Here is a 104685-nt window from a genome sequence, read left to right as displayed (position 1 = left end):
TACATTTCCATATTTATTTTCGCTTTTGGCCCTGTTAAGTCAGACGGGACTGTCAAGCCAAAGACCACTGTTCAGGATGGTGTTTTACAATCTGTATGGGTGAAACCACTGGATATTTTCAACGAGACGCCATGATATGTTCCAGCCGTGTTTGTGTGGATAAAACCAGGTATTCTGAGCCAAAGCATGGTGTTTTCCTAAACACAGTGTTGTCAAAATTTAAAACTATGAATTTCACCATAAGAAATGTAAAACTGCAACATATCAGTGGTTTGCAGAAATGTATTTGGCCAATATTTATACTGGCGATGAGGTTGGAAAGAAGTTGTGTCTCTTGTGTCCGGTGGTTGTAGCACACATTTCCTGTCTGCAGCTGTCAAAGGGTTGGCATTAAAACGTGTTATTTCAAGAGTGTGATGGGTCTGCAAAGATTTTCTGGCTCATTTTCAGACTCTGGAGATTAACAATTCTTGGATGTCAGCACTAATGATCTTCTCTGCAGAGAGTATGTGTACAAAATCCTCTGAAAGCGCAGCCGAAAGTTGTCGAGATGTTTCACTTTGAATCACAAATGTCAACCTCATGGTGGCGCAAGAGGGTAAATCAGGGGATCATCAGAGAGAATGGGATCAATGTCCCAAATATAAACCCAATCCTAAAGTTGAAGGACTGTTTAAATAAAAGGCATTAAGAAATAAAAGGTTATAAAAATAGTAACAAAAAAAAAAAAAAATTCTCTCCTAAATCAATACGGATACTAGGGATGTCCTGATCTGATTCAAAAAATCTAGGGGAAACACTTTTGGACGTGTGGGGTGAACTATTTCTAAATGTAAAGCGAGACATAGCGTATATTTTCCTGTTTTTTTTGTCCTTTGCCAATCACACCTATAATAAGTGTTAAATGATAAAATAAGTTGAATAAAATCCTGGATCTGTTTGTTCGCTTTTCTTCAATTTTTTACTGTATTATAGAAGTATCGGATCAGGACTCAGTATCGGCAGATACTCAAAATCAAATGACTCGGCCTTGGACTCGGGGGCAAAAAAACCAGATTGGGACCTCCCTACTCTAGACTCAGTGTTGTCATCAGGCGGCCTCTGGACTCCTGGAAAAATAAAACCACAGTCACATTTCAGCTCCAAACTGACCGTTTGTGTTAATGATGTTGGTCAGAAATCTCCTCACCTGGAGCTCTGATGAGGCGAGCGGTGATCACAGTAATCAGGATGAGTTCAGCCACTCGCAGAACCACCATGACGCAGTTCACCACATGACAACCTGCACGAGCTGTGGAGCATCAGAGGACAGAACTCGTGTGTTCAGCCATGTTAGCACGAGGGATGGTGGATCACTTTGCTCCAGCTTGAATTATCTTTTTTAAATTTTTAATTTCTAAAGTCAGCCATGATCCTCTGAGGATGAAGCCGGCCGACTTCAGTGACCCGCTGTTGTTTTCTTGGAGGTCCTAATGTATAAATTTAAAAAAAAAAAAAAAAATGTTAAAAAAAGTTCCAAAAATGTTTATGTGTGTCACAGTCAGAGTTGACATGGCTGTAATATATTACATTCATGATTAGGGGGTTTGTTTTATGCAAACTCAAGATTCAAGATTTAAGTAGGCTGCCTATTGCCAACGAGCAAGGCATCTCCCTGAGCTGCATGGTGCACAAGATAAAATTAGTCCTAAGATTTAATAGAATAGTTAGGAACATTAAAAAAAAACATTAAAAGCCTTGTCAACATGTATTTATTATCCAAAAACAAAGATTCCGTCTAAAAGAACACTAAATGATAATATAAACCAGAAACTGACTTCCCTTTAATAACCTAGGAAGCCGGTTGCACCACACGACAAGTTTCTCCTGACTCGGTCAACAGGAAAAGCCCTTTCGATGACAGGGAATACAGCACTCAGATGTTTTTGTTGCCGGGTTTGGCTCTTGGTAACCCAGGGCCTGATATTAGTCAGCTAACAGAACCACTACCATTAGCTGCATGAGCAAATGAGCAGGGGGTAACTGTAAACTACCTTGGTACTGGATTACCTGTCGTCAAACTGGACTGAGCTGGTCTGGTCTTGGGTTTGTCTGGTCCAACAGAGGCTGTGTTCATCAGGAACAAAATCAGTGACGGTTCAGGCAGAGCAGCCGGAGAACATTAGAGGGAAACCCAGAAAACACTCTCACCGTAGTATATGGTCCAGGTTCACAAATCAGTGAATAGAATTATAAATGTTTTTGCGATAGTGATCAGTTTCTCTGTGCCACTCACTCACACCTTAAAGATGAAGACAGGTCGATGGTGGATATGTTATTGGTGGAAATCGGTAAGCGCACGTGACATTTTGTTTTAAAGGAAGAAATCATGACTGGTTTTGACATAAGAATACAGAGAATACGATTTTTGGGGGGTTGTTTCTTGGCATATATCGTCAAATGGCTGCACAGTGTGAATGTGGATGAGATCTGAAATGGTATAAAAGGCTTTTTTTTTCCATGTCAGGTCGACTTTAAAATGTAATTTGGGCAGTGTTTTTGTACACACTAGAAACACACACTTCCCATAAGGTAACCCAATTGCACACACATCGTACACACATTCAAACACAGACATTTACAGGATGTGAAGACAAGACAGACATTTACAGTACATCAGAAGCTGAGGGGGGGGGTGGTGCCTTGTGTTCACTTCCACAGAGCCGTCCTGTACGTGTTGCGTCCTGCTGGCGGTTCAGGTGTTGGAGAAAACAGTCGTGCGGAAATATGTTTTATGTCTTTTTCAAAGCTTAAAAGCTCTTTAGCATATGCGGAATAATTTCCCTTCAGCTGCTTGAGTGGCTCTGTTTCGTAATCAGGCGTGTGAAGTGCATTGTTATACACCAGTGCTTTAAATAAACTTGTCTGATTATAAAGAGACGTGATGGATAACGGCGCTGACTGATGAGCACAACTGGAGGAAATCTGACCCTGTTGGTTCTGGCAGGACTGTGAAGGTTTAATGAGGTGAGTCAGCTCTTTTCCTTTTGATGCTTCATTCTTTCCAGCCTCGGGGAACTTTTTCAAGTTGAAACCCATCAGTGACGTCTTCCAGCTGTAAGAGAGCTGAAGTCACGCCTCCTTCCTGTTTGGTTTGGTCCCATAGACCCTGATTGGGATGAAATATATCTGGTAGTGAATGGAGAGAGAGAGAAATAAGTTTGTCCATTTAAAAGATAATTTCCAAGTCAATAAAGTCTTGAAACTAATGAAATACAAGACTGACAATACGTCGTGATGAAGGCGACCCAGCAGCAGTCACATTAGTGACGTCTTGTTGAACGCCCACTAAAACCCATAAGTTAAACATTGTTGAGCTGCTCCTGTATGTCAGCAGCTCGCAGAACTGACCAGCTCTACTTACACATGACTGCAGTTGGCAGTATGAGCAGGTGGCATGCATTACTGAGCGGTTTAACACAAAACAGCATAGTGGTTTACTTCATCTGCGGCAAATGTGTTTGTTTTTTTATTCACAAACACCGTATGTGTGAGTCATGACACATTTGAAATGGGATCAAAAATGTTGTTGTGTCTCCTTGTTGACGACTGTACAAGCTTTTTTTCTGAATGGTCCCATCCCAGAAGGGCCTTGACATTGGGCCATGCTGCTGCTAACAGGCTAATTCCCACTCCTGCTTTCCTCGCTATTTCAACGGGGTAAAGGAGAATCCCGTCATCTTACTTTTTCATGATTATTAAAGTCAAACTCCAGTTAAACAGAAGGATCAGGCCGGAGTCAGGCTACAGTAGCAACGCAGCCGGTGTGAACAAAAACGTGACAGTGAGCAGCAGCTCAGCTGTCACACACCACACAGACGCCCAGTGTGTCCGGCCTGTATGTCATATGCTCCAACTGCAGCCCGAGGCTATATATTACATATGGACACAATCTTGGAGGTGGAGCCCTGCTCAGTCTTATATAAGCGGCTCGGTGGCGTTTTGAAGCCAAAACAGCTCGACTCTCCACCGACCGAGCCGATTGTAACTTCCAGATTAGCGCCCGGCTAACGTGAATAGAGATAAAATATTTGAATTGTGCGGCTCCTGTGGACTTTCCAAATGTATCGAATTCCAAATGGCTCAAATTTTGATGGTAAAACATGTCTCGGGCTTCAAAACAATGATCCACCATTTAACAGATGCTTCTTTCACAATGTAAGCTTATGAAGGAAAGTCATGTTGGGCCCCAGTGCATCACCCGATGATGTAATGACACGGTTTGTCCCTACGAAAGTGTTTTTAAAGCCTGGCGCTCTTCCAGGGGCCTTGGGAGCTGGTCCTCTTTCACAGAGTCCGCCATGTTTCTACAGTAGCCCAGAAGGGACAAACCTAACACTGGGTCTGGATAAGGACTTTCATGTTTTACATTTTGAGCAGCCAGGATAGTGCGGGGAGAGATGAGGGGTGTTTAGTTGGTTGCAACCTGCACCCTCACCACTAGATGCCAAAAACTATTGGGTCTCTTTCTCCAGGTGGTGTTGATGTAGTTGGCTCCACGCTGCAGACCTCACTGGAGGTGATCTGGTTTATTGAACAGTTATAAAGACATGAAACCTGTGCAGGTTGGTGCACCGTGAGGATGTTTGCTCAGTGTGAATCCTCATTTTTCTATGGCTCTGTGTTTCTGTTTCACCACGTCTGAACCTCTTTTTATTGCTTTTGTCAGACACTTTGAATTGCTTCCACTGAAAGAGCTTTAACTTGCCCTGTGAGGTGGATGCTTCAGCGCAAAACAGACCAAAGGCTGGGGGAGACACCAGAGAAGAAAAGGGCGGATCGCAGTTAATTCTCCTCCTCCTTTTCCGCGAATGCTCTCCCTCAGCCTGTAATTTGTCTCATTTCACTCAGACTTCACAGTGAGGCAGCCAGGAGGAGGTGGGAGACGTGTCTCCTGCGGGTCATGTAAGAGGACAGCCCGTCCCGTCCCCGGTTTCCTCCTTCCTCCACTGATGTTTACGCGCCGCGGAGAGATGGGAGCGCTGCGCCCGAAGAGGAGCGCTCTGCCGCGGCTCTGCCTCCTCCTCCGCCTCCTCCTCCTCCTGCTGGGCTTCTCCGTGTCCACCTCGGCGGCCTGGGACCTGGTCCTCCTGCACACCAACGACGTGCACGCCCGGGTGGAGGAGACCGGCAAGCACTCCGGGAAATGCAGCGGCAGCCGGAGGAGCGGCGGGTGTTACGCCGGAGTGGCCCGGAGAGCCACGGTGATCAAGCGGATCCGCTCCTCCGAGAGCAACGTGCTGCTGCTGGACGCCGGAGACCAGTTCCAGGGCAGCGTGTGGTTCAACTACTACAAGGGAGCCGAGGCTGCTCACTTCATGAACAAGCTGCAGTACGATGCCATGGTGAGAGACACACAGACATCATGTTCAGAACTGAGACCTGAGCACATGTATCCTGTCAGGTTAACTAGAGGGCAGCTCTGTCTGGCGGGAGGAGAGCGTGATGAGTGACTGGGAGTTTACAGTGATGTTGTGCACTAATAGAAATATGATGAGAGACTTTATTAATGCGTTATTGATTCATTCTGGTCCCTGCAGCACGTCAAATTGACATATTAGGCAAAAACTCCAAAGTTTATTTGTCTAAATTCTAATCAAAATAAGACAAAATCATCTAAAAAGTATCATTTCAGACAGATATGGAGACTTGTTTTTGCACATTTCATTCAGATTATTGCATATTACAAGCAAAAACCATCTCTTATTGATTATTTGTTACTTACTACTAATTACAAACCCTTGAAGTGGGATTATCCCACTGTGAGTCAACAGTCTGCAGCTTTAAGTTGTTTTTATCAGGCCTTTTGGGGCGTTGACTGGTTTTTATTCTCTAGATGAGAAACTCTACTCAGTCCCGTTACGATGATGGAAAGTCAGGAGAAGTTTCATGAAACATTTCTGGAGCTTCACAGCCAAACTGCAATGCTGCACTCTCCTAAACGACTGAAGCACCTGGAGACTTGTTTTAAAATGGAAAAGACAACCAAAAAAAAGAACATGGAATAAAATAAAAGTCTGCAGAAGCCCTGAGATCCCAAACTGGTTGGAAAAAAACAATATTTTTCACCCTGGCTGCGGTCTCTTCAGACTGGATACACACCCTGAAAACTGTTTCATAAAATGAGTATTGAAAAATGCATTATTCACGACCCGGCACTGACATTTTTTTTAATGAAACTCCCCCCACCCACTGAAACTGATTAATTGATTTTTAAAAAACGCTGGCGGTAGTTGAACAGTTGATAGCTGGTCGTTAATCAGTGCAGCTCTTTTCAGTCAAGTCTGTGACATTAAGTATACTTTAAATGTACTTATTAGTCAGGTTTAATAACAGTATAACATTATTAGAGCTGCAACAATTAATGGATTTGTGGACAACCATTAAATTAATCGCCAATTATTTTGATAATAGATTACAGTGATTTTTTTTAGGAGAGGAAAAAGTCCAAACCGTTTTATTGACCAGTAAACAAGAAAAAAAAATCAACAGATTAATCAACAGAGATAACACTCATCAGTCGCAGACCTGCCTTTTGATGGATTTTCTTGAATATATGAATAAGAGTCTGTTGGTGATGGTTGTGACTTCTTCTGTGGTGGATCGAAGATAATCTCAATCAAAGGATTCCTGTGGTTTGCTGCCATTGAGGTTCACGAATATACAGAATAATGTTATTTTTCATGTGATTGTGGAGATAAAATAAGTTTGTCTATTGTTGCACGTGTTTGATTAAAGAAGAAGAAATGACTTCACAATCCAACAGCGAGTCTTTTAGTCCCAGACAGTACAGTGATGACGGGAGAGCTCTAAAACCTTATAGATTACTGAAGCCGGTCAGTTATTGTACGTCCACAGGATCACCATCACGATTTTAAATGATGGGAGCTTCAGTGAAACGCTAAAGCCATGACTGAGAGAATGAATAGGAATGTGTGAGTCTGATGCAGACGAACAAGACTCTCCTCAAATTATCGATCCGGGTCTGAAGGGATTTAATTAGCGTAATGGCGGCAGCTGAGAGAGAAACGTCCTCATGGATCGGCTGTCTGCTCGCTCAGCCTTTTAATCTATACACCAGAGTTAGAGGAATTAGCCCGGACTCGTTATAAACCTGGATGGGGAATTAGTCCTGCAGTGAGGGGTTTGACCCCGAATAGTAGACATTTTACACGCTGTGTGCGTACGGTGGCCAAGAGGGGGCAAAAAAAAACTGCAACATGACTTAAGAAAGCCAAATGAGGACACATTTGCAAGTTTGAAAACACATTGATGACAAAGATCTGGATTGTTTTGGTGTGAGATGCAGAGTTTTGTAGATATTGGCGGTAGATATTTCAGCCTTTTCTACAATATGATGGAACTAGATTGCGCTCGGCTTGTGGCGCTCAAAGCAAGAAACATCGCTTCCCAGAAATCATGGGTTACGCAACAACCGAGCTTGTTCTGAGCAGTTTCATATAGGAACTATGGTGTGATGACGGTGTGAGAACACATTTCCCCTCCAGCTCCTGTCAGGATTCATCATTACAGAGGAACTAAGCTCTCCTCCTGTCAGTAAGCGGCTCTGGATCAGAGCAGAATCGGACGTTTCTCCGGGTTGTTAATTCCTCCAGAAGGTCCAGATCTGCAGGAGATTCTCCAGGCGGCTCTGGACAGCTGGAGGACTCGCGTCGATCAGGGAGTGTCTTAGCCCAGCGAGGTCAAAGGTCAGCGGCAGGCCATCAGAATGCATTCCAGGGTCTTCCAGTGAAAAGAGTTCCAAAAAAACATGCAGAATCTATCCTTAAGAAAAATGAGAGGTTTTGATTTCATAACTCTCTGTCTGTCTTTATGTTTGTCAGGTTTTCCCTGTTTCAGTTTGAACATATGGAACACATAAAGTTCAGAGAATTTGGCGGTCGCTTAGATGAATAGAGCTCAACAAGTTTTCACTTGCATGTCAGTGTTTACTTTCGAACTCGCTCTGGTTAATTATCAGAGCAAAATAGAGCAGTTCTGTAGTCACGGAAAGATGGCATCAATCTGCCGTTGGGTCCAGGCCTCAGAGCGTGAGCCGAGACTGATGATTTGGACTGACGACTAAACGTTTCTTCACTTCTCTCAAGAGTTAAAGGCTCCAGCGGGATAAGAAGAGTTCACGGTCTTTCTTCTGTGGAAAATTGTGAAAGACTAGAGTTGGACCCCTCAACACTTTGTATCCATTCATATGCAGTCGCCTTCTTCCGAGATGCATGGAGGTCTAAAGAGGTCAGCTTTGTTATCGGGCCTTCATCAAGAGTTTTGACCTCTTGAGTCTTGGACAATGTTTTTGGTTGAAGTGGTCATGGGTCAAAGACGTTAAAACAGCGGTACAAACAGTCCATTAATAGTCAAATACTTGTGTTTGCTATGAAAAGTCCTTTCACTATCTGGGAAATCTAGAGGAAACAGGGGTTATTTCACTCTACAAAGACCCTGAAACGGTAACATATGTCTGCATTTGCGTGTAATCTGATGTTTGGCGAGATCAGCCGTCTAAATCTCTCCGCTTCCCTTTTTGTTTGTCAGGCTTTGGGAAATCATGAGTTCGACAACGGAGTGGAAGGGCTCATGAAGCCGTTCATGGAGGAGATCAGGTGTCCTGTCCTGAGCGCCAACATCAAAACGGACGAGGCTCTGGCACCGACGTTCGGCAGCTCGTACCTACCTTACAAGATACTGGCTGTGGGCGGCGAGAGGGTCGGCGTGGTGGGGTACACGTCACAGGAAACGCAGGCTCTGTCCAGACCGGGTGAGAGGACGGGATGGGTTTCTGTTTATTACAGAGAGTCTCACATCGTCTCCATGCTCATCTGGAGGCCTCCACACTGTAAACATGATGATAAACACCCTCCCTCCATCAGTGTGCTCGCTCTGTTTTCCCTCCAACTGTCAAGACCGAGTGGGAAAAAGAAAAAAAGTTTTCTGGACAAAAACTTTTTTTTTCCATGTGTCAAACCGAACAAGTTCGTTAATTTCTTGTAGTTTAATTTGTGAGAATATGTGAATTTCTTTTCCCAGGGAAAACTTTTTAATTTAAACAGAGTACATTTTTAAGAGAATTGAACATTAATGTTTTTTTTGTGTGTGTGAAACTAATTGGAATAAGTTTTTTCCCGGAGAAAAAAAATATTTTTGCAGCACATATATAGATCGGACTAATATGACTGAAAGCATGTGTGAAAAAGACATTCTTGTAGAATGTGTCTTTCCACTCTGTTTCACACATAAGGGGAAAAAAGGCAAATGTTTCACAAATGCAATATTTTTTCCCCTGAATTTTAGTTCAGAGGCAGAAAAAAATGTTCATTTTCATTTTACCACGTGTTTGACACATTAAGAAAAGTTTTTTTGTAAACTATATATACCAACATTGAAATTAAAAGCTATTTTTTGCTGTAACAAACACCTTTACATGTTGATGTTTGTGCAGCTTTGGTTGTGTTAGTTTTTAAACATTTCTGCAGCTTTAACAGAGATTTTGAAATGTTTGTCCGGTTGGGCCCTCAGGACCTCACCTGGAGTTCGAGGACGAGGTGACCTCGCTGCAGCTGCAGGTGAACAAGCTGCAGACGCTGGGGGTGAATAAGATCATCGCTCTGGGTCACTCCGGCTTCACGGTGGATCGCGAGATCGCCAAAAAGGTCCGGGGGGTCGACGTGGTCATCGGTGGACACACCAACACTTTCCTGTTCACAGGTACGGAACCCAACACAGACGTTAACACCACGTCTGTCTTATGTCTCATACTGCGGTCACCTTTTCTAATTTACATAATTCTATTTCGAATGTGCACAGCACTTTCAGTTGATGAATCATCAGCCAGACTGAAACTCGACCGAGCTGTGAATGTGTGCACGTTGGTTACTGATTGAGCGAACTCTGCAGTCCTGACACGAGGAAACTTTGAGTTCTTCATACTCGTGGTCAGCTCTAGAGCAGTTACAGTGTCAAGGCCCAGTGTGATCTCCATAAATAGCCCTGCAGTGTTTTAGTTAAACAGCAGTGAACCGTCAGCGAGCAGACACAGGAAGCGCGTGGTTGGTTTGGACCTCAAGCCACAGAAACGAGCACTGAGACAGCGTGTGGACTTCGGTAAGGAAGAGTGTTGTTGGAGTTGAGATGAGTGCGGTCACAAGGTGTCATCGACCCGAAGCCGAAAAACTAATGATGTGTTCAAGTCTTCCTCGTGCTTTCGGCTTTATAATCCAGTTCAACGAGTCATCATGCAACTGTTGATTCCATTTGCTTAAACCTTTTACCCCAAGAACAAAACAAAAAAAAAAAAAACGTTGTCCAAGTGGTCAAAGAAAGAAAACTGAATATAGCTGAGCTTCAGGATTAGAGAGTTTCATTTACAGTTGAGCTCCATGAAAGAAGAAAAGCTGCTCTGGTGAAAAAGTGAGCCTTGTTTTTTCTTTCTTTTTTTTTTTTACATTTTGTAAAGTAAGCCGAATTAGCCATTAGCTGTTCTCATTTGCAGTGTAAACATAAACGTACAGACAACTCTCACTGGGTGACTTGATGCTGAAGGTGACGTTAAAAATGTTACAATTCCAAAGCAAGTTCTGTAGTTACAGGAAACAGCATTCGTGTTAATATCAACGAAACTGAAAATGTGTGTTTATATTGGAACCGACCGGAGTTTAACTTTCTAAGCGAATTGGAAAAAATCCTACGACAATAACTTCTAGATGTTTTCAGAGGAAGTGCATGCGTCACTCACAGTAACTTTGAGACACACCTCTTCCACCTCGCAGCCCTCTCAACAGTGTCTGAAGACACTGTGGATTGTTGCATTTGTTCCAGTCATCTGTTTGTCCCCTGACTCAGTTGTTTTCTGTGCACGTCTCTTTGTTCCGTCTGAACTGCAAACCTGCATTTTCCTACGACACAGCCCAAAACAAAAAGGCTTCATTCAGAGACACTGACTTCATATCAGAGAGTCAGATTCTGCATAGCATAGAGTGTTGGAAAGACATCCATTTTCTCAGCTCACTATAACCATTCAGCTGCCAACAATTCTTTATTCAGAAAGGCCTTCCAACGATCAGACCACAGCGGTCCGCAAAATAAAAGCTGCATCTTGTCCACATCTGTACCTCGGTGCATGAAGCGTACAAAAACAAAACATCGCGATGCATCGATGCAGAATCTTCCTCGTCCGCGTCGCGATGCATCCTATAATCGAGTAACTTCCACACCTCTTTTCTTTTTACCTTACAAAGTGTCACTCCCTGGTGTATCTGTGAGTAATTCTGCTAATTTACAAGAAGTGAGGAGGAGTAGAACACTCCCCAGGCACTGAGATACTTCCCTTTTGTAAACTGTTCCTGAAATAGCTTGACCCTGTGATTCTTTATTTTGTGTAGTAAATAATACAAAAGATTCTTTTATTGGTTCACCACAGTCTGCTCAGAGAGCCCAAACTGATCTGAAAAGACGTTATTTACGAGGTGAGCTCTTCACTGGAGCTGCTTATATAAAAGCGCGAGCTTGATCGCAAGTAGTGGACGTGAATAAAAAGTCTTTTCAAATCAATCTGGGATCTGTATGTTTTCATGACTTCCCATCAGCATGGGGGGGGGACTTAAAAAGTCAAACGGAGCAGAGAAAAGTAAAGAGAGCAGCAAGTTGTTAATCAGGTGAGTCTAAATGATGCTTTTGCCAGACTGGACCTCGTCGTAAAGTAAACACCAGACTCCCTTATAAATTGTGTCATTTTAAGAGTTGTTGCATCACGAGGAGAAACTTCACAAACTTTGTGAAACGGTTACAGCGAGCTTTGCTGTGGCATCGCTGTAGAAGCCTGTCTGTTCTTAGTGTTCGAAGTTCACCCTGTACCAACTGTCTCTCATCTTGATTTCACCATTTACACTCAGTTTATTAAATCGTGTAACCTGTCGAAAACTCGTGAAAAACAGTTACTAATAAAGGCTGCTTCTTCAGAGGGAGAAGACAGTGGAGAAAGACACCAAAACGCTCAGTTTAAAGACTTTTTTGCGTCGGAGGGGGCGGCTGTAGTTCAGGCGGTGGAGCTAGAAATCGGAAAGGTCGCTGGGTTGAATCCCAGCTCCACCTAGCTGCATGTTGAAGTGTCCTTGAGCAAGATACCGAACCCCAAGTTGCTCCTGATGAACGGCTGGCACCTTGTGTGTGAACGGGTGAATCTGTTGGTTAGTGTTGTTAAGCACTTTGAGCGGTCAGTGGACTGGAAATGCAAGTCCATCTACCATTTTAGAGTTTGTAGAGTTTTTACATGAAGATATTTATCCTTACGTATTGGAGTAAACTCTGGCGTTGGATGTTAAACATTTGACAGAACAATACTTTTGGGGTCACATTATAGATTAGGAATCAACAGTTTACACAGATTCTAACCCCCCTGATCTTTATCTTTCAGGGTCACCTCCCTCCTCTGAGGCCACGGCGGGTCCTTATCCGTTCATGGTGAAATCGGTGGACGGGCGGCAGGTTCCCGTCGTGCAGGCCTACGCCTTTGGAAAATATCTGGGTTATCTGAAAGTGACCTTTGACGAAGCTGGAAACGTGGTGAAATCGACTGGAAACCCAATCCTGCTAGACAGCAGCATCCCACAAGGTTATCACATTGCTCATTCATTTTTTTCCCATTTCATCATGTTACAGGAGCAGGTGCTTTTTTTGAAGAAAAGAGAAGAATGACCTGGTATCACTCGCAAAAGGAAAAACAACCAATCAGAGAATGGTTTTAAAAGCCAGTAGGAGGAAGTATATCCATGTTTCTGTTAAACGCCTTTCTCACCAGATCCCGATGTTCTCGCCGACGTGGAGGAATGGAAGAAGAATCTGGCCAACTACTCGGCTGAGGAGGTGGGAAAGACTCTGGTCTTCCTGAATGGGACCTCTGAGGAGTGCCGATTTCGAGAGTGCAACCTTGGAAACCTGATCTGTGACGCCATGGTACGTCTGCGTCATTACAGGAGAGTTCGTGGATAACCTAAGGCCGGGTGGGATCTCAGATTCTGCTAAATGCTCACTTCTCTCAGTTACTGAAGTTCCCATGAAGTGAAAAACAACGTTAAAGTGTCACAACAGTTTTAGACTCAACAAAAAAAAGGTCGTTGGACGGTATTTTTGAGTTTGTATTTTCCTGAAAAATGAATCATCTTACACTCAGCGGTGAGCGGTGCGGGGCGGGCCTCACAGATTGATGAACAACAACCCAGTTACATAACTTTACTCGCTGATGTGTGTGAATCATGTTTCCTGGCTGCTCTGCTTGGACTTGGGATTGTTAGATGAAAAGTGGTTGGCAGCGCTGATGGGAGCTCTTGGCTAGCTCTGCGGACAATGACCCTTGCAGAGAGAACATCTTATATTTGGTGTTGGGTCCCAACCGAGAACCATTTGTGCACCTCTCGGAGTACAGATGCTGTGTTAGAATCCAAGAGTGACCACAAACGTGTGTGATTTTCACATGAATTCACAAGCCAAACTAACTGAATCCATCTGCTGATCGCTGGCGCTGTAAAGAATCCCATCTTACACGCAATTAACTTCGAGCTAACTCTCAGCAAATCCTGATATTTATGTATACTGAGGGAATCTGCCATGTGCTTTCATCTGTCAGGTCAACAACAACATCAGGTTCTTGGAGGACGAGCAGTGGAACCACGTCAGCGCCTCCATCTTCAACGGCGGAGGCATCCGAACGTCCATCGACGAGCAAAGCAGGAACGGTGCGCCGCGGGTTTTGACATCCGAGTAAAAATCAACCAGAGCTGCGTCTCAGGGAAACGGTCGGGTGTTTTTCTGTGTAACTGAACAAAAACTGTGTCGCCTGCAGGTTCCATCACCATGGAGGACCTGATCTCCGTCTTGCCCTTCGGGGGAACCTTCGACCTGGTGCAGCTGAGGGGCTCCACGCTGAGGAAAATGTTCGAGCACTCAGTGAAGCGATACGGCCTCAGCACCGGAGAATTCCTCCAAGTGTCCGGTACCTTTGATTTCACATTGTTTCCATCTGTGTTCGATCGTCTATTTTCAGACGCCTGACAAGATCTTATGCAGTTGTTTCCAGCTGCACTTTTGGCCACGCTGAGCAGAGCGGCGCTGATTTGCTTTTCTGTTACCAGTTTTACTGCACCCGTTTACTGCTTCATGGTAAAAGCTTTATAAGACTAAATAAAGGGGGCTTTTATTGTATTATGAAACATGTTCGTAACTGCATTAGAGGAGCCATTTTCTTAAGTGGTGATTCTTCGATAGTACTGCAGGGGATCGAGACAAGCGCATCACTGGTTTGAGACACACATTCAAGCAGGTAGTCCAGTTGTGGTGGGGCTAACACGCCGAGTCAAACCGAGGAGAGCCAGGCCATCATGTCTCCATTTACTCAGTCCGGTGATATTTCCAACAGGTTTCCACGTGGAGTTCGACCTCTCCAAGCCATCGGGGAGTCGCGTGAGGAGCCTGGACATCCTCTGCACTCAGTGTCGAGTCCCCCGGTACGAACCAGTGGAGGACGAGACGGTTTACACGGTGGTGCTGCCGTCCTACATGGTGACGGGCGGAGACGGGTTCTCCATGATCAAGAACGAGACGCTCAAACACAACAGCGGTGAGGGGTTCGGATATTTTTCAGGATTCCAGTTTTTTTGGGGGGATTCTGAGCTGAAACTTTTTCGTTTGACCCTTTTATTTTCCTTCCAGGTGACCTGGACATTTCAGTCGTGTCCAGCTACATCATGCAGAGAAGGAGAGTTTATCCGTCTGTTGAAGGACGCATCAAGTTCTACAACTCAGCGTCCGGACTGCGGGGACAGATGCCGCCACTGGTTTTACTGGTTTCACTGGTGCTACTCTGGACTCTGTGAGGAAGCATGTAGGAGAGACTTCACCCAAGAAGGAAGTTTTTTGTTGTTTTTTTTAAAGCTAAACCACATGGGAACTTGAATCAGCAACACGGATGGATGTAATTTGACTTTCCTTTGATTCTATTTTACATTTCAGAACAAAAGCCGAGCTCGAGGAGACAGTTCCCCCCCCAAAAAAAAAAAACTGGTCAGGAGTCTCTTGAAACTCAGTGTGGACCAAGTTTGGACTCACAAAACCACAGCTGAGGTGACTTAGAGCTTCAGGAGAAAACTGACGAGTCCTCAGATTTCTCTCTCTCTGTCCTCACAAAAGAAGTTAAGTGTTTTTCAAAACAGGCAGCTGGGGAGGGATTTGCTACGCGGTCTTGAGAACTGAAAATACAGCTCTGAGGTGGTTTTCTTGCTGGATTTGGCTCCTGGCACACAGGGGCTGAGTTGGCAAACAGGACAAATAGCTGCACAGCTAACTGAGCTAACAGCAGCAACAAAAGTTGTGTTTTTGTTCAGTAATCTGTGACTGTAGAAACAATCAGTGTCCTTCTTTTACAGAAGCCCTGAGAGGCCAGAGAGGACTTTCTTTTTTATTTATTTATTTTTCTGGTGATCTGTTTTAGATCTGAACTGTTACCTCTCCTGTGTTTATGACTTGAGAACTGGTGGAAGAAAAGTTTTGCCAAGATAATCTCAGTTTCATAAGAAAATTTGAGGAGAAAAAAAAAAGTTCTTTTTCCCCAGACCTTATTCACAAGAAAATTATCAGGTGTAGGATTTTTTTCCTTTCACCATGATTTTTTTTTCCCCAGAAAAAAAAGAAAATATTGTTTTGCTTTGTTTGGAATGAAACGAATTTCCCAGGATAAATGTATCCTGTGAGGGAACACAGAATTCCTTGAAGAAAAAAAAACAGTAATAATTTTGCGTGGCTTCACACATGAAAAAAGAAATTCTCCTTGAAACACAGAAAAACAATTGAAACTTTATGTCAGTTCTCAAGCCATAAACACAGTAGTGTTTACATCAGACTTAGAAGATGGATCACCAGGAATGAAAAATGTTCCTCACTTGCCCCTCAGGGCTTCCATATTCTCATTAGGGGATTGTTTACTGGACGCCCCGACTGATAGATGACATGAAAACAGGATATTTAATTCATGTTAGCTCACACACACAAGCTGTTCCCCGCAGCAGCCTCTCTCCAGTCTGGAACATGCAGTGTTTTTGAAGCAGACTTCCTCGGGTGAACAAGGCCTCCACTGTGTGAGGGATCTCCTGAACAACGCTCGCTGCCTCTTAATGCTCGGGAACTCCTCATTACTCAGTTCACTGAGTGTAACACAGCTGGCACCGGCCTGCACTGACACCAGCTGCCAAATTCTAGAAGCCCCGCCGCATTAAGAGTCAGGAAAGTGTTCTGAGAAGAGACAGATCTCACTGTCAGAGCGCCCAATCAGCCTGAGTTACATCAGGACAGTCTCACTTTTCTACTTTTCACCGTTTTATATTTAGACGTTCGGCAGAAAGAGTTTTTCTCTGAGCAGCTTCGTGTCTCAATGAGAGGAATGTGGATTTCGCAATTCACTTGAAAGGGCTCGTATTTGAACACGTTCTCTCTCTCAGCTCCTGTTGTGTCTGTCCAGTTCTGTCGTTTTGGTTTTATTTGTCCAGATTTTGAGATCGAGTCTGTGCTGCCCAACGTAATCATAAACACATTTTACACTGAAACTGTCGACTGTGTCCTGAGCATTTATCCTGACTGTGTTTTCTTCTGTCATAATTCACATTTTACATTCAACTCAGCTGTTTCTGCTGTCTGCACTATACATGTGAGGTAGCGTACACGGTATCATCCTCCAACGAAAGAAATACTTTACGTGACCTAGTTCATTCTGCTTTTTTGATTCTTTGTGAACTTTCACTTAAAGTTCAAAGTCCACTTAAGAGTTGCTTGACATTTTCCGGAAAAACGGCTTCTGTTACACATCAACTTCATCGAGATAGTGTGTGCCAACAGTCGTTAGTGAAAGAAGAGACGACAGACATGGTTATCTGTAGTGGCATCAATAAATATATCTCTTTATTAGTGCATCAATATACATTGGAATGTAGAGCTGGTCCCAGAGTGTTTGGATAAAGTAGAGTATTGCACTTCTATAATCCAGACGTGGTGGTTGTGGATACAGTGTTTGGTGCGTCAGCTGGTTCACAAGATGATTGTTTCCTTCATTCCCTGAGGAGGGGGAAGCATGAAAACATCAGTTTAACTTGGTGAACACAAAACTCTAAACAACATATTTAATCAGCTACTGTTTCAATGATCCACTGACACTTTAGTCACTTTTTAAGAGAAAAATGCTGATGATCCACTGGTTCCAGCTTTTGAATGTGGTCATCTTCAGTTTTTCAGCTGGCTGAAGGCTGTTATGTTTACTTTAAGGCAGAGAGCTTGTTACTGTTGAGGTTTTAGTTGACTAAAGTCAAATAAGACATTTTGAGTTCAGCTTCAGGAGATTCTGCAGTGTTAAAGTTGTGATGGTTCACTCTAACTACAGCACTGTCGCCTTCTAGTCAACCAAACAGCACCGGAGAGAGACTCCATCTGTACCAGTCATGTCACGGCATATGTCAGCTCTTTGGCTACACTACATGATGTCTCTGTATTCGGCTGAAGTCGGCTCATTAGCCTAGCTTAGCATAAAGACTGGCGGCTAGTGGAAACAAAATAAATAGATGTAGCAACATCTTTAAAAGTTGTGAAGATGCAGGATGGTGCTTTGAGCTACACACTCACCACCATGATTACCGATGTATGCAAACATAAAAACCCTATTAATAATTTACAGCTGCAGCAAAATGTTTTTACATTTCTGTTCCACATAAATAAGACACAGAACTACTATATATACACTACACAGAACCAGCATTTGGTTGCAAGAAAATGAAAACTAGTGGAGTAATGAATTTTTGAGAAATAAGAGATGGTGGGGATTAGAATACACAAGGAACGACTTGTATGATCAAATTTAGGTTTGAGAGCCAAACTTGAGAAATTCCTAACTTAAAGATTATTTGGAGTACAGCTGAAGGGAAAGTCTCATGAATTTAATAAAAGCTTGCTATGCTAGGCTAACCACGAGTCTTTCTTTGTACTGACACAAGATTAACATCCATCTTGTTCTTGCACAGAAAGCGAGTAAGTTAAATTTTTCCTTTAGAAAGAAGAAAACAATGTTTTTCTAAACTTCACAGTCCTCTCTTCATATTGAAACTTACAGTAAATACACTGATCTCACACCGTTTCACAACCTTTACTGGTTTATTAAAGGAGTGACTTCTGTGCAGAGAAATTCATCGACACCTGCACCACATTTAAATATGAATGTGTAAAGTTAAACCACACTAACTTTACATTGAAACATCGCTTTGCTTGTCTGAGGCTGATTGTGAGGAAAATCTGAGACATCAAACACACAGGTCACACATCTTGTTCACTACAGAAGATGATTTAAGGTCTGTACCTGAAGCTTATTATCATAAAATGACCTTTAGACTAAACTTACAGGGAATTCTCAGCGCAGAAAAACTTAGACCATATATGATCAGGTTTAGTAGATGTTGAAAGGCTTCCTGAGGGCCTTCCCCTGCTGGGCTGAAGTGTCTGACCCCCTCACTGTGTAAGCCTTCACCGTACACATTAACAAACGTAAGAGTTGAGACTTCTGCTTTATCTCTTTACATTCTCCACTGTCACTTGTTTACCTTGGTGAGTTCAGGGAAAAGCTCCTGCACGGCGATGTCCAGCAGCACATACGTCATCTGAGGAGACACAAAATAAATATCCCTTCAGTAAAGGAGGAAACTGGAGGCTAAGTCAGAGCTTCTCCAGTGTTTGACTGATATCCATCATAACACAGAGAATAAAAACTGCACAAGTGGATTTTAAATGTTATTAGACTTTTTTAGTTTTAAACATTCTTACAACAATAGATTGATTACAGATGTTTTGGTGTTGTCAAAACTGTCATAGCAAAAGTATCATAAAACATTGACTTCAACAGGTGGCCTACTTCACATTTGTAAAAGTAATTATTCAGTCATTAAATAAAAGAAAGGTGATGAACAGATAACTCTGGTGTGTGCGCACTGTAAATTGTGAGGGTGTTGTGCAGAGCTCGTTGAGTTCTGCCTTTTTCATTCCGTCAACATCACGCTATTAACATTCAGAAAATCGATTTTGGACATTTGTGAATAGATTCTGAATTATTTCGAAGTCTGCGACTGGAATTAGATCCCCGCAATGTAGCTGAAACATAAAAATGCTGAGCTATCTAAAGGTTGTAATAACAGAAATACCCGCTGAAGAATAAATTTTACACTAACAGATTTAGGTCAGCTACTACATATCTGCAGACTTCAAGTGAGGCAGAGTGTTGAAATATAAAAAATTTGCTAAAATAGAGATTAGCTCTTAGTGCAATGAGAAAATGCCAGGGATTTCCAGTCTGTGAGATCAGAGGGTAAGAAACTCCGACCATACTGTAAAACAAGGCAGTGATAAACAAACTGACCTGTTCATTGACTTTCTGTCTCCTAAAATGTTTTCAGAAACACAGTGGCCTGTTTAGCTGTGATACCATGTTATGTGACACCAGCTGGGGAGAAACACAGCCCCCCTTTTCTGCTTTTTCCAGTTATGTGGCGTAACAATTTAAAAAATTCTTTAATGTGCCTGAACAAACTAAATAAACACACTCTTAAACAAATATATCCATCCATCCATCCATTTATTTTGATAATTTCATAAAATGTATATTTATAGTATAAAGGGAATTCTTGTATATGTTTTATGAAGGAAGTGTCATCTCATGGTGACACCCTGCAATTAAATGAATGAGCATGTTTACAGTGGAATGCAGGCGCACCCCGGGGGGGGGGGGGTCTCCCAGTGGCTGGCAGTTGACTAGGAACCCGCTGGCAGTCAGTCAACTTAAATAAACAGTTCTGACAGCACTGACATAAAAACAAGCTTCATCAAACTAATCAGGTTTATCTATATGACCTGCTGTTTCTGCCATTTTGTCCCTGTGTACATAAACGTGTGAGCTGAAGTTTTTCTGTTTACCTGTTTGTTGAGGAGGGGCTGCTGCAAAATGTCGAACAGGAGCCGGATGCCTTCGAATTTTGCCTCTTCGCCGATGCACTTTACCACAAAGTCTGAAATCGAACACACACACACATTTTATTTCCTGGACCTTTACCACATTTTACAATTATATGTCTGGTGTGATGTGTCAAAAGTCATGAAAGAGCATGTTTGGGAGTACAGTTATCATATTCCTGACTATAATAATAATAATAATAATAAGTAATCAGTGATCACAACTGATGTGTGTTTGGACAAACAATGACAGCTTAGCCTTATCCACGGTCTAATATTATGATGCAGCTTGAGAACATTTAAAGAAATTACAAATGATCGTCGGGTTCCTTTCATGTTTCAGAAAACAAGCCCCTATGTTAACAGAACTGAGAAATGTATTTCTTGAGCAGATCTGATTTCTGATGAACTCAAAGTTATTTGTTGGAGTCCACAGACCAGCTGAGATGAAGTTTGGGGAAGTTAAAGTAGATAAAACTGTTTTATCTTTCATTAAAAAAAAGAGTCAATTAGTGCCTGGAACTTCAATCTCAAGAAAATACTCTTGGTAAATGAGCCAACTAAACTAAAACAGCAGCCTAATGGCACAAAAAAACTTGGATAAAGCTACCGAAAGTTTTTGTTTTGCAGATTTCCTGTCTGGTTTACATCAGTGTTTCTGTTTCTGAACAATGTTAGAGACTGTTGACATGAATGACTCTGCAGTCAACCAACATTCATTTCTTCAAAGTGTTGTGAAACCTGACCTGGTAAATACTTCATCATCTCCTCAAACGTCTTCTTGGCTCTGATCTGTTTGTCCTCGGTGGTTCGCTCCTCGCTGCTCTCACAGAACACGGCGTCTGCAGGAATAAATCACAAAATTGAACTTTCATACATCAGACAGTTCAAGCGTTATATTTCTCCTTCCAGTGACTCCAACATCCTTTTCCCTTCTTGTGTCTGTCGCTCAAAGTCTGAAGAGGAAAAAACAGCCACACTTATTAAATATACCAAACTTTGTGTAATACCTCAAACTCCACTCTGTATTTGAATATATTTCCCAGAAAACCTTTATTAGAATAGTTCATATTGTTAATGAATATGTGTTTTGAACAACTTTGTCATCCTCAGTGTTTAAACAATATCAGTGATACCACTCTGAATACTGTTAATACTGTTGATTCCTTTGTAAATCAACACAGAAACACACACATAGTCTTTGGTACCTCTGAGCTGTGTGATGAGGGAGACCATGTGGTGTTCCTGGAGAATCTGGTCCAGTTTGGACTGCATGTACTGGTCCATGTAGGCCTCAAACGTGTTCTTCAACAGGATCCTGCCTGCAGACAGGACGTGGTGAAGCCAGTCCGACATGTGGAACACCGTCCTACCTGCCGGTCACGACAGCACAGGCCAAAAAGTCAAAACACAGACCGATCTTAAGAACAGCTTTAATGCTTCATGTGCAACTCATACTGTCTACAATGCATTTTCGTCGGGCAGAAAAGTGTGGGGTCAAAAAGTAGCTGCAGGTCTTTCTAAGCACTGTATTGTAGGCAGCTGGACTTGTTTCAGTTTCTCTAAAACATATCACTGCTCATCCAAGAAGCTTCTACAGTTCTGACTAACTAACTGGAGGGAAGTAGTAAGCTTTAAACCCTGGGCTGGTGTGTCCTTTCAGAGCCTTCAAAGTCATGTTTGACTAACACGCTTACAACAAGTAGATAAAAGCAACTCTCAACATTCAGTGTACATACGCTCTGCTACCACCTATGAAAGTTTTCGACTGATAAAGCTCATGACAGACAGACACAGCTGGATAAAGTTTCTCCTACAGTTCCTGAAATACCAGGGTGACAAGTCAAGTCAAATATATGATTGATTGAATGAAAAAAATCAGCGGTGACGCCACCAGCACCTTTCTGAAACACTGAGATTGGAGTGGCAACACCACAAAAGCGGGGGACTCGAAGCAGCTTTGTGCAGTTTGAGCATTTCTAAAATAAAAGTTCTTCCAAAACGTTATGTGACTTTAAGTAACAACTGTTCACTTACCGACGTACATCATGTAGTCATACATGCCGCCCACTGTGATCATTTCCATGAAGCAGTTGTAGTTGTGTTTCCTCTCCAAACTGTCGGACAGGTTTGCGTTGTTCTTGAACAGGTCGCTGAAGAGCTGCAGGTCAAAGTCGATCATCAGTGAGTCTCAGGAACATTAACATAATACAACAGTGGAAGCTAACATGGTCGCCAATCAAGACCAATCAAGACCTTCATATAATGTATAATATCTATCCCCGATTTAACTCCCGTTAAAAGGTGCAATATGTAAGGAATAGTGCTGGAGGGTAGTGTTAGATTTGACCAAATGTGCCATGTTTGTGCCAATATGACACCTGACATTCTGTACAGATGACAAAATTATATTGTCTAGAACCTTGCTTTGAGAAATAAACATTTTTCTACAATACCTGTATTTACTTTAGAAGGTGTGACATGTTAATTTTAGGTAATTTTTGAATGTTTCTAACTATCAACTAAATGAAAAGAAGCGACAGTGTTGAAGTTCTGTCAAAGACAGACAGACAACCACCTGGACCCGTCTTTAAAGTGCACATAATGTTACCTGCCAGACACACCCCTCATTAATCCAAACTGTCTCCATGGAGAAAAACATTGAGGTCAATCATAATAACAGACAAACTTCTTCCTCCCTGGGAACACAGGAAATGCATTTCCTCCAAGACCTGCTTTAACCTTCTATTCACTCACAGGAAGGCTCTTGATACAGTTTTGAAGATAACTCCTGATCGGTTTTGGCATTTACCAGCGATAGTGACACGAGACAAAACACCCAGCTTTTCTGTGAGCAGGAGGAGGGGACTGTCTTACCTTCTTGTTGTTCTCGGCGGAGGGGCTGAGGATGGTCAGCTCTGGTCGGCTGGGCTTTGGTTTGGGCGACTCACAGGAGTTGAAGAAGGACTGGATGAATGGCTCCAGGTTCTGTCCTTTCTGGAAAACAGACATCAGGAAGTTTCATTTTTTTAATATCATCAGTGTCATGTTGAACTAGTCACAGCGCTGATGGACAAACACAAACGTGTCCTGCTAGGGCTGAGAACTGAGTACTGAGAACTGGAAGGAATACCTGAAGAAACGTGTGATTTTGAGCATCAGTGTTAAACGACAAGCAGTTTCATTAAACATTTCTTTAAATACTTTTCTCTTGCTATGTTAATATGGTATTGCAAAAATACCACAGAAAATTCCCTCTATGTGAAACCTATTTTGCAATAATATTAATATATTATAATATATATAATAATATTTTGGGATTGAGTTTGCCATGTTGTGCTTTCAGCATATTTTTTGCGTATGCCTTTGAGGTCATTCTGGAGAATGTTATGGACGGTATTTGTCATTGTTTTGGATTGTTGCAACATCCGCATAAAGCAAGAATAGCTGTCCACTCTCATGTTGATAAGTGTTAAAAACATGAAAAATATCCCTTTCTGTTACATTTAAAACCGATAAAGAATATATGATTTATTTGCGATTACATGCAAGTTAACTATGGACAATCATGCAATTAATGGTCACAAAATATTTAATCGTAATCGTTTGACAGCCATATTATGAAGTAATTATACTCAAACACACAACCACTGAGAGGAGAAAGGTCTTAATGTCCTGCAGATGTTATAAAACTTGTGTAATGAGGATAATTATTGATTCTTAGGCAGCGAAGTACCAGAAGCAATATCTCTGTACCAGGAGCTTGGTTACACTGGACTGTGGGAATAATACAGGCAGGCATCATCCATGTCTCTACATCAAAACTGACCAATCAGAATCATTGTAGGAGCTTCGGGTGTAACATTTAGAAAAAGAAGAGTTAAATATGAAATTCCAGCAGCACTGACTATACAGTACAGGGAGAATCATAACAAAGAAAGTTAAATTTGTCTCATTTCCCAGGCAGAGAGGTCAGAGGTCAGCTGTATAACAACACCCCAGGATGCTGGAGGATTACTGAATATTTAACTGAACTCTGGTCCTCAAATTAAGAGGGAGACTGAATCCTCTCCTCTGCTTCTCCTTGCACACTTCTTTTCCACTACCAACCATCCACTGCGACCCTGTGTTACAAAAATGACTCCTTTCAAGAATGACCAACGGTTGTTCTCACTGCCAACTGTTCTTTAGCGTTTGGCCCACACTCACACAGGGAAGTGTCAGTAAGAGCGAGATATGAGTTAAAACACCATCTCAATAAACTATCCAGTTTCCTTCAACTTAGAAACATTGCAAAAATCAGACCATTACCATTAATTATACAAACTCAGGAGAGACTCACCTCTTTTATCAGCTTTCCTGGAACCGACTTGAAGATTTTTCCTGTGAGAGACAGAACACAGTAAACAAATCGGACTAAAACTGCAAGTCCCAGTCCACAGTGCGGAGAGTTTGGTTCATGATTCTCCAACACAGATGTACATTTTAAGACAGAGGTCAGATTCAGCGAGGGGTTGTTCATAGACACATCAATCTGATGCACAAATGTGTCATTAGGAAAAATGTTTTATCACTTTATATTTTCAATTATCAGTTTTCAATCAGACCAAAGTCTTATGAATGGAGCTCTGTGTATATTGTGTTCATGTCCTAAAACCTCATGGCTTCTTAACTGAGGAAAAAACATGAAGAAAGAGTATATCTGCTATTGTGGCCTCCTGTCTATAAGATAATGTTCTAGGATTAGCCTTTAAGCTATTTGGAAAGTTGCCCAAAATGTAAATCAAAAATAGAAATGAATTATCACCAACAGGATGTCACATATAGTAAGATTCATACTTTCACCTTGACATGACAAGCTTCAGATACAGAGGAGATGTATGATGTGAACGTACCCAGGTTGACATCAGGCAGCATCCTGTCCAGGAACTGAGACTCCATACTGTAAGGAGACAGGAAGTCTGCCAGCAGCTGACTGTTACTGAGCTCTGGATGCTGCAGGAGTCTCTGCACACACACACACACACACACACACACACACACACACACACACACACACACACACACACACACACACACACACACACACAACAAAAAACATTTACAGTAACAGCTGTTTATCTCTAGAACACAAACTTAAATTATCTAATTATTTCAAACATAATTTTTGACTGTACATCTTGTGTCTCCAATGTCTCTTTCCACCAAACATCATATGGGTTAGGGGATAGGGTTATACAGCTTGTGTAATCCAAGTCCCCAGAAGCCCCGAGATCGCAAACTCATTGAGAAAGACGAAATTTACACTCTCGACATGCGTTCGAGCTTGTGCAACCCCCTTCAGACAGGGTGTGTGTTTAATGCTCTTAGCGTAGTAGCTACAGTGAGGACGTCCTCTTAAAAAAGGGTGTAAACAATTTCTTGTCAAATCAGTTTGGGGTTTTGAATCTCTGGGCTTCTATAGACCTGGATTGCACTGGACTACAAAACTTCCCCTGACCTTCCATCAGCATGGGAGAGAAGAGATAATGACTGAAGTTATTAACTTCCTTTAAATTCTTCCTGATATTGTTTTGTTTTACTGCCCCCTAATGATAATATAGTAACACCTGTACATCAACATATATTCAGTAATAATGAGTTTTTTTCCCCATTCAGTTATAATCTCATTCTTCTACCTAAACAAAAAAAAGCCCCTGCACCAAAGACAAACAGTGAATAATGATCTACAACAGTTACCTGTAAATATTCCTCAAATTCTTCCCTTTTTGATGCGAGGAACTCATAATTCTTTGGTCCAATAATTCTTTTGGATGGAAGCTGTGCATCTGCAAATGTGCCTGGAAAATAAAAATTGGAATAAAAAATGTTCTTGAAAAAACAAGACAAGACTAGATGCTAATACTGTCATTACAATAAGAAATCTGTCAGTTATTCATTCAAAGTCTGTTGGTAGAGGCTCCTTTTTACCGTGGAACTCTGTAAGTTTGGATTCAAGTACGTAGAACTCCAGATATCTTCTGTAGACCGACCATTTCTCAGTTTCATGACCGACTGCGAGAAAAAGGAAAAAAAATCCAGCATGTCTGACAAGTTGAGGCTAAAACTGACATTGAACACAAGGTGCAGACTCCATGTTGAATGTGAGAGACTTACATTACTATTTGGTATAACAATAAATAAATCAGGTTAGTTATTCAACTGTCTCCTGCTTTTAAGTCCATGGAAACCAAGTCCTTGAGAGAATATGTAAATTAATCTGTAAATTAAGAACATATTAAATTAACCTGGCCCCACAGTATTGCTTGATCATGAACAAGATAACTTGAAGAAGTAAGAGTTTAAATCAAACTGGCACATGACATAGTTTGAGTTGTTGACTGTTTTAGTCAGAAAAAAAATATCAAGACGTCCAACTCTCAGGGTCTAATGTGTGTCTGTGTTTTCCCTATGAGTTAAAAGCAGCTCAGCGCTGTTGAAACTCTCCACTCCTATGACTCTCCACACCAGAAAAGTCTTATGACAGGGGCAGCTTGTGTTTTTTTTACCTCCTTGTTCACTCACCTTCCTTCCTGTCGTTGCGTTCCACATCTATGCAGAAGACGGGGATCTTCTCCCTCTTGATCTCATCTTCGTAGATGTCGATGTAGGGGATGGTGATGCTCCAGGCCAACAGGTTCCTCAGGGCGCCCGGTGTGCTGGCCGGCTCAGCAGGGGAGTCATCCTCCATAACGACGGTCGCCTCCTCCACCTGCAGGGACAGAAAGAATCAAACCGGAGAACAATTCAAATTCAAAAATGCTGTGAAATTATGTTGTTTATGAAAGATTCTAAGTTGGTTTAAAAGACAAAATCATAACTATAAAGACAACAATATGTTTAAATGTAACCTGTCTGATTCCTCAGACTTAAAGAACCACAAACACTCACTGCATCATCGTCGAAGTCGTTCATAGCACTCGGTGGCAGCATGGCTCCCTCCATGGTCGTGCTCTTGAACACACCTTTGATTTTGCTGCCAATTCTGCTGATCCCGAACGACTCCCCACGTTTCGAAAAATTCCTAGGGTCAACAGAGAAATTTAATGACCCATTTGTAAAAGCAATCATACAATAATACTACACAGTCCTCTAAAACACATCTCATCTATCCAGAGAAATTATTCTGAAACAATTCTTTCTTTGCTTCCCTTCATCTTGTTTTTCTTTTGCCGCTTCTATATGTCATGATAATGCTCAAATGTTGGAAATCTCAATTCATCTGTAATTTTGTACTTCCACTGTTTGATTGAACAGTTGTACTGTTTTCCCTATGACTAGTTGACAGCATTTCACTTCATGCTATAACAACTGATAGGAGAAACAAATTCATTTTCTCTGTATGATGCATCAGTCATGCTGCAGACATGCAGTACAAAGAATGACTGTGAACACTACATGCCATTTTCTCCCACAGCCAGAGCAGTGTGCAGAACTGAAAACACATTTCTAATATTTCACCAGCTGATGTAAGCCTTCTTCTAATAACCTGGCAAAGTGCCCGATTGATCCAACAAATCGATCAGGTTTAGCAATTTGTTTTTAGCACTTTCCTGTCCTCAAATTCCCCCAAGGTACATTTGATTTTAAAAGAGCTACAAGTCAGACTTCTACCACAGCTGAGAGGTCACGAATCAATGCCAATGATTCAGACATTACTGAACCATCTGAGACGCTCACCTCTGAAACTTTGTCTCCTTTGGAACAGAAAGTCAGAAGAGTACAGGTGTCAACCAGAATGTTAATACTGAGCTTGCTTGACACTTGTCTTTCTATTACTTTGAGCTGCTTTTAATGTATTAAAGGTGGTGTATGGTTATAATATATTTTTTTAAAGACTGCCATTAACAACTGTTTTTACTGTTGATTAATCTGTCATCAATGAGTTGTTGGTCTATAAAATGTCAAACAATGATGAAAAATGACAATCAGCGTTTCGTGCTGTTTTGTTTTGTCCACAACACAAAGAGGAGGGAAAAGAACCCAGAAAAGATTCACATTTTAGAAGCTACAATCATAGAATATTCACTTTTTTCTAAAAATAAATGACTAAAATGAATGAATCGATTATCATTATTGTAGGCAATTAATTTAATAGTTGACAACAAATCAATTAACTGTTGGCAGCTCTTGCTTATTTTGCTAAATAGAGTAAAAAATAATATTTTCTGCTTTGTGTTGTATCAAAATAAGGATTGCTTTGGCATCATATTTACATTCAGGTATTATATTGGTAGAGCTAGCCTCATTACTCTTACTAATGATGGCAAATGGCACTGTTGGAGAAAAGACAACTTCACAGTCTCTACTGTCACATCAAGACTCCAAAGCTCCACTGCTGAGTGTAATGAAGGATGGGAGTGACTGAAAGTCTCGTTCTCAGGTTAAAAAAACATGCCCAATCCCTGCCAGAGACAAACTCAACCCATCATCAACAGATACCCGTAACACACTTCTTAATACCCCTGTAGTGTTGCTTGTACCTGTTGTCTTAAACAGGTCTATTGTCTCAAACATGAAGTTAAAAGTGCAAGCATCAGCAGGACAAAAGCCACAAAAGCCCAGCAGTGGCTCGTGGTGTTAACATTACTTCTGCAGCCAACCTTTGACAAAGCAAACTACAGTGAAATATACTGCATCAGTTTGTTGACAGGCAGCAAACTCTGTGGGGTCAGCCGACATGCCGAAGACCTACTTACCTGTTTTCTTCCAAGCTGAAGCTATTTCTGGAATAAGATACATGAGCAACTAATGATGACAGTCTGGACAGAAGACCTTCAGGACTGCTGTCACTACTACAGTACAGTACAGTTAAGAGCAAAAACACCTCAATCTACCACTGTCAGAGAACATTTTTGGTGGATTGCATTATTCATTTTCAAGAAATAAAATGTGAACAGAAGAGTATCTTTGACCAAGTGAATGCAGCTTTCACTATATCACTATTAATATAACTGTGGAATGAGTTATGACCCTCACCCTTACTGTCCCAGTACTTCCATCTATGGCACTGATCTTTTCACATACACTGAAATTTGTATCCATTAAAGACAGACTTTGTCATTAAGTGAATAGTTTTAATTTTTCTCTCATGGTGTTTTTATCAGCATGTAGATAGAGGAAAGTTTTGTGAGAACATGTATAACTTCCCTCTCTTTGTGTTATTATTCCTACATGAAAGATACCACAAAACAATCCACATCACCAACCTGCTGATCCTGTTGTTCCTCGTTGGAGACTCGACTCCTCTCAGCAGGTGTCTGAAGTACTGAACAAAGACAGGAGACACAGTCAGTGAATAGATTACGACTCATGAAGTTGTGCTTTGACAAAATGGCACACACTAAACTGTTGACCAAGCACACCCCCTCATCACAACAACACCACCCGATGGCAGTGGCCCCCCGGCAGGACACACCGCAAACACTGCTCAGGAACCACTCGAGGAACACAATAAAGAGCCCAAGGTGTTGACTGGGCCTCCAAATTCCCCAAATCGCAATGCGATCAAGCATCTGTAAGATGTGATGTACAGGTCTGATCCATGGAGGCTCCACCCCCAACATACAGGACCCAGACCAGTTAGTCAGAACTGAAGAGGCCTCTTTGATGAGAGGTGAAACATCTTCAAGAAATGAAGACACACGTCCTGTTGCCTATGATACACCACTTAGAATTAATCTCCAATATCTAAAATGCCTTTCCTGACCCAGATTCAATTTCAACCTCACTGGACAGATCAGATCAATTCTGGAATACGATCCATGAACATTTGATGCAAATTCTTTTGTTCTCAGGTTCGTAGCTCTCTAGCCATCAACAAGCTCCAGCTCCTACAACATGTGTTTTACTGTTTTGGCATTCCTTCTGGGAGGTCCATATTCCGAGGGCAGTCTGTCTAATTTCCTCATATAAGTTGCCAAATACTCAAGTTACTAAATGACTGGTCCTGCAACGTTGCTTTGTAGGTTTTAGTGTGGGACATTCCTCTTTTATTTGATGAGTGAAAGATCTATTCAGCCGATATCCTCTGTTGCACTCATATCTGACTGCGCCACTTCAGTTAACTGCTTCAGTTTACCCATTCGTTCATTCAGGTCTGTTACTTTACCTCTCTCAACCTTCTGAGAATCTCAGCCTTGTTCATTATGCCCTTGTTCCCAGTAGGCTCGACCTGACAAGATGGTGGCCTGTTTTTCTTTTTGGCTTCTTTTTGAGATTCTTGTTGTCTTCCTGAGTTGTTTATAGCTGTAGATGTGCTCATGCCTGCTTTGGCTGTTTGTTATGTTATAGAATATTTGAATGGCAGCAAGAAAAAGCAGACAACAACTAAATTGTGGGGGAGCTCAGACCCGAGTATCTCATGGCCTCATTAAATCTATATTTTGAATACATTTTCATACAGACACTTCACTCTTAATCTCAGTTGCTCATAAAAATGTTTTTTTTTTGTTTACATATTTAGAGTCCTTCAGAAGTAACACGCGGACATGTTGGTGAGTGTTTGAGCTCTTACTTCATCGCTGTGGCAGAACATCGGAGTGAAGACTCTCTCCAGCAGAGATAGGACGTGTTCATACGCCTCAAACAGGCAGCGCATCGTCTGCAGCTTTACCACATCGGTGTACGGACCTTTAGCAACTGAAAGAGACAGAAAGCTTATCATTCAACTGTTTATCTGTTTAGAAAGTTAAGGAGGTTTACAGTGGAGAGAAACAGAAAAGTATATCAAGTTTATACAGAAATAGCACTCCACTCTAAATTGTTTAAAGAGTAACTCAACACCAGGCTGAGACGAGTGAAGGTTTCGTGTCCATTTCACTTCTGAACACATCAAGTTGGCACAGAAATGTCTGATCTGTGAGGACAACAGCCAGTTCACCTGTGCATCACTGCAGCCACATGAGAAGTAAAACCACTGGGGGCCAGAAAAAAATGACTAAAAGGCTAAAATTCCTCATTTGCGCTTATTGCTCAACTCATACAATAAACAGTGGTAAGCTAATTCAACAAATCTCAGATTAATTATGTAATTCATCGGTTATTACAAACATATTCCAAAACATTAGTGTTTAAACTGCCATGTCATTTTCATGTTTGTTTGACTGCTTAGCATTTTGAAGCTTTCACAGTTATTAGGGATGCACTACATATATCTGACTGATAAATGATCAGCCCAATATCGGAAAAGTTACATTATCAGTTAAGAAATTATAGCGCATAATACAAAGCAGAATTACTTTTGTTGACTTAGCAAGTGCAGCATCTACACACAGTAGGTGGTGGTATGGACCGAACACAGAAAAGAAGAACAACAAACACACTATAGTCAGATTTAAAAAAAAAAAAAAAACAGTCAAAAGTGTTGTAGCAGAGGCTGAGGTATCCAAACATCAAGTTCCTAATATGGATCCAGAGCCAAAAACTATAGAGCCTACATTCCCATAATGTAACTCAACTGTTTTTTGAATGGAAGACATTTATGTTGAACTGTGGGGAGTTGAGAACCCTCATGAAATCAATATTGACAAAGTCAGAGATTTATTTCAACCTTAAAAGGCTTCTTTTAAATGTACTGACTCACAGCTGCACTGACAGTGAGGTAATGAACATTATGTCCTCTTACTGTTCCTTATCTCCTCCACGATGAACTTGTCGAAGCTGATCTTGTCAATGCTTTCATCCAGGCAGTAGGTCTCATAAATGTGCACCACCTCGCCGTGCAGACGCTGCAGCTCAGAATCACCCAGCTCTGGACTCAGGATCTTATCGTTAAACTCCTCTGGAGGATACAACAACAGGGACAATCATGAGTGTCCCGATATACGCATGTCACAGAGGCAAATACTTTACAAATCACACATAATTCGTTATAAACCATTATGAGTGTAGGGTCAGAAAATGAGCAGTTGGGTGATTGAAAATGCTGAACTCTTCATTCCTGTTGATCTTTGAGGGCCAGCAGAATAATTAACTGAAATTTGAGGGTTAGAGCTCAGCAACTGAGCTGCATTCAAGGATATAGTTTGTGGTTGATGGTTGCTCTTACCCACAGTGAGGCAGAACTGCAGCACGTGCACAGCTCCCTCCTGCTTCAGGAAGTTCATGAAACGAAAGAGGAGATCCTGCTGTTCCCTGATCTCCTTCAGCTCCAGCTTCAGCACCTGCACGTCCAGAGGGAAACGTTTTCATTACCGGAAATGTTTGAAACGATACCAAATTCAGACAATGAGATAAATACATGCAAAATGATACACAGATACACAGGATGTTAAGCGATGGCAAGGGGGACAAGAAGTCAGAACCTTCAGTAAAAGTAAGAAATATTTCTCTATATTCAATTCAACAGAAATCAGTCGATTCTGTAATGACTAATAATGTCCATCTCTGTCTCGGTGAGATACTCACAGACTGTTTCTTGTTGCTGACGTCTGCATATTTCTGTAAAAATGGAACCAGGGCAGACGGAGGATCTGTGGCTGGTTCTGGCTGGAGACACGAAGAGAAAAGTTGAAAAACCTCATTCAATTACAAACTGTGGCTCAACAGGTTTTATTGTTGTGTGTTTTAATTTGTAATGATATGTAATGTAATGAGTAGTCCTGAAATATTCTTGTTACTTACTGGAGTGTCATCAACAAATATCAGCACCATGAGGTTCACAGTATCCTGAAATGATAACACATACAGCTTTTTTTTTAAGTTTATCATGTTTATATGACGTATCATATCTATCAGTGTGAGGGCATAACATTTTGTGGAATTACGGTATAATAAAGTGTTTGTTCAACCAGAAAACCCCTCTGTTTTCATTCATTTAAGACTCATTGTACCATTCATAACTTGGACACAAAACATGGAAAAATAGGGTCCAGATTTAAAAATACAAAAATATTAATATCATTACTAATATAACATTTCTGATAATTTGGTGAGAAAAAATACATTCCATAAAATGTTGATATCATCGTACATTATGACCTGCTTATTCATTATTGGAGTTTCTTCAAGACAAACATGAACCCTGTTCTACTCACAGGGTCAGCAATGAAATCCATGGTTGGTAACATGACAGATCCAGCCATCACTTCCCGCAGCAACAGAGCCAGAGACCTGAACAAAGTATAATTACAGTCGTATAATTACAAACAGTGTGCTTCCTTCCCAGGATTAAGGAATTGTTGTTTACATTTCAAAATCCACATCCAGTCAGTTAGGAGTCTGGTTTGTGTCTACCTGCAGTCTGTAGCTTTGGGAGGCATGACGTATGGAAACAGCATCTCCGTCAGCTTCCTCAGGTAGAGCAGCTCATCTTTTCGGCTGCGCAGAGCGATGTGAAGATCAGCGCCATACTCATCCAGAGCTGCCTGTTGTAAACCCTCCGTATTCTTCACTGCAGACAATACAATGAAGAACATTGGTGGATATTATCATATTATTCTGGAAATGTCAAATTATTATGTTTTTTTGGTTGTTTTTTTACGTTTTAAAACAAGTCCCAGTTAATTCAGTTGTTGAGGGGAATGATGCAATGCTGTTTTGCTGTGAAGCTTCAGAAATGTTTTGTGGTCTGTGGAACTTCGCCTGAATTTCCACCAGAGTGATGCTGACTAATTCTACTTTTTCAATGAACTTCTTACTTTAACAGGCATACATACCTTTTTCATGAGCTTTTGCAACAATTTCAATGTGCTTCATTGCAGCTTTCATCACTTTGTCTGCAAACACAGAAGGAACATCAACCTGCAAAATAGAAGTGAAACATTACTGAAAGACAATTATCACAATTTATCTCTGGGATTAGACAATAATAAAATATTTTAAGCATGTCTGTCTGTGATCCTGCGATCATGCCTAAATTTCCTTGAAACTATTTGAAAGTCTAAATTCATGCTGCTTAGATCAACTTCAAACTAGACGACAGTTCACTGAGATGACAATAATTGCAGTGAAATGTGAGACCAAACAAAATGTCTTGTCATGATGGAACAGCCTGCATTTGACTTTTCTGATCTCTTTTGTTAGTTAGCCTGAAAATCCAGCATCAATGAGAGAACCTTTACACACCCCTGAGTGTGCTGCGCACAAATCTGTAGAGCTACAAAAAAATACTCTTTTAATTGATCTGTTGATCCAAGAAAAAAAAAAAAGAATCAGCAAGTATTTATGTCACATTTTGTGCAAAAATACCAAATAATTGGCCGGGTTCCAGCTACTCAATTTTAAAGATTTGATGCTCTCGCTTGTGACATGTTATTTTAAATAGAAAACTGAGTTTTGGTCTGTTGATCAAACAAAATGAGTAATATGATTCAGCTCCTCATTATAAAGGCCATTTTAGGCAGATACTCAAGAAAATAACCCAAAGATTGCTGACAGTGAGAGTGATTTGTTACGGCTTTTATCCTGGCGGTCTGAGCAGAGTTTAAGCATCACCTTCTGAGCCCGTCGCACGAGCACTGATGCGAAGAAACGAAAGGTCAACCTTACTTCATCCAAACATGCCTCGTCATCTGTGATGTCCCTGAAAACCACAGGAAAGTTTGTAACTTCTCAACTTCTCTTTAACTAACATTCGTTAGACAATAACATTCCTTGGGAATTCTTCTCACCTGTACCAGGGATACACAAAGTTCTCAAGAACTAACTCGAATACCTACAAGACACAGAAACCAACAGTCAGAGGGGGTTAACAATTTTGTCAGTATAACAGTTACACTTATTAAAATGATTATCAATTGATATGTTTCCATCTCTGAGGTACCTCTGCTATTGAAGCGTCTACTTTTGAATGAACCTTCAGGTCCAACCATGGCTGATAGTTTTCAAGGAGGAGCGTCGGTCTGCAAAAAACAAAATATTTGATCTCATCATCAGAATATGCTTGCTGAATGCATCTCAGCTCAAAACACACAGAACTACACAGATCATAAGAAGCTTTAGTGTGAAATTTTGTTCCAGCGTTGATCAAATTACTTGGGAGCGGAGTCCATGACTGGCTGAAGTGTTTTTTTGTCAGAAGTACATGCATTCATCCTGAACTGTCACGGTACTTTCTGTTCTGTTCACCAAGTATCCCATGAAGTGTTTATCTGCTCAGAGATCCTGTAAACCTACCGGTGACGTTTGCACTTGACCTTCCCACACACAGCACAGCTGTGGCCCAGAGGAAACAACTCCTGCTCCTGGCGCTGGCCGAGAAAAAAAAAACAATCACTCATTCCCTTAATCTTTTACATCACATATCATTAACTATGTCCAGACATTTTCTGAGTGCACACTTGACAACCCACTCCAGTTATTCAGATGTAGTTCAATATCAAACAGGCTTCACACACTTCTCAGCTCAACATGTCAGATGTGTGACTTACTTTGTTTCTTGGCTTTGTGGTGAAGAAGATATTTGGGAGAAGCGTCTCTGGTCCAATGGAGCAATAGAAAGTGATGACACCAGCCAGGAAAGACCAGAAAACCATCAGAATGTGGATATACCTGCAGGGACATTATATACTGTTGTAATTAACCACAAGGGAACATTAATCAAAGTTCCTCTTTGTATTCACTGCATGTGCACTGCATCTATTGCCGTTAACATGTTTTAGGTAAAGTAATAGCTTTTATTGTTCTAGTCATAGTAGGAAATAGTAGAGCTCTTTTTAAGATTTACATTTTTTATCCAAATGGAAACTGTCAAGGCAGTGTATGACCGTGATAACATTTCAGTCAAAACATTACCAAAAAAGGTAAAGAAAGAAAAAGAGAAATTCTGGCACTACAAGCTTGCTGAGTATACATGAAGAGCACTCTCCTATTTCAAATAAAGTAAACTTTAGACATTTTCCTTTGAATCCCCCATCACACTTCACTTTAATGAGACCTTTTTCCAGTAAAACAAGGTCAAACTAAGAGCAGCATTGTACACTGGAGCTGCAAAAATTAGTCAATTAAAACAAATTAACCTCTAGCTTTTATGATCAATAATTAATACATACAGTCTTTTTTCAAGCAAAATTGTCAAATGTTCATGAAAGCAGATTAACAACTATTTGGGTTTTGTACTTATGCTTGGTAAAAAAGCAGTCTGAATTTGGGTTCTGAGAAACTGCAATGAGCAATTTTCATAATCTTTTACATTTTATAAACTAAGCAATTAATTGAGTCATCATGGAAATAATCGGCAGATTAACAAATGATATAATTAATCATTAGTTACAGCCCTATCATACATAGACAGAAATTAGTAAAAAAATCAATCAATCTAACAATACTTCAAGGTGGGCAGAGACTGCTGCATATATCAACGTGTGATGCATAAATACTGGATACATTTAAGAATTCATCTAGTATTTTATGGAATTTGGGGTTATTTCACTGATTTTAATCATCTAATCTATGTAAAATATCAACACTATGTGAAACAACTGACCCCAAAGTGACATCTTCAAATGTTAAAGAAACCTCAAATCATGACTGTATTTCGATGTAATTAAATCAAATCAAATTAATCTAAAGGGGCACTATGACGTTTTGAAGAATGACCTTTTATGATGGGAGAGTTGGGCAGCTGTGTAAAGTCTTCTCTAGCACATCCCAAAGATTCTTAACAGGGTTGAGGTCTGGACTGTGTGGTGGCAAATCCATGTGTGAAAATGATGTCTCATGCTCCCTGAACCACTCTTTCACAGTTTGAGCCCGATGAATCGCGGCATTGTCATCACCGATTAGTATTTCTCTTAGGACTGCACAGCTGTTTAGTTTCAATCCCTTGAGTTCTCTTCACATTGTGTGTGTGGAAATGGTCTTACTTTCACTATCAAACACTGCTGTGAGTTCTATTGTTGATTTTGTACGATTTGATCTCAGCAAAAGTGATCTCAGATCACGATCATTGAAGATTTTTTTCTGACTGCATTTTTTCCACGATGATGATGGTTCACCACTATCCTTCCAGGGGTTTAATAATGCCTTAGATAGATCTTAACCTAATTTTAGTAGTTTCAGCAATCTTCGTAGTGGATTTCTTTGCTTGATGCAGGCCAATAACTGGACCCTTCTGAAACAGAGTAATATCTTTTCCAGGACCACAGGATACGTCATCAGATATGGTTGTTTAAGAAATGAGAAGCTACTCACTGCATCAGTTAGAGTTAAAGAACTTGTTGCCAGCTGAAACACATTACTCTCTGCAGTAATTTTCCAATGGAAGGCTCTTTTTAATTTGCTTCATGAGTGCATTTGTAAGTTGCTGCTACAAACTTCATCAATCAATTGGTACACTCCTCTCTCTTGTATAGCTACTTTATACCTTCTGCTTCATTAATATATTAGGTCATATTTACATTACTTTATTGTATGATTACTATCATTAGTGGCAGTAGTAGTATTTCTAATATACATTTTATCTATCAACCATTCTGTAATGGAGCTCTAAGCATAGTATCTACTTCTCTTCAGCCATCACTGTGAATAAATCAGGTTTAAATAGAGGCTGTGCAGCTTATAAACAGAAGCAGTGATGATTTATGACCCACAGGGGTGAAACACAGATACACAGCTGTGGCCTGATAAGACCGCAGTAGCAGGTCAGACATCACATGACACCGTCGTTATCCGACATTGTGCAGCTCTGCGAACACACTTCGCTTGATGTACCTTTACCTGTTGAGAAGCACGGTCAGAGACAGCATGGATAGCAGCAGGAAGCAGAAGACTGGATACTGACGTCCAGCTTCTCTCAGGACGTCAAGCTTTAGTCCCCGCTTCAGATACGTTACAACACCCTCCATCCTGTAGAAGGACCTGTTGATACCGAGGAGAAACACTCACTGGAACAGCTGACACGTTTACTTTAAAGTGACTCTTCGGTCGGTTTTAATGACGTATATCGATTGCCAGTGAGGTTAAACATTTACAGTTTGAGTTTAAACTAGTTTGGTCGAAGGAGCCGTTTAAGCTAACTCGGCTAACGCTGGCTAACGAAAACAATCGTGTTTTTTTCCCCCAACTTACAGCGTCAAAACTACCGGAGCACCTCTTCATAGAGTCAAACACATTTTATCCACAAGCATAGTCTTCGTCTGCCCACCAGTCCGGAATTCAGGTGACTTTTGCCAGTTTCCAAAGTTTTTACTTCATGTTTTGCATATTTTAAAGTCCCGAGATGCTTCCTTGACAGATGGATTGCTTGCTAATCCGAGCAGGGTTGCCAGATCCGTCAAAAACACGCATGATCACGACTGAACATGGCGGTCCGTGTTTTTCAAGAGAAAAGTACCGCCTGTGGTCTTCTTAAAACACAGTTTAATGGAATTAAATGGCAAACAGTGATGTTCGTCAAATAAATGGTCCATTCTATTGATAGAGATTAAATCAATGGATTCACCTGTGCTTCATCAAAGTTTAAAATCGTCATTGATTTGCTAGAACTACAAAGAACCTTAGATATCTTAGATATTTTTTTTTAACTTAAGATATTTCATTTAGCTATTACTTTAAATGATATATAATCAATCAAACTTCATTTATATAGCACATTTCAAACAAATCAAAATGAAATTTCAAAGTTCTATACAAGTGATTGAAAGAAAACATGGTATAAAACAGGTTTAGAGACTATTGCACACCAATTGCAATTAAGTGAATAGTTAAAAATAATAAAAGATAAGAAAAAGATGAAAATAAGCAATAAAAATAATGATAGAAAACAAATGTTGCATGTGAAATGTGATACAAAATGTTTATGTACAGATGTGGACTTTCTCAGACCCTCTGTGGATTGTTCCCTCCTTTAATTATAGAGTCTGTAAAATATCAGAAAATTGAGACAATTTCCTAAAATATAAATGATCATCTCTAGATACTGCTTGTCTTCTCCAAACAATAGTCCAAAAATAAATAGAGCACTCAACTATCAGTCCAGATAACTATCACTAGTTAGGATAATAATAAAAAAATACAATTAAAAGAAAAAAAACATAAGCAGCCATTATGAGATTGGAGAAGCTGTTTATAACATCTGGCATTTCTATTTCTCAATCCACATATAGCAATCCAGCATTTCAATCATAACACTTACATTAGTGTCACTCACTCTTTATTAAAGAATGTTAATGTGATTAAAATAGATTAACAGTTCGTTTGCATAATGTTTGCTCTGTTAAGTCTGCATTTTTTGGATCAATGTATTAGAAAAAAAAAAGTTTAACCTGTTACTCAATTTACCAAACGTGTCTTTTACTGAAAGCACATGGCAACCCTGACTCCCAGCAACGTCACTTCCGTTTGGGCGATCCATGTTTTTTATGAATTTGTAGCGCGTCAGTGGTGACTTTATGCTTTGACCTGTTTACCATTTAAAAATACATTCAAGTTTTTATTATTCTTATGAATATTCATATCTAACATTTGTGCAGATGGTGCATGTTTCTCCTTCACTTAAGAGGGTTTCTTATCCCAGTTCAAGATTTCTATTTTTAATGTATTTGTAAATGTTATGAAAATCCATTGCATTTATTTAAGATAAGGAGGGTTTAAGGCCTAGAGCTAATCTGAAACTGCAAGAAGCAAATATGTTTTATAATAGTAAACATTTAATTCATGATGTGGAGCTAATGTCACAGATGTCACAGACTAAAGCCATGATCCAAATTATACAGATTTATAATCCATGAAACTCACTATAAATAAAAAAACAACCCAGATCAAAGTCAATAACTTTATTAGAAAAATAGGTTTAACTCACCTCACTGTACAGTATAAAACAATTCATTTGCAAGAATGCAAACACACTTGTTAGCAAAAAACAAAATCATAAAACCATTCCAATCAAAATTGGAGATCCAACAGAGTCAATACTAGTACAAAAAAAAAAAAAAAAAAGTCATCAGGCTCTTTTTCACAAACCCGGTAAAAAGAGAAAGAACAAGCTGCACAATCCTTTTCTGACCTGTAAGAACTCTAAATATGAGTTAGATTCAAGACACTGCATTTCATGTCAAATGTCACAAAAAGGCAAAAAGATTTATTTCTATGCACTAATGATGTTTAACAAGAGCTTAAAGGAGAAATCCAACCTTAATCACTTTCAACATTAAAAACCATGCATGTCTGTTACTTTGTGAAGTACGTTTAAAAAAGGTTTTATTCTGTGATTTCCTGAAATTCCTATGTTTTTCTATAACACAGCCATGGCTATGTCCTGTACTAAAAACTGGATTATTATGTGAATCTAACTCTAAGATAGTCCCAGACAAATGCAATATTCCCTCCTGTATGTTTCATAAAAAACTACAGTGAGCAGCTGTTGAGGGACCTGCTGAACCTTTTTTTTTTTTTTCAAATCAAACCAATTGCGTTTAAAATCAGTATCTTCAGTAGGAACCAACAGACATGAAGCTCAGAACCACAGACAGGAAGTCATAAAGTATAAAGGCATAAAGTCCCGTCCATTCTGGTGGATCACAAGGGGATCTTACTTTAGAAAAAAAAAAAAGTCAATTTCAAGACACAGGTTGCAGTAAATATGTCATCAGAAAGAGTACACTCAACAGACGGTGACTATTTGAAATGTATATTTGTAATTTGACTACTTGCTGCAATCTTCAACTTTAAAAAAAAAATAATTCTGTGCCGAGGTGGTGGCCATGTTGGTGTTGTGCGACGTACGCTGGGCGAGACAATGTAGCTCACTGAGCCTTTTCGCACAAAAGTAAATGGTGTCTTACCATCTTCACAACAAACTGCAACTTTCTCGACATTCCAATATCTTTTAAATTGACAGGATCCATATCAAAAGTGCATGTCTCTCCCCATTCACTACTGAACAAACCATTCTAAAGTAAGATCCTGTGGGGCACACCAGAAGGGTCGAGACTCTGTCTCTGTATTTGGTGACAGACTAACACATTGTTGGTTTTGGTCTTCACAAAATTTGTTGACAATGACAATACAGAACATAACCAGACTGATCTTACGCTCCCGAATGTTTTGGAAGTCTGTATTAACTTGTGTAGAAGTATCTTTAACAGTACTCTGTATGTGTATAACTACAGTCCTTAAAACTAGAAGTGTACAAAAATAAGATTCACAACCAACATCAGTTATTTTCCCTTACATCAGGATGGATTTTCTCCTTTAAATTCTTAACATTTTGACTTCCAGTATGTGTACACCGATAGTGAGAAAACATGAATTAACACCAGTTCATCCAACAATTTGTCACAAAAAAGTACATGGCATGATAATCAGTCTATAATGACATACAATGTAAATAATCATGCTTTTGCGATGAAAATGCTTTCTATACCAGTTTGATTCTTAAACTTTTCAGGAGCTGGAAATGTATGTACTTTCTTCCAGTCCTGCGTAGAGAACCTAAATAAAAAGGCAGCTTCACTGGATGTCAGTGGTGATTCATTTCGATGTTTGTGCAAAGCAAACAGCCTGAAACATCACAAACATCCTTACAATGAAGGGTGCAAACAAAAACAAAAAATACGACACTTTTCCCATCATGGAAGACAAAGGATTACTGGTTTCCAGGTACTTAAAGTACAAGTTCACCCAAATATTCAGTCATTATCTCCTCCCCCATGCAGAAGGAGATTCAGGTGAAGTCTTGTAGTCCACCAAACATTTCTGGAGCTTCACAGCAAAACAGCGTGGCAGCATTCTAAAAAGCATTCTTCAACAGCTGAGGTAGCTGGGGACCAGCTTCAATTTATAATGGCTACATACAGCTCGTCCAGCATAATCAAAGTCTCCAGAAGCCCTGATTTCCCAACCGATTTCAAAAGATAACATTTTCTCCACCAAGAAGGTTATGTTGTCACACATTTGTTGGTTGGTTTGTCGAAAGGATTACGCAAAAACTACTGAACGAATTCAGAGAAACTTTGATGGAGGATGGGTCTCAGCCCCGAATAGACCCCATTCACTTTTGGTTAGGGTTAGGGTTGAGTGTTTTCTGACCTTTTTAAAATAATTTCTCCGGGAATATGCATGGATCTTGTGGAAAAATAAAGATCTTGTAGATCTTGTGGCTGCTACAATTTGACGTGTATCTCTTGAGCTTAAATTATAATTAAGCCATTATAGGTGGTTTGACATTTAGAATAATACACGGCCATCATGTTTGTGAGTGCCAAAAAACCAAGATCTCCACTGCAGCTGCCAAGCCAGTCTGAAATTGGTGCACGAGGTCGACGGTACGTTCAGGGGGTTAAAAACATCTCTTCAAACCAATTTTGGTACTCTCGGCTTTTGGAGGCTTAGATTACACCAGACGAGCTGTATGGAGCCATGTAATGTTTTCCAGCTTAAGTTAGGCTTTTGAAACAAGTCCGCACTACTACAGATGTTTAGGAGAATGCTGCGACACTGCTTTGTGGACTACGAAACTTGACAGGGGTTGAGTAGGTAACAGCTGACTTCCATTTTGGGCAAACTGTTCCTTTAAGATTTTACAAAAAAAACAAAACAGTTATAAGACAATTTGTCTGTAAACTACATCATCACTCAGTTCATGTTTCAAGACAGCAAAGCTTGTTCAGGCTCACTTCAGGAGGACCAGCTAACATGCCTACAGCAGCTGTAGCCTACATCAAGTCTCGGCTGAGAACTAAAATTCATTAAGTGCTGTTTGTTGTTGCCTGTGCATATCTGGGGAGGAGTCAGGGCTGGGGATAGTGTTTCAGGGGAGAGGGGGGAGGTGGGCGAACCCTGCCTCAGTACAAAAAGGGCAGAGCAGGCGAGTCCTCGAAACTGAGGTAGTTAACGGACCCTTGGTGGCTTCGGTTCTTAGAGAACCATTTTCCTGGAATGCCTGCCCTTCCAACACCAGATGATCACACCTCAACACTCTGATGATCATAGAATATCACAACTAGTCCATCATAAAGATGTAGTTTAAGAGCTCAAACAAACAAACAAACAAACAAAAAAATAGCATCAAGTTCCACTAAACCACTCCAAACAAAAAAAGTGCAAAGACTTTTCCAGAAGGATGTCCATCATGAACTCCAACTCAGCAAGTCTCAAATGGCATATTTGGGGCTTAAAACAGTCAAGTGTTTAAGCTTAACATTTGCTCTTCTGATTATCTTCAAACGTGGCAGTTTCAGGAGATCTGCTCCTTAAAAAAAAGGCTGGAATGCCATTGGACCACTGAGTCAGATGACCTTACCATTCCATCCACTGGCAGCCTGCAGTGTGTACCGCCATACACTGGTCAGTCTTCATAGCGACACATCAGGACCGGCCTCGACCCCTTTTCCCTGCTAGTCAGGTAACAAAAGGAAGCAATTAGAGAATGGAAATCAGGATCATGTTACATCTACACACACATCTACTGTTTTGTATCCCTCACACTCACACACTCAATACAACTGTAGAGAACTGTGTAAAAAACAAAACAAAACATGAAACTGCATACATTAGAAGACAAAGCATTCTCACACACAAGCACGCCCTCGGACATGCACATGTCAATGCCTTAAAGGAGGACGACAAGCAGAGAATCGGCCTGGTTTGGATGTTTAAAACTTTAAACAGTTTGAGGTGCGGCAGGTGAGACGTGGACAAGCTCAGACAGGCAGAGAGGGAGGGAGGAGGGGTGGGGTTAACAGCAGCCATTAGATCTATTAAGCAAACTGAACCAAAAAAAAAAAAAAAAAAAACACACTACAAGCGACTCATGCATGGCAATTATCTCCCACAGTAGCACAATATCAAACCTCCAGATAAACATGCAAGATTAGTATCCAGGCCTTCAACAGCTAGGTAGATCCTTCTGGGACAAGGAAAAGCTTCATTTTGTAATTAAGAAATCAAATTGTGCTTTTATTCCCCCCGCTGGTAACAAAAGGGACTTGTATGACGTGGGGCTTAGTCTTGATGTTGCATTGACAGTGAATTTAGGACACCAATTTGTGAAACATTTATGTTTTTGGACATGAGAGGAACTCATAAGGATGGAGTATGTCACTACATATACAGAGCACTTGAGAGATGCCGACTATAGAAGTAGGTGATTTGGAATTTGATGGCATGCAAGGTGACACTGTAGCATGTGGCCAACATTGGCAAACCTTTAATCCATTTGCTTCCACAAGGAGCCTTAAATTTGAAGGCAATTTGAAGAGAGAATTTGCCGAAACATGAATTTGCAACACAATTTGAAGTTTTGTACACGTGTGCGTGTATGTTTATTAAAGCAGACAAACAGCAAAGAATACAAGCCAAAATGTAAAGCCAAAAAATAGGACTACGATGGTCCTTTTTTTCTTTCTTTTCAATAACAAGACACGCATTACTTTGTGACAATACAAATTGTATTTTCATTTGTTTTAAATACATGTTTAGGAGACATATGCTTTGTTGCCGTTAGCTACTTAAAACATGGAAACCATAATTTCTAAAAACATACATAAAGCTATAGCCAAATAGACAGCTCGAGCACATATTTGCATCTAAAAATTTTTTCAAACTTTGTTATGGAAAATCTTTTAAACGACCATCTTAAAAAAACAAAAAAGGAAAAAAAGAAAACCAGTTCGCCAGAAACAGGTGGGTGTGTGACTACTGTTTGAGTCCAAGCTGATTATTAAAATATGTACAAAAAGATATCTTGCCAGATGTCACCAATTTTGAGGAAAAAAAAACGCAGGCAACCGTATGGGATTGAGGGCCAATCAGATCAAGTCTCTAAATAAAAAGACAAAAACAAAAACAATAAACACGTATTTTGTTATCAAAGCCCTACTGGTTTACTTCCACTGTTGCCCAAAAGAATCCTGATAAAATTCCTGGTTGTCGGATTTGTAACCGGAATAGTTACCAGAATGATCACCACCTTGGAGCGGTTGCTGAGCAATGGGTTGAGAGCCCCAGTTCTGATTATTGGTCTGGCGACGCTTGGAATCTGGCTGGTTGTACCCATCAGCTTTGCGCTTTCCTCCTACATTTCCACCGCGGCCACCCCGAGCACCACGTACCCCTCCTCGCCCTCTTGGCTGCACGCCTCCTCTTGCTCCCCGCCCGCCACGGCCTGGTCCTAGTCCACCACGCTGGGAGAAGTTGGCTCTGCCCCTGGGTGCCCCGGCGCCACCACGTCCCCTGGCTGGAGAGGCTCCGCCCCTGGTGCCCCTGTTGCCACCCCGCCCTCGTCCCGGGGCCTGGAAGTCGTCATAGCCATAGTACGGGTCATCGTATCCTCCACGGTAGTTGTGATAGTCATAGCCATAGTAGTCATAGTAGTCCTCATAACCATAGTAGTCAGGGGGGTATGAATAGCCACCCCGGTTGCCACCTCTGCCCCGGCCTCTGGCAGGAGGTGGCATGTGAGGAGGTGGAGGATAGTAGTAATAATCATCATACCTGATGAAGACAGATGGGGACAAAATGATGACCAGTTTCAGAGGATGGGATTTGCTTTTGGCTTATAATTAGAACCAGCAATACTTTCCAATGAGAAAATCTGCTGAGATGTTGCTTACATTTGTGTTTTGGCTGCTTGTCTCTGGGCTTTGCGCTCTTTCCTTTTCTGATCTGGTGGTTTGGCAAAGACAATCTCAATAGGCTCTCCCTCCAGCTCCTTCCCATTCATTTCTTCCAATGCCTGACAGAAGTACAGATACACCATTAACATTTCCGCAAATATCAACAATTTCCTATTTAGAGCAACGAAACCACAGTGACAAGTCAATAAAAATGTCGCAGAAAGAGACTCACAGAATTAATGTCTCAATGAGGAAAAAAAGAAATACCTTCACTGCACCATCCCTCTCTTCAAAGTGAATGAAAGCATAGTCTTTGAGCTTCTTAACTCGTTCCAGTTTTCCAAACTGACTAAAAGATGTCTCCAGAATCTCCTCTGTAACACCATTGGCAAGGTTTCTAACAAATAAAACCTTCACCTGCAGAACAAACAGACATAGAAACAGATTAGAGCTACAAATTGATTTTTGATTGAGCTGCAAATCATTTTCATGCTCAGAAGCCGACAAAGCCGGTTATTTTTATCATTAGATATGAAAATGTGTCATTTACATTGTTTAACGAAGTGCCAAGTGACATTATAAGACTATGAAAAAGTACGTCTTCATCATTATTAATGAGCAAATGTTTGAATACTCCATTAATTGGTTTGGGTGATTTAAAAATAATAAAAGTCTGAAGTGTTTTCAGCTTGTTAAATGCAAATATTTTTTGTAGTTTCCTTCCTCCTCTGACAATTAAATTAGTATCTTTGTGTTGCGAACAAAACAAGACATCTAAGGACGTCATCTTTGGGAAACACAGATTAACATTTTTCAGCTTTTTAAATGACCAAAAAAACTAATTAAGAAAGCAATCAATAGATTACTGAACAATGAAACATTCATTATTTGCAGCCCAAGAGTGTAAAAGCTCACCTTGGCCATGACCTCTGGGTCTGGATCTTCAATGGGATCGGCCCACTCCACTGTCACAACGTTGCCCCAAACCTTCACCTTGCCACTCATTAGCCGACGACGAGCCTGAGCAGCTGTTTTGTGGTCTTCATACTCCAGGAAGCAGAAGCCTCTGTTCTTCTTTTTGTCATCGGGTTGATGGTACAGTATGACATCGCTGAGGCCCTCTGTAAGTACATAGAAATAAGATTTTGTGAGATTATGACATTAACTCTTGGTGCTTTGGATCAGAACTGGAAGGATACCTTTTTAATACATCAGAAATGCACAGTTATGCGGCATTCAGACCAAACACAGGGCAAATCATCTGCATCTCTACATTACATACAAAGTGAATAACAACAAATTCACTCGAATCTATTAAACTCAAGCAAGGATTTCGCATGGCCCTGTATTGCAAATGCCCGTCAGCATTGGTATTCACACTGACATCATGATGATAACACACTCATGTCTGGACATTCATGAACAGCAATGGAGTAGAGGGGGGAAAATAAAATCACTAATCTTGGACGTTTGTGGACAAGGAGCCAGCATGAAAAGTGTGCCAGGAAGTTGGACTACCTGATAAATCAGAGATGCGTCTCAGCACAACATAGCCCTGATTGATCCTTACTCTATTCAGGGAATAAGCATTTTAAATGTTGTTTGCGTGTCATCTCGCCAACAGACCCAACGAGGAACCAACCCGGGGTTTAATAGGGTGCTGTTGTTATTTCAGTGAGTTCTCCTTGCTTCTGAACAGCCCCTTACATTAACACAATCTGTAGAAACACATAATTAAGATATTTTTTACCTGTGACTTTCCCAAACTCTTCAACAATCTGCTCCTTTGTTTTACTCTTGGGAATGGAGCCAACGAATAGCCTGTTGTTGGCTACAGATATACACACTCCGATGTGTTTCCCGGGGCGAATCTCATGATTATTGCACTATACAAAAGGACAAAAACATGTTAACTATATATTGTGTAACAACAAATGCTGTTAGTTCACAAATTACCTAATGAACTGGGGGGATTATTCGGCTATATTCCGTTCATTAACTGATTTCTGGTTGACAATGTTGCTCAAACCTTTTAAGTTATTGTAAGCGGGAATTTTTTGCAGAATAGAAACAACTGTTCTGGCTCACCAGCTTAACCGCCTCCTGGGCTGCTTCTTTAGTGCAGAACGTGACAAAGGCATAGCCCCTGTTCAGGCCACTCAATGGGTCCATCATTAGTCTGAGGTCCCAAATAGGCCCCGCCTTCTCAAAGAGAGGAACCAGCTCATCTTCAAACAAGTCACGGGGAATCTTCCCAACAAATATCTAGGAGAAATCAAAAAGAAAAAAAATTGACTTACATTCAAAAAATGTGTATACAACTGCAGTGGACGGTCTGTCAAAACTGTTAAATATGTAGATTTTTTTTTTGAGACTATTAAAACTATCTGTGAAAATAATTACTCTAATACTATTAGAGTATAGGGAACAATAAGACCAGATGAAATTGTCTAATATTTGCAGGACAGGTTCAGTTTCACAACAAGACAAAGTGTACCTCTGTTCCAACATTGGGTTGGGCACCTGAGTACACTGACTCAGGCGGGGGCCCGCCATACTTTCGCTGGCCTGTTGTAACGTCAAGTGTGTAGTTGGTTCTGTCCAGGAGTTCTTTGATTTTAGCCTCATCTGGTCCTTTAGTGGAATCTGAAACTTTAGTTCCTTGTTTCTCTCGCTGTCTGTAAGTCTTCATTACTCCACACAGAAAGGCACTTTTGTTCTGGGAAACAGAGAAAGAGTGAAAATATTGATATTCCACTCGATACCAGCATAAAAAGTGTAATCTTTGTTAGAGTTAGTGTTAGTACACAATATAGTTTTCCTAAACATTTGAACAAAGAGCCCTTTGTTGTTCAGATGATTAAACTTACTTGCACGTGTGACAGATCACTCTCTTTGAACTGGACCAGCACTTGCAGGGCTCCCTCCTCATTGAATTCTTTCAAAGCTTCAATAGCCCTTTCGTCTAGGTCACTATGTGCTACTAGGCCTGATGAACATAGGGTGTAAAAAAATAAAGGACAAGATCATAACAGGTTAGCGCTGAGAAACAGAAGACATCTGACTCATGCAGCTGTGAGGTATTTGTATAATAGAGGCTTAACAGTAATCACTCTGTACCAGAAGGAACTAAAGGATATTACAGCTGAGGGCAGGATAGCCCTGAGCATGGCCAAGTTTCATTTCTATGTATGCTAATGTTTTACAGTCCAGTACAGGGCCAATTTTCGTTACTACCAACAACTGATGCTGTCCAAAACAACAACAAAGGGCAATGTCAGTTACAAATTAAACACATATGTATTGAACTGTATTTCAAAACCTCTACATTCTGTACAAGACTGTTTTCTGTTAACAGTCATTTGAACCCTGCTCTGGATAGCATCCTTGTGGTCCATTCTGCTCCTGTTCAAAGAGAACAATTCACCTGCTGCAGTCCGGCAGCTGCTCTATTGTTTCTGTGTGTGCCACAATACCAGCTGGCTTTAATCTACCTTCTTCCAAAACTTTAAAACTACACCCATTCAGTCCAGTTTCTATACTTTAGCTGCGTGACAAAACTCAGCAAGACCTGATGCAGCTTACTGATGTGGAGCAAACACAGTACATGTATGTGCAATTGTGGACAAATTGGTAATCTGTATCAATATCTGCTGGAAAGAAGATCCACAGCGCAAAAAACCCCAACAAAAAACCTCTACGTGCAATCTACCTTCTTTATCTGTCATCCAGCGGCTTGAATTATTAGTTAAACAACCATCAACCTTTAACGCAGCCCTCGAATACAGTTAATAGCTAATTATAATACAGAGGAATTAACAAGGAGATGTTGTTTTGTCTGGTTGCAAATCAATCAATATCAAAAAGGGCAAGATTGCTTACTATTCATGATTCTCTTAAAAAGACAAAAACATGCTCATCTGCCAAACAATACTTTCTGACATATCACTCCTGCCTGCAGCAGCTCCCAACATACTGCTTTCTACCAGAGCAGTAAATCTTTCATAACGGGTCAGAAATATGTAGTATTTCTTAAAAACAGCTGCACTTCATTTTTTCACGAGTGCTCAGATTTCTCTGCATATGGCGGGGTTCTACTGTGAAAACAATCTAAATCTAGATAGACATATTTAGACATTTGTCAAACTTTGTGTCAAAATACATCATTTGGCTTCAGAGCCAAACAACCAGAAAAATGCATTTCAGTGAGATGAACTTCCACAAGAAAGACCTTGTAATTAATGTTTGTCTAATTATTTTTGAAATACATTTCTTTCCTGTGTATTTTCAGCTGAAGATTAATACACATTTGGTCCGCTGGTGTGTGTTCTGAGCAACAGGATGGTGTATATGACTCATAATATACAGTGCGTTTGTGGTACAGGGCGAGCATGCAAGCTAGCGCAACAGTGTGGCTCACTGCTTTAGTTTTTGGACAACAGTGGAGCTGTGTGGCTGACAAACATGATGCATCATGCTTTCATCAGGTTTCTACTTTTAGTTAGCTACATGAAAGTGAACCCAATTCATAGCCATTTCTGGTCTGTTCCCTGCAGTTGGAAAAGTACACAACTGGCTTCAGGTATCCCCAAAAGAAAACAGAAAGTAGACTGATGGCACTGACCGTGCACCATACTAATTAAACTAGATCATCCTCAATTATTCAATCTCTCTGACAAAGCCTAGTGTTTCAACAGTGTGGTGAGCCTTATGTTTGTATGAACATATTTCTGTCAGGCAGGTTACTCAAGAGATGACAGCAATAACTTCTTCTTACCTGCTACGTAAAGTTCATCTAGCTTCTCAGCAACATTCTGAGGTAGACCGGCTTCCAGTAAAGCAGGAAAGTGTTCTGAACGGGTCACCTCTGCAGTAGTGTCCATTGGTTCCTCCGTACCATTCCCGTTCACATGATCTGTGGCCATGTCTCCAGACATCTGTGTGGATGAAATTGATGCAGAATTAGACCACTATGGTCACAGCGGGCACTGGTAAAGCAGATTAAGTGAGCGGTTTGGCGCCATCGTTCAAGACTGTGCACAGCAGTCAAACTGTAATATTATCTGAGCTGCTTCTGTGATCACACGCTACGAAACTGAAACGATACTTGAATCGCGCGTTTCCCCAACCCTGACGTCAGATACACATCGACACATGCGAAGACAGTTCAAACCATCGTATCACCACTGACTGTAATGAAATATCAACCTCGGGCTAAATGCTGCTCGTTTCCAAACATCCACCACGCCTCTATGAGCTAGTTGGAGCTAACGCCGCTGGCTGGTGCACATAACAGGCCGCAGACTTCGCCGCGTGTGGAGGAATAAACTGAATGACAGCGAGGTTAAACGCACTCCTCACAACTAAATCATGTCGGGAGGCATTTTTCCTCTAAATAAGATTCACATTTGCCCTGACACCACATCTGTTCGATCGGCCGTCAATCAAATCGGGCCATTTTTCAAAATGCCGGCTAGCCATGTAAACGAACTGCTCTTTAGCCGACACTAACCGGTCGTGCAACGAATACATCAGTGTGCACAGAGCGCTGAACAACAGAACCTGTTTCCGGGTTAAATCGGTCAGTTCGGCGCGTACGTACCATGCGAATCTAAACTTGGGTGCACGATGCTGATCCGCCGTGTTAAATTTTCTTCAAATAAAGGAAAATGTTCTGGCCGGTGCTATTCAGGAGGGTTTCTTTACTCCCGGTGAAACAAAATGGCGACTACGTAACGTCGCGAGCTCTCCTTCTCGGCTGTATGTAAGGGGTTTCTTAAACGGCTCCTCACGGGCTGCTCAGTTTACATACATCCGGTCTGCAGAGACACTGATGTTGTGCTGTTAAATGTATGTGCTGACCAAATCTGTGGCATTGTTTAAATGACACTTAGACATGATAATAAAACATATACAGACTTTACATTATAACAAGTAATTATCCTGAAGTCTGTCTTGTCATACATGTCTTATATGATTTGGCCCACCATTGCTGCATTTGTATGTCTTCGTACTCAGATTCAGAAATACTTATTTACATTTAATGTGACTGTCTACGATCCTCACTCGCAACAACGCCCCCTTTAATTGCAGATTTAAGCATATTTAATGTATTGCTACTTATGTGTTGTTGGTTAGGAGTGTAGATTAAACATTACACTACTTTTTCAAAGATTAGATTTTTTCCAAGAGTGGTGTCTTTTATTTTGAAAACCCAAAGAATTAGTAATAGAGATACACATTAAAAAAGCTACTCATGAATGGAAATGTTGCAAATATTTTTGTTTTATTGAGTAGACATTTTATTTGAAATACGCATCATTTTGCCGAAGTAGCTAAATCTCCCTAGTTTATTTGGGGAAAACACATTCTTTACTGCACTGATTTATTTATTAATTCAGAATGACCCTCACCGGTTAATTAAGGGATATTTTTAAGAGGGAAAATATAAAGCCTTGTCTGAGTTTTTAATAGGAATTGGGTTAATTTAAGAGATAGTGGTGTTTGTTTTCTAAGTCCCAATGAAAACAGTAAACTCTGGCCATCACTCCAGCATAGCAGGTAGGTGGCGGTATTTCCAGTCACCGCCCACCGCTCTGTAAAAGAAGAAGAAGAACGCTCGCGTTGCTGTTGGCTGAGCGCGAAATTTCAAACGTATGCGTTCGCGGAGGCAGCAGCTCGTTAGAGAAAAACAAGCCTCGAGAGAAATATATCAGTTTTTCGATTTTAATTTAGGTTTATATAGACTTTCGGGAATAACACGAGTTGCTTCTAAATATTTTCAAGGACTCTCTCTTTAACTCAATGCGAAATGGATATTGCCACTTGTTTACAGTAAGTCAGCATACTTGAACGTTAATGTTACCCGGTGTTAGCTGCTTGCTAACGTTTGTAATTTGCTGTAAAAACTAACTTCTTAGCAAATTGTTAGACATCGCACTGCTATCTTTTAATCTGTCATATTTTCACCCGTGTAGGTGTTTTGAAAGAAATCTGAGTTCGTATACGGGGGACGACCCACTGCATCCATGGGACAAGTAAGTAAATTGATCAGCTAGCTGCTGTTTTCGAGCAGATTTTTCTTGTGGTTGTTGACTCTTTTAGCAGTCATACATTTTAAAAAGACAGTCTTTCAGCAATTATTACTTGATTTGAACTTTTGGACTTGCATTCTCACATTTCTTTGCTCTTCATGTTCAGGCTGAGGTTGTAATGGCATAGTTGTTGAAAGTAACGTTAGACTTGGATGTAACTTAGCGATTGAAAATTGATGCTTTCTTTCTTTTTTTTTTTTATTGTGTTAGTAAAACCATGGCCATCAAAATAATGCTGTGTAGTGTAGGCAAATTATTATAAGATGATGTTCCTGTTATCAGTGTTCTTAGCATCTCAGCATGTTATTGTACAGCCCTACATTGGACTGATTTTAACTCTCTTGAGTTGTTTTAGTATTTCTTATGTAGTGCTTTATCTGTCCAAATTATTTTGTGCAAGACTAACATTACTGCATGTAACTGCACTTGAGTGAAATATGCGTGACTGACAGCTGAGACAATACTGACTGAATGCACACTTCCTTTTTATATTCTCTCAGGTTTGTGGACTATTTGGAGCATCAACTGCCTGCAGGCGGTGGCAGCGAGATGTCTCTGGTGTTTGACGCTCTTGTACAGAGATTTTTAACTGTCGAGCGATACGCAAATGACATCAGATATGTGAACTTCTGCATCAGATGTGTGAGTCCGAGTGAAATATCTCATTATAATGAAGGGGTCACACAATCACAGTTTGTCATACAGACTCATTAAACCTCATGTAATCTTTTTTTTTTTTTTTTTTTTTTTATTCTGTCATATAGGCAAGTTTTTATTCTGACCCTGTGGCGCTGTACAGTTACATCTTCAGTAAGGGTGTCGGCACCAGGACTGCTGCCCTCTATGTGGCCTGGGCACAACAGCTTGAGCAGAGAGGATTGCATGAACAGGCTGATGCTGTGTACCAGAAAGCCATGGAGAACCAAGCCCAGCCAGCCGACACTATTGTCGATGAACTAAGGTAATATTAGTGAAATACAAAAATGTGGGTATAGCTAAGAGCTGCTGCTGAGGGGAAATGCCTTAGGTGATTTTTTTTATTTTTTTTTTTATCTGTGAGAGTCGGTTTGATGGCCCATAATTGTTGACTGATTTTCAAAACGTGAAAACATTTCAGGAGTGCGCACACATCAGACAGACTGTGTTTGATTTGGATGCAGAAGCTTTTTATGACCAGGCTGTGAGGTGTTCTTTTTGGATCACAAATGCTAATGTGTCCACAACCTCAAGCTATTAATCTCGCTTAACTGTCAACCTCAATTCTGGTTTTTATGCTTACGAGGTTATCCTATTGTGTGCAGCTGCACTGTAAAAAAAAAACAAAACAAAACATATCCCTTGCAATCTAATCTTACATATACTGCTTAATAAGTCTTAGTAAATTTATTTTGATGTGCATTATACACTGTCAAATTATATCTCATATCAACATCTGATCTGCAGGCAGTTTCAAACAAGAATCCAGAGCCAGACAGCAGTATCAGGTAAGAGTGTATTTACTTGTCTGCTTGTTTATTTAAAAATATCACATGTGCGTTATATATCGTGTCACTGTTTTTTATTCTTTTTTCTTTTTTTGTAAAGCAGGAGGTCGAAACCCTTTGCAGAACTCCCATTTAACCAATCAGATGTCATCTCAGAGAGAACCTGTAGCTCCAAACAAGGTGTGTGTCTTTTACATTTTGAAGTACTCATTTAATAACCCCAATGTCTGCTTTTTAAATCAAGTAATAATGTTTGTCTTCTGCTGCAGACCTCTGTGGATTGTCCACCCAAACCACCCACTGTTCAAACCATTGTAACGTAAGTTGCTTTTTTTGTTGTTGTTGTTTGATGTTGGTTTTCTTTTGAGATGATTTTATGCCTCTGCATTATGAAAAGTTGTAGAGACTGGAGCACCTTTTGAAATAATATTTTCTTAATTAAGATTATATTAGACCAGGGAGATACCACAAAAAGACAAGCAAGTTGACAACAGGCCCAGTAATCTCTTCTGTTACAACGAGTATCATATTCTAATATTTAAATGGAGGATGTGGGACTTTTTCTCCAGCATCTGTGACGAGATTAATCTAGTGAAGCAAGATGTTAAAGATCTGATTAAACTGTTACACCATATATGAAGCCCAGGAGAAGGCGGACCTGGGACAGCCAACCAGGGCCAATAGTTAAATTTTACACTAAAATGCAGTAGGTTGGTTGGTTGGTTGGTTTGTCTGTCTGCAGAATTACACAAAAAATACTGAATAAATTTCCACCAAATTTGGATGGATCTTAATGGTGCCCAGAATAGACACCATAAACTTATTTCTTTTCTCCAGCCAACAGTCCAAAACACCCAAACTCTTAATTTACTGTCATAACTGTCATAACTAATTTTCACCAGATAGACCAAATGTTGTAGCTGTTTACCATTCATAAACTTACATTAGTGTTGTCTCCGCTAAATTTCAAACCAGTGATGTGCACTAACCTGCAGTTGTCAGCAGATGGTGACCTTGACTGGCGTACACACAAATGATCTTAAAAGACAGAAGCTCCGGCACAAAAGTGAATAACTACACTCTATCAAAATAAGATGCAGAGACTTAATAATACTACTTTTTGTACTAACAAAGAGGTCCCGAGTCAATGCACATAGTTGGATTTATATTAACTACATCTAGATAAGTTGATGGATGTGATTTAAAAATAGAAATGTATCCTACCACTAACATTTTAATCAAGATTGAAGTATGCCCCTTCCTGGAACAGCACCTGCTTTAATCGCATACAAACAGCAGATTGATTATTGTTATACATGATTATTTCTTCAGATAAACAGTCTGGGGTTAACAATTTCAATGTCTACAACAGGAGTGTGGAGGACATTTTTGTTTGGCTTAGTTTACATGGGTGCTTTCATTATTCTGTTATTTTCTGTGTAATGCCTCCTGATCAGTCACCAGCACAGCATATTTGTACTGTTGTAACTGGAAACTGCTGACAAGATATTATCTGATCTGTCTGCTCCACAGAGTATCTCGCTCTGAGACTTCAGGCACAATTCCCTCGAGTCAGACCTCCGGTGTTCAGATCGTGTCCCAGTATATGAAGGATGAACTTGTTTGTGAGGGATCTGAACTCAGCTTTGAGGAGGTCCGAGCAGAGAAATACTTCCGCCAGCTCCAGGAGAAGCAGGAAGAGAAGGCCAGTCAAGACTGGATCGGTAAGATGATGGTCTTTGAATGCAGCTGAAACGGAGCCAAAAGTGCTACTGATTTCCAAGTGAGTTATTAAATTTGTGATGATTTGTATGCTTTTCTTTTTTCTTTTTTTTTTGAAGCAGAGAGGATGCTGAGGGAACAGGAGGAGGACATCCTGAGTATTATATCTATGTTTGAGAAAGTAAACCAGGAGCTAGAGGCCTGTGGAGGTTTGACCAGCCAGGCTTCATCACAGAGGGTAAGCGTGAAAATCCAAGTGTCTTGAAAAACGCAAATGCAACCTCTATACCTTTTTTATATACATAACAGGTATTGTTATAAAGAATAATATTGCGTATGTCAGCGAGTCAGTTTCAATTGTCTAAAACCATGAAAGCAAACCCTGTGTTCTTTGCTGCAGTTGCCTGTTGTGGAAGGAGCCACAGGTCTGAACCCTAATCCTATCCAGCAGTCCTTTGGGCATCCTCGACCCTCAAATCGTCTGAGCAGCAGACGCTCTCTTGGCCTGAGATTACACACTGAGCCGACCTTCATCCACGAAGCTGCCGCCACCCCTGAACCTCCTCAACAGCAGGACGAGAGCAACACCAGACTGGCTGAAGCACACACTCTGAGCACAGAGAGGTTCCACCATCCCTCTGTGCCGACTGACAGGAGTGTTCATTTACCAAATCCTGCACCGACATTCACAGACCAAGCATTTGTTGTCCAGCCCTCGATGGTTCAGACTCGATCGGTGCAGCCTGTAAGCTTCGAGCAGATGAACCCTTTGCTCCACAGACCTGCCTGCACCTCTGTTGCGAACGCTGATGGTTTCTGCCGGGATGATCAAGTTCAACTCGGCAGCTCGGAGAACTGGTGCCCTCCAGAGCAGAACAGCACCACACATCAGTGAGTGGCTTCAAATTCTGCTCAGATGCCTTCTGTTCAGCACAGCAGCAGTTTCTGAATCCCCAGCAACCTTACTATATCTAAGGAAGCAGAAAGAGAAGACCAGTGTTGCTTTCAGCCAATAAAAATTGGATTATACTGTGTTATTCCTTGAATATTATTCCAGAATTCTAACCTTGTGTAGCTGGACACCCTACACAATAGCTTGACGTGCACCTACCCAGAAACGGCTGCAATTGGTCTGCTTGGTAGCATCGCATTTTGGGCTTCTCCTTTGGTACTAAACGGCAATGCTAACACAAGGGACTGAGACGTTTAGTTTCCCCAGTAAACACACGGACCTAAGTTGTTGTATTCACTCCTGACCTGCCAGCTGCTGCTCTTCTTGGGTTCTGTTCCTCCTCAAAAGCTGCAGGAGTGTCTCTAGATGAGAGAGCGGGCAGGCATATTTAAAATAATTAAACATATAATATCCAAGATGATTGCACAGTATGAATGTGAAGCTATATATATATATAATGTATACGGTTTGTATAATATAATGTGACATGAACTCCCACCCCATTTTAGATGATTTATACAGCTGCAGACAATTTTATAACAGTAGTGAAATCTGAAAAGCAAGATGGTACCATGTCATTCCAAATAACTGTCTTCCATCTGTTTTCCTCTTTCTTCTCCTCAGGGATATCGCTGATCCAGCAGTGCCGGAGGAAAAACTCAACAGTAAGTGAACCAGTAGTTGATGAATCAGCCCTGTGATCTCAGCAATCCTGTGGAAGTTTTCAAACCTTCTCTTTGTGTGTATCAGTGTCACAGGGAGGTACAGGTAACCTGTCTCACATCACTCCTAACACCTCACTGGGCTATGTTCAGGCCACACCGTCCAGGGTGCTGCCGTCACCTACTGTCAACACACGAGAAGCACTGGGTGAGCACAGCAACAGTGATGGTTTTTAGGCAGTAGGGTTTTCTGTCAGACTGATAATGAGTGTTTTTAGTAGCATGTAGTGCCACTAAACTCCAGAACTTTCTTTCCCTCTCAGCTGCTGTCGTTCTGTGCTTGCGCTTTACATTTTTCTATCATGGTGAATAATATTGATCTGGTTTTGTGTCATCCAGATGTGATCATGGACATGTTCCAGGCCCCGACTCTACTCGAGGACCCGTTCAGCAACACATCAATGGTCCACACTGCTGAGATGGCCGAACCACCCGGATACCCAAGCAATGGTAAATATTCGAACATTCTACGGAAAGGTACAAAAGTCATGCAGTTGATGTTTGTGGTAAATCAAATGGTTTACATTTCAATTTTTCATTTGTTGTTTTTCATTTTTTTTTTATTTGAAGTAGGCGTCTCCTCTCTAACCAAGCCCCCGACCACGGCCCCATTCACCATCTTCCAGGATGACACTGACAAAGAAAATGGAAGGTAAATATATCAGGTCACCAGCTAACAATTATTTTTGTTATCAAGTCGTCTCCCAGTTATTTGAGTTATCCCAGTTATTTTTATGATTGATCTTTTATTCTTAAAAATGCCAACAAATTATGAAAATGCTCCTCACAGTTTCCCAAAGTCCAAAGGGACATCAGCAAATTGAGTTGTGGACAGTTGGGGGGACAAAAGAAACAAAGGGTGTCTTTGTTTACTGTCATGAAAAAAAGCAGCAAATCCTCACATTTAAGAAAGAACATGCAAAGGTTTAACATTTTAGCTTGGAAAATAACTGAAACAACCAGTAGATTACAAATAAATGCTTTGTAGTGAGTATTAGTTGCAGCTCTAAAGTGCAAACTAACTAGATCTAAAAGATGAACTAGAAGATTTGCCGTGATCCTCTGATGATATCAACAATTAGATCAAATGTTTCTATGATTAATGTTGCTGTTATTTTGTCACTTTGTCTCCGTGTTCAGTGCTGCTGCACCTTCTGTGGTTGAGAAGTGTAAACCAATCAGAGCTCTGGCTGAAATCGCGGTGTCCAACAAACCTAATGTAAGTGTGACTGATTTGTCACTTTCAGAATTCCGTCTCATCAATTGTTTTCTTCATAAACTGTAAATGTAAAATTTGACTTGACTTCAGTCATGTGTAATTATGTACTTCAGCTTCATGTCAACAACCTGCTTTTAGTAGTAGTAGTAGTAGTAGTAGTAGTAGTAGTAGTAGTAGTAGTAGTAGTAGTAGTAGTAGTAGTAGTAGTAGTAGTAGTAGTAGTAGTAGTAGTAGTAGTAGTAGTAGTGTGTTTTTAGACCCAGTATGTATGATTTCACCATTTCTGATTATGTTGTATCTTTGTATGAAACACAGCAGTGTTGCTTATTGACGGCACATAAATTACAAACAGAAACCTGCGACACATCAGACTAATTGCATTGTTTTGTTTTAAAACACGTTTGGATCACATGCTGCTGCTGCGTTGCATTGCGTTTTCCTAACTGTATGTTTTTCCGCTGATCAGGACACTCCTCCCGATCTGATGCCGGATGAGAGCACTATGTGGGGAGCTCGCTACAACTCCCTTAACTCGCTGGCAGCTTGTCCCAACAGCACCACAGACTTCGCCATGTTGGCTCAGTTCGTCTCCACACCGTTCACGCACAAAACACCTTCCGGCAGCAACTTTTTCCCGGACCAAGGTGCACTACCTGGACCCACACACACTCCAACATTACCTATATGTACCTAAGTACTGTTAGTCAACAGTCAGGCACATTCTTTAACTACAATGACAATTTACATGTTTATTAAATGCTTCAGATTTTGGATTCTTTTATTTATTTTATTTTTTTGTCTTTCCAGAGAACAATGGTGACGGTGCTGACGCTGATGACGAAGCTTTTATCCGACGCCAGACAAAAAAACTCAGGTAACCAATCTGAGAATAACCAGAAGACATTCACATGTGTGAAGCTACCAATCAGATAATTCTTTTCTTTTTATTCTTATTAACTGATTCTAAAAATATCCGTTTATTAATTAAATTGCCAACCACAATTCAATGAATTGTTCCTGCTTCACCTGTGTCCTGTATCCCCTCACTCAGCCCCATCATAGAGCAGAGTCCGTGTGATGAATCAGCCGTCAGTCAGCTCCTGCCGTCTTCTCAGAGACACGGCACCATCGTAGGTGAAGGACTCGCCACAGCCCAGCTCTGCCTCACCACCTCCTCCATCACCATGGTGCAGCCTCCGCCTCCTGCTGTGCTCTCCTTCAGAGACCAGACGGTCTGTCCCATCGACTCCACTGTCCCCAGGACCACAGGGCCCGGCTGGGAAGTGTACATGAGCCCCGAGCAGCCTCCTAAACGGGCGTCTCTGATCTCCAAGCAACCTCAGAGTTCAGCCAGACCCAGACATGAACCTTTTACGATCATAGAAGACGAACCCACCAGCCCAGAACGAGCCCAGGAACAAGTTGATGTCCCCATGACTCCAGAGTGTGCCCTTAAATCGGACTGGCTGGCCATCAGAAGCCCAGATGTCCCTGTTGAGCCTGACCTGGACGCCTTCCTGAGTCCTTGTCGGCCCAAAAAGAACATGGATGTCCCCATGAGTCCTGAGGAGCCCATGACCCCGGGGCTGCCTCAACAGTTCAGCACTGCAGATGAACCCATGATGAGTCCAGACAGGGGGCTGAAGGCCGACATGTCCATGAACGCAGCACCAACACCAGGCAGGGCGGCCGTGGTCCAGCTGGTGTCAGATCCCTGGAGCGATGAGCTGATCTCTGGCCTGCTGTCAGCTCTCACCCCACCTCTCACTGCTCACCCCCGCTGCATCACCTGGCAGTGCAACGTGCCCAACATCAGCCCAAAGACCACCATCAGCATGGGTGAGGAGCAGAGCTGAGGCTATTATTTTGATTTATTGACTGGTTTCCACCTGTCTTATAAAGGGTTGATTTGGAAAGTGTGCTTGTTCACTTTTTTGCTCAGAAGTAGATGTGAACATTGATACCCCTCTCATGTCTGTACTATAACTGAGCTAATAACAAGTTTGACATTAAAGTTCTCGTTCTTGCTGGAGAACAAAACAGCCGAAAATACATTGTAAATCGTAAGAAATGTAATGTAAATATTGTATTTCATTATCTTATTTCTTGGTGCGTTTGTCAGTGAGTATAGAGTATATAGTATAGAGTATAGAGTATAGACACTTAACCACCCACCCACCATCTCCATCAAACCAACCAGTTTGAACACTAAGGTGAAATGAAGAAATGTGTTGTAATTAAATATTTTCCGTCTATCAGGAAAAGCGTCCCTGCGAGTGGATGGCGTCGTTGGAGAAGGAGCTTTTGCAACCGTCTACCAGGCGACTGACCCCGTGACCTCTGAGAGGGTGGTGTTGAAGGTAAGAAGGTGGCGATTGTAGATGAAGACACGGGCCCGTAAGTGATCTCTATCTCTACTTCATGATTAATTTACAGATAGGGTTAATGTAGATCATGCTTTGCTTTACTACAGCTGATGGAAATAGAATATTTCATGTGGCTTGAGATTTTGTGCATTTAACACATTTTTGATTAAATTTTAGTCTCAGTAAAATTAGACAAAGACTTTGTCAAGCAGCGGAGGTGTCAGGCTTCTTGTTGTTGTTGTCACTGCAGGTTCAGAAACCAGCCAATCCCTGGGAGTTTTACATCAACACTCAGCTGGACTCTCGGCTGCAGCCTAAGGTCCGCCATCTTTACAGCAGCATTCGCTCAGCTCACATCTTCCACAATGGGAGCGTGCTGCTCGGCGAGCTTCACAACTACGGCACTCTGCTGGTAGGTTCGCATCAGAGACGCGGTGACAAGATATGACATGGGCGTCAACTTATCCTACATACCCTGAAACTGTGACTCCTCTTTCAGAATGCAGTGAACATTTATAAAACCCTGAGTGACAAGGTGATGCCTCAGCCTCTTGTCATATACTTCACCGTCTGTATTCTGAACATGGTGGAGCAGCTGCACCACATCCGCATCATCCACGGCGACATCAAACCTGACAACTTCCTGTTGGGAGAGAGGTAACAGCTAGTACATATTACCGTAAAATTCAGAGGAGCTGTTCTGTCCAGTGACGGCCAGCAGGGTCACGACACAGCATCATCATACTGTTGTTGTGTTTCAGGTTCTTGGAGAACAAGTGTTTCGAGTCGGAGAACGTGGACCACGGCCTCGTCCTTGTCGACCTCGGACAGAGCATTGACATGGAGCTCTTCCCAGAAGGCACTGCTTTCACTGCCAAATGTTTGACGTCAGGGTTCCAGTGCACCGAGATGCTTAGTGGGAAACCCTGGAACTATCAGGTGAGGACACACAACATGTCTGCTCCTGTGAAATCATTTTAGTTTACGATATTTTCTTGTTCAAACTGAACAGTTTTTAAGCCACACATTTTATGTTAATGCAGTAGTGTATTCTGTACAGATCTATTGTAGTTCTACAATGTGAGATTTAGAGATTGACAAAATCCCCAATTAATTCACTTTGAGGCAGGTTTCTTTTAAAGGTCTCACTTTATTTTGTTGTTCTGTATCGTGTGTGTGTTTGTAGACGGATTACTTTGGGATAGCAGGGACCGTCCACTGTATGCTGTTTGGGACTTACATGCAAGTTACAAATGAAGGCGGCACGTGGAAGACAAACGGCGTTTTCAGAAGGTAAGGTGGTCTTAAATTCTCTTCTTCCACGAAAAGAATGTGATGAAACGATGCAGTTGCTTGTTGATGTAAAGTTGAAATTCTTTATGGGCCGTTCTATGGAGATGTCAGTTTTTCTGACTCCAGCCTTAAGAGAGAAATGACACTGCCTGTTGGGCCATCGTATTTGATTTTGAATCAGTTTCTTAATCTGTGAGGGCAGGGCATGGTTCAGTCCACTGTCCCTTTTCAGAAAAAAATGTCACATTTATCCAGATTTGATTTGAAGCTTTTAGGTGATTGACATGATTAGCAGGAAATTATGAAAAAGTAGAATACAGATTGATTGAATGACACGATTTAGTAAGTTTTAAATGACTGACAGAATGTGGTTTAATTACCTATCGCAGCCATTTTGTAAAGTGCACTTTTCATGAATTATGTCACTTATGTTACTGTCACATTACTGTCCTTGTGGGGATCTGCAGTTTAAAAAAAGAGACACTGTCAATGAGTTAGGAAATAACTTTAAACGATAGAAAAGGAAGTCAGTTTTCAGCCATTTTTGTCCTCAAGTGGACGTTTCTGTAGAATGAACCTTTTCATCCGAAAATCATCATTCTACTTGAGAACCACCAAATACATTTATTGTAAAATCAAAAGTTGGCTTGAACTGTTTGATTTATTTACCTTTATTGGGTATACAATTAAATAAGCTTCAATGCTTGTTTGCGAGATGGGTCACCATGAAGTGTAATAAATAATCAGAGCTGGGTCAGAGGAAGAAAAACGAGATGATGCAGCTTCTGGTTAGCAGTTAGCATTAAACAGGCTCTTGTGTCTGATTTCTTCCATTTCTGCTCCTCAGGAACCCTCACAGCGACTTGTGGCAGGAGTTCTTCCACACTCTGCTGAACATCCCGCACTGCGACTCTCTGCCGAGCCTCCGGAGTCTCCGCTGCAAACTGTCGTCGGTCCTGCAGCAGAGCTACAGCAGCAAACTGCCCACGCTCAAGAGCCGCCTGGTGGTGCTGCTGCTGGAGAGCCGCAAGGCAGCTCGGAGATGACCGCCTGAGACGGATCACCTCTTTGACTGCAGTTTAACTGTAAAATGTTGTGTTGAGATGTCACTGGAGGAGCATATAAGCTCCTGATTAGATTTGTACAGATTTGTAAAAATGTAAATATATTTAGTTTCTTTTATAATTCCAGTTTATCTGCTTCCAAACTGTTTGATGTGTGGGAGAGAGAAACAGTTTTGCTTGTTGAAAAATAAAATTTGGGTTCAGTTGTTGTAGATGACTTTCATTGTCTCTACAGATGGAAGTCGGTCTGCACAGATTTGTCGGGGGGGTCAGCATTTATTTCACTGGAACATGATAGATTGTTTTGAAATGATTCCTTCAAGTTTTCGAGTATGATTTGGCTACAATTAATTTAAAACATTTGTGTTAATTTACTGATTGACGGCCCCCTTGACATGTAAAATGTATTTAATGAGTACTGTATTTTTAACACTGATTTTTTTTTTTTCTTTTTAAACATTCTATAAAAATGGAAGTGAGCAAGTGATTTTGACATTTATTCCCTCTTGAAATGCTGTTGAGCGCACAGGAAAAACTAGAGCTGATTTTAACATGGACACGATGATGGTACGACTTCAGATCAAACTGGAAACTGCACATAACAAGTCTGTGCCTAAATAGCTGTTGGCTCGTGAATCAGTCTCGATACGTCCACTAGATGCCTCCAAAGTCATGCATCTGTAAATCCTACATGTTGCAGCTTTAAAGCTGCATTACTCAAATGTATTCTATTTATTTAGCCTAAAATCACAGTCCCGTTGCCTCAGTGGGCTTTAAAATGTGAACCAGGAACGTTATTGTCTGTCCTTAGACCCTCGATTCGAGTGAGGAAAATCGTCTCATAATAATAAAAAAAACCTCAAACTCAATATTTGTAATATTTCTATTAAAGACAGACTGAATGACTGTGTTATTAAAGGTGCTACTTTTTTCCACATATAAAGTAGTGCTCCCAAGACTTATGAACATACCTGCATTGGTGTCACCAGGTCGCCACCAATGTGCAATTAGATTATAATTACATTCTAAGAAATGACTTGATTTTATCTTTTAACACGTCACATCGCATTGATCACATTTTTGGACAGCATACCACTTGTAGAATACACACAGTACACATACACACATGGGTGACTTTAACATAATACATAGTAACATAAACCATTTACTTTTACTTAAGTTTGACTTTTGGGTACACTGACTAATCCAATTATTCCTTAGTATTTATGTTACTTACCAAGAATTACATTGTAGCTTGCAGCGATGGAATGTAACTATGTACTTTGACTTAAGTATGTACTTTCGGTTTCTGCTACTTTCCACTCCACTACATTTTTTTGTCTATTACATGTATTTGTTAACTTGAGTTACTAGTTACTTTGCAGATTACTTGCTGCATCAGAGCCAATGAAGGTTATTTTCAAAGGGATTTACTTACTTACTCAAGTACGACTTCTGGATACATCTGAGTAATCCAATCATTTATTTGTATTTGTGTTAATTATTACAAAAATGGCCTTGTTTCAAAGTAATCTGACCCTGAGAGAAGCTAAAAGCACCTTCACCAGATCTGGATCTTGACTGTCTGCGCTGAGAGAACTGGAAGACATCACAGCAACACCGAAGAGTCTAAATGTAATGTGTTTCTCACGCTGTGTGCTTCCTGAACCTGTGTGTGTTTCGCATGAGGGTGTGTGGGCGGTTTACTGGCTCTACATCTGATCCAGAAGTGGGACGAGTCTCCGTTCTCCCTCGTCCTCCCTCACCTCCAGTGTCCGTGTACCTGTCCAGGCCTGCAGCTCATGTAAACTGCATTTTTCTACCTGAACGTTCCACCTCAGGGTTCACAACAACAAGCAAACGTGATGTGCATCAGCTCATCTGAAAAAATCGTGTTAATATTGATAAACAAGGTGGTTATAACATTATCTCTAGGGCATTTAAATCAGATTGCTAATCATAATCATTTTCTCAGACAATAAAAACTGTTCTAGTGATTGACAGCGGTTTCTTTATTAGATTTTCACAGTTGTTTGATCTTCCTGGGCCACTTGTTCAAAGGTAATCTGATCAGATTTTGGTTATCGGATTGGATCAAATCTTGAAAATGGGTTGTTCTAAAGGGAAAGAAGGATTCTGAAATCGGATTACATCACGGAATCCAATCCTAGTTTTGATCTGGATCAAACCTTCAGTTTGTGTGGTTCAAAACGCTTCAGTAGGATTTGGATAACTTTGATCCAAAAAAACAGGATAATCCTGATCCCAACAGGAGGTAGGATTTCAAGGTGTATTTCAGTAAAAATGTAAAATTGGTCAAATAATACATTTTTATCATTTAGAGTATATACTTTTACTTATATTTTGCACTTGGCTTGTTTAACTGTTACAGCGAAAAAGAAGATAAAGTAGACATAGGCTACCAATTAAACCTTTCAGTATAGTAAAGTTTAAATAAAATCAAAATAAAAATGATCTTGTCCCCATGAAACAATCCCCCCAAACAGATTTTAATAACAAATAAAAATAATGCATTCAATTTTTCTGTGGTTCTTCAACAAGCTCAGGTGCATCATAAACATCACAGAGGGACATTGCGCGTGGTAGCGATGTTGTGCAGGACAGTAAGTATTATGTTGCATGTGGTTCCACTTGCAAGTAGTTAAGGCATGCAAAGTGTCTCTTCAGAACTCCATTTAAATGCTCAATTGCACATCTTGTTTTGCAATGAGCAGTGTTGAAGCGTGGCTGCACAGGTGTGGTTGCTGCAAGAAGGGAGTCATCAGCCATGACAGGAGTGGATAGGCACTGTCTCCTAATATTATGTCACACGATTGGTTGGTAATCTGGATTTGGTAATCTCGAAAACTGTGTATCTGGATCAGGGCGATCCAATCCAATGTTGCTTTGAAAAACCCGGCATAAAAGTAAGACGGATTACCTGATCCGGAATAGCAACAATTGGGATTTCCAGATCTGGATTATTTTGATCCAGATTCAATGTTTTGAACAACTGGCCCCCTGAGATTATTTCCTCAGCGTGTAGATGCTGTCACCAGAACAGACTCAAGTGTTCACTGGGATCTGATTTGCAGTCCTGATTCTCTTCTCGTGAATCCCGTGGGTGTTGCCTTCACAGCAGCTCAGTCAGGATTTACCCCTCCCCTCAACAGAAACACCTGGCTGGGCACTAAAAACCCTGCTGCCTTCAGGCTCTGTCGGAAACATCCACACCAGGACTGTCTGACTTCGCTACAGCGTCTCAAACACCCATGAAATAAAAACACATTATAACAGTAAGAAGTGCGGATGAATGAAAGTGTTAAAACGTGAATTTAACACTGAATTTAACATTTCTTGCAATTGCAACATTCCAGTTTAACCAAGGACAAATGAAACTTTAAACTTCTCGTGACAACATACAGTAAGTTGCCATAAACGATGGTACAAATCTCTTTGTTTGACATGAAAACCACCAAAACAAGAAACTGGGAACATTTATTGCTGTGTTGGCAGATCCTGACCTTCTGGAGCAATAAACACTCGGAGACACATCAGATTCTGCTCTGATCTGGAGCTGTTTACCGACAGGAGGAGAGCTCACATATTACTTATCAACTTTACATAAATGTGAATTTGTTTTCACTGCTGTTTTATCAACCTGACTGCTGCAGTGATCCGTGAGGGTGACCTCCATTGTTGGGTGTTTATGTACTCTAATGTTGACAGCTGGATGGAGCTGGAGGGGAAATTTACTTCATGAACATAAAGTTACAGAGAGGAGAGGGGGAAAAAGAAGAGAGAGAACCAGAGTATCTGCTGAGCGCTGAGTTTAGTCAGAGGTTCACCTGGACTCAATCACACACACACACACACACACACACACACACACACACACACACACACACACACACACACACCCTTGGTGTGTGCTGTTTCTCTGTATCTTAATGCTTATTTACAGAAGCGTAAACTTGCTGTTTGGGGTGAAGAAACACAAATAATCCTGCCAAACAAACTCATCTGAGAAACACAAGGACGCAACATTGAACAACCACCGCTGTAACACTCTTTCTCCACATTAAGTTCAGACTCATTCTCTGACTCTTCTGACTCTCTCCTGAAAGTCACGGAGACAGGCGACCAAGTGAGCCCTGTCACCAACAAAGATCTAGTCTTATTTAGGTGTTTTATTGGAGAAATCATACCTCTTTAAATAGACTATCTGAAGTACACAGAAAAAAACAAAACATGACTTTAAAAGTATTTTTTTAAATACCAGTGTTGACTCTCCAAATGTTGTCCAGGCGGTGGGTAAGTTGCACAACTGGCAACGTAAGATGAAGGCGTGGGTGATTTGATTAACTGTGTTTTACCCAAAAAGCCTCAGCATTCCTCTGACATTCACGAGGAGCACCTGAAGGCAGCACAGAGGTATTTTCAGGAACCTGAACAGTCATCCAGTCTGATCTGGGAGCCATGGCGAGCAGAGGACTGTCGGACGAGGCTGTGAGCGCCGCCTGTAAAGAAGGAGATCCCATCACAATGGTAACCGTTTGGTTTTTATATTATCTGCTTGATTTCTAACGGATTTAGTTTAACTTGTTTCTCTGCTGTGTCAGGAGATCCAGGCTGTAAATGCAGTCCAACCTGTTGGCAGTAATTGTCCTGTGACTTCAGAGCTGCAGATGCCTGCAGGCAGGGTGACAGTTCGTACAAGACGTCTGTTTGAGCTGCAGAAGCCTCTTCCAGGAGCAGTTCCATTAATTCATCAAATACAGAACAGCATTTAAAGTTGTACACAGGCTACAAACAGAGCAGAGCCAGAGTCAGTGAACTGACATTGTAATCACACAGATACCATAAAACACGTGATAACTCCAGTGCTCTCATGCAGATAGTTTTGGTTCTTAGAGATAACTGCTTCCACGTCAGTGGGAAGGTAATGAATGCGGTTTAATTCATGGTGCTGAAAGCTCAGGGGACATTTACAAAACAAAACAACAAGTTGTCTTACCAGATCAGAGTTCTTATTACTGGATAATCCTCTAGACACTGCCTGACCTTTGCGTGTGAAAGCTGAAGACCAACCCTTCACAGTGAGGCTTGGAGATGATCCAGAGAAACACAGCTTCTGTTAAAAGTCGTTGGTGTTGAAAGTTTGAATTACACCTGTTATTGTTATTTTTGAAGGACCACACATTGAGTTCCATTCACCTCAGTTATAATGTGTCATAAAACTTTCAGAGACTCTCATTTCTAACCACGGGTGAAAAAGTACAGACCTTATATTCAGGTTAAAGTACATTACAACAGTGTAGAATCCCTTACAGAACAAGAATGTATTTGTATGTCAAATATATTTTTCAAGATATGGAAGGAATCCACATATACTTTCCTTTACGTTGTCAAGAATATATATAAATATGAATATCTATCTATCTATACACATAATACATATAAAATATCTCATTAATATATATTTTGATAAAAAAAAACATTGGTAATATATTGATATGTGTTTAAAAACATATTAGTTAAAATGTTTTTGCATGTCATGCATGGTTATATTTTAACAATACACTGTATGAAACATTACAAGCATTATATAAACATATTGGAAGATTTATTTGGTGTACATTTACTTCTCTTGGTCTTGGCAGGACTACATGATGCAGCAGACTATGCTGAGGGTCAAAGATCCAGAAAGATCTCTAAAATTCTACACTGGAATCCTGGGCATGACGTGAGTCCTCAGCCTGATCCTCGACCTCTGCGAGCAAATGCAATGTCAAACTGTTATTCTTCTGTGATTAGGAGGAAATTCGCACATATGGAAGCAAATGATGGCACATGAGATCACATAAGTCAGTTTATCCACATTGACAATTCCACCTATTTAAAACATTTTGGTGATTGGCTATTTTCACACGTGAACTAATATTTGAACACGCAAATAAAATAATGTCACATGGAATGGATTGACTATTTTCAGGTGAACTGAAATTTTGCTCATGGGATGAAAGAAACACTGTCACATGTGAACTCCACACTCATGTGTGAACTGGGCAACTGGGTGTAAAGTAAAACATGGCACCTGAGATCGCAGGAAATTAACAGTTGGCTTTCTTTTTTTAAAAACGTGAATCAAAATTGGACCTCCGTTAATCTCTGGGCTCCTCTGTGGTTTCCAGCTTGCTCCAGAAAATCGACTTCCCTTCGATGCGTTTCACCCTCTACTTCCTGGGCTACGAGGAAAAGTCGGACATCCCGGCCGATATCAAAGAGAGGACGGCGTGGACCTTCTCCCGGCGAGCCACCATAGAGCTCACCCAGTACGAGCGATGACCACTGAAACACCCGATGAGCACATTTCACCCACTTCACCCACAATGAATGAGTGTTGTAATGGATTTTGTTCCTCTGTCTATCAGTAACTGGGGTTCAGAGTCAGATGAAAGTCTGTTGTACCACAATGGCAACAATGAACCACGAGGATTCGGTGAGAAGTTCAAGTTCATATAGTTTTTTGCTTGTAGTGACCTCATCGTAATTATATTTTGTAAGGAAGTGATCAAGCTGTGTTGTTTCTGCTCAAGATGAGCGGAGGGGAAAGGTCAGTGGGTGACCCCACGCTAATTTGTAACCCGACGTCTTCCTGCAGGTCATATTGGCATCGCTGTTCCTGATGTTTACGCAGCCTGCGACGTGTTTAAGAAGCAAGGAGTGACGTTTGTCAAGGAACCACACTCAGGTCAGTGCTTCATCAGTGCTGGGAGAGTCAGAGGTCAGTTTGCTTACTGACAAAAAAAAAAAAGGGAATCCCATTTCAGTTTCAGCTCATTGCTATAGCTTCATGTTGACAATTTTTACAACTAAAGAAAGAACACGTTCAGAAGTACTTTTACCAAGAGGCAATCTGCAAATTTTGATACGTATATAAACACACAGTATGAGCAGCGGTGGACAAAAAACTATGATCCTTTACTGAAGTCATTGTACTAACACTACACTGTAAAAATGCTCTATTACATGTCAAAGTGTGGGCGGCAGCTACCACTGAGGACACTGAGTTCGTGTCCTCTGTATTTTTTCCTGAGTCAATTTCATCTTGAAGTATATATTTGGCAACACTTTATAATATCTGTCACATCATTCAAATTATTACAATTATTTTTGATGATATTGCTGATTTATAGTTCATTTAACTTTAGCGAGTAGTTATTTCACTAGCAAGCAAGCAAGGAAATGCTTTATAAATCATTCATTAGCAGTTGTTTATTTGAAAGTTGCAAATGATATTCATAATACTTTGTAAATGGTTGATAAATACTGTGTAGTTCATTTATGACTTTTTTTGGCCTATAGTTAGCTGCAACTGATGTTTTTAACATTTACAGCCATTTCATTGTCATCAGTGTAATTATTGAATTAAATCTAATAAACAATACGCATTTTTTTGTTTATAAATGATGGTTATTATAAAGTTTTCAAGTGCGTTTTAGCAAGTTTATGTAAGTATATTTGTTGCTTTTCTTCGTTTCTTCCTTTTGTCAGTCCAATTTGATAATATTTCCACAGTGATTATCAGTCCTGTCAGAATGCAGATAAATGTACGGATTTAAACTCTAGTCTTCAAAATGTGTTTCTCAATCTTTTAAATATCATACCATTAGATGATTCTGACTCATGAATCAAAGCAACATTATGTATCCCCCCCCCCAAACTACCAGTTTCAGAATGATGTTGATGGTACAGTGTCTTGTAACAGTGTGAATGGTGTCACTGGTTTCTGCTTCTATGTCAAGTCTTCAACACATATCATTGTTAAGATGTAATGACATTTGTTTGCACTACAGTACATCCAACAAACTGTCACACACCTGGGATTTGTATTCTCCACAGTGGCGTTGCACTCAGAGACTGTGGAGGGCGCCAAATCACACAAAATGCAAATCTGTACATAATGTTGCTTTAATGTAAAAGCAGGAGTTTACTGCTGTAGTTGGCTGACATGGAGCTTTGACTCGGACCAGTGTTAATTTGTTAAATCTCGGCTCTAAAATAGTGAGGTATTCCCTTTTCATTTTTCCAGCATTTCTAGTGTGACATGTGGATCTGTGTTTCATTTTCATCACGCTACATTCAGTTTTGTTCTGCGAATGTTTATGATGTTTAATTATGTTGTTATTGTTAAGATTTTACAGATCAAATTTAAAATGTTCTATTGTTGCTATGGTGGTTGCTATGGACCCACCATCACAGAAAACATGTAGCATGCACGTTTGAATCCTTGCGCTGGCGTTGTGTAGTTATCTGAGCCGTTATGTACCGGCTTGATGATGTTCTTCCTTTAAAGGATTTTAGAGCTCAAATTAGCTTCAAAATTTGGAAAACTTCAATTTTAGAAACATTCTCGTGAAACTAATATTTTTGGTGCTGCTTGACCAGTGGAGCTTTTTCCACATTTTGATGTGAGACTGTGTTGTTTTCTCCATGAAACAACAAAGTAGTTTTTTTTTTTTTTTTTTACATATTACTCAATTCAAAGGAAAAGCAGCAAATCTTCAAATTTAATAAACATTAAATTTTTTTTTTTTTCTGGTAAAAAAAAATACATTTTCTGTTAACCAACTAACTGTTTCCCCTCCTCACAGGTAAAATGAAGGATCTGGCCTTCATTCAGGATCCGGACGGCTACTGGATCGAGATCTTAAGTCCCAACAAAATGGTCTCCTTACTGGCACCTTGAAGCGGCGACACTCAGGGGAATACTCAGGGCATCACGGCCGGATAAGAGTGATGACATCATTCATTTTTGTTTTCTGCTATGCTGCTCTGCTTTTTGTAGCCTTTTCCAGAAATAAAAAAAAGAGAGAAAACTGAAAAAAAAAAACAACAACAACACAAACTGAAAACAGGAAGTGTTCAGTGTTTATTTTGTTGAGATCCTGTTGAAAAGTGGGACGGTTTCATTAAAAGTTGAAATGTTTAAATATTACAGACCCTGCTCCAACATGAATATGACATCATCCTTCTCGTCAGCGTGCTAACGTCATCACGGTGATACTGCTCATGCTGCTCACCAGGTGGATCGTTTACCATAGTCACCATCTTGGCAACCAACATCTGATGATTGGCACTACACATAAAGCTGAGACTGAATGTGATGTCTTTTAACAGCTAACATTAATGTTGGTTATTAAATGCAAATTGCCCTATTCAAAATAATTCCTGAAAACCTCTCTCCGTTATGTCTCCTGGTTTGTTTCCCTCCAGCCTCTGTTCACTTCCACATCCACGCGTGACGCAGCCATGTAGCTCACAACGCATCATCTTCTGACGGATGAAGATGAAGGAGGATTTTAGAGCTCAAATGATGCTTTACATGGCTTAGATCAATGGCTGCAAACAGTCTGTGTAAATGCACCAGATTTAGATTTTTTATTCTGTGTATTTTTTGCGAACTTTCGAAAGTGCGCTAAAATTTCCTCAGACATTTTATGGAAACATGGCTGATGTGAGGTGCAGCTCAAAATGGTGGAAACGTTACTCTAACAATTGTACAGTTAGAGCGTCCTTTAAAACGGAGAGAAATAACATAACCTGTGTGTAACTGTAAATCGTGAAAAGACAAACTCCTAAAGGAACCACGCGTTAACCTCTCCTGGCACCGAAGCAGCCAGTCAGAGCCTCTTCCCTCTGGTGTCCCTTCATGCGCTTTCCGTCTGTTTTGTCTGCCTCTCTGTGTGACTGTATGTAAAGTGCTGACCGGCTCATGTCACTAAATTTACCGCCGGTCACTTCAAAGCGGCGTCCCGGCGTGAGAACCGTGTCGGCTGACCGGGGCGGATTTACGGCCTGCGGAGCCGTTCCCAGGCCTGTCAGCCTTTAATCCTCCATTCAGCTGGAAGTGACGCCGTTTTCTTCTCTGGGAGGATTTAACGGCTGCAGCCGTGATTTCACTGTGTAAATCAACTGCAAGATGAAGGCAAAGAAGGAGTGGATTAGTGTATGTGTGTGTGTGTGTGTGTGTGTGTGTGTGTGTGTGTTGGGGCAGCAGTGTGGTTACTGGCAGCCGCCTGAAGTTAAAAGACTTGGAGGTGAAAAACATTTTGTTTTTTGTTCTGAATCGTGTAGACAACAGCCTCACCAGCGGGTCCATTAAGCAGTTCTGGAGCTTTCGATCATGTTTTTCCAGAGAGACCCAGGGTCACAATTCTCTCCGTATATCTCCCAGTTTTCAAGCTTTTTTCCCCTTTCAGCGATCTCCCGTTTCTGGCTCTGTACAATGTGTAGTCTGCTGCTCAGTGGCTCCTCGTCCTCCTCACTAGCCATGTTTCCATAAAATGTCAAGAGAATTTTTTAAGCAAATTGTGGAGGCAAACAGAGGCCAGAGGTAAACAAACCAGGACACAAAACGGAGAGAAGTCTTCAGGGATTACCTTGAAAGGGCAGAATGGCGGTGATCTTTCTTTTGTGATTCATTTTTCTCACAAAAAGCTTGAAAGGAAAGGAGTTTTTCTTGATTTTTCTGTCAGTCATGGAGGTTGCCCTGCGTCGGTCCCCGTCGAGAGGCTGACAGACAGAGCGGTGGCCAGCACAGACTCTCAAAAGGGCAAACGCAAATGAATGAATGAATGGAAAGTAAAAAATGCTACGCTACAAATTTGCACTTGTATTACTATTATTATTACCATGATTATGCGTTATTTTCTCCTATAAGGCGAGCTGCTTGGCCCCTGTTTTTAATGCTAAGCTAATCACATCCTAGAACGCCACACCTGGCACACAGACATTAGATTGGTACTGATCTTTTCATCTCAGGTAAGTGTACTTTCTTAAGTGTTGAACTATTCATTTAAGTAGCTGAACCTTATAAACACACTGGTTCGGATTAATGTGAATGGTCTTCCTTGGTCGTTGATACAAACCTCATTCTGACAGCATGTTCTCGAGTGCTGTTGCTGAGGCAAAGCAACAGCAGCTAACGTTAGCTTTGAAAGTAATTAATTTGAAAGTAATTAATGGCCAGTTCCACACTGCTGCTTTAAGATATGGAACTGTCCTCCAGATCGAAACTTAAAAGCAAAACAGGCATGAAAGAAAGAAAACCGTTACCAGCTGCGCGTTTCATGACAGCAGCGTTACTGTTACTTCATCTTTATTTGTAAAAACGGCACACGGCAGTCAGATTTCAGTGACGGCTTACATGTAAACACAGATAACAAGTGGGAAAAGGTTTCATGAGTTTCATCCTCAGCGTTACGGCGTTAATCTTCCATCCCAGTCTGCGGCAGTCTGAACACACAGCTGCAATCAAGCTGGGAATACTCTGGTTTCAGCTGAGCGCAGCGGTTTCGGAGTCGTCCGCTCTTGTTAGCTGGGTTAAATATGAGCGAGTCGATTCTCTCAGAGGCAAACTTTGGTTCACATAGTCACGTAGTGTTTAAGTTGGATACATCTGGTCTAATTCTACTTGTTGTTATCGTCACGATATCCATGAAAAGAATCCAAACCAACGGCATGTTAAGGCCCCGTACGTGAACAACTGCTGCCCTTTTTTTTAAAACCACGTTTGCCACTCGATTGGCTCTAGTCGGCCTCGCCGGCGACCCACTGAGCATGGGCGCGATCTGAATTGCATGCTTTTTCTTTTTACCTTCAGTACGTACAGCAGCTGGCCTTACAAAGTGCATACTGTTGCCTGCAGTACGTATACAATTGGGGCACACTACTTCCTCGTGACAGTGCACCGTGAGCTTTGACCCTCTTGCCCCTATATTCATGTCCAGTGTTGGCGGTAACGTAACACGTTAGTTCTGCAATTCAAGAAATCCGTTATGTCGTTAGCTTTTTCATAAAAGTAACCTGTCACTGGAAAACAATTACTGCCATCCAGTGCACGTATGGAGAGGCTTTTCAGCCTGGGAAGTCTTGTCCTTACTCCCCAAAAGAAACCCACTGTCAGACGCGTATTCTGAAAAACATCTCCTCCGCTTTTATAATCACTACTTTGGGATGAAGTAAACTAGAGAGATCAGAACATTGGCTGGGTGAGTCTGTGTGTTTTAAAGGCCTAAATGCATTCGTATAGTTTGTGTGTAGGAATGTTCTTTTGGAAATAAACCAAAATGTAATTACTTACTTTAAAAAGTAACCCAACACCCAACACTGTCCGTCGCAGCATTGCTGGCTCGCATACTGCATAAACACGAGCAGAAGTATACATAAAATGTGTTTCTGGCACACTAAACAGTGTGGTAGCATGGGCGTGTTGGATCTACAGACAGCAAGATGTTTTTTAGCCACCTTAAAGAATATATATCTGTTTAAGTGTAAGTTTGGTGTTTGGCGCTAAAAGTCCGACCCAGACAGCCGATCTGAGGCGTAATACAGTGCGCGAGCAGGCACAGCTACAGAGGTTGTACGGTTGAACTTTATGCCTGTATTACGTTTAGTTGAGGATCTGTACTCAAGCGTGGACGTTTGGAGAAATACTCGTCAGTGGCTTGGCTTCTTGTCATTGGTTTTTGTCGGTGACGAGATAAAATAAAGAACGTCACAAAAGAACGTCACAAAGAACGAGCAACAAATGTGGAGAAACAGGTCACAGCTGGTCTCTTTGGGAGATTCTTAGAGGTCCGGTCTACTGGGTTTACAGGTTTTTTTTTCAACGTAGTTTGTTAAGGTTTTTTGTATCAAACAAAACATCAGTTGAACTCAGTCAAACGTGTTAAAAACAGCTCAGTCAGTTTCAGTTCTTTGGGCAGAAGCTTCAGAAGTTCTCGTGACAATCGTGAAATCGGGTGGATTGCGGTCAAACAACACCCCAAAGGTTAACGGGTTAATACGTCAGTCGTGTGGGTCAGTGAAACAGGTAGTTTGTTCACAGGTTGTTAACGTGTTTCCAGGCTGTTACGGCTGTTACAGTTGGCCAGGAGTTAGTCTGCAGTGAGGTCAGTCGGTCAAGCTGTCAGAAAGCTCCGACCTCGGTTCCCCACGGCCTGTAGGGTTTACTGCTGCTGCTGCTGCTGTGAGGAGTCTGGGAGGAGGAGGAAGAGGAGGAGGAGGAGGAGGAGGAGATGGGAGGACTGCTGGTGGCAGCGGTGGAGGTGAAAGAGGAAGGAGGGACGATGGGGAAACCTCCATGGAGGCTGATGGGAAACGACGCTGAGAGGGAGAGGAGGGAGGCGGAGAGAGGAGCGGGGGCGCAGGGCAGCACGAGAGACGAGGAAGAGGAGGAGGAGGAGGAGGAGGAAGGGGAGGAGGAGGTGGTGGAGTCAGCGTAGGAGGAAAAGGAGGCGGCTATGCTACGCTGTGATAACTCCACCAGCCTCTGGGGGGCTCCGCCTCCTCCGGCATCGGGAGAAACAGGGAGCGCGCTCAGTCCGTACGACGCGGCTGGCATAGGGCGAAACGCGGCCGCGGTGGCGACAGCGGCGGCTGCCGCGGCCCAGTGGTGTGGGTGGAAGGGGTGAGGCAAAGGGTGAGGCTGCTGGTGGTGGTGATGGGGCAGGTGGGAGGTCATGGAGAGGGCGGCGGCTTCGCGCTGGGAGACGCAGGAGGTGAGGTGGGAGAGGAGGCGGGAGCGCAGGGGGTCACCGGAGTCCAGGCCCTCCACGGCACTCAGGTAGCGGGAAACCTCTGTCACACACTCCCTGAAACCCAGAGACAGGAAGTCCAGGGCCAGAGCGTGGGCGTCCAAGTAACCTACAGAGAGAGAGGGAGAGAGATGTTTGATTATATGAATTCATTAAAGACAAACTGATGAAAAACATGCTGCTGCTGCTGCTTCTGGTAAATCCAAACAAAAACGCTGCAGAGAGTCAACAACTGCTCCGAATGCAGCCCACACTGACCCTCTCCCCCTCTCCCCCTCCCTAACAACCCCCCCCCGGTGGCTTTATGAAAGCAAACAGCGCTGCTCAGGGTCAAGTGGTGCTTTTATCCCTGCAGCGTTTTCCCATGGACTCACCACCTCCCTCTGTCTCTCAGACACACACACACACACACTGACGTGCTGACGAACCAAACAGACTTCAGTAAACGAGTGACTGACAAGTCGCCTCACGTCATCTGTCGAAAGTTGTACTTGAACGCATCATAAACACGATGGACGGCTGAATAACAACCTGTATTTTGGGTTCGTGCTGCAAAGATCATCACAGAGAAGTCTGTGTGTCGTCCCAGTGGCCCACTGGTCTGAGACACACTGGACTGAAGTATGTTTCAGGCAGCTTTGGCGCAGCAGGTAGAGCTGATGGTCAGACTTGTGTGAATGAGACGGTGCAGAACTGTAGGAAAACTGAGTGGACACTGGGGACTTAAAAATCATTTGGTAAAGCTTTTGTATGTTTTCCATTGTTGCTCTGTTGTGGTTAAGAGAGATCCAACTTTCTTAAATTTTAAACTTCATTGTCTTTCACCCCAGACTACAATAAAAAAAATGGCTCAACCTTTCATTCCCAGGCAGCAGACATGTTCAGGTTACCTTTCCCCCCTGTCGCCTGCAGCACCTTCAGATGGTCCACAGTCATCTGCAGGATCTCTGCTTTCTCCAGCTTAGCTGAGCCCTGATGGAGCAAACCAACAGTTACAGATGGATTCATGTTGCAGAGGATCGACTGTGGTCTTATGTGGTGACGAAAAACTCTTGTTTTTGGAACAACATCTTTGAATGTCGTAAAATGATTGTTACACGAGTTGTTGAGGTGATGTCATATGATGCTGAAACATAGTAGATGGACATAAACATTAAAGGGGCACTATGTAGTTTTTGGAGATGAAATTAAAACTCTTTCTAGAATGCCTCACAATATTAATGAGGTAATAATATTACTTCTACCATAAGTGAATAAACAAGCTGTTCTCAGAGGAAAATAAGGTCCCAGAACACTGTTTGAAGCTAGAAAGGTGGCAGGGTCCGCCACATATAAACAAAGTAAAACCGTATAAATGGTGTCGTCCTTTAAAGTCTCTTTTATTCAGTTTATTCAGTCATGAAAACAAAAGAGTTTGTGTATTTAGTTTGTTTAGGCAGAAAAAAAAATCAGCCAATGAAGATCTGTCTTTTCTCATTAACGTTTCTTCACCAAAACTACAGAGTGCTCCTTTAATTTGATGGCATTAATCCACATGTAATATGTAACACAGTGTCAGTCGTGAGTGTGAATGAGACACAGGTGGGTGGAGGTGATAGCAATCAGACAGGTGTGCTGATCAAAATGAGCGACTAAAGACTAATAATCAAATTGATGATGAATGGATTTCTCCCACTTTGTTAAGAACTATATGAACCCTGTGGATCTGTGCTGTTGAGCAATCGGATGTTGTGTACCATGTTGTGGAGGAATGGTTCACAGAGGTCTCTGGTAACAAACCAATCTCATCTTTAGTTATGTCTGCTTGTTTGCTCCCCTTCAGTGAGCTGGATTGACTTCACCCAATCTGCTACTTTCAAGTCATGAACCTTCGTGGCGTTTCCCCAGAATCAGATTCTCACCTGCTTCTCGAACGCAGTGGGGACGAGCCTCCGTAACTCCGACAGACTGTTGTTGATCCTGTCTCTGCGTCTCTTCTCGATAATCTGACGAATAAAAGAAAGTTACAAAAACTTCAAACTGTCTCTGAACTGTAAAACCAGTGTAAATACTCCTTTATCAGCACAGGTGATAACTTACCCCCCTGCGTTTCTTCCGAGCCATCACTTGAGTGGTCGTGGTCGGTGATCCGCAGTTTATATAGGACGTCTTCATGTGCCTGAAGACAAAATGAAAATCAAATAAATACGTTAAATAACCACGTCTGACCCGCAGCTGAGCAGCGGCGGTTAATCAGACGATTAATCTAGAAGAAATGTGGAGTTAACTTAAACCTGCGGTTATTGGAACAAAGAGACAAACTTGTTATTTAGCGGTTAGCATCAGAACAGGAGCGGGTGTGAGTTCTTGTTGGTTTTAGGGATAAACGTCACCCAGGAACAGAAAGTGAAAATGAAAATTCTGGATAATTTCTTTGTCTCTTATTAACGCGCTTTTTTTAATTAATTAATTTTTTTTTTTTATTCGGACACCACACCCAGATGTTTCCTGCAGCTGTAGTGGAGTTTCACTGCAGCAGGAGCTACACTTACCTAAGTGCTGTAATTTGAGGTACATCAACTTTTTCTCTTAATTCTACTCCGACTAAGAGGCAAATACTGTACTTCTTACTTTGTATTGTTTTAATAGCCACTGGTACAGAACAAAAATGATTATTGCTCTTTAATTTGATAAAGAAATACGATAATTAGGTTATAAAGCAGACCACTTTGTTATATTTCAAACTTATAATAAATAAAATCAGCTCTACCTCGACCAGCTGCAGCCTTGAAAATGCTGCTGATATATTCATCTCTCATATTAATAATCTTTGTAATATTTATCATAACATGCAGCCATTTTACTGCATTGTTAGTACTTTGAGTATATTTTGCTGACACATTATCTTCAGTGCAGGACTTTAACCTGTAATGAGGAACTGACACACTCTGGTGTTTGTCTCTGATTGAAGTCACATATGTCACCGCTGCTTCCCACATGTATCTGCTGAAAACGCCTGTTTTTTTTTTTTGTTTTTTTTTTAAAGACAATTTCATAGGGATTGTGGGAAACGTAGGACATGTAGAGAGCAAAAAATAAGAGCCGAAGAAGAAATTTGAGGAATTAAAAAAACTCCAGACCGAGGAAATCGAACATTATCGAAAAAGTGTAAAAACTGTTATCAACAGTTCTTAGACTTTTTGCCTATGTTTGGGAACAAGATAACAACATGTGTGTAGTCTCTCCTGCATATTCTACAGATACTGCATCATATTCTATACTCATATTGATCTATCTTTCTGTTTCTGTCTGCTGTTGAATATTTTGTGATGAAGCAGGTAGACGCTCTTCAGGGTTTGTTGGCTGAAACAAAATGGTGCTTTCAAAGATCGTAAAGTAATCATTACTTTTTATATTTAGGCAATAGTGTAAGAGTACTCAGACTGTACTCAGTACCATTATGGAAATACTACAAGTGAAAGTCCTGCATTGTTTTTGTTTTTTTTTAAGTTAATATAAACATTAATATTAGCATCAAAATATACAGTGAAGCATCAAATGTAGTTAAACACTTTATGACACTGAATTAAATGTAATTAGCAGATGTGTTCATTATTGTGTTCATCACTTTAATGTTGCATCTGACTGAACAGGAGCTCATTTTAAATAGTTTACATGGTTTAATCTAATTAGCAATAATTAGCATAATACAGTACTTTACTCTGATGTCTACAAAGTCACTAGACAAGAAAAAAATGTAGCAGAGTAAAATGTACAATGTGTGCCTCCAAAATATAGTGGAGTGGACGCATGAAGTAGCAGGAAGTGGAAGGTACCTCAAAAAATGTACTTAAGTACAGTACCTGAGTACATGAACTTAGTTACATTCCACATTTTACATTGAAGAAATACTACACTACAAGTAAAAGTCCTGCATTCATTATTTTTTTTTTTTTCGAAAAGTGATGAATCCTGTCACAATATATAATGGATTACATGTCATTATTGATACAGTTAAATCGCTTTGATTTATACAGTTTAATCTATAATAACAATCATTTAAATGATTTACATGTCAATTATATCTTGTATCTGAGTAAAAGCAGTGCTGTAAAAATAATCCAAAATACTCGAGCAAAAGTAAATGTGTTATGTTAAATATTACTTTGGTAAAAGTATAAGTCACCCTTCAAATATTGCTTTTTGTATTTGAAACAAAATGTACTCATGCATGATACAAGCACCTCATAATCGTACTGAAGGACAGTACTTGAGCACATGTGCTTAGTTACATTCCATCAGTGTCACAATGAAGAAATACTACATTAGAAGTCTCGCATTGGTTTCTTTTTTCAACTTTAACTTGCATTCAAATGTAATTACAACATCATAATTAATGAATCGTTTCATAATATACAGTAATGGACTACATGTCACGTTTGATGCATTAATGTGGTCATCACTTTTAATGAATCTGTGAAGCAACGAGTGACTAAGGCTCTGAAATAAATGTAGTGGGAGTGAAAAATACACTTGCCTCTGAAATATAGTGGAATTGTCCTTTTGTGTCAGTACTGGAATACTTAGTTACTTTCTAGCTCTGTATGTAAGTTCAGTGTAACGCTCCTGCTGACTGACTCACTCTGGATAGACGCTCTCTCTGCCCACATCGATCGGCTCCTCCACGTCACTTTCTGCCGAGCTGCTGTCCCCGTAAGGCCGCTTCATGGTGCGCGGATTGTTAAGGAGTCCTGAACAAATTTTCTTCACCCCTTCGCACTTCCAGATCCTTGTTATATACTTAAATATACTTACTTCTAATACTAGAAAATGAACGGATAAATGCCACTGCAGGAGTGAAATACTGAGCGTTACTGGACGCAGGTGAACTAACAGGAATGTTTCAGAGGTCTTGAGGTGAACCGACGTAAAGTCACTGACGAGCACTTACAGGATTGTTAAAGGAGATATAGAGTAATTTTTTTTTTAAATAAAGTTGGTCTATTCCAGGTCAATTTCCTTCCTGCGCAATTATAAATTAAATGATCCCTCCCGACAAAAGAAAAAAAAATGTAAGAACTGGTGAACACGACGCAGATCTTCCAGTCAAACTGCTTAAAGTTTGAAAAAAAAAGTCAAGAAAAGAAAAAATGTGTCCGCAGCTCCCAGGAGTTCATTTTCCAGCGGTGCGTGTTCGGTAAATAGTCCGGGGCAGGTGGCCCGTGTGTCGGCTGCAGACTGTGCTGGCGACCGGTGTGGTGTCCCCCTCCTCCTCCTCCTGCTCCTCCTCCTCTGCTCGAGCTTTCCCACGGAGGCTGGGACACACGCACACACACACACACACACACACACACACACACACACACACACACACACACACACACACACACACACTGGACCCGCCCACGTGCACTCAAACACAACTCCGGGATGGGAGATTTGTGCAGTCTCGGCAGAGCTGGACCTTCTCTCCTGATAATACCACCGCCTGTCTGCCTCAGACGGAGCGTGTGTGTGTGTGTGTGTGTGTTTGCGCGCGCATGGGAATGAGGCCACTTCTGATAGTCAAAAAAATAGTCATTATATAAACCATCCAGCTCTCAGACTGTTGAAGTGAAGCTGAACGCGTCCAGGCTGACTCTGTCGGAGATGGGCTGGAACGTTTGATTAATCGACACATTAATCGTCCTTTTTTAACAACATTTCTCAGGTGCCTTAACACTCAGAGGGTGACGTCACACCTACAGGTAGGCCAATTAAAGTCAGCTAAAACCCCCCTGAACTCACAATCACCGTCTGGTTTATTGCTAGACCGTTTTTCACTAGAAAACGAATTTGTTCTGGTGTTTTGGTGCACAACACAATAAACGTTAAAGGTACAGTTCACCCAAAATGAAAATTAAATGGAAAACTCGAATGGCATCACTGTCATTTAAAGGGGAGCATAATACACAGAACAATGAGAGAAGCTGTTTAACGCTCTCAGATGACCGATTCCATCATTGTTAAAGATATGATGAAATAATCCTTTATTAGTCCCACAAAGGGGAAATTTGCATTATTACAGCAGCAAAGGCGACAGAAATAAAGAACATCCATCAACAACAGTAATAAATAAGTTAAAAGCAGCAGAAACAGTATAAATAAGAAAAAAAAAACTAAAGATATATACACTTGTGCACACTGAGATGCAGAAATTGCACAAAGCTGGTAATTAAAGAAAAAGTAACTAAAGGACCAGTTCACCCAAATATGGAAATTCATTTGTCATCTCCTCCCCTCATGCTGATGGAAAGTCAGGTGGAGTTTCGGAGTCCGAAAAACATTTCTGGAGCTTCACAGCAAAGCTGCTTAACAGCATTTTCATAACCAGCTGAAGTATCTGGGGAAACATAGAAAAGCTCCATACAACAGTGAACAATCTTCACTGTAGCTGCTAAGATAAAAGCAAAGTGGGTGCACTAGCTCAACCTCACATCAAGGGTCTAAACAGCGTCTTTTCATCTGTGCTGGGGTAAAGTGGATTGGGACGACTTACCAACCCAACATGTGGCTATTTGGCGTCCTGGGAATGAGATTCAACAATCAGCTGTCTTTGTGGTGCGTTTGGGAACAGCTGGGACAAATCCTGCTGATTGTACCTCTAAGTTAAGAGCCTGTACTTTATTACTTTTACTGGAGTAAAGAAGTTGAATCAATACTCCTTCGTTTACCAGAATCTTTTTACACTCACGTTTCTGTACTGGAGGAAAGAACGTGTGGACTTCTGACACCTCTACACATTTTTTGACCAGCGGGATGAAGGAGATGAAGTGAAGATGGCAGGAAATAGAATCTCATCCCTCTTTTTCCTCTCATGATCAACCCAGTCACCAGAGTGAATGTTTGGAGTGCGTGTTTGTGTTTCTGTAGACCACGAAATGTTGAAATCTTGTTGAATGTTGAGACATTTGAATCCAAAACACGATGTTTTCCTAACCCTCACCAGAGCATAGGCACAGCATTGTCACAGCGTAACACTGGAAAGGGAACATGAAGAAAGGTAGAGTTTCAGCATACATGTGGTTGCACACTACTCGTTCGAGCGACGGACAGCAGTCTAACTGCTGCTGGTTTGTGTGTCCCGACTCTGGACAAACAGAGAGAGACAAAAATAGAAAGAAAGAGTGACACAGTGTGTGGTGCGTGCGTGTGTGTGTGTGTCAGACATTCCCACACTGAAACCCAATCATCGTGTGAGAGAGGTCAGACACACACACAGACACACACACACACACACACACATACACACAGAGGCGCACACAGACTGGGGCGGCTATCTTTTCACACCTGCTAATCTTTTTGCAATACAAGGATTTAATGTAGGAATTACAGTTTAGCTACACACACACACACACACACACACACACACACACACTGATAGACCTGTCAGCACCTTCTAATTGGCTCAATTCTTCTTCGTCTCACAGTGTTGCCGTGACACTACAGCTAGTCCGTCCTTCATTCAAACTTAAAAGTTTGCTGATCTGACCTCTCAGCATTTTTTTCATACACACAGCTCCTTTAATGTGTCAGTTCTTCTATGACTAGTCAAAATGGTCGCTTTGATGAAGATGTCAGGTGTTCTTAAAAAAAATAGAGTGGTGTGACTTGAACTGCGGTCACCCTTTTATCAACTTTTTTGGCTGGAATAAGATCACCACCTTCCCCTCCACCTCCTGATATGTAAGGTGTCTGATACGCATCAAATATTAACACGATATGCCAAGTTTGGTACAGCTGTCAACCTTGGACGTATCGGTGCTTTGCAGAAACATTAACTGCAAACGTTATGTTCTGGAGACTGGGCTGAATTTGAAGCTTAGTTAAAGAAATTCTGGTTTTGGTTGGTTGAGATCAAAACAACACCTTCGTGGACACACACACACACACAGACTTTTTTTTAGCCATTTTCAGACGTGCATGGTGTTAGGGTGTGTGTTGAAGTGAAATCTGCCGGCGTGTTAGTATCTTTCCGTCTGTCCCTGTTCGAGCAGCTCAAACATCGTTCAGTCGGCGCTAAGTTTGAAAAAGAGACTGAAGTTAAAGACATTAGAAATGACATGTCCCGCTCCTTAACAACTTCCATCATCGGCTCAGGAAAAAAGCAATGTGACCAATTGGAAATAGTATTAATTGAGACCTAACGTCCTCTGGATTTAGTTTAAAGAGGTTTACGAAAAACTGAACAGAAAAAAAAACAAAACGCAAAAAGCCAAACTCATCTCCTGGAAATGTGAGAGAACTTCCTCGCCTATTTTTAGCGTATTTATTGGGTGCTCCCCCCTTTTGTGTTTCCTCCTCCTCTGTTCTCCTTCCTTTCTCTCAGGTGCATCATGCAATTAGTCCGTCCCCATGTTCAAGGGAGGGTGGAGGAGTCGGAACTCTCTTCTCCCAGTCCTGACTTATTTACGTTTATTTGGTCCTAGAACTGTTTGTAAGTGAGTGTTGACCACCACAACGGAGACAAAAACTGACGGATGAACACCTCCCGCTGTGTCATCTCTCACTTAACCGTTCAGCTTCCTCTCACACAAACAGGCACACTTTGAATAAATGACACAGCAGTTCTCTTGATGAGATGAAAACACAGTGCTTTGTCGGTGCATTGATAAAATACAATGCAGGGGGTCGAGTTATAAGTTACATATTCATGAGTTAGAGGGTTAATGAGATGCAAAACACACGATTTTAAAATCATGATCGCAACAGCATTCATTATATCCTCCGTCTCCGTCACAGTCGTGAGGTAAAGTGTTTCTGGAAAGTACCAGAACTTCTTCACGGTCTTGAAGTACAATAGTGGAGAAAAGTCACAGTCGAGTGTTTGTATTGAAAAAATAATCACACTCATTATGTTATTATGTTGAGAGTCTGAAGCTGCCAACACAGTCACAGTTTGCGTTGAGTGTGTATTTCTGACTGTGTGTGTTGATGATATCAGAGGTTTATTAGTGTCAGGGGGTCACGGAGGACAAGCAGGGCCATCCTATAGCAGGAAACACTGAGTGTCGAGGGAGGAATATCCATGTGTGTGTGTGTGTGTGTGTGTGTGTGTGTGTGTGTGTGTGTGTGTGTGTGTGTGTGTGTGTGTGTGTGTGTGTGTGAGCCAGGAGGTTAATATCTCGGGGAACGCTGGGCCGGAGTGCCAGGCCGTGAGTCGGAAATCCTCTCAGAACAAGAGAACATGACTCTGGAAGCTGTGTGTGTGTGTGTGTGTGTGTGTGTGTGTGTGTGTGTGTGTGTGTGTGTGTGTGTGTGTGTGTGTGTGTGTGTGGTGTTTGGAGAGAGAATGGGAGGAAGTGGTGTATTATTCTCAGTTAGACGCTACTCGCCGCCCGTCAGTCGCTACGACGCCTCGGACCTCACACCACTAGACCCTTCGTTCCCACAGGACGTCCAGCACACACACACACACACACTCACACACACACACACACACACACACACACACACACACACACCTTCTCGTGTTACCCCTGGGGTGAAGAAACTAAAATTCCTTAATTTCATTCTCTCTAATCAATTTTTTTGAGGAGGGGATTCAATTTTCCTAAAGAGACTCTTCACAGATTTTTATATGACGTTATTTTGGTGTTGAGTTGGTAAACGTGTGTGTGTGTTTTATAGTAGCAGGAATGTGTGTGTCCTGTCAATCTGATTTAAGTGTTTCAGTCTCCTGGGGTGAAACTAATGCTGACCAGAGCGTCTGGAAGAACAGCAGCGCTCTCACTACAAACACAGACTCTCACACATACTGACATGAAGGGAGGAGATTAGTTCTTTCAGTGGCGGCTTGGTGCAGATGACGAGGAACACGCCGGTTTGAGTCAAGTCAGGTGTTTGTTCAGCTCTTCATCACAAACAAGTCCTGAAAAATATAATCATCAAGTTTAAATTAAAAAAACCCTTCATCTCCTTCCTCCTGCCTCCACGGTTTGTGTACCTGGACTCTTCTTACCATGTGGATGGATCCTATATAATTTGCTTTATCCCAATTAGGAAATTTTAGCATGCTAACACTTTAAACTAACGCGTTAAACTAGTGTGATGGGGTTGTGGAGTCACACAGTCCACAGCAGACAGGTGTTTGCTTCCTGCCTCCAACAGTCAGCGCTGGTTACTTTAACCAAGTCGTTATGTGAACCAAGATCAGGATCTTTCTCTAACCTTAAACACGCCATTTCTTCTGGGTAAAACTGAACCAAATGGTTACCGCACTGACGTCAGATCAGATCATGTGTTACTTGTTACTGTCTACAGTGACACTGTGGGACCTGCCTCTGCGTCATCTTTAAGCATCCACAGTTAGTTCAGGACTGACACCTGACTCAAGTCATTTGGTCCAAGGCTCAAGTCATTTTTCCTTGGGCAGGTTGAGTCACGTCGTAAGTTAAGTCTCAGTTTTCGATCTTCATTAAGAGAAAAGAAAAGGTCTCACCGCCTCATATTTATTATTATTGGCCAATCTATGAAACCGGTTCAAAAAGAATGACAAGAAATTATTATGATATTTTATTCTAGGTGATGATCAGTAAAATAGATGGAGCCAAATAAACAAAAAACATTTTGAACTTAATTCCTTTAATTAAATATTCCATCCAGTCATTTTTCAACAGTGAAACACTGACAGCCAGGCTAAGAAACTTAAAAAAAAAAAAAAAGAAACAAACCTTCAAACTCAAGTCATGAAAACAGTGACTGCTTTGTTCCAGCAATAAAACAAGAAAATGAAGAATAACGAAGACAGCTGAGACAGATTGATTCCAATAAAACAAAAGGCTTTAATGTGAATGTATGTCTCACGTGGGGAGAAGAGATGAAAACGCTGGTTTAAATGTTCTGTTGCAGAGTTTTTTGTATGTGTGTTTGGATGAACACACACGCAAGAGCACACACACACTCTCAGTGGCTGAACTGTCAGACTGGGTGTTGCCTCTGATAAGTTCAAACCAGAGGACGACAGTGGGCGAGAGAGATAAGAGACCGCTGGAAAAAATGTGTGACACCGCTCTCTCTTTCTTAAATACACAACAAGAGTAAACAAACAAAAGAACAACAACATTTAAAATTAAGATCTCATATAAATCAACTGGTAATAAAGCCTCTGGGTGTGCGCGTGGGTGTGATTGGCGGTGTTGGTGATGATGACAAATATGTGTTCCGCAATCTGGGCATCTCACACACACACACACACACACACACACACACACACACACACACACACACACACACACACACACACTTAACAGAGTCCAGAGGGTTCCCGTACGCTGTCGAGTGTGTGTTGACGTGTTCGCTGTTTGCAGATTAGAGGTTCTCTTCGACACTCGACAACCTTCTTCACTGCTGGGAACTCTTCTTCTTCTTCTCTCCTTGACCTCTGATAAAATAAAGGGTTCTTAAGGGTTCTTCAGCTTACCGGTTCTGTTTAATACAACAATATGTCAAAAGAACCCCTGATTTGTTTAAATGTGAAGCACTGCATCAAGTATCTGTCACAATGGTTTTGTGCCATGCAGTAGCCAGTATTAAATGCCGGAATTTTAAATATTTGTTCATTGGCATTTAAACATTTGTAAGCGTGAAACCACTGGATATTTTATAGGAGGCCTTGGGAAGATTTCCAGTTGTATTTGTGGCAATAAAACCATACATTTCAAACCAAAACAAGTGAGGCCGCTGCCTGCCAAGCCTGAGACCGCTGTTTGAGTCAACGTTTAAACACTCGTGAACATGAAACCACTGGATATTTCAATGAGACTGCAGGACAATTTTCAGCCCTGTTTGTGTCAATAAAACCAGGTAATTCATGCAGCATTTTTGGAGACTTTATTTTGACATTTGTAAGCAGGACGCCACTTTATATTTCAATTACATTTTCCAGCCATGTTTGTGAAAATAGAACTTTTTAAGCCCAGGCAGGTGAGACCGCCGCCAAGCCAGATGCCGCTGTTCGAGACAGTATTTCGTTAGTGAGCGTGAAACCACTGGATATTTTTCATGACTCTGTTTTCCAGCTGTGTTTGTGGCAACACAAACAGGTACCTGGTGTTTCAAGCCAGAGCAGGTGAGACTGCTGCTACTCAGAGACCATTGTTTGAGACAGCAACATTTCTAAAACGCGAAACCACTGGATATTTTCAAGGAGACATTGGGACAATTTCTTGCTGTGTTTGTGGTGACTGAACTAGGTATTTTAAGGCAAAACAGGTGAGACCACTGCCAATCCAGCATGAAACCACTAGATATTTATATGTATTGTGGCATTGTTAGAGGCAACCAAACAGGGTACTTTTAAGAGGACAGTTTGCGTCCAAAACACGAGGCGGACAATCCAGAGACTGCATGTTCAAATTACGTTCCAACATTCGTAAAAGGGGAACCACTAAATAACTTAATGAGACACCAGGACATTTTTCAGCTGTGTTGGTGGTGACAGAACCAGGTACTGTAAGCATTTTTTGTGCCACTTGTAAAGTTTTAACATATTTGTGGTTTGGAGAAAAGCTCGTGCACCATTTATTCTGGTGACTGGGTTGTACTGTGTTGGAATTTGGTTTTACATGCAGCAAAATCTTTTCTTTAAATTCTGCTCTGTAAAAGAACCATTGTCTGGCCTCGTATGAAATCATTTTTTCATTTGTTTCTGTCTTCAGTATCTGACAACTGCTGTGAGACTTGACCTTTATATAGAGGAGAGGTGGGAGGGAGGTCAGAGGTCAAGTGAGCAGTGAATGGACTCTCAACACATTTAAATGATAATGATAACTTGACTTTTTATTCTCTGGATCAGCCTCCAAACTCTCTCTGCACTCATTTAAAGTGACTTTGTAATGTTAAAGGATGATTTGGTAAAATTACAAATATAAGAACCTCTTTAGAGTTAACTTTGTTATTCAGTTTTTATCTACTTCCTGGCAGGTTTTCACACTCAACATAAATCAGCCGCCTGAGAGACGTAGAGCGTCTGGATCTCATCACGTTGCACACAGGCATGCACGCTCCGATGTTTGCTCCACATCGTTGTGTCCTGATGGGAAACGCAGGTCAGCTGACAGGAAGGAAGTGGAGTAGAGCAGCACCTGCAGGTTAGTAGTACGACGCTCCCAGAGGACACGTCTACGTTTCCTCCACAACAACAATAGACCATTATATCCCCAAACAACAGACATTCATACAGTCTGTGGGAGTGAATTAAAGGCTGGTGATAAATTTCTCCTCATCCACCTGCACAGACACAGACACACACAGACACACACACACACTCACTCCTGTACACCCTCTAGTATCAACTACTGATCATTAGTATCATGACTTATATTGTGCCGTCACTTTTTTGTTTTTCATTCTGATGGTGCTGCGACCTCTTCAATATTGTTATGTTACTGATTTTGTTAACAAAGCCTAACAAAGTTGTATGTTTTTAACACACAAAAAACAATAAAAGACAATGACTGGCTGCTTTTATTAAAAAATCTCACATCTTAAAGGTACTTTATGGAAGGGTTTATTTGCTTGTTCGGCGCAGTTATATGAGAGAATCCATATCAGTTTCCAGTGTTTCTTATCTGATATGATCTGTCCCAGGATGGAAGGATTAGCTCGACACTTTCAAATATTTATAGCCAACTATGGGAGAACGCCTGGTTTGCCGTACTCAGGAGTATGTCAAAAAGTCTGAGAAGGTAGTTATAGATGTAAGAGTTAAATATTGCTTAGTGATATTTGTTTTCCACATTCACAGCATCCCACTGTAATGAATAGCAGATGCTGAAGCTGTCCCTCTACCCTTACTGCTTCTTTTATTTTTTTTGGCCTTTCCTGGCTTTATTGACAGTATAGCTGAAGAGTGTGATAGGAAACAGGGTAAGAAATGGGGACTGACACACAGGAAGGGGACCCAGGCCAGGAGTCGAACCCGGGTCCGCTGCAGAGCCTCAGCACATGGGTCGCTGCGCTACCAACGGAGCTAAGCGGTCAGTCTCCTTGTTCCGCTGGCTGCCTCCTCGTCAGGAACGTGACCTGGTCTTTGTGGCCTCCTGACCCCACACGTTCCACCGAAAGGGGGCTGCGGTCTGTGTGTGTGTGTGTGTGTGTGTGTGTGTGTGCGTGTTGACTTTTGTGGCACATTCTAAAGAGAGAAAGTGGGTGTGGGAAAGACCTGCTCGCCCATCTCAGACTCTCCACGACACACACTCTCACACACGCACACAGTCAACTGATATCCAACTCCCCCAACTCTCCCAGCACTTTTTCTTCATATGCGTATGTGTGTGTCTGTGTGTGTGTGTGTGTGTGTGTGTGTGTGTGTGTGTGTGTATGTGTGTATGTGTGTGCGTGTGTTTGTGCAATGGGAAAGTCCCCTCAGCTTGGTAGCAGACCTCAGATTCTCAGAAACATCCCTCACTGCAGCGACTTCACTATTAATATGGTCAGGATTCAAGATCCGAGTTTTTGTCATCGTTTAAAACAATGAGCATGCCTCTGAGCTGCATGGTGCAGAAGATAAGGTGTAAGTGGTGATAAGATTAACATGTGAGGCTGCTGGATTCACGAGATTCTTGCAAATCCATCTCACCAGGCTCTAAGATTTGTGCCTCTATCAGAACACACAGACAATCAGTTAGCATTTTTTGAGTAATCATAGGCAACAAGTGGTTTAGATGTGACTACCAGTGACAGAAGTGAGTGCATTGGCAGCTCCTCCAGAGCTTAGTGTAGCTGCTATAGCGAGAGTTTATTCCACTGAGAGAAGAGCAAAGACCAACACCGAAGGCTTTTCCATAAAACTGATTTATGATTTTTATCAATGGCGGTAGCAGTATGCTACGATTGACCCGATTTGGTTGAAGTAAGCCAGTGATAAACCAGTGTGAAGGCTGCCAGTCGCCCAGATCACGGTAATTCTAAGTGCTATGGAGCCTCGAATATCATCACAGGTAACTGAAGGCAATTGATTACCATCACAGGAGTGCTGTAGCAGGCATTTCCAGACCATGTTTACAGCTTCATGAGTGGAAATGCATTTAAAAGTGACTTATAACGTCACAACAAACCTTTGTTTTCATAAGTTCTGATCAACCAAATTCCAACCAAACACTCGGGGGAGACAGGGGGGTTCCAAAGCTGTTCGATTTTCTGACTGAGGAAGCATACTGCCCTCTTTAAATCAATGATTTCCACAAGAGTTCTGATTTATCCACACATCTATTTAAACATTTTCATTTTGCCACTTTTGGGACAGACAACAACAAATATCTGGGACATTAATGAAAGAAAGCTTGCTTGGGGTTCATCGTCCCCGTTCCTGATCTCCTCGCCTGTTTATAAACAGAGTGTTTGTTCCTGTTGACCTAAAAAACATACTTGAGATGTATTTTTAGATGGCTGTTTTGAATCATGTCTGTCGGTTGGGAAACCTCAAAAGATTTTTTCAGCACGATTATGTGAGAACGTGAAAGTTTCTTTTGATCGTCTTTTTTCTATAAATGCAGAGCATGACGTGAGCTTTGACAGACGCTTCAGAAGAGGATGAAGGGGGTTTCTTTGTGTGTAAAATCGTACTTTAAGTGAATTAACATCTTGACCGATGGAGGAAAGGAACGAGTTAGAGGGAGAGAGGGCAGTTGATGAAGAGAGAAAAGGATAATTGTATGTTTCTGTGCTGAAAGAGTGTTATTCTTTGGGGCTGCTGAGAGGCAGTCATTGTTGAGTGGAGTTTACCAGTGGGACCGGTCATCTGAGATCACACATCCTGATAGTCGCCCTCAGACCTGCCGGAGGAGGCTTACCCAAGATTATCTCCCCGATTTGACATGAAACTGTGTCGACTGTCAGCCGCAGCACTGAGAGATCTGTTTGTGCATTTTGTGTGATATCGCAGGAGAGGTTGCATTTGATCGCTGTCCGGCCCAAATTTGTGGGGAGAGAGACGACAATACATCGGTCTAGATAAGGTTGATAAAGAGAGAATGGAAACATAAATAGAAATGTAAAAAGTGGGCAAGAAGTCTTTGATGAGAGGGATGAGAAGTTCAGAAACTGTGCCTGGACAAGTTCTGAGGAAATATTATAGACATTAAACCACTTTTAACTCATTTTAAAGACTTATTTTTATTGAAAGGCCTATAAAGCTGATCAAAATCTAAACATTTTTAAACTTTTAATTACACTGTACTTTATCTATATTTAGAACTTTTAATGTTAGTGTTTCTATGGCTTCAATCTTTCATTCTCATTGGTTTTATTTATCTTCTTTCACTGTAATGCTGGTTTTGATAAGTACTACACAAAACATATACTTGTAATTGGTAATAACAACAACAACAATAATAATAATATTGATAATGATGAACAAAAGATTGATGAAGATCACAGATGCATGTTCAAACGTTCATATGTTGTAATTTACCAAAGTGCAAAGGTGACCAAAGAACAAAAAAGCCAGTCCTAATAAAAACAGAGTTCCACAAAAAATACCAGCCCTCAATGATTCAATTCTGAACAACAAAAGATAGAAATTCAGTTGGTTACAAAGTTCAGCCCCTCAAATCTGCCCGGAGTGAACCCTCCTCTCAAACTAATCAATAGAGGATCTCTGAAAAAGAATATAAACTCAACATCTCCAACACTGTCAGAGTTTTACAGTCAGCTGATCATCTTCATCATGCAGGTCTGGAAGTGCTGCGGGGTAACGATAAGCTACCCGCAGGCTAATGCTACGCTAGTTGGGTCATACTTAAAGCATTGTTGTTTGTTTTTTAACAGTGCACTGGAGGCACTCCATGGAGACATCTGGCTTTCACAGGAGAGCAGGTTTTACTGCATATGATTCATTGTAAATGCATGCATATTAACTAACATATTAAGAACTGAAGCCAATGTAAATGAGTTTCCCAAAACTGGATTTTATTCCACATTCATCACTGTTCACAGAAAACAACAATTAAAGGTTGTGAAAACAGAAAAGCAGTTAGTGCTCACTATGTGTATGAATCCAGTTTTTCTGATATATGTTTACTGTCTCAAGGTAAGGCTGCCCTTTGTTTCCATTCATGTAATTGGGCTAAATGGAACTATAAGGAGTTAAAACTGCCCATGAGGGTCAGTTAGCTTGTTGATGGTGTGTTCAGGTGTTTGTGAAAAGGCTGGAACAATCCCAGGACAAATGAAAATATGTACACTGATTTGTGCCTCTCCTCTCCTCTCCTCCTCACCCCCTCCCTCCCCTCTGTTCCCATGGTTTTCCCAGGCCTGCTCTCCCAGGGTGTTTGACCCGACTTCATGCCCCTCGCTGCCCTCTTTCTGCCCCTCTCGGTGCTTCCTGCCCCCTGCTGCAGCTACACAGGCTCTTATTGTAGCAGAGCCTACGCCTGTCACTAGCCATCTCACACACACACACACACACACACACACACACACACACACACACACACACACACACACACATACACACACACGAAAAAATATGCACATCAATACAAATGAGTGCACACACACATATGCATGCATAGCAGTAATGCACGTACATACACAGACAGGCATCGACACACAAAGTCAACTTTAATTAGCTAATTAGAGTACGCACCATTAATATCAAACATTTGAACCTCCTAGTGTCACAGTGTCTTCTTCCTCTGTAATTTAGTTGCGGCCCAGTCTCCAGGATATAATGTGAGCAGTTAACAGTTCTGCAAACCACAGATATGTCTGAGGTTGACATTTGGAACGAAGGTGACATAACACGTTCATTGTTTTTGGCTGACTTTCACAACGGGAGGTGGTAGGGAGACGGTAGGCAATAAGGCTGCCAAACCCACATCTGCAGTTTGAGTCAGGCCACTAGATATTCCTAAGGACATTTCCAGCCATTTTTGATGCGACAAAACCATGATATTCTCCTAACCCTAACCAAGTGTGTTTTTTAATGCCTAAACCCAACCAGAGCAGAAGCACGACGTAAAGTTGCAGCATGAAGAAACACTATGTATTAATTTATCTGCGATTTTGCAAAAATATACTGAGCTAGCATTTACTCTGGTGATTGGGTTGCAAATTGATAATGAAAGCAGGGTTTTGGTGTGTTCCCACCACACACTGGATTAGATCAGAACTGTTAGTGTCGTCTGTTGACAAATGCTCTCACTACAGTGTGATGGTCCAACTCATTCTTCATATGACTGCAAGAACGGAACCTTGATGGTACGGGACAAATGTACTGATACACCCCTACTTGTAACAGACACACACACACACACACACACACACACACGCACACACACGCACACACACACACACACACATTAGAGATACAATGAACCACTTCCCTCTGTTGTTGAAAGCGATCGGCACAGCGATATAAGACCACTACATAAACACACACACACACACACACACACACACACACACACACACACACACACACACACACCCTTCCTCTTGTGCCTCTTTGGTGACTGAGGGGGAAAACCAACTGAACAGAGTCTAATGCACACACACACACACGCACACGCACACGCACACACACACACACACACACACACACACACACACAAGAATGTGTACTCCTCTTTTAACAGTCAGATATTAATATTTGTCACATTCAGCCTTATTTTCATATTATCATCATAATGTTACTAAAACTTTTGCTTCTCGTGTTTTTGTGCTGTTTTTAATAAGATCCTCTTGTAACTGTCATTTCTATTTTTAGGTGAATGAATAATAAAAGTAAGAGCAGTAAACATGGATTTGATCTTTCTTTATAAGCAGAAAAACAACATAAGAACATAACATGATATATCTATTAACACATAATATAACAACACTAAGATATTAGCACAATAACTCAAAAGTGTAAAATAAGTTTATTTCTATATAAAATACACTAGCGCAGGTTTTGGGTGGAAACAGTTCGGCTGTGATGTTTCGCCAGTCACGCAGGTAATGTAAGAGGCACCATTCAGTCAGAAATATAAGCTCTGTACTCTCTGTTCCCCGACTCGTTCCAGCTCCTCCCATTGCAGTGTGCAGGAAAACATTAAAGAACCATTAAATTCAACTGCCATCAAAGGAGCAGTCCACCGAAAAAGGAAAATTCTGTCATATGGACATACCTGGGGATTTCAAACTTGAAAAGTTCTCAAGCTGATTTGAAACTACACTATGTTGCAAAAAGTATTCACTCACCTCACAATTTAAGTGACATCGCATTCTTTATCCAAAGGGTTTAATATGATGTCGGTCCACCCTTTGCAGCTATAACAGCTTCAACTCTTCTGGAAAAGCTTTCCACAAGATTTAGGAGTGTGTTCATGGGAATTTTCGAACATTCTTCCAGAAGCGCATTTGTGAAGTCACGTATGTTGGACGGGAAGGCCTGGCTCTCAGTCTCCGCTCTGATTCATCCCAAAGGTGTTCTATCAGGTTGAGGTCAGGACTCTGTGTCTTTATGGACCTTGCTTTGCGCACTGGTGCACAGTCATGTTGGAACAGGAAGGGGCCATCCCCAAACTCTTCCCACAAAATTTGGAGCATGGAATTGTCCAACATCTCTTAGTATGCTGAAGCATTCAGAGTTCCTTTCACTAGAACTAAGGGGCCAAGCCCAGCTCCTGAAAAACAACCCAACACCATGATCCCCCCTCCACCAAACTTTACACATCACTCCAGAGAACGCATCTCCACTGCACCAGTGTGCTTTACACCGCTGCATCCGACGCTTTGCATTGCACTTGCTGATGTACAGCTTGGATGCAGCTGCTCCCATTCCATGAAGCTCTCTACGCACTGTTCTTGAGCTAATCTGAAGGCCACATGAAGTTTGGAGGTCTGGAGCGATTGACTCTGCAGAAAGTTGAGCACTCTCTACACACTATGCTCCTCAGCATCCGCTGACCACTCTCCATCATTTTACGTGGCGTACCACTTCATGGCTGAGTTGCTGTCATACCCAATCATGACCCATTCTTTCACAGACAGTTTGTGGAAACAGTCTGCATGCCTAGGTGCTTGCTTTTATACACCTGTGACCATGGAAGTGATTGGAACACCTGATTTCAGTTATTTGGATGGGTGAGTGAATACTTTTGGCAATATAGTGTTATGTTATTTAGACCCTTTATAGAGCTGAAATCTTCACTGAGGCAGCAAAGCTAAAAGTGTTAGCATCTGGTAATTAGTTTGATATGTTTTGAGCATATTTTGTTATACACTGAAATCAGCGTATTCTGTTATTTTTTTACGTTTTAACAGTAAAACTTCCCTGACACTGAGAGGAGATAATGACTGATTTTCCCAAATACCTGCACAACTAATGACATTCCCATCAGCCTCAGCTCTACTGTCTCCGTACCTGTGTGATTGTGTGAAACAGCATGAATGCGCAGAGAGAAAGAAGAAAGGAGGTCGTTCCTGCCCTGGATAAATAGAATTTGGAGAAAAACAACTTTGAGTGCCAGTGAATGAGCAATCCTCCAGTTTACCCCAGAACAATGAGCGAGGAGGAGGACCATCCGAAATACCACAGAAGAAGGAGGGAAGTCGGAGAAAAGGAGGAAGAGAGCGAAGGACTCGGAGAAAGGAAAGCTGCCCGTCGTGTCGTGACTGCGGGTGATTTAGAGGCAATTAATCAGAGGGCGCGAGAGAAAGAAAAGAGAGCAGTGAGCGAGAGCAGCGCTGGGATGTTGGGGAGGCAGAAAGCAAGGAAGTAGTGCACGGCGGCTGGAGTGTGTGTGTATAGCTGTCAGTGTGCGTTGTTGACTCAGGCGGCAGGCGAGCACGACAGCAATTGTTTGATTTCTGTCCGTGAAGTCGGATTCTTAGAGTCAGAGTCCAGAGCAGCCCCTCTGACCGACCGGTTTACTGACTGGATCACATCACATACAACCATCTAACCTCCATGAAGTCCACAGGTCAAGAGTGAAATCTTCATTGAGACACCACAGCCCCGTTCAGACCTGGTATCAACATCCGTCCTTAGAACCCGACAGCTCTAAGTACAGGTGTGAATGGGGTCACATGTGAGATCTGATCACTGAGTCCACATTCAGCACACTCATGCAGGTACAGTCAGAAGAAGAAGACGGAATGGATTACATGCTGTCTGACTTCAAACTATCTAATCGTTTAACTTGCCACGAAATCACCAAACTCCCTTTAGAAATTGCACAATTTTAAAAGGGAGGTGAGTGAAAAGAAGCTCAACAAACTGTTCGGTGAAACGGCTTCGACGAGTTCTACATCACTGGTGCCTTCTTGTGAATTCTGCATTAAATCAAACCATGAAGTTGTTTGTCTCACTGTAAAAAGTGTCAGTTTGTGGCAGTTACCGTTTAGCAGCTGTTCGTTTCAACTGATTTCACCATTTGTGCTCAATTTTTGGAAGAAGACAACATTTTATTGACGCTAAACATGTAAAAGTTTACCATGTTTTTTGATGAGGACAGGCTGGATTTAAACAATTCAGTTCAACGCACCACATCGGCCTACGTGACTTAACCTCTGGTCTGTCAGTGGAAATGATGAAAACAAAGCATCAATTTACAACTTTAATGTAAAATTGAATGTAAATTCTGCCTTCTGTGTCTTTTCTCAAAGTCCTAGAACAGTGTGAAGGTTGACACGGTGCCAATAAGCCGCTGTGTTTGCTCCAGTTGAGAGAAAGTGCAGGAAACTTTTTCTTCCAGATAGAGATCAGACGGGCTGAGTGGACAGAACTCCCTTTGATTTTCTACCAAATCAGCTTCAGGCTTAAACTAAAATGGATACCAGCATCAGTGTGTGTGTGTGTGTGTGTGTGTGTGCGCGCGCGTGTGTGTGTGTCTGTGTGTGTGTGTGTGTGCAGTAGTGGTGTGAGATCCTGTTATGTAAGGAAGGCCTCACAGTTAATGAAAGACACTAAAATGCACATGAAAGACAAGTCTGGACACACACAGGCCAACAAGCATAGACATTCATACAGTCAGGAGCACATGAGACACATGTGACATGCTTAGACACATACACACGTGCACACACACCCACACACACACACACACACACACACACACACACACACACTCATACACACAGTTAGGTGTCTCATAAAGATTAACAGGAGAGAACGTCAGGAACGCTAAAAATGTGGCAGGTGACAGTTTACAGTGGACATGTCAACCTGCATGTTTGTGTGTGTGTGTGTGTGTATGTATGTGAAACACTAGTGAAAAATCAGGGAATTATTAATGCTGCCATACCTGCGTTGAATTTTATTCCAGTCCTGGCATGTTGGTCATCGTCACACTCTTTTAATTGAGGTAACATTTCCACGACTGTTTCCTCACTGCTGATTTTGTGGTCATTTAGCTGTCTTTTTTTAATCATCAGCGTGTTTTGATGCTGCAGTTGAGGTTTTTTTCTTATAGATCTGTGATTAAAACATTTATAGGAAATCTGCCTATTTGCTTTTTGAAAAAGATTTGAATTTGATTATTGATACCACTCTCTCTGTCTGTTAAATATATGTATGCTACAGTCAGCAGCTCTTTAGCTTGGTTTAGCACAAAGAGTAAAAACAGGGGGAAGAAACTTGGCTCCATCCAGCGATAACAAAGTTATCTATCAGCTCCTTTAAAGCTAACTCTAACGTGAAACATAGCATATTTTGTTTAAGTCTTGTCCGAAACAAAACGGTAAAAACAAATTTGCAGTTTTATTGGGACCAGCACTGGGTTGTACCAGCAAGTTCAAACTCAGCCTGAATGTAACTTACAGCTTAAATCTTACACCTGCCCCTTAGTAGGTGTAAAGTCCTCTGTAAAGTAGTACGATACGGCATTGCACATCATTTTAAAAGGTAGGATAACTTAGAAGATGAGGAGCAGTGGATTTTACCAGCTGTTAATCCCTTTGGCATCAAACGTTGACATTAGACACAAATATTATCGTGTTGGCAAGCAAACATCTGGATAAGACACATTTCTAATTAATATCTAGCTGCTAATTTGCAGCATTTGTTTTTTTTTAACCAGTTGTAGCTGAAAGTTGGAGGAAAGTTACTACCTTATCACAATGCTTTGTCCACATACCTATTGTTGTTTGTTGATTAAAAATTGTTAATGAAATGATTTATTTTCACTAGAAGTGAACATTTCATTTTCTGTGACAATATTTTGGTTAGTTTGGACACTACACCAGAGTAGTTAAGATGAACCTCATGTCTCTGTGGTGCAACCGAACAACGGGACAGTTTTATTTTCTAACTAAATAGTTTCAATGTATTGTGTGGACGTTACACCCTAATTTGAAGCCGCACGATGTAGATGTGAACTCAGAATTTTAATGTTTACAATATTTAAGACCATATAGGTGAATGAACAAGCTGTTCTCAGAGGAAAATAAGGTTACAGGACACTATTTGAAGCTAAAAAGGTGTCAGAGTCTGCCACATATAAACAAAGTGAGAAAACAAACAGTATGAAATTGTGTTGTTCTTTAAAGTCAGTTTGTTTATTCACTTTATTCAGTAATGAAACAAAGAGAGTTTGTTAATCTAGTTTGTTTAGCCAGAAAAAAAGGGTCTTTCTCTTTCCTCCCAAAAACTACGGAGTGCTCCTTTAAGCAAGTTGTCATTTCCACACTCCAGTTTTTGTACAGATTAAATAAACATGATATAATGTGTTGATACGCAAGTGAACTCTGGAGGTGCTGGCAGGTAGGATTTGTTACATAACAAGGCTAATGGTTTCCCTTTATTTCCAGTCTTTATGCTAAGCTAAGCTAACCAGCCGAGAGTGGTACCAGTCTACTTACTCCCCCGAAAGAGAGCACATGAATGTATTTCCCAAAACGATGACAGAATGTGTGTGTGTGTGTGTGTGTGTGTGCATCTGTGTGTGAGTGCGTGCGTGCTTCCAAATAGCAGACAGGGGTGTGTGTAATTACATCTCTTTTGGCCAACAGTGACCCATTTCTCAGCCTCGTCTGGGCCTGTGTATGTGTGTGTGTGTGTGTGTGTTCATACATCTGCTCCCACGTCCTGATCACCCCATTCCCAAGACACTGCCAACACCCCGGGGTGCACGCATGCATACACACACACACACACACACACACACACACACACACACACAAAGCTGCTGCTGTCTGCTGATCACCCTCCGCTCACTGTTGCATAAGAAGAGAAAGGAGGAAAGAGAGGAGATGAAACGAGAGATGGAGGGAAAAAGAGAAAGAAAGTGAAACTGAGAAACAAAGGGAAATGTGAGGAAATAAAAAGACGGAGGAAGAAAGAAAAAAGGACTGTTTTCCATCATTTTCTTAGCCTCTATCACTGCTCAGCTTCTTTTATGGTCACCTACCCGACTGAGTTTGTGTACAAACGCCTCTGTGCTCGCCACGCCCACATTATGAAGAATAATGATAAGAGATCGTACGTATTTACAGAGAATCATTTCCCCAGAAAAACCCAGAAACATCATGGAGAGCGATTTATATAATGTTTTGAAAATGTCTTGTTCATTGGAAACATCTGGCGGGAAAACAAAGCTGAACCACAGAGTGAAGTCACAGACGTGACATCCACTGCAGCCTGTGGTGTGTGTGTGTGTGTGTGTGTGTGTGTGTGTGTGTGTTTTAAGGGTTATCTTTGGAGACTTCTGGAGAATCTACTTTTAGACCTGGTGACCTTTGACCCCTGCCGCTTTATTTATGCTATTAAACAGTCTGGGAAACTAGCAGGGATTTCCCCAACTTGCGTCTATGTGCGTTTAAAGCCTGAAATGAAATTTGCAGTTATCGGTCATAAAAGAGTATCATTTATTTCTCCAAACTCTGGTTTGCTTTTAAACTTTAAAGGTCCTATTTGTGAGAAAGTCGATGTCTGAGTCTTATTCCCAACTCGACACACGCTGATGCTTTGGGTTGGCGACCGACACGACCTACCAACCCAAAGTGTCAGTGTGTGACGAGTTGGGAAATCAGCAAAATCTTACAAATTCAAGCTCTAAATATAAAACATGGAAACATTTGGGAAAGGTCCTGTTATAACAGTCACTGTGATCCAGCTTCAAGAACGTTTTTTGTAGATAAATCAATAAAGTAAGGAAGTAAGTATCATAAAATGTCTGTGATTGTGAACAGTGAACGTGGCTATAGGACAGCACAACATCAATCAGCCACTATCACAAGGGCCCTCAAACACTGCACTGATGGAGGAAGTGCTCATCTTTTACTTTGCTTTGTAAAAACACTAGCACAAGCAAATATTACAGTCCAGATTTTACTTGAGTAAAGGTACAAAAGTATTAACAACAAAATGCATCCACACTGCTCAAGTTAAAGCATGTTTGAACTTCATGACCTATAATTACATCCTGCGATTAGACAGTTCCTTCGCACTGAACTCGAACACCTTGATGGAAGAAGAGAAAATAAACATTTCCTGCAAAGAGATACATTTCATATTCTATTGTTTTTTTTTTTAGGAAGAATTAAAAAAGAGCCAGGCAAAGCTCTGCACAGAGAGAGCAGCTTCAGAATTGAAGAAGCAGAGACAGAGACATTAAGTGTATTATTTGAATAATAAATAACAAAGAAACATCAAATATCAGTCTCCCAGAAAAAGCCAGTTTTGTGCCGACAACAGAGATGGCAAAAGACAAGTTGGAAGAATTTATTTTGCCGAACTTTATTTATGAATAATAGATGTTTACCAGATAGTGAAAGAGGTTGCACATTTCTCTAATATTGTGCTGCTGGTATGAGCAGATGAAAACAAAATGACTTTTTCTCCAAAATAAAACAACTAAAAGCAACATTTGTTTGTGGAATATGACCAATTTATGTATTGATATATATACTCTATTTTTAGATTTGCAAAATGAGCATATGAAGGAGAAACTGTAGCATTTCTGTTAAGTTTTGTCACAGGTGTGAATGTAAAATTTCGAGTGAACCTCTCTTAATTTATTGCAATGAACAATCTGAAAGTGCTCGATGAATACAACCAGTAGATGATTATATCACCTAAATACATATATCTTGGAAATATGACTGATCATGTGGACATCTGCACCTTCTGACTGTACATGATGCTGTTACCAGATCAGACCTGACTGCAGAGCTCAGGACATTTCAGAGCGGTGTCGCCCCCTACAGGCTCTTTGTGAAACCTGCAGCCATCACCGTTCTCCAGGTTTGCAGCTGCTCAGAGCAACGCAGAACATTTACATCAACACATTTGCATATTGGCATCCTATGAAGGCTGTTTGCATTGAAAAGACATCCTGCTTGTATCTTTGCAGCAAACAGGAACTAATGTAAATGTCCCGAAGCACTGAACTGAACCTCGCAGGTGACCATCCAAAAGATGAGACAAAGCCAGTCTGTTAGTGTGAACACACTGACAGAAGGAGAGGCCTTTAATATTCAACAATCAGACTCAGTCAGTCAAGATGACTCACAAAATAAAATACATCCAAGAAATACAAACGAAATGCCTCCCAAACAATGATATGATTAAAAAACAAAACAAGTTATAGATACATAAGTCAGTAAATAGAATGTTTGCGTTTTTTTTAAATGTGAGGCACGTGTGTTCGGTACTTGGTTTGCATTTTATTTTGTTTTGTCTCATGAAAAATCTAATTCAAAAATAAAAATTAAATTAAATTAGATGAACTAAATGCTACATTTTGGGTAGCATGATTTCTGACCTGCTGTAAACCAGAAGAGGCTCTTTTAATTTAAGGAAAGTATCATTACAACAGTGTGAAAATACTCAGTTAAAAGTACAACAGTACTCAGTGTACAGTATACTGTATTCAAATTTATACCTAACCAGGAGTGCATAAATACTGTCACTGAAATACACTTGAAGTAACAAAGATTAAAGTACTTGACATGCAGAATGGGACATTTATTGGATTGTAGATGCATTCATATTGCATTTGGTAAACATGAAGCTTATTTAATTACCACTCTGTAGCTTAATGCTATCTGAATCTGCAAAGTAACTTGTAACTAATGTTAGCAATCAGTGATGAATGTAACTCATTTAAAATTTGAAGCATTTGAATTGTACTTGGGTATTTCCATTTGCCGCTATATTATACTTCCACTCTTCTTCATTTTGGAGGTTAATATTGTATTCAATACATTTGTCGAAAAACTTCATTTAGAAATTACTCAAGTAAAGCACAACTCAAAACTGTACTTGGTTGCTGTTGTAACTGGAGCTGTGTGAGGTGCCCTCCTGTTTCAAACACTTCACCGTCATCCTGGTCCTCCACCTGAAAGCTCACCAGCTTCCTGAATGACAGGAGGCAGCAGGTGAGACTGGGGAGCATCACATCCAGCACCCAGACTACCCTCTCTCTCATTCTGTTTTGCCTGTCATCTTTCTGAAGCTGTCCATTAATCTTATTAAATACTACTGTAAATTCTGCACTCCTTACAATTGCACTACCTTCAGCGTATTAGTCTTACATTTTAAATTGTTTGTTTGTTATATTTATTTATTTTCAGATGTATTTCTTTGTATCAATAACCAGTTGGTTCAT

The 104685-nt window shown here is 41.1% G+C and overlaps 6 protein-coding genes and 1 long non-coding RNA gene across 18 annotated transcripts; 4 read left to right on the top strand and 3 right to left on the bottom strand.

The window, feature by feature from the left end:
• Positions 1–2923: 2923 nt before the first annotated feature.
• nt5e (5'-nucleotidase, ecto (CD73)) lies at positions 2924–16645 on the top strand. Its single transcript, XM_037087518.1, has 10 exons — positions 2924–3006; positions 4891–5384; positions 8590–8812; positions 9571–9759; positions 12464–12661; positions 12848–13002; positions 13673–13781; positions 13889–14038; positions 14462–14662; positions 14755–16645. The coding sequence occupies exons 2-10, from the start codon at positions 4992–4994 to the stop codon at positions 14916–14918; spliced, it is 1782 nt and encodes a 593-aa protein (XP_036943413.1). The 5' UTR covers positions 2924–3006; positions 4891–4991; the 3' UTR covers positions 14919–16645.
• A 315-nt stretch (positions 16646–16960) lies between these two features.
• Positions 16961–38335, bottom strand: snx14 (sorting nexin 14). Its single transcript, XM_037087517.1, has 29 exons — positions 38122–38335; positions 37771–37911; positions 35484–35604; positions 35230–35303; positions 34877–34955; positions 34725–34768; positions 34549–34636; positions 33771–33855; positions 33349–33505; positions 33150–33225; positions 32737–32781; positions 32521–32601; positions 32162–32276; positions 31739–31894; positions 30629–30753; positions 29322–29380; positions 27004–27136; positions 26638–26824; positions 26044–26127; positions 25813–25913; positions 24969–25080; positions 24416–24456; positions 22951–23070; positions 22111–22234; positions 21282–21446; positions 20820–20915; positions 20038–20129; positions 18675–18731; positions 16961–17145 (listed from the first exon to the last, which is right to left on the bottom strand). Exons 2-29 carry the CDS (start codon positions 37896–37898, stop codon positions 17119–17121), a joined length of 2772 nt encoding a protein of 923 aa, XP_036943412.1. The 5' UTR covers positions 37899–37911; positions 38122–38335; the 3' UTR covers positions 16961–17118.
• Positions 38336–39948: 1613 nt separating this feature from the next.
• Positions 39949–51376, bottom strand: LOC119012185 (heterogeneous nuclear ribonucleoprotein Q-like). 5 transcript variants are annotated; one of them, XM_037085759.1, is made up of 11 exons: positions 51211–51376; positions 50386–50545; positions 48479–48597; positions 48106–48327; positions 47697–47873; positions 47359–47494; positions 46524–46729; positions 45876–46025; positions 45606–45727; positions 44948–45486; positions 39949–43388 (listed from the first exon to the last, which is right to left on the bottom strand). In XM_037085759.1, exons 1-11 carry the CDS (start codon positions 51211–51213, stop codon positions 43360–43362), a joined length of 1863 nt encoding a protein of 620 aa, XP_036941654.1. In that variant the 5' UTR covers positions 51214–51376; the 3' UTR covers positions 39949–43359. The 5 variants fall into 5 exon arrangements, with proteins under 5 accessions (XP_036941654.1, XP_036941655.1, XP_036941656.1 ...); XM_037085760.1 differs by having other exon boundaries at positions 39949–43385; XM_037085761.1 differs by having other exon boundaries at positions 45105–45486; positions 51211–51375.
• An 845-nt stretch (positions 51377–52221) lies between these two features.
• On the top strand, positions 52222–64011 carry bub1 (BUB1 mitotic checkpoint serine/threonine kinase). 7 transcript variants are annotated; one of them, XM_037085752.1, is made up of 24 exons: positions 52222–52442; positions 52586–52645; positions 53203–53344; positions 53467–53663; positions 54146–54186; positions 54287–54366; positions 54456–54505; positions 55720–55910; positions 56031–56146; positions 56309–56799; positions 57485–57525; positions 57611–57730; positions 57922–58032; positions 58153–58234; positions 58723–58801; positions 59268–59445; positions 59609–59675; positions 59853–60640; positions 61061–61161; positions 61418–61579; positions 61667–61824; positions 61929–62106; positions 62354–62460; positions 63308–63506. In XM_037085752.1, the coding sequence occupies exons 1-24, from the start codon at positions 52420–52422 to the stop codon at positions 63504–63506; spliced, it is 3762 nt and encodes a 1253-aa protein (XP_036941647.1). In that variant the 5' UTR covers positions 52222–52419. The 7 variants fall into 7 exon arrangements, with proteins under 7 accessions (XP_036941647.1, XP_036941648.1, XP_036941651.1 ...); XM_037085753.1 differs by having other exon boundaries at positions 56028–56146; positions 58156–58234; XM_037085757.1 differs by having other exon boundaries at positions 52223–52442; positions 54290–54366; positions 56028–56146; positions 58156–58234; positions 63308–64011.
• A 3855-nt stretch (positions 64012–67866) lies between these two features.
• On the top strand, positions 67867–72525 carry LOC119013051 (lactoylglutathione lyase-like). Its single transcript, XM_037087399.1, has 6 exons — positions 67867–68072; positions 69188–69270; positions 69719–69859; positions 69959–70026; positions 70189–70278; positions 72182–72525. Exons 1-6 carry the CDS (start codon positions 68004–68006, stop codon positions 72274–72276), a joined length of 546 nt encoding a protein of 181 aa, XP_036943294.1. The 5' UTR covers positions 67867–68003; the 3' UTR covers positions 72277–72525.
• hey2 (hes-related family bHLH transcription factor with YRPW motif 2) lies at positions 72468–82487 on the bottom strand. 2 transcript variants are annotated; one of them, XR_005072671.1, is made up of 6 exons: positions 81750–82487; positions 79208–79286; positions 79030–79113; positions 78019–78100; positions 73678–77237; positions 72468–73502 (listed from the first exon to the last, which is right to left on the bottom strand). XR_005072671.1 is itself a non-coding variant. In XM_037087398.1 (5 exons), the coding sequence occupies exons 1-5, from the start codon at positions 81833–81835 to the stop codon at positions 76501–76503; spliced, it is 1068 nt and encodes a 355-aa protein (XP_036943293.1). In that variant the 5' UTR covers positions 81836–82487; the 3' UTR covers positions 72468–76500. The 2 variants fall into 2 exon arrangements, 1 of the variants encoding a protein (XP_036943293.1); XM_037087398.1 differs by having other exon boundaries at positions 72468–77237.
• LOC119013052 lies at positions 77248–79084 on the top strand. Its single transcript, XR_005072672.1, has 3 exons — positions 77248–77865; positions 77997–78166; positions 78951–79084. It is a non-coding gene; the product is annotated as an uncharacterized LOC119013052 (long non-coding RNA).
• Positions 82488–104685: the final 22198 nt, after the last annotated feature.

Source organism: Acanthopagrus latus, chromosome 22, assembly GCF_904848185.1.
Source record: "Acanthopagrus latus isolate v.2019 chromosome 22, fAcaLat1.1, whole genome shotgun sequence".
In the NCBI taxonomy this organism is placed as follows: Eukaryota; Metazoa; Chordata; class Actinopteri; order Spariformes; family Sparidae; genus Acanthopagrus; species Acanthopagrus latus.
This window is presented reverse-complemented; position numbering and strand designations above follow the sequence as displayed.

Coding starts and splice junctions, on each gene's coding strand:
- nt5e (XM_037087518.1), top strand. CDS start 4,992: ATGTTTACGCGCCGCGGAGAGATGGGAGCGCTGCGCCCGAAGAGGAGC. Junction 5,385..8,589: donor AGCTGCAGTACGATGCCATG/GTGAGAGACACA, acceptor TTTGTTTGTCAG/GCTTTGGGAAATCATGAGTT. Junction 13,003..13,672: donor ACCTGATCTGTGACGCCATG/GTACGTCTGCGT, acceptor TTCATCTGTCAG/GTCAACAACAACATCAGGTT.
- snx14 (XM_037087517.1), bottom strand. CDS start 37,898: ATGGAGGGTGTTGTAACGTATCTGAAGCGGGGACTAAAGCTTGACGTC. Junction 26,128..26,637: donor ACGCAACGACAGGAAGGAAG/GTGAGTGAACAA, acceptor TTTTTCTCGCAG/TCGGTCATGAAACTGAGAAA. Junction 24,457..24,968: donor GCTGCCTGATGTCAACCTGG/GTACGTTCACAT, acceptor TGTCTCTCACAG/GAAAAATCTTCAAGTCGGTT.
- LOC119012185 (XM_037085758.1), bottom strand. Junction 46,026..46,523: donor ACCCAGAGGTCATGGCCAAG/GTGAGCTTTTAC, acceptor TTTGTTCTGCAG/GTGAAGGTTTTATTTGTTAG. Junction 45,728..45,875: donor AGAGGGATGGTGCAGTGAAG/GTATTTCTTTTT, acceptor TACTTCTGTCAG/GCATTGGAAGAAATGAATGG.
- bub1 (XM_037085750.1), top strand. CDS start 52,420: ATGGATATTGCCACTTGTTTACA. Junction 52,443..52,585: donor GATATTGCCACTTGTTTACA/GTAAGTCAGCAT, acceptor TCACCCGTGTAG/GTGTTTTGAAAGAAATCTGA. Junction 52,646..53,202: donor CCACTGCATCCATGGGACAA/GTAAGTAAATTG, acceptor ATATTCTCTCAG/GTTTGTGGACTATTTGGAGC.
- LOC119013051 (XM_037087399.1), top strand. CDS start 68,004: ATGGCGAGCAGAGGACTGTCGGACGAGGCTGTGAGCGCCGCCTGTAAA. Junction 69,860..69,958: donor GCCACCATAGAGCTCACCCA/GTACGAGCGATG, acceptor TCTGTCTATCAG/TAACTGGGGTTCAGAGTCAG. Junction 70,279..72,181: donor TGTCAAGGAACCACACTCAG/GTCAGTGCTTCA, acceptor CCCTCCTCACAG/GTAAAATGAAGGATCTGGCC.
- hey2 (XM_037087398.1), bottom strand. CDS start 81,835: ATGAAGCGGCCTTACGGGGACAGCAGCTCGGCAGAAAGTGACGTGGAG. Junction 79,287..81,749: donor AGAGAGAGCGTCTATCCAGA/GTGAGTCAGTCA, acceptor TTTTGTCTTCAG/GCACATGAAGACGTCCTATA. Junction 77,238..78,018: donor GCAGGCGACAGGGGGGAAAG/GTAACCTGAACA, acceptor CTCTCTCTGTAG/GTTACTTGGACGCCCACGCT.